The sequence below is a fragment of the Dreissena polymorpha genome, chromosome 14 (genome assembly GCF_020536995.1).
Source record: "Dreissena polymorpha isolate Duluth1 chromosome 14, UMN_Dpol_1.0, whole genome shotgun sequence".
NCBI lineage: Eukaryota > Metazoa > Mollusca > Bivalvia > Myida > Dreissenidae > Dreissena > Dreissena polymorpha.
Window position 1 is genome coordinate 6,030,617 of NC_068368.1, and position 125,000 is coordinate 6,155,616.

At 36.6% G+C, this 125,000-nt stretch overlaps 7 protein-coding genes and 1 long non-coding RNA gene across 19 annotated transcripts; 3 read left to right on the top strand and 5 right to left on the bottom strand.

Moving 5' to 3' along the window:
- Nucleotides 1-448: 448 nt before the first annotated feature.
- Nucleotides 449-21,899, top strand: LOC127856996 (protein FAM204A-like). 3 transcript variants are annotated; one of them, XM_052393244.1, is made up of 7 exons: nt 449-618; nt 12,299-12,392; nt 13,343-13,523; nt 16,022-16,199; nt 17,353-17,409; nt 20,378-20,427; nt 21,765-21,899. In XM_052393244.1, exons 1-7 carry the CDS (start codon nt 553-555, stop codon nt 21,805-21,807), a joined length of 669 nt encoding a protein of 222 aa, XP_052249204.1. In that variant the 5' UTR covers nt 449-552; the 3' UTR covers nt 21,808-21,899. The 3 variants fall into 3 exon arrangements, with proteins under 3 accessions (XP_052249204.1, XP_052249206.1, XP_052249205.1); XM_052393246.1 differs by lacking the exon at nt 449-618 and adding an exon at nt 1,153-1,207; XM_052393245.1 differs by lacking the exon at nt 449-618 and adding an exon at nt 4,619-4,735.
- An 8,314-nt stretch (nt 21,900-30,213) lies between these two features.
- LOC127856993 (uncharacterized) lies at nt 30,214-84,892 on the bottom strand. 10 transcript variants are annotated; one of them, XM_052393236.1, is made up of 3 exons: nt 37,205-37,519; nt 35,965-36,269; nt 30,214-31,690 (listed from the first exon to the last, which is right to left on the bottom strand). In XM_052393236.1, exons 2-3 carry the CDS (start codon nt 36,082-36,084, stop codon nt 30,848-30,850), a joined length of 963 nt encoding a protein of 320 aa, XP_052249196.1. In that variant the 5' UTR covers nt 36,085-36,269; nt 37,205-37,519; the 3' UTR covers nt 30,214-30,847. The 10 variants fall into 10 exon arrangements, with proteins under 10 accessions (XP_052249196.1, XP_052249194.1, XP_052249191.1 ...); XM_052393234.1 differs by having other exon boundaries at nt 35,965-36,150; nt 37,112-37,519; XM_052393231.1 differs by having other exon boundaries at nt 37,112-37,519.
- LOC127856997 (uncharacterized) lies at nt 61,090-63,106 on the top strand. The gene is made up of 3 exons (XR_008038278.1): nt 61,090-61,827; nt 62,536-62,706; nt 62,958-63,106. It is a non-coding gene; the product is annotated as an uncharacterized LOC127856997 (long non-coding RNA).
- LOC127858556 (uncharacterized) lies at nt 63,253-63,588 on the top strand. Its single transcript, XM_052395772.1, has one exon. It carries the CDS (start codon nt 63,253-63,255, stop codon nt 63,586-63,588), a length of 336 nt encoding a protein of 111 aa, XP_052251732.1.
- Nucleotides 67,727-68,557, bottom strand: LOC127858558 (uncharacterized). Its single transcript, XM_052395774.1, has one exon. The coding sequence runs from the start codon at nt 68,555-68,557 to the stop codon at nt 67,727-67,729; it is 831 nt and encodes a 276-aa protein (XP_052251734.1).
- On the bottom strand, nt 78,779-89,195 carry LOC127856994 (uncharacterized). The gene is made up of 2 exons (XM_052393241.1): nt 88,563-89,195; nt 78,779-80,282 (listed from the first exon to the last, which is right to left on the bottom strand). The coding sequence occupies exons 1-2, from the start codon at nt 88,707-88,709 to the stop codon at nt 79,446-79,448; spliced, it is 984 nt and encodes a 327-aa protein (XP_052249201.1). The 5' UTR covers nt 88,710-89,195; the 3' UTR covers nt 78,779-79,445.
- A 14,638-nt stretch (nt 89,196-103,833) lies between these two features.
- Nucleotides 103,834-110,625, bottom strand: LOC127858559 (uncharacterized). Its single transcript, XM_052395775.1, has 6 exons — nt 110,616-110,625; nt 110,050-110,213; nt 105,561-105,709; nt 105,098-105,222; nt 104,708-104,820; nt 103,834-103,924 (listed from the first exon to the last, which is right to left on the bottom strand). Exons 1-5 carry the CDS (start codon nt 110,623-110,625, stop codon nt 104,753-104,755), a joined length of 516 nt encoding a protein of 171 aa, XP_052251735.1. The 3' UTR covers nt 103,834-103,924; nt 104,708-104,752.
- Nucleotides 110,626-120,704: 10,079 nt separating this feature from the next.
- On the bottom strand, nt 120,705-122,183 carry LOC127856995 (uncharacterized). The gene is made up of 2 exons (XM_052393243.1): nt 121,983-122,183; nt 120,705-121,737 (listed from the first exon to the last, which is right to left on the bottom strand). The coding sequence occupies exons 1-2, from the start codon at nt 122,068-122,070 to the stop codon at nt 121,124-121,126; spliced, it is 702 nt and encodes a 233-aa protein (XP_052249203.1). The 5' UTR covers nt 122,071-122,183; the 3' UTR covers nt 120,705-121,123.
- Nucleotides 122,184-125,000: the final 2,817 nt, after the last annotated feature.

Consider the following 125,000-nt stretch of genomic DNA (forward strand, 5'->3'; position numbering starts at 1 on the left):
ATGGAGGTGACACTGTCATACGGGGAATAGTTGTTATGTTTAACCCAGCGGACTGCTCGACGCTGTACATTTTATTTTTTTTGTATATTTTGTAATGTGTGAGGACTCCATACGGAGGAAACATATTCAACCTGAGGTCTAACCATGGTCTTGTTGATGTCAGGCCTGGTTGATGTTGTAGATGAAACTTTGTGTGAAATTTGTGTTCAGAACTCATTCATCTAGAACTTTATACGTTCTTTTAGTTGAAAACAATTACAGGAACACAGTCTCACAGCATCACCCAATATTAAAATATGTTAGTGAAATGTAACCTTAATGTGTAGTGTATTTTATCTTTTATTTAAATAATAGCGGAGATTGTAAAACCACAATCGTGATACATCGGCTATCTCGGATTTCTCCGTAAGATAGGCGAAATAAATCGTCTGCTGATCCAGAGTGTGTAAAACCAGTATGATTCAAGCGTCTGATCGATTCTGACCTTTTTTTTGACAGATTGTAAACAGACTATCGACGATTTTTTATAATCTTTATTATCGTTGGACAAAAATGGATGAGACTTCAGATGTAACACCTCAGTCGAAACCTAAATGCGTATCAGCATCAGTTTGGGAGGTATATCATTGATATTGATATGTTTTGTTTTACTGTCGAGTATGCGTCCCTCACTGACCAATTTAGTGTAGTCAATATAAATTGCCACCTAAGAGTCTTTTGATGATTTTTGCTTTGGCAGACTCTTGGTGTCAATAGTCCACTCTATCTTTTTAATAGCGAGAGTTCCGACATTACATCGCATTACTCCTGAAGTTAAATACACGCATATTTGTGACAATTATGAAAGAACGTTGCCTTAAGTTAATAGTATGCTATATGCCGGTTAAGTCGTGGGTAATTTTAATAAAGATGTTGCATCTCAAATATTTTATAAATATATGACCATGAATCATTATGAAATTAATAATTAACCTTTCTTCTTTAAGATTTGTTGCTTTTTTCCAAATGTTTATCGTCTTTTATCATCAAAATAATCGACTGTGTTGATAGTGTCAAACTACCATCATGAAAATAAGCTTCTGGTTAATTCGTGGGTTCTGATTGGCTGCCAGAATTTCAAGATTTGCATACTATAAATAGCCTTTAAACTGACCTTGCAGGACAGATTAATTTCTTGTGAAAAAATGTCAACAGACGATGTAGCATGGTAAATACTTCTAAATAAACGATTTTGTGTTCCTTTGAAACGCTATATGAACAATACATAAATGAGGAAATATTTCATACCGACCTATCAAGATATGATGAATTACACTATTTACTTGTTTTTGACGAATTTTTGATCAGAAAAAAATGGTGACCGTGTCAAAACATTTTTCCGTAACGAACTGCATCATGTGCGAACATTCAATCGCGAGATTTCAGGCGATTTCTATACCCACGAATCAAACAGAACCCACGAATCAACCAGTAACAACCATATATATTGAGCAACATATATCGAAATTTACCTGTTAAAACAATATTTCGAGTTTGTTTTATCCAATATAAATCCTTGTATAGTAAAGGTTTATGTTATCTTCCTTGAACTGGAGGTTAAATTCAACTATGTTTGTAACTCACTGAGTTCTAATTAGGGCTGTCACGATACGCCGTGAGCGTACCGCGGTATATCGTGGTACAGCAACACTCTATCGCGGTACGTACCGCGATATTTTACAGAGTATGTATATGTGAAGAAAACAGCAGAATAACAAGTTTTACAAACTTTATTAAACTCAATAATCAGAAAACACTGGTATCATAGTATGACTAGAAACTGTAAAAGAAACTGTAATAAACTTGATAGAAGTAGTCATTGTTATTGTTCGCGTCTTTTTCTAAAATGTCCGCCATGCTGTTTACAATAGCTGTGACTACGATCTGTGTAAATCAAATGCTTCAAGGGCATGTTCAAAATGCGGAGTCAGCGGGCCCAGTATTGAAAATCCGTAGCGTTCTGACTCTTCCTCGACTTATTCAGAATCTTAAGATAACATGATTCGGAAGTGCCATGCTTTGAACGATCGATATACTAAAGAAAGAAAATAAGAAATAGAATAAACATCTTTTGGATAATTATGAACTTATTTGCAAAGGAAATCTGTCCCTAATTCCAAAAACGGTACGGACCCATACATCGCCGTATTTTAAACGTGAAAGTTAAACATCTACAAGTGGAAGCGCTTGCTTGACCTGGATATTAACGGATTATTTTTTAGCCCTTTTGAATCGCTTCTACATTTTTCAAAACGATATCTATATCAAAATAATTATGTAATGTATTTATATCTGTGCTAATATAATGATATTAAAAAAACCGGTGCGGCAACGCCGTACCGCGGTGCGATTTTTTTCACGACACGCACCGCGATATACCGGTATACCGGTGAATCGTGACAGCCCTAGTTCTAATAGAAAAATTAAGTGTGCAATATGCCCAAAACAATAAGAAATAAAATTGGAAATAGTAAGAAGAAGAAGCAAAAAAATGATTATAACTATTATAACTCAAAATATTAGAATCGACAGTAACCAAATACCCCAAGCTTTTAAACACAATGGTTGAAACATTTCTAACAATCAGAAGAAAAAAACAACAAATGAGCAATTATTTATTTCAATTCAATCTAGCAACTTTCAGGCAGGCATTTGGTCCGTAAATGATGAATATTATCAAACATTTAAAAAATATAATAATGGTAAAACATTACAAACACACAGTAACTTTCACACACAAACAAGCTTGTCAAAAACAAGGGTTGAAACATTTCCAACAATCAGAAAGACATCAAATGAGCAACGTTCATGCATTTGGTCCATAAATGCCACTGCATTTCCTTAGTAGGCCGTTGACTGACAATTCTCCGCTCTCGTACGCTTCCCACAGCTTGAAGATTTTTCCCTGGAGAGACGTGTTTTTCCTTCGTTGTCGCCTGGATAGCTTTCCTTCTGATACCATCGTCTTATTTGATAATATGTTGGTTCTGTTTCAATTTTAAGTTTAGCATATCCCGACAAACGAACCTTACATGTCAAACTGAACGGCTTTTTGTCAACAGCGATATCTCAATAACCAATAGCGTCAGAATTACCACAACAAAATGCTATTTTAAAAATATGTCAAGCACATACACTTAACAAACAATACGATATTTCTTTATTTAGTGTCGAGTTTTCACGCCTTTTTTGACAAAGTAATTATTTTCAAAATATGCGACTTATGTATATACATGAAGGATATTAAATAAAAGTTTAATGTAAATTCTTATCATAAATATAAATATAAAATGCACATTTTATCATAATATTCAATCATTTCAGCAGATAGTAATGTTCAATACTAAGGATTTATACAAACGTTTAAAATATATTTGTACTGACAAGTAAAAAAACTGTAAATACATTCAATATTACACCATGAGCAATAGTTTAAAGCGGTATACATCACCCAAATAACGCAAAGATAACGGTCCAGTGACTTCTGACATTTATCTGAAAGGTTTTATGATCGTTATCAGGTCGTAAAACACATCTGTTATGTGTCACCGGGTTAACGGACATTACCCGATAATATGCAAGTATCCAACAATTTAGATTCATTATTTATGGGGAAACAAAAGCTGCCTGACCTAAAAAATGTAAGACACAACAAATAATTATATTATAAGTTTACTTACCAGAATCACAGCCTATGTGTTGCCATCGCTCGCAGGCATCGCAAGAAACAGCACGTTGCCTCTGCCCAACTGTCTTTCCACAATGTATACAATTTGCCACTTCTGCCATTGCAGAAACACAAACACAAAACTAACTAACACTAGAAAATTATTGTATCCGACATCAAATAAGCACATATATGTTTGAACACATGGCAGATGCACTGAAACCCACACAACTATATAGCAATCGTATTCCAAGTCACAAATAGTATTGTCCGACACAAACAAAACACATACTTTGGGCTAATTCAGATACCCTCTTTTTATATAGTCAGCCCTTATAATTACTTTGCAAACAGCATTGTTGTCTGGTTAAGCGTGTTACCTTATTTATTCTTTAATCACGCCAAACTGTCATACCGTTTGTCTTATTAATAAATCTTTGACCAGACAATGAAAGCATGCCGGCTTAATTAATTGTCGTCAATTCACACGTTTTCAAAACATAACTAACACAAAGACATTCCATTATTCTTTAATTAAACCAAACTATCATACAAAATGTCTCATTAAACAATCTTTGAACAGAAAATGAAAGCATGCCGTCAAAATAAACGTTTAACATTTCACACGTTTTCAAAACAAGACGAACTAAATGGGGCTTATTTTAATAAACAATTATTGAATTACAAAGTTTTACAATATGAAATGAAAAAAAAACATCATACAACTACATTTCCTAAAAACAATAATCACGAATATTAGTACATTAAACTTAACAAATTGTATATGAACAAAATTTCTATAATACTATATATAAGAAACAAAATTGGGGCGAGTTGTCTTTCGATTGGGGCGAGTTGTCCAACATATTTGGGGCGACTTGTCCAGATTTTCGGGGCGACTTGTCCTGGGGCGAGTTGGCTTTGGGGCGAGTTGTCTGGCTCCCGAAATAACAACAACGATGTCGATGCCAAAATGGTTGCCAATGAGAAAATGATTGTTCCATGTCTATGATTTCGAATGAAATACAGGTAATTTTTGTGATCTAAGTTCATATTTGTCAAACAACTGGTAGATTTCAGATATATACACTTGTAAATACAGTAATTCCCATAATAATATTGTATTTATTTTTCGTTATGGTTTTTACAGATCGGAGTTTCAGCGTTCAGATTTATTCTGAACGCGAATTACTTCAGCTACTTTTAGTTTTACCACAGGAGTTTGAAATTCTATCCATAAAGCTAATCTAATGGCTAAATAATAAAAAAATAAACCCCTATAAGTATAAAGCTAATCTAATGGCTAAATAATAAAAAAATAAACCCCTATATAGTATACTATATAGGGTTTATTGTTTTATTATTTATAGTATACTATATCGTTTTTTTTTATTTTTTTATTTAGCCATTAGATTAGCTTTATGGATAAAATTTCAAACTCCTGTGGTGTTACTGTTAGCAGTTCAACTCATTAGCTCTCCAATTAGCACACGGGTTGGTACACGTTACTACCGTTCTTATCCATTTCTGTGTTAGATTGCACTTTACAGGTGGGCGGTACACAGTTGTTTACCACTATAGAAAATGCAGGGGTTTGAGGACAGTAGCCTCTGATACTTATTAAATGTTTAGAATAAAAAAGATTATTAGGTGTTGCGTTAGGTGTTGCGGGTTAGGGTAAGGGTTAGGGTACGCTTTTCCGTTCTTAAAAAAATAATATTATGTACCGGTTAAGTGCAATTGCCTCCATTTCTGGTTTATGTGTGATTTGTAAGTTGTCTTTGCCCTAGTCATATTTGCGGCTTGTGCTACTCTACCGGTTAATATTATACTCAAACCCGGTAAGCTCGCCGGTAGGGTTGACTCGCTGTATTTCATTAGTACCCTCGGGATTTTGTAAACAAACCTGCGTTACCTACTTGTCAAATCTGACAGAAAACATCTTTCGCTATAGATTGGAATCAGTTTTTGGTTATTAAATGTTGTAAAACTCACACTTTAACAATATTTGAATTTTTATAATTCAGTTAAATGTCGAAGCGAAAAAATAGGACAGTGCTTGAAAATAACTGCAATTTGTTTTATTTGATGTCTTAAATTCCATATATTTAAATTGTTATTATACATTATTGATTGTTACATTGAATTCTATAGTATGTCTGAGCTTTGGTTTTCATGTTTAATTTAATATTGGTGCTGTTTAACCTACTTACCGCAAATCTACCAGGCGAAAAATAAACAACAATGGCGGACAGTGGTGTTGAATTTGTTTCTACAGCAGTTAAAATTGAAGGAGTTTCGTCATAATAAAGGCAATTGTCTAATAAAGTTAAGTTAAAAATGATTGTCCATTAATTCATTTATCTGATGTTTGAATATGGTTTTAAAACACAAGTGAATAATCCTCAAGTAACACCAGTCAACCGTGTTGCAGTATACACTCCTTCTTTTGAATAACTGGTGATGTGATTCAAATTTCTGTGGCATTATGTATGACCTCTAATACTTAAATATCCTCCAATGAACATAAATCGAGCGGTTAAGGTAACAAGTGAAATAATGTCTGAATGAATGCAAATAATGCTGCAATAAAAGATTTACCTTTGAAGATTTATTTAATTCCCGTTATATCCATGCCAAAATTGTTTATTTACAGCATGTTTAACCAAGCAAAGCCGATAGATCCATACACACCCGCAAATTTCATCCTCTGCGCATGTTGTTTAAAGTTCCGAGACTTTAGCAAAAGCTTTACTTTAGAAAACATAGCAGAGAAAAAATGGCAGCAATCACGTTGATCGGAGTTCTATTTTCTAGAGTTTCCCTATTACTACATGTATGGACTGCCACAAGGAAAAACAATTGTTTAATTTTTATTGATGCATTTCAGCAGAATGATAAGTTGCATATATTTTGGATGCTGAAAAGTTTTAACATTCTGGTCTCGCAAAACAAATAACTAAAATAAGGGATTTTTATGTTTAAAAGATGATTTCGAAGGAGGCGGACAGACTTAGTTGACAAAAAAACTAGGAGTCCATGTCTCATTTCAAGGAGTCTCGGATTACGGGACTCCAGTACATTTGTACGTGTCAAACACTACAGATTGTCAAATTTATTTATTTGGATCGATTCAATATATTCAAACTACTTTCTGAAAATCAGATGAAACTTAAAGTACATTTGCAACTATTCAGGCAGATTATTCATGTATATTTAGTCCTCAGGTGGTATAATACACAGGATAATATAGCCTGTGTACTTGATTGGGCCATAAAATACAATGGCACTTGGCTTTCTTTCACTAAAACTGAACACATTCATCACCAGCACTAAGCCACACATTTTATGAAAACACCATCATGTGAATGATTGATAAAATCCATAACATTTGCTAAGTTGTAAACAACAATACTGATACGCATCTAATTGTTGGAAATAAACGTTCAGGGTTCAGATTTATTCTGAAGGCCAATTATTTCAGCTTGTGGCGAACCATTCCTTAGTACATGTATGCCAGTTCACCCCCACAGCAAAATTGAATATCTTTTAGTGGAAACATGAAAAGCTTGAATTTTTAGCTTAGTTGCTATAATCCAACTCCCAGCTCTTGACCCTCTGGGTCACTGGGAGTTGCAACTGGTAACAAGATTTTTAGCTCACCTGATTGCTCAGGTGAGCTTTTGTGACCAGTCTTTGTCCGTCGTCTGTCCATCTACATTTGTTTGTAAACACTCTAGAAGCCACATTTATTTCCGATCTTCATAAAACTTGGTCAGAAGCTTTGTCCCAATGAAATCTCGATTGAGTTCGAAACTGAGTCATGCCGGGTCAAAAACTAGGTCACTAGATCAAAACTTTGTCAAAATGTTTGTCTTAATGATATGTTGGTTGAGTTCAAAAGTGGTTCCGGTCCGTTGAAAAACATGGCCGCTAGTGGGCGGGGCAGTTTTCCTTATTTGGCTGTAGAGGAACCTTGTAAACACTCTAGAAGTCACAATTTTTGCCCAATCATCATGAAAGTTGGTCAAAACATTTGTTTTTTGATTTCTCAGAAGAGTTCGAAAATGGTTCAAATCGGTAAAAAAACATGGCCGCCAGTGAGTGGGGGGGGGCATTTTTCTCAAAATGTATATAGTGTAATCATGTGAACACTCTAGAAGTCACATTTTTGGCCCAATTTTCATGACATTTGGTCAGAACATTTGTTTCCTTGATTTGAGAATTGAGTTCGAAAATGGTTCCGGTCCGTTGAAAAACATGGTTGCCAGGGGGACGGGCAGTTTTCCTTATATTTAAATAGTAAAAAGGCTTGTAAACATTCTGAATTAAGGTCATGTAACATGCGAGACAAATCTTCTAAATATTGCATTTAAGTTTACAGTAGTTACTCCCCTTTGACTATTAATGTTTTCATAATAATACAGTGTATTTTCAAGAGGGCACATTTCTTTTCCGATCTTCATGAAACTTGGTCAGAAGCTTTGTTCCAATGATATCTCGGTTGAGTTTGAAACTGGGTCATGCCGGGTCAAAAACTAGGTCACTAGGAAAAAAAAAAATTGTAAAAACTGTAGAAGTCGCATTTCATGCCAAATCTTCATAAAACTTTGTCAAAATGTTTGTCTTAATGATATGTTGGTTGAGTGCAAAAGTGGTTCTGGTCTGTTGAAAAACAGTGGGCGGGGCAGTTTTCCTTATTTGGCTATAGAGATACCTTGTAAATACTCTAGAGGCCACATTTTTTGTCCGATCTTCATGAAACTTGGTCAGAAGATTTGTCCCAATGATATCTCAATGGAGTTGGAAACTGGGTCATGCTGGGTCTAAACTAGGTCACTAGGTCAAAAAAAATACAAACCTTGTACACACTCACATTTAGAAGTCACATTTCATGCCCAATCTTCATGAAACTTTGTCAAAATGTTTGTCTTAATGATATGTTGGTTGAGTTCAAAAGTGGTTTTGGTCCGTTGAAAAACATGGCGGCAAGTGGGTGGGGCAGTTTTCCTTATTTGGCTATAGAGAAACCTTGTAAACACACTAGAAGTCACAATTTTTGCCCAATCATGAAAGTTGGACAAAACATTGGTTTTATTGATATCTCAGACGAGTTGGAAAATGGTCCAGATCGGTGGAAAACATGGCCGCCAGTGGGCGGGGCATTTTTCTCAAGATGTATATAGTGAAAACATGTGAACACTCTAGAAGTCACATTTTTGGCCCAATTTTTATGAAATTTGGTCAGAACATTTGTACGAGAGTTAAGTTAAAAAATGGTTCCGGTCAGTTGAATAACATGGCTGGGGGGGGGGGGGGCATTTTTCTTATATTTATATAGTAAAAAAAAGCTTGTGAACACTCTAGAAGTCACATTTTTTTCCCAATCATCATGAAACTTGGTGAAATTATTGGTTTTACTGTATATATATCTCAGATGAGTTCGCAAATGGTCCTGATCAGTAAAAAAACATTGCCGCCAGGGGGGGGGGGCGGGCAGTTTTCCTTATGTGACTAGAGAGAAACCTTGTGATCGAACACTTGAAGTCTCATTTTTTGCCTAATCATCGTGAAACTTAGTCGGTTTTAGTGATTTCTCGGACAAGTTGGAAAATGGCTCAGATAGGTGAAATACACTTTTTACATGTAGCTCACCTGATTGCTCAGATGAGGTTTTAGAATTGGTCTTTGTCCGCCGTCTGTTCATCCACATTTGGTTTGTAGACACTCTAGCATTCACACTTCTCAAGCATTCTTTATGACAGTTGCTGAAAGATCTCAGGTAAGTTTGATGTTTAGCAAAATCACACAATTAATGCCATAATTTTTGCCATTAGATTGTCCAAATTTTCATTATATTACTGTAAACGTATAGAAATTCGTTGGTATGAAATTTCGTGGTTTAATGACAAACAACTAATTCCTTGACACGTAATTTCGTGGATTTCAAATTTTCGGGGAAGACTGACCGTCATAATAATTATACTTTTATTAGAACAACCAGAGTAATAACGAAGCATAATCTGCTAATCTGTGTTGACAGCAAGACTTTTGAGGTTAATGTGCACTGAAGCATTCAAGTGTTGCCGATAATTGTCGATAAAAGCGATAAAGCAGCACACTTGTGGGTCCCAGCTCGCTAATTGCCATCGATGTTGTTTTGACAATATTTGCACTTCTCAGCGCAATCGGTCCCCTAGTAGAAACACTTGAGTAATAAGGTCCCCAAAATACATGTGTGAAAACGGTTATGTCTCTTTTAAATTTAATTTGCGCATATTGACATATATGATAAATCTGCAAACTGTTAATTTTACGTCAGGTAAAAGAAATTTGTTTTTCTTCACAATTGGTAATGCTATTTATTATCTTTATTTACCATGATTACTAAAACGTACATTAACGATGATGAATAAAAAAAAAAGAAAAACTGATAGATATAGTGTTATGTGAACTACTGAAGTGAAGTAACTATTTCAAAAACAAATATCTCCGATAACTGACAACACAAGAAAATGTTGGAAATGACATTCGGAAATGACCGATTTAGGATTAAAAATGTATAAATAATCGTTGGTACTTGAATTCGTGGTTCAGTGGACCAACAAAATCCACGAAAAGTCGTACCACACGAAATTTAATGGTTTTACAGTATACAAAATCCTTGTAAACACTCTAGAGGTCACAATATTGTTTCAGATTTTATGAATCTTGGTCAAAATATTTATTTTTGCAAGCAAAGTTTGATGTTTGGTAAGGGGGGTCAACTCAAAATATAGGTCACCAGGTAAAATCTTACAAAAACAAAAACACTCCATATGCCAGAGTTTTGGTTTAATAATGATGAAACTTGACCAGGATGTTTGTCTGGACAATATCTAGGTCAAGTTTAATGTTTGGTAAAGATTAAATGAACCGACTCCTCTCAGGTGATTAAACCAGGGCCATCTTGGCCCTCTTGTTTATATAAGTGACATGTTGTTTTGTTTGTTGTATTTTGTGATGTCTTTATTTGAGACAAAAAGTCGAAAAAAAAAAAAAATTGTGATATTAATGTATCTTCATTATAGTTTATACTATGCAAAAACTAAGTAAAGAAATGAAAAGAACATGAAAAAATACATCAAACTGCCAAATTTGAACTCTCTAGAACAAAATCTTCTTTAGAACAAAAGTTATGTCAATTTCTCTGTAATAACATAAGGCGAAGGTACTGTGATTTAACACATTTACTATGTAGTAATAAGTACCAATATTTTCCAATAAATCGACAAAATTTCCATGACAAAAATTGTTATAACTTCTCTTCCGGTGGGGATATGTTAACAATTCAATCTGTTTTGGAAAGCTTTTTGGAATATCTATCTAGCTAAATTAATAGAACTAATGTATGACAAATTTTAAAATTTAACAGGGAATGCTAGTAACTCATGGAGCTGCACATTTTGAGTGGTGAAAGGTCAAGGTCAAATATATGGCTTCAAAGCGATGCAATAGTGAGCATGGTGTTTTTGACAAACACATCTCTTGTTAATCTTGAAAAACAAACCTAGCGGTCACAGTTTTCATCAGGTCTTAATGATATTTGGTCAAAATGTATTAATTAATGAACTCTGGGCCAGTGGCTTGGGATTGTATACGGGTCTGATAGAATTTAAGTTGATGTGGCAAGGTTAGTCAGGTGAGCGATTTAGGGCCATCTTGTCCCTCTTGTTTATGTAAACTCTGCATCCTGGAATCCAGACGGCACTTTTATAGGTAAAATGAGCACCATAAACTTTTTTCAGGCATAAATAAACACAAACAGATAATTCATCCTTATTGCTAAAATTAAAAAAACTTAGTTGATATGGTGTGCTCCCAAAGTAATGATATTAATCAAAGTTTTGAACATGGAAACAGTTCACGAAAATGTGCAGGATTTTGCAATTGAAAACACTAAGTATTCAGAATTTGAAAATATGCTAATGTATACATTGAATATCTCCAGAATCTTCAGCAGGTTATATCTCGAGTCTAATCAACCAGTTGTGCTACACTGACTATCTCCAGAACTTTGTAAGATAGATTGCATTGTCAATTCAAAACTTCGGCTTTCTGTTTAATTATGTTTTTATAAACTTTTGTTTTGAGTAAACACGCAAATTGATGTAAATGGTAACAGGAAATGTGTTTGTTACATTCTATTAGGTTGATTTAAATTGATTTTATAGACAAACTTGAGACTTAATTTTTTTACATGGAATTTGGGTTTTATCAGGAAGAACTTTGAGCTGTTCATATATTCTCATAAAAGCTCAAAGCATTGAAGAAGAACTAATTTTAGCTATGATTCCAAATTAAACCCAACATATGTAGATTCTGGTTATTTCATGAGGTTAGTAAGTGCAAGTGGAAATTGAACAGGATGATCAGTAGCCAAAATATTGGGGTGTTGTCTGCCTCCCTTGCATGATAAACAATTAAATAGTGATAACTTTGTTAATGGATACTAAAAGCAGATTTGACCAAGAGCTTTGCCTTAACTGTTAAATGGTTGTTAAATAAATTTTGCTGCAGGTTGTCATTTATAAATTTAAACTTTCTTTTCAGAGATTTAAAGCTTTGGAAAAAAGGACAAATGATGTCACAAAAAGATCAACAGAAAAGCGAATAAAACACTTACAGAAAAACATACTGCAAACAGGTCAGTAAATACATATATTCCATAAGACTTAAGTCATATGTTTTGTATAGAATAACAAAATACCTGATTAGTTCTTACAATATGAATAAAGGACTATATTTGTGCACATTTTGCATGCTTGAAAAAGAAAGCAGTACGGTAAAAACCCAGTCATAAGTCTACCCACTGATAAGTGTGTAATGGGCAAAAATGGTACGAAAATTTGGCAATTTTTTATTATGTTAATTTCATGGAAAGTCTAGTACAGTTGAATCAGAAATTTAAAAAAATGAACATTGCCATTAGTAAAATAACGACCACCTCATCAAAATCAGTGTCTAATTTGATACCACAACTGACTCATTAAATTTTTTACCCAATGAAAATATCCAGATAATAGTGCAATAAACAAATCATTACCTTGCAATTTGATAAATAGTAGTAATCCAACCATTTTCTAAACAACAACAATGATAATAAACGTGAATAAATACATAGATTTTCCACTTTAGGGAATTTTCTGGTGCAGGGAATATTTCCAGTAGAAATGACCATATTTAAAAACAACTTGGCACATTGATGAAGAAAATTAAGAGGAAGCACAGAGTACAATAAACTGAACTCAGTATTTTAAGAGTTATACCCCTTGACTGATATTTTATATAATCCATTTTCTGTGTGGTGCATAACTTATGAAGTAATAAAGGCATTCAAATTAAACTTCATAATAATGATCAGAGCCTTAAAGGGAAGTTCAACAAATAAAAAATGTGTTTGTTTTCATTCATCACTAACAGGGATAGAACTATTTTTTTTTATCCTTTTTTTGGAAGTTTTTGAAGCAAAGTGATTATTTTTGTTGAAAATGTGTTCTTAAATTGTTCAAGTCCCACAGTAGAGTTTGTGAAAAAGATCTATTAACAAAATAACTGTAAAAAATACCCCATGTTTTGTTAGTTTTTTATTTTTAGTTCAAGAAAAGTTGTCTTCAGAAGAAGAGAAGGACATTTTACGACAACATAATGTTTCGGTAGATGATTCTGATAAACTGAAATGTGAGCCAAATAGTTTGTCTTCAAAGACCACTGAGCCAGATAAAAAGCTGTGTGACAATGTCAAGGGCAATGCAGATTCAGACATTTTAGCTCACAGGTTTGTATGGCAGTGGTTTTGAAGTCATGGCGAAATAAACTTATTTTTCAGCATAAATTGTAAATCAATCATAGCTTAATATGAAAATATAAATCTTTCAGGACTGGGCCAGTGTAAGAATAAATAGCTTTTTCGAAGAACTTTAAAACTTGCCTAGGAAATCTTACACTTATAAATACAGTATATAAATTATAAAAATATTTAAAACACGTAGCTGAACGGAGTTTTTATTAAAGACCTGAATTAGAGTTCTGAATCATTTTCCCTTTTGAATAAATGTTACAGGATAAGAAGAACAGTATATTTTTTATACTTAACCCTTTCAGTGCGGGAACCGAATTTTGAAGGCGTTTGCAAACAATTTGGATCCAGATGAGACGCCACAGAACGTGGCGTCTCATCAGGATCCAAACTGTTTGCTATTCTGATAATATTCTTTGAAAAAAATCGAAGAAAATGCTAATTTGAGAAATTCAGCAGACGACATTTTAGCAGACAACAAATTTCCCAGCATGCAAAGGGTTAACTTATTGAGTAATATTGCATCTTAAACCTTTGTCAGTAAACATATTAATAGAATTGGTCCCCTGTAGTTACACTCATTATGTATGTTCTCTGTCCTGTTATGTCTGTATAAAAGAGAGAACACATACAATAGTGTCGGAACATTGAAACAAATTGAACAAAGGAGCACACGTTGAGAACGGAAAATAAAATTTACTCAAAGAGTAATATTGTAATGGTGTAATGGGAGACAACTTTATTAGCATCTTCTGATAATTTATTTAAGTGACATGAACAAAGGTGTATACAACACAGGCCAGCATACACAATACAAAAATTCAAACCAGAATTGTCATAGTAAAACAGTCACATAATACACAATAATAGATCATATTATTTTAAGCTAACTTCAATTAACATTTCATAGAAATTCTGACACATACATTTGGTGAGCTCAAATCTTGCATTGATTCAAACATTTTTATACCCCCACAAATGAAGTTTAGGGGGGTATAAAGGAGTGAACATGTCTGTCGGTCGGTCTGTCGGTCTGTCTGTCTGTCCGTATTAAGTGTCCGCTCTCTAATTCAAGTAGTTTTCATCCGATCTTCACCAAACTTGGTCAGAAGATGTATCTACATGATGTCTAGGCCAAGTTTGAACATGGGCCTTGCCGGGTCAAAAACTAGGTCACAGGGTCACTTAGTGCGTTTTAAACATTCAGCATGTTGTCTGCTCTCTAATTCAAGTAGTTTTCATCCGATCTTCACAAAACTTGGTCAGAAGTTGTATCTAGATGATCTTAAGGCCAAGTTCAAACATGGGCCTTGCTGGGTCAAAAACTAGGTCACAGGGTCACTAAGTGCGTTTTAAACATTCAGCATGTTGTCCGCTCTCTTATTCAAGTAGTTTTCATCCGATCTTCACCAAACTTGGTAAGAAGTTGTATCTAGATGATCTTAAGGCAAAGTTTGAACATGGGCCTTGTTGGGTCAAAAACTAGGTCAAGGGGTCACTTAGTGCGTTTTTTAACATTCAGCATGGTGTCCTCTCTCTTATTCAAGTAGTTTTCATCCGATCTTCACCAAACTTGGTCAGAAGTTTTATCTAGATGATCTGAAGGCCAAGTTCGAACATAGGCCATGCCAGATCAAAAACTAGGTCAGAGGGTCACTTAGTACTTTTACAAATTGAGAATAATGTCCGCTCTATATTTCAAGTAAATCAAATACGATCTTCACCACACTTGGTCAGAAGTTGTAACTAGATAATGTGTAGGTCAAAATTGAACATGGGCCATGCCTGGTCAAAAACTAGGTCACTTAGTGTGTTTTAACCTCACCATGTTGTCCTCTCTCTAATTCAAGTAGTTTTTATCCAATCTTCACCAAAATTGGTCAGAAGTTGTATCTTGATAATGTCTAGGGCAAGTTTGAATATGGGTCATGCCGGGTCAAAAACAAGGTCACGGGGTCACTAAGTGTGTTTTAAACATCACAATGTTGTCCGCTCTCTAATTCAAGTAGTTTTCATCCAATCTTCACCAAACTTGGTCAGAAGTTGTATCTAGATGATGTCTAGGTCAAGTTTGAATATGGGTAATGCTGGGTCAAAAACTAGGTCACGGGTTATCTTAGTGCGTTTTAAACCTCACCATGTTGTCCGCTCTCTTATTCAAGTAGTTTTCATCCAATCCTCACCAAATTTGGTCATAAGTTTTATCTTAATGATCTCTAGGACAAGTTTAAACATGGGCCATGGATCTTCTCCAAACTTGGTCAGAAGTTTTATGGAGATGATCTTAAGGCCAAGTTAGAACATGGGCCTTTCTGGGTCAAAAACTAGGTCAAGGGTTCACTTAGTGCGTTTTTAAAATTGAGCAGGGTGTCCGCTGTTTTTTGTATAGACGACATGCAAAATATTATGTGTCAATGCGGCATGTGGGGGTATTCGTCACGTCTGTGACAAAGCTCTAGTTTGAATTGTAATCACAGAAAAACAGACAAATTTGCTGAGTTGAACGCCTACCTGGGTGTGAACGATCATCTACTACGGGGTGTAGCCATAGACGGGGGTGTGCATTGTGGCCTTGAGAGACAGGTGGAGGAGGCCATCAAAGTGGGGCACATTGGAACAGCAGAACAATTAAGTGACAGGCTGGCCATGAGAAATGTAAATATTTTAACCCTTCACCGCTCAGATACACATTTTGACCCTATTGAAGTTCCTTAGAATATTAAATTAAAGACTTTATTTAATAGAATTACTTTAGTAAACCTTCACTTTCAACCCTCAGATACTGATGAGCAGCAAAGAGCATAAAACCAGAACAGTTTGCTTTAGAGCAGTAAACCAATATTCACAAAATATCATAAATATTGACTGCGTGTATTTTCAACATACATGTACATTTATTTATCACGGTTTGTGCATCATTCCAGTCTTAGATAAACCTTTACCCATTTATGCCTTGTGGACTCTCCCATCCTTCTAAATTGGATCCATTTATTTCCAAAATTAGGGATGTCTAGTATATTTATTTCTATATTTAGATTTCTCTATTTATTATATTTTCTATATTTAGAATATTTCTTAAAGAAATTCCTTAAAGCAAACAGCATAGACTTTGATGAGACGCCGCATCATGCAGCGTCTCATCTGGGTCTACGCTGTTTGCTAAGGCCTTTTTTCTAGACGCTAGGCATACAAATGTAAATGGGTTAATATAAATAAAAGACTGATGTATGGCTAGTAGCATACTTTATGGTACATTACCTTTTGTTGATATTTGATGGTCCAATATTTTACCGCCAGCCGTTTGCAAAAAAGTGGTATAGTTATATTTTAGTTGCCCGTTTTTGTTAATACTTTTCTTGTTGTCATTCTATGGCTCATTTAGTTCCGATGCAATGTCCATACAAAATGTTTAATAGCATATTTTAAAAATATAAACATTTGTCAACTATTTCCATTGAAATATCTTCTAGTAGAATTGTACAAGTGTTTTTAATGTATTGGGAAGCTTCAGATTCAGACGTTAAATGAATATACAAGATATGTTAAGAAATTGTAGATTTATTAACCTGGTTTATTATTCTGCAGTAATTTGTTAATCAATACATATTTGTGTATGTTCCCTCTATTCTGAGACAGTGTGTTTAAAATTACATGTATATTGTTTAACCAAAATGAACTAAATATTCATGAGTGCCTTTTAATAAGATCGCAAAATACTAGATTGTTTTGTAATAATATCCATTTTTTTATGATTTTTATACTTAAATAAATATTATGAATTGGACTAATGATTGTATTATGCTTACAGTATGCCGTTCGTATAGCAGAAGCTGCTGAAGCTAGAGATTACATGAAACGGAAAAAGGTTTACATTTTTTATTATTTACAAAAATGTCATGAATTTTAAGTGTAAGCATACGGTTAGTGTCCACATTTTTATGCCCTCGTAGGAGGGCATATAGTGATCGGTCTGTCCGTCTGTCCGTCACACTTTGAGTTTAGGTTTCGAAAAATGCTTATAACTTCTATGTGGCTTCAGATAGCAATTTCATATTTGGTATGCATGTGTATATGGACAAGGCCTTTCCAAACGCACACAAATTCTGACCAATGTGACCTTGACCTTGAACTTAGGGTCAGCGATTAGGTTTCGAAATCTGCGTTTAGGTTTCAAAAGCTCATAACTTCTATCAAGTGTTTATATGGGGCATAAGTCATCCTATGGTGACAGCTCTTGTTTTAACATGTTTCACATAAGCTGTTCATAATTTCATTGTTCAATTTCTTTTGACCACATTTTTATCTTAAATTTGTTAGTGTCGTTGTCCATCATGCATTTTTGTTTTTAAACTGGTAAAACAATTACTTAAAACAACTCTGGTCTTTGTGTCGTTACAATGTTAGTTAATGAAGATTTGTAGTTTGTTAGGCTCATGCAAGCTTTTCACAATTGTGGACTCAGCCTACTGTAGGACTGGACTTTGTCAGTAAATCTGGTCGCAAATCTTGATCCTTCACATAATTTTATTAAAGTAAATTTTGTATTCTAATAAATGGCCATAAGGGGAGTATTAGCAACCTTTTTAGCTCACCTGAGCACAACGTGCTCATGGTGAGCTTTTGTGATCGCCTTTTGTCTGTCGTCCGTTGTGCGTTGTGCGGCATCAACATTTGCCTTGTTAAGTCTCTAGAGGCCACATTTATTGGCCAATCTTCATGAAACTTGGTCAGAAGATTGGTCTCAATGATATCTTGGATGAGTTTGAAAATGGTTATGTTTGCTTAAAAAACATGGCTGCCAAGGGGCGGGGCATTTTTCCTTATATGGCTATATTGTATATGGCTATAGTAAAATCTTGTTAATACTCTAGAGGCCACATTTATTGTCTGATCTTCATGAAACTTGGTCAGAAGATTCATCCCAATAATATCTTGCATGAGTTCGAAAATGATGCCGGTTGGTTGAAAAACATGGCCGCCAGGGGGCGGGGCATATTTCCTAATATGGCTATAGTAAAACCTTGTTAACACTCTAGAGGCCACAAATATTGTCCAATCTTGATGAAATATTGTCAGAAGATTTGTCTTATTGATATCTAGGATGAGTTCGAAAATGGTTACGTTTGCTTGAAAAACATGGCCGCCAAGGGGCGGGGCATTTTTCCTTATATGGCTATATAAGGATATAGTAAAATCTTGTTAACACTCTAGAGGCCACATTTATTGTCCAATCTTCATGAAACTCGGTCAGAAGATTCATCGCAATAATATCTTGGATGAGTTCAAAAATGATGCCGGTTGGTTGAAAAACATGGCCACCAGGGGGCTGGCCATTTTCCTTATATGGCTATAGTAAAACCTTGTTAACACTCTAGAGGTCACATTTATTTTCCGATCATCATGAAATTTGGTCAGAAGATTTGTCCTGATGATATCTTGAATGAGTTCGAAAATGGTTTTGGTTCCTTTAAAAACATGGCCACCAGGGGCGGGGTATTTTTCCTTATATGGCTATATATGGCTATAGTAAAACCTTGTTAACACTCTAGAGGCCACATTTATTTCCAATCTTCATGAAATTTGGTCAGAAGATTGGTCTCAATGATATCTTGGGTGAGTTTGAAAATAATTATGTTTGCTTGAAAATCATGGCTTCCTTTGGGCGGGGCATTTTTCCTTATATGGCTACACTCTAGAGGCCATATTTACTGTCCGATCTTCATGAAACTTGGTCAGAAGATTCATCCCGATAATATCTTGGACGAGTAAAAAAAATGCCAGTTGGTTGAAAAACATGGCTGCCAGGGGGCGGGGTATTTTTCCTTATATAGCTCTAGTAAAACCTTGTTAACACTCTAGAGGCCACATTTATTTTCCGATCTTCATGAAACTTGGTCAGAAGATTTATCCCAATAATATCTTGTTATCTCAGGTGAGCGACTTTGGGCCTTTCAGGCCCTCTTGTTTAACTGGCTGTCAAAAGTAAGGTATGTGTTACTAAAAATTGAACAATACTTAATATAATCAGCAAAATCAGTCTATGAATTGGTTTGAAGGTTTGTCCTTTGTCTGTCTGTCAATCCTTCCGTGTTTTTGTCCATCTGTCTTGCTGTCCTGCCACAAAAGCCGAGATAACTATACAAATGTTTAATATGTGATAATTTAAATTGTGATAAAAATTAGTACTGATGACAGGCTTATGCAGAACCTTTAATTTATTCAGAGGTCAACGGATTATGAATGACTTAAATTTATTCAGAGGTCAAAGGTCAAGAGACTGATACTGAAAATAGAATATCACTGAATGAATGCACAAACTTTAAAAGTACATGAAAGGAAATCATGGAGTATACATGATGAGTAATGTGTCGTGACATTTGTTTTACAAACACACATTTATGAACACAAAATCTTTATGCTGCTGCGACAAATTGCCATTGGTTTTAATATAATGTGTTACACTTATACAAAAGTTAATATGCAGTCTGTAATAGATATTTCACAATGTTTCATTCATAGACATTCCACTGGTATGGGGCTCTTGTTAAGCTTGAAATATTGTCAAAGCCTGGTTAATTTTGTCTTGACCAAATTTTGGCCAAATTAAAAACTGGATCACACGAGATAAAATTCTGTCACCAGGTCAAATTTGTAGCTTATATTGTTGAGGTGAGTCATAATGGCCATCACAGCCATCTTGTTTATTTTATTTTCTCATGATAATTATCAAAATCATAAACAAATAAGGATTTTCTTTTATTGTGTATCTTATTTCCAAATTGTGCTTTAATTGTCATTTTTTGGCCACAAACTTTTAATTTGTATTATTAAAGGAGGAAGGTGACCTTGCGAAAGCCAAAAAGAAGCAGAAGCTACACTGGGGGTAAGATCGTCAGTCCGTTGAACTTATAGCTCTTTGCATTTATAACCACTCACATGTACTATCATAAAATGTGTATATCTGTCTATAACAGAATGGCATCTTGTTTTGGTATGCTAAGACATAAATAGTCCCATTAAGTTTTTATAGAACAAGTATCCAAACCACCAGGTGTTCATGTAGTCAAGTGTTGATTCCAGTATACATGCCATAAATGCATTCAAACCACGAGGTGTTCATGTAGTCAATTGTTGATTTCAGTATACATGCCTTAAATGCATTCAAACCACCAGGTGTTCATGTAGTCAAGTGTTGATTCCAGTATACATGCCATAAAAGCATTCAAACCACCAGGTGTTCATGTAGTCAAGTGTTGATTCCAGTATACATGCCATAAATGCATTCAAACCACCAGGTGTTCATGTAGTCAAGTGTTATGCATTCAAACCACCAGGTGTTCATGTAGTCAAGTGTTGATTCCAGTATACATGCCATAAATGCATTCAAACCACCAGGTGTTCATGTAGTCAAGTGTTATGCATTCAAACCACGAGGTGTTCATGTAGTCAAGTGTTGATTCCAGTATACATGCCATAAATGCATTCAAACCACCAGGTGTTCATGTAGTCAAGTGTTATGCATTCAAACCACCAGGTGTTCATGTAGTCAAGTGTTGATTCCAGTATACATGCCATAAATGCATTCAAACCACCAGGTGTTCATGTAGTCAAGTGTTGATTCCAGTATACATGCCATAAATGCATTCAAACCACCAGGTGTTCATGTAGTCAAGTGTTGATTCCAGTATACATGCCATAAATGCATTCAAACCACCAGGTGTTCATGTAGTCAAGTGTTGATTCCAGTATACATGCCATAAATGCATTCAAACCACCAGGTGTTCATGTAGTCAAGTGTTGATTCCAGTATACATGCCATAAATGCATTCAAACCACCAGGTGTTCATGTAGTCAAGTGTTGATTCCAGTATACATGCCATAAATGCATTCAAACCACCAGGTGTTCATGTAGTCAAGTGTTGATTCCAGTATACATGCCATAAATGCATTCAAACCACCAGGTGTTCATGTAGTCAAGTGTTGATTCCAGTATACATGCCATAAATGCAAATACATATCAGCCACACTCTGGGAACCTGCACAGGCTTATAAGAGATGACAGTTTCCGCTTTTATGCATTTTTAGGCAGTCCCTTCTCAAGGAAAACAAAGAAAGTATTTTCAGAGGTGAGCCTGTGCACACATAAAGAAGGCCTCGTTTTCCTAGCGCTCAACTTATTGATATTTATAAAATCATTGCCTTTAATTTTTTGTGTTTCAGATTTGATCACAAGCAAAGATGGGAGACCAAAAGCAACATGTAAACATGCAGTGGAGCCTTAACATTTAGGATACAATATACAAATATTTTATTGTGAAGTTTTTATATAGAATAAATTATGTTTTATTCCTAAAATTTGTCATTTTTGACAATGCTGCTTCAGCGAAACAGCTCGTCTAAGTTATAATGAAAAAATTCTTCACAATAGCGACAAATGTAAAAGACCAAGATTGAGTTAGCTAAATGTTCTCAAATGGCATACCTCGCTGATTATCATTGATAAAGGTAAAGGCAGCTTGTTTCCCATCCTCTTTCAAATTTATAGAGAGGTTTGGGACAAGAACTAGACACGAAACTGCCAGGTGGCACTTCAAACGCTGTGACGCTGGGAAAACCCCAAATGTAGTTATTTTTAGATTTGATTGAGAATGTAACCCGCCTCCCAGTTTCGCTGAATAGGTCAAGTTTGCCATGGGTACTACTTCCCTGTACCCCCACTTTTTTTTTGTACTCATTTTTTTTTCGTACCCAACTTTTTTCGTACAAAAATTATTTTTCGTACCCAAATTTGTTTTTTTTAAATACCCATTTTTTTTCTTTCTCAAAAATGTACCCAATTTTTTTTTCGTACACAATTTTTTTTGCATTTTTAGCTCGACTGTTATATATGAAATATATTTTTAGTGGAGCTATCCCACTCACCCCAGTGTCGGCGTTAGCGTTCCCGTTAGCGTTAGCGTGCAAATGTTAAAGTTTGCGTACTACCCCAAATATTTCCTATGTCCCTTGACATATTGCTTTCATATTTTGCATACTTGTTTACCAACATTTCCCCAACCTATAAACAAGAGCAGACAACTGTATCAAGCATTTTGTAAGATTTATGGCCCTTTTTATGCCCCCCTTCGAAGAAGAGGGGGTATATTGCTTTGCTCATGTCGGTCGGTCCGTCCACCAGGTGGTTGTCAGACGATAAATCGAGAACGCTTGGGCCTAGGATCATGAAACTTCATAGGAACATTGATCATGACTCGCAGATGACCCCTATTGATTTTGAGGTCACTAGGTCAAAGGTCAAGGTCACGGTGACCCGAAATAGTAAAATGGTTTTTGAATGATAACTCAAGAACGCATACGCCTAGGATCATGAAACTTCATGGGTAGATTGATCATGACTCGCAGATGACTCCTATTGATTTTGAGGTCACTAGGTCAAAGGTCAAGGTCACGGTGACCCGAAATAGTAAAATGGTTTTTGGATGATAACTCAAGAACGCATATGCCTAGGATCATGAAACTTCACAGGTAGATTGATCATGACTCGCAGATGACCCCTATTGATTTTGAGGTCACAAGGTCAAAGGTCAAGGTCACGGTGACCCGAAATAGTAAAATGATTTTCGGATGATAACTCCAGAACGCTTTTGCCTAGGATCATGACACTTCATAGGTACATTGACTCACAGATGACCCCTATTGATTTTCAGGTCACTAGGTCAAAGGTCAAGGTCACAGTGACAAAGAACGTATTCACACAATGGCTGCCACTACAACGGACCGCCCATATGGGGGGCATGCATGTTTTACAAACAGCCCTTGTTTCACTTAGAATATGCATATTATTGAAAAATCTATGTTAAAGTTTGCGTACCACCTCAAATATTACCTATGTCCTTTGACATATTGCTTTCATATTTTGCATACTTCTTAACCAACATGACCCCATTCTATAAACAAGAGCAGACATTTGTATCAAGCATTTTGACAGAATTTTGGCCCCTTTTATACTAAAATAATTCAACATTTGGTTAAGTTTTGTGTTTTGGTCCATTTTAGTCCTAAAGTATCATAGCTATTGCTTTTTAGACTTGAGAAACTTGCTAACTCTCGTAAGGGGACTGTACAGGGCAAGTTGCATAACTCTGGTTGGCTTTTTAACCGAATTATGGCCCTTTTTTGTCTTTGTAACTTTGAATATTTTGTTAAATTTTGTGTTTAGATCCACTTTACTTCTAAAGTATCAAGGCTATTGCTTTCAAACTTCAAATACTTTCTTGCTATCATGAAGTTACTATACCTGGCAAGTTGAATTTTACCTTGACCTTTGAATTACCTTGACTCTCAAGGTCAAATTAATAAATTGAGCGTAAATTGCCATAACTTCTTTATTTATGATCACATTTGATTCATACTTTGAAAAAACAACACTTACCTGACAAACCACAATGGACTCCACCCAAACCATCCCCCACGCCCCACACCCCAGAATCCCCGCCCCAAACATTTTTTTTATTTATTTTTTATTTTTTTTTATTTTTTTGAAAGATCATCTATTAAATGACCACACACCCACATTATACCCCCCTCTCCATGATGGCTTGCGTTATACTGTCAAGCACTCAAATAGTCGAGCGCGCTGTCCTCTGACAGCTCTTGTTTTTTTGTACACAAAATTGTCGTACCCATTTTGTTGTCGTACCCAAATTTTCGTACCCACAATCACAATTGTGGTGATGTAGATAAACTTAAATTGATGCTTGTATATCCTCTTCAAAAGCATCATCACATCCTTCTATAATGGGGGAGACATATTGTGTTTTCCCTTTTCTGTCAATTGGTTTGCTTTCATTCACAATTGGTTTCTGTGAAAATGTTGATAAGTATGAATTTAGAGCTTTCATATTCCACACGGTGATTGGTCTAAATACCAGTAAAACCCCTATTGATTGGATTCAGTAGGTCAAAGGTCAAGGTCACAATAGTCACTTATGTAAAATGCTTTACTGTTCAATATATAACAAGCTATTCATTAAAGGTCTTTCATATGACACATATTGATTGATCTTTATGAAGACAAGATCCCCATATTGCTTAGGTTAAGTAAAAGGTCAAAGATGAAGGTGTTAAGGGGTCAGAGTGTACACAAATTAGTTTTTCTGTCATGTTGTGTGAACAATTTATAGTAGAGCTTTTATAGTTTACATACATTGGTCTTTATGAAGGCAATACCATAATTATTGAAGTTTGATTCATAAGGCAAGGTTTTTAGCTCCAAAAGATCGTTTTAAAGATTTAATCATGTTTTTTTTGTACAAAATTTGGCAAAATGGTTATTGTAGAGCTTTCATATTTCTCAGGATGATTAGTCATTAGTGAAGACTTTTGATTTTCTATTCAGTAGGTCAAAGGTCAAGGCTGCATGATTCACTCATGTAAATATTGTGTTAAGCTCTTCTCTTTCCTTAGGAACCCTTAAGATTTGTATAAGCGCTGACATGAATAATGAATTTAAATAGCACTGTGTCATTAGTACTATTAGACCCTTACGTATTATAGATGGTAACATTAATGGAACTAATGTCAAGGTCACAGGTGTCTCTTTTTAATTATATCTTAGCACTGTACGTATATTTTTAGCGCTAGGTTAATAAGTTCCATGCAATTTATTGATCAGATGAATTATGAAATCGAACTTTTGCATCAGACGTAAAATCTTCCAATTAATGCACAAAGTCGTTCTCAGTAAAGAAGGTTGATAACTACTATTGGTTTTCAATGGACGATGTAAGAGTTATTTCCCTAGGTTGAAAGCGCTTAAAGTAATGATTTTTTATCTTGACTTTTTGTGTACAATCTATTTATTTGAAAGTAATAACCGATACGAAATAAAACACACCCGGCTCACAGAGCATGTAAGTAACCCTAGCAAGTATAGTTATTAACAGCGTTGTATATTTACATGTCTACAGCTAAATTAAATATGAAAATTACATGACAACTAGGACAAACACATATTGTGGGCTTTGCGAAGTTAGCAAAATCTTATCATATTAAACGATCAATTTTGTGTGCGATTATAGTTTTGCCAAAGTTAAGTGTACAATTTCTGATCTCATTTGTCTACTTTTAAATAGGCCAAATAATGCATATAAAATGTAAAGCTCATAACGATACAGGTGTTTCAACAAATCCATACAACTTTGCAAAAATCTCTTTGAAACAGTTGACGGACAATCATTTACCTAATCTTCGTAACTATGATTTTTGTCAATGACACGACAATGTTCGAGAAATGCATTTTGATGATAAAATACATCGTTCAATTGCCTTAACGCTAAAACTATCTTATCGCGGGATTGAATTTATAAGATGTTTTCGGTGGAAATGAGATATGAACGTGTTTTTTCTGTACACTAAAATCAGGCACTTCTGTTCGCGTTCAGATTTTCGCATTTATTACTATTATACAAGAGATATGGCATGCTACACATTTAACTTTCACTATGAAATGGACCACTACGGCGTGTACATTTCAACACTTGCAACCATAACTTGTGCCGCGTTCTGATGAAACGGGGCATAATGCATGTGCGTAAAGTGTCGTCCCAGATTAGCCTGTGCAGTCCGCACAGCTAATCAGGACGACACTTTCCGCCTCTTTTTGATTTTCGGTAAGGAGGAACTAACTTAAAACTAAAAATACTATAAAAGCGGAAAGTGTCGTCCTGATTAGCCTGTGCGGACTGCACAGGCTTATCTGGGACGACACTTGACGCACATGCATTAAGCCCAGTTTCTCAGAACGCGACTCATTTATACTTAATATACTTAATATCATGCCCAGTTTCTATATGTAAAGAATACTTTTTTGCGTAGGACGGCGGCTGAATTACCTTTTGCTGACTGTCCGGGGTGAACAAATTAGTAAACAAATAACTTAGTTGGTCTATAGGGGTCAGTGCCATACAACCAGTCTCCCGCAACACATCACCAAGTTTCCCGGCACTAAAGTCACCGTGTCGTATATGCGTTTTGGATGCCAGAACTCAATTGTACAAATATCGAGCGTTGGTGCGTTGTTACGTTTGATGTGTTACTTCTATTGTTCTGCATGATTCTTGACTAAAACTGATGTTAACAGTACACACAGTTCTCAATTAGGCGTTCTGGTAACTTCGTGTTTCCAAACGTTTTCATAGAACCCTCCATACGTTGCTTGGCAGAGGGAATACCAACACTGTTTTTGGGTGGAAATATTCACCTAGCAGGGTATGCCTTATAATCTCTAGGCAAATAATTATCTAATACATTATATTCCATTTCAAACACGTCATATCAGATTATGTCGTCGTCCATGCTCAACATGTTTAACCCATTTATGCCTGGTGGACTCTCGCATCCTTCTAAATTGGATCAATTTATTTCCAAAATTAAGGATGTCTAGTATATTATTTCTGTATTTAGAATATTTCTTACAGAAATTCCTTTAAATTCCTATCGTGCGGCGTCTCATCTGGGTCTACGCTGGTTGCAAAGGCCTTTTTTTCTAGACGCTAGGCATAAATGGTTTAATGGGGGGACAGCATGCGCATCCATCGTCTGTGTGTGGCAGGTAGCCATCCTGTGTGTCCGACTATAGCTGCGACCGGCGCGACGCTATGTACACCCAGAAAATACCACATAGCTCGGTTCAGGACATCTGTCTGTTGGAAAAGTTTTTATGAGTCGCGTTCTGAGAAATCTGGGTTTAATGCATGTGCGTAAAGTGTCATCCCAGATTAGCCTGTGCAGTTCTCACAGGCTAATCAGGGGCGACACTTTCCCCTTCTATGGTATTTTTAGTTTCAAGGGAGTCCCTCCTAACCGAAAATCAAGCTTAGGCGGAAAGTGTCGTCCCTGATTAGCCTATGCGGACTGCACAGGCTAATCTGGGACGACACTTTACGCACATGCATTAAGACCAGCTGTCTCAGAACACAACTCATATCACCAGACGCTATCGCTGTAGTCAAATACCGGTACTACGCAAGCACTACACAGTGTTCATATGAAATAAAACCAGGGGAACGAATTTTTAAAATGTAACTTTCCTAATTAATTAAGAAGTGTTTACAACATCAACAATATCCTTAGTCTTAAATTGCACTATGCATGCACTTGGAAAAAAAGCATATGTATTGTGTTCACTTTTCCCCGTAGTAAAGCTTAGATTAATTAAAATTTAGAAGAAACGAAGATAGATCAACTTGCGCGAGCAAAAAAATGCACATATGACGTCACATACCAGTGTTGACAACAGCAACAATTCTCTGATGGGATGTTCTCTCGTTAAAGGGACTGTCCAACAGATTAAAGCGTCGTTTGACGCGAATCGATATTTTGGGAAACTACGAGGATTGCTTATATAGCTAAAACAATATCTCCGTATTTGACGTGAGCGTGGATGGTCGAGTGGTAAAGTCGGGAGAAATTTTACTCCAAGCTTCCATGACTCTAGGGGTCAGTGGATCGAGCCCTGTGGAGGTTAACGTTTTTCCTTCTTTTTTAGCTCACCTGATTGCTCAGGTGAGCTTTTGTGACCGGTCTTTGTCCGTCGTATGTCCGTCCGTCCGTCCGTCCGTCCGTTAATATTTGCTCATAAACACTCTAGAGGCCACATTTCTTGTCCCATCTTCATGACACTTGGTCAGAAGCTTTGTCCCAATGAAATCTCGGCCGAGTTCGAAACTGGGTTGTGCCGGGTCAAAAACTAGGTCACTAGGTAAAAAAAAAAGAAAAAACCTTGTAAACACTGTAGAAGTCACATTTCATGCCCAATCTTCATGTAGATTTGTCGAAATGTTTGTCTTAATGATATCTTAGTTGAGTTCAAAAGTGGTTCCGATCCGTTGAAAAACATGGCCGCCAGTGGGCGGGGCAGTTTTCCTTATTTGGCTATAAAGAAACCTTGTAAATTCTCTAGAAGTCACAATTTTTGCCCAATCATCATGAAAGTCAAAACATTGGTTCAATTGACGTCTCGGACGAGTTCGAAAATGGTCGAGATCGGTGAAAAACATGGCCGCCAGTGGGCGGGGCATTTTTCTCTATATGAATATAGTGGCAGTTATCCTTATTTGGCTATAGAGAAACCTTGTAAACACTCTAGAAGTCACAATTTTTGCCCAATCATCATGAAAGTTGGTCAAAACATTGGTTTTATTGATATCTCGGACGAGTTTGAAAATGGTCGGGATCGGTGAAAAAAAATGGCCGCCAGTGGGCGGGGCATTTTTCTCTATATGCATATAGTGAAAACATGTGAACACAGTAGAAGTCACATTTCATAGATACATTGCTCATGACTCGCAGATGACACCTATAGATTTTCAGGTCACTAGGTCAAAGGTCAAGGTCAAAGTGACCCAAAGCAGTAAAATGGTTTCCGGATGATAACTCAAGAACGCTTATGCCTAGGATCATGAAACTTCATAGATACATTGATCATGATTCGCAGATAACCCCTATTGATTTTCAGGTCACTAGGTCAAAGGTCAAGGTCACGATGACCCATAATAGTAAAATGGTTTCAGGATGATAACTCAAGAACGCTTAGGCCTAGGATCATGAAACTTCATAGGTACATTGATCATGACTCGTAGATGACCCCTATTGATTTTCAGGTCAATAGGTCAAAGGTCAAGGTCACGGTGACCCGAAATAGTAAAAAGGTTTCCAGATGATAACTCAAGAACGCTTTGCCTAGGATCATGAAACTTCATAGGTACATTCACATTGATCATGACTCGAAGATGACCCCTATTGATTTTCAGGTCACTAGGTCAAAGGTAAAGGTCACTGTGACCTGAAATAGTAAAATGGTTTCTGGATGACAACTCAAGAACGCTTATGCCTAGGATCATGAAACTTCATAGGTACAATGATCATGACTCGCAAATGACCCCTAATGATTTTCAGGTCACTAGGTCAAAGGTCAAGGTTACGGTGACCTGAAATAGTAAAATGGTTTCTGGATGATAACTCAAGAACGCTTATGCATAGGTTCATGAAACTTCATAGGTATATTGATCATGACTCGCAGATGACCCCCATTGATTATTAGGTCACTAGGTCAAAGGTCAAGGTCACAGTGCCAAAAAACGTATTCACACAATGGCTGTCAAGGTCATGGTGTCTCAACTTAGAAAAATGGTTTCCGGATGATAACTCAAGAATGCTTACGTCTAGGATCATGAAACTTCATAGGTACATTGATCATGACTCGCAGATGAAATAATGATGAAACTTGACCAGGATGTTTGTCTGGACAATATCTAGGTCAAGTTTGACATTTGGTAAAGATTGAATGAACCGACTCCTCTCCGGTGAGCGAACTAGGGCCATCTTGGCCCTCTTGTTTAAATTGTATTCTTATTTTGTACTGGAGATTTTTAGTTAAAATGTTTAAATTTATCAATATAAAGCAAGGAAAGCAGTTAATGACAAGCTTGAATACATGCCAAAATCTGTTTGACGGCCCCTATAATGGTGATGGGATAACATGGATTAAGTAACGTGCCAACATTATATTGTTTTGTGTGGATGATCACGAAATGTAGGTCTCGTATTATTTGCACTAAGGAATGTGTCATTTATATTTTGCAAAAGAGAACAGAAACACAAACACATCTTGTTATTGTAGCTGTTTATACGTATCTATTTAATGTAGTGTGTTGCCCTAGGAAATGCAACGCGAAATTTGTAAGACATATCTGAATAAAAACAATGGCATATTTCGTACACTTGACTCATTTGTTGAAGTTTGACTTCTGAGATCAAACATGACACTTATCAGGATAGACATATCCGATGGACGCAAGGTATAAAGTGATTCCAATGCAGCCCATAGGTACTGGTATTGGTAATGTCGACTAAGGTACTACTTAAAAGTACCTGGGTACCTTTAAGTATACTACAATGTACCCAGGGTACGACAAATACGCGTAAAGGCATACTGCCATACTCCGTGGTACGTTTAGTATATTTCCCGTACCCAGGGTAGTTTGCAGTATACTTAAGAGTACCCATGATACATCTTAAGTAGTACCTGAGCCGAAATGACCAAATGAGCAGTTGTGGGGGTATACTTACTCTTTCAAACAGAATATGTGCTCAGCGTGATAAGTTTTTTGTGTGTGGCAAAATGATGTTAGTCATTAACACATAATTATAAACGATATATGAACAAAATGATAGTATCTAAAGAATAAGCGTGTTCTGAGTAAAACTAATGATTGCGTAGCGATTACATTTAGTATCTATTTTCACTTCGTGACGCCATCTCTTTCATGGTCATGTGGATAATTGTACACACGACAGGTGCTCTCCACGTCCGATACCCAGTTGTTTATCCTCAAGAAGAGCTCTTCCTGTTTAATGGGCATGCGTACAATACTTGTTTTGTCATCATCGTCGTCATCATAAATGTTGTCATCAAACCCATCACGTTGCATGTTTTCTTTCAACTCTTCCTCCATCAAAAGAACGTCCCGGTTTCGCATGTTCGCCGACGCTGTTCGGAACGTTTTTGTCTGCGTTTGCTGTTCACAGAAAGCAAGTGCCCTTAGGTTGGCCATTTCTTGGTCCAGCCGAGCTCGACCTTTGATCTTTTCCCGTTTCGATGGATTTCGAGGCAGCGGTCTGCTTTTATAGTTTCTTGGAAAAGATTGACCACCGCGTCTATACAAGTAGTTTGTATTGACCATTTTCGGCAGACCGAAGCCATTTTGCTCCAAATACTCACAAAGTTCTTCTGGTCCGAATCTTGCACGATTTCTGTGTTGACCAGGCTCATCATAGTCGTTATCAATAGCACCATTTCTGTTTTCCGTTGCCTGCTTATCAGGAATTTGTTTCGGAATTAAATCCACTAATGTGTCTGAATTGTCGTTCAAGAAAGTATCCACTTTTAAAGTTAACGCGGGCGCGGAGCGTATTGACACCGGCCGCGCGGTTTTCGCTGTTTTCCGGAGTGAATAAGTGAGCGGGCGTGATTGGGTTATCATGGTATGGCCCCGAAGTAAAGGAAATGGCGTAGAAAGGATGCCCACGTCATTGGATGATTTCTCCAGTTGCAGCCGGTCGTACATCTCTTGGCACTGTCGCATCTGAAACCACACGGGAAATATACATGTGTCATCCGCAGACATCAACTAGTATAGAATATACTACGCGAAGTAAAAATCTAATTTTCTTTTACAAATAGCCGTTACTTTTTGTATTTTCATATTTTTTGACAACAGTCAGCATCATTCTGTCATTGATTTACCGTAATCATATCTATCTGGCACTATGTATTTAGGTTTTTAATATTTGCTTATTTCTCGTTAATCAGAACCGAAAAATACACTGTATACCGCGGTATTTCCAAGAGTCGCAAAGTTAGCGAATTCAAATGCCAGCCATTGAGCCTGCGGGTACATGCATGTTAGCGAATCTCCCGTATTTAAAATTGTTTTAGTTTTCAAATTGCATTGTTTTAAAATAATTGCTTGAAACGAAGTTCTTACTTTTAATTACCGTTAGATTTACGGATTATTACTGATAATATTGTAAGTGTTGTGAAATCAATCGTATGATTAAGAATAATCAATCATACTCTATGTCAACGCGTTTACTGCATTACAATAACACCCGTTAAATATATTGATGTTAACATTGTTTGCTCTTTCTTTGTCCCAAATCGCTAGAAAATGAGTTGTACAATAATCAAATTCCACATTTTTGTAATGATCACTATATGATAAAAAATCATTATGATTGACAAAGCTCATCTACAAAAATAAATTAAATATGAAAGGTAAATAATACCTATTGAATTTCTCGACCGTTCTTTTTTTGCCATGCAAACAAATCCGGTCAAGTGGGCTCACAATGAAAAGCGTTTAAGAACACAAAGACTTGAGTGTGGCAGAGGAAACAGTGGTTGTTGACGAAAGGATTTGAATTTAACATTTAATTGAAAGACTGAGTGCGGATTTGATTTTTGATTTATATAAACTTATCGAATGTCTGTATTAAAATCGAACAATACGCACATAATGTTTGGACAAATTTATACCATCCACTTATCGGGACTACGCGTACATTTATTGTAAATTGTGCATTGCGCCCATAACTGATAATTATATTTTTAAAACTATTTAAACTATAAACGTTCTGTTTGTATACATTTTTGGTTATATTGTATGCCCCATTATGCCCCAACGTATATATTACTGGCTCATAAACGCATCATTACCAATGGGATATATGACTTACTTTGTGGTTGTTATACTCAAGTAAATTATGTTGGAAAATATGTAAAAACATCAATAAGAATATTCATAAAGCACAGATTTAAAGCGAATATCTTTATAAAGGCCCCGATTGTAATAATTTTACGTGTGATCGTTAAATAATAATTCAAAAGAAATAAACTTCTTATAATTGGATTGAAATTCAATTCTGTTCAAATAAATGTGGAGCTAAAGTGGTTATTTAAATCTCATGGCTAAGAAACTGTTAATTAGCAGCCTTTTCAAAGTCAAGACGCCTTTTGCATTTACTAATATTTGGACAGCGTCAGCCTGTTTAACGTTTAACATGAGATGTCTAGATGGAAATTGGCTGTTCAATGTGCTCAATCGTATAAAGCAATCAATAAAGTGAAAAATTATGTTAAGTCATTAATATAATTTAACTCCTTGCGTGTTTTAAGGCATTGATTTCGGAGATTTTGGCATGCATTGAAGTTTGTCATTAAATGTTTTATATTGATAAATGTAAACATTGGATCTAAAAAGCTCCAGTTAAAAACAAGAATAAAATTAAAGAAAGAAAAAAGTAACCCTTAACTGGGCTCGAACCACTGACCCCTAGAGTAAAAGTCCATCGCTTAGTCCATCCATGCTCATACAATGAGTGATGTATTTTATACTTTATACATGTATAATCAATCCTCATAGTATCACACAATATAAAAAAGACCTATAAAACACATGTATTTTATAGGTCTTCGAATATAAAGAAAATTACTGAACTATACAAATTATTCACTCGTTTCGCATTGCAACGCTTTTTAATTTTCAGGTTTGTAAATCGTCAAATTAAAGATGCATATAATGGAAATTTTTGAGCATGGTAAATGTTCAGTATTTCTGTTTACTCACAAATATCACATATACAACGAAAATTTGCGAATCTGAAACATTTTTTGTATTTTGTCAATTTATCAAAACGAGAAAAGGCCCCTAGCTTTAACGTCATCTCTAGTTTCAACTATACAATCTTGAAAACGACCGTGACATTCCCTGAATCTTAAGCGCTTGACACACAGACCAAAGTTTTGCGTGACAAAATGACCTATATAAAGCAGCAAAGACGAATTCAAATACATTCAAATATCTCGTTTTATAGCAATAATGGGCTCACATGCTTCCAAAACTCGAAACTATACAATAAATAAATGTTGTTGTTCCGATACATTATTACGTAAATACAAACTAAAATACAAAGATAGACTTTAAGTAAACCAAAGGCCAAACAATGTTATGTTTTTTCCCTACACATTTATGTTACGTGTGATAAGTATACAGGAATTATGCCAATGTATGTAATAGTTCCATGCGTTTGAAAATATAGCTAGTTTTCCCTTTTAAGTATAATAGTACTGTTGTACTTAGTGTATGCCATAATCGCTAAGCCCTGGGTGCAATATTTGACATAAAAGTGGACAAATTGAAAAAGTTTAAAATCATCGATATAAAGGCCCATAACAACGAATTATTGTTTGTTCCTGTCGTACAACTACAAGACCTTAAATCACGTTCGCCACCTCTTTTTAAGATGCATTCATAAATGAGCCAATGCAACTTCCGAGGTAGCGCTCAGGCCCGGATGTATTGAAATTTAACGGATAATTTTACAGGGTGATTAGGGTTTATATGTGTTTTTTTCAACATATTTCGCATTATTTTAAAAATCGGCAAATGCAATGCGATTCAGCGATTATAGATTCATCCAAAGATGTACAGAAACAAACAATCACAACCCATTTGGAAACGTGAGGACTTTATAAGTTATGGCAAGGAAGAATTCGTAAAAGTAAATCGATGTATTTTGCCTGTGTGACGAGCAAATTCCCAGCCAATTAAATCACTCATTACATAAAACGATTACTTTGAACCTGCACAAGTTAATGCGTGCACATAAACATCAGCTTCTAGACGATTTGATAAATAAGTTTGCATATTTCAAAAAGAGATAGAGACAATGCCAAGGAGGTGGCGCTCAGATTAGGAAGTGGCGCCCATGCACATTTATAGCTATTTTAAATTGAAATATTTTATGTAATTGTTTCTATAATGTTTACAGGACAAACATTATTTTTTGTAAGTCGACTACTTCAACACATTTGAGTGGCGTGCGTTTTTAATTAGAAAACGTAGTTTTCTAATAATGTCTTGATTGTTTTATTGAGTATTACAAATTTTGGTATACATCGTACAATATGTTTTATTCATGTTGGCGACTTCTTAATTGAGTTGATAACTTATATATAAAAAAACTAAATCTTATTTATTGTAGAATGTGTTTATGTTTTGTAAAGATTTGGGCATTCGTACGTACGTTGAAAAAAAAAAAAAATAACAAATAACAGTACCTATCAAATGGACCTCATGTGATAATGTCATTGGGATACGACTGTTAATTAATACATCCTGCATTGGCGCCACCTCCTATCATTAGCGCCATCTCCTATGCATTGGCTCCATCTCTTTTGGAAAAATGCAAACTTATCTACTACGTCGGCAAGAAGACAATATTTTTGTGCATGCAGTATCTAATGTATGTTATTTGAAATCATTTGATGCCGTTAGCGATATAATTGGGTGGACATTTTCTCGTCACACAGGAAAAACTCATCGAAATGCTTTTTAAAACTTCACCATGCCACAACGTATAAACGTTCTCACGTTTTTAAATGGGTTGAGAATGTACGCTTCTGTTCATTTTTGGATGAATTAATCTTCGCTGAATCACACTATATTGCCCGATTTTAACAATAATGCGAAACATGTTGAAAAAAACATATAAAACCTAATCACCCTGTACAATTATCCAGGAAATTTCAATACATCCGGGCCTGAGCGCTACCTCGGAAGTTGCATTGGCTCATTTATGAATGCATCTAAAAAAGAGGTGGCGCCCGTGATTAACGGCCGTGAACTTTATTCCCATAAAGGTGAACACATGTAAATATACCAACTAGTTTATTGTCGAATAGATTCAAATGAAAAAAGGTGTAAAGAAAGCCGTTTATCATCCAAGCCCCCCTCCCATACAAACACATACATCAACAAAAACCCTAGAACAATATCAGTTTGATCCTGTGACCAACCTCATCCGAATACAGGCTACTGTCCGGCAACTGTATTTGTATATGCGGGCGATGGATGTGAACCGGAAGGAAGTCCCTCGTTGTTGAAATATTGAAGCTCACATATGATATAGTTGCCATCGTTTTTGTTAATCAGAATGATCATGAATGATGCAAAATATATTGCACTTTAAATGTCTATTAAAACTGAAATCAAAGACGCACATCAGACAACTGTTATAGTATGGTTTAGATAAGTGTACAGACTGGACACAAACAAACAAGTACATTTAAATGTTCTCTGTTTCTTCTTCAAAGCCTTCCAACTAAAAATAAAAACCATAGACTTTAGTCATAATTATTCAGTTATGAATTCAGTTGGTCTGATGAATTTCAAGTCTGTATCAAATTGTTATAAACCCACTGGGTATTCGTACAAACAAATTTGAGTGCGGTTCTTAAACTGTCACAACATCATCTTAATAATACTCTGCCTTAAGTGGTTTACTAATCATTATAGGTCAAAAGTGAGCTTTATGACGAACAATATTGGATACAACTGTTAAATATAGCGATTATTTTATTGCCACGAAAGTTAGATTACACCTGGAGAAGCTATTAATGTCAGCTTTAATAAATACCATTCTTGTTAGATCGATACAAACGAAAGAGTGTTACAAAACATGAATTTGAAACCGGTAAAAAGAAAATGTTAAATTTCAGCATAAGATTTTATAAAAATATTTTCGATCAGGAAATCAAAATATAATTAAAAAGGGGTTTCATTTCTCACACGAACTTCGTCTATTTTTAACAAATGGATGTCATGCTCTAAATGCAGCGAAATTAACATTTTTGGTGAAAGACAGGCCATATAATAAAAAAAGTATTACTGTTAAGTCTGATTTTTACTACATACCGGCAACCTCGTTTTTTTAATAACAGATTATCAAACTTTTGAGAAAATGATCGAATTCGGACTTAAAATAGCCCTTCCAGATGCTTCAGTTTTAAATGAGAAGCCAAAATGGATAAAATAGTTGAATAAAGATTCAATCAAACAATCACCGATAACTGACTTATATCAAATATACAAATAAGATATTTGCTATAATTTAAGCTGCCTTACATATATTGCGCGTATTCTCTGTGAGTCCGATATATTTACCGTAAGCAGCAAATCATAACAACCATTTCATCATGTACACTGATATATATCCATGTGCGCGTATATAGTTATTTATATTTTTTTATTACACACATGTTTTTAATTATCATCGAACGCTTTCGTATTTCACGTCACGTTGATCACAGTTTGTAAATGCTCCTCTCAACTTCGTCTAATATCTCGTCTAACCATTAAGTTTAACAACATCTTAATTGGCCATATATAAAACTCTTTCACTTGATTTCTGTATGCACGCAATTTAATTTTAATACCCCGCACAAATAAACTCGAGTGCAAAGTAATGCTTTCGGTAGTTTCTTTAATAAAGCGCTATCGATACCCAATAACCGGTTGTTCGAATATTCACAGCCTGTCTCGTATTAAATGATAAAAGCTGAAGTAGTTTGACAATCGGCGGGTAATAAGAGTTGACTATAGAATTTATAATAATCTATGAGATAACATTCCATCGAAGGATGTAGCTAACTAGGGCCCTCTTGGGTTGCCGATATCTTACAAGTACAGGTTTGAGTGATGTCTGAAAAACTTGGACCCGAAAATGATAATCCCCTGATATATAAGCCTCGTTCCTGGTAAACGGGGCTTGGTGCATTTGCGTAAAGTGTCGTCCCAGACGACATTTTCCGATTATATGGACTTTTCGTTTATAAAATTTATTTTCGTATTATAAACCTAAACGTATGCACTATTTTGAAAATGTAAAAAAAATGCTTTTTATGATATAGTAATTGAACAAAAACAAATAAAATCCCTCCAGATCTGGCAGGACTTTCTTGTGCTGGCAGTGGTTATCGCCAATAGGCGCTGGGAGATAACCTCTGCGCGGAGTTTGATCTTCTGCATAGGGAATGTGATGTTCAAAACACAGAGACGTACCCAATCAATTCCTGAACATGTTCATATTAATCAAACATCACATGCCGCGTGTTTATTATCTACTGGTGCGTCTGAATTGCAATAGACTTCGCAATATACATACACGTATGAATTGACTGAAATTACCAGAACAACTTTTAGAGATTGGAAAACTCAAGTAATCATATTTGATATTATTAAAATATTGAATCAAAGATCGAGCTTTGGGCTTTACCTACTTGTTAGTGAATATTCGCGTTGAATTGCAGTTATAAATTCCACCCCAAATTTCCTCATTGTTAAAGTCCACAATTTCCAACTGATAAGTTTGTTTTAAAGCAATGTTCAAATCTATGGCTCCTCACTGGACGTGGGTCTGCCACAACTTAAAGGGGCCTTTTCACAGATATTGGCATGTATTGGAGTTTGTCATTAAATGCTTTATATTGATAATTTAAACATTGGACCTAAAAATCTCAAGTAAAAAAAACAAGAATACAATATAAAAAAGGAAAACAAAGTAACTCGAAACTGGACTCGAACCACTGACCCCTGGAGTACTGGATTAAAAAGTATCCCGCCTAGACCACTCGACCATCCGTGCTCATGCTATTAGCGGATGTATTTTTTGCTTATATAAGCAATCCTCGTAGTTTCACAAAATATCACCACAACAACTGAACTTTTCAAATTATTCAGTCGTTTCGCGTTGCAATGCTTTATAATTTTCAGGTTTTCAAATCGTCAAAAGATGCATATAATGGATATTTGAGAGCATGGTAAATGTTCAGTATTATTTCCTGACAAATATCATAACTAAAACGAAAATTTGCGAATCTGAAACAGATTTTTTAAATTTTGTCAATTTACCAAAACGTAAAAAGGCCCCTTTAAATGCTAGTCTGATACGATGACATAACGGTGTAGTCCTGTAGAGGAAAGTTGCACGACCACACACCTTACAAATACGTAACATAACAATACTATTGAACTAATGTTTTTTTCAGCTTAACCCATTTACGCCTAGTGGACTCTCCCATCCTTCTAAATTGGATCAATTTATTTCCAAAATTAGGGATGTCTAGTATATTTATTTCTATATTTAGAATATCTCTTATAGAAATTCCTTTTACTTTAAAGCAAACAGCGCAGACCCTGATGAGACGCCGCGTCATGCGGCGTCTCATCTGGGTCTATGCTGTTTGCCAAGGTCTTTTTTCTAGACGCAAGGCATAAATTGGTTAATTTAGGTTATATTTGTACATCGTATAGTCAAGACAAACACCACTTATGTTTTTGGTGACCTTAATACAGTAAAAGGTTTTGTTGACAATTTTATAATTATTAAATTAAAAACAAATGCAGATGTGCAAATTGTCGAGTACGCTATGACAATAATGACGGACATGTATGTAAAACAGTCGTAAATTATTAATGAACGTCAGCGTGTCTTTTCGGGGTTTGACGTAATATCTATGTTTAAGGCCCGCTTATAATTCCCACACCGCTTCTTTTGATGCATAAGTCAAAATAATACATCACAATAATACAAGCAATTCACACACATTGAACCAAAGAGAACGCACGCATGAATATAAACACGTACATATTCTACATGATCATTTTACATAGGACATCAGAGGTGAAATCTTATTGAGAGACATTTTCAACCTTCCTATAACCTCAACGTTAATTTCATAATCAATACATTACAGAATGAAGATCCCTTCAACCAACGGACCTGAACGACTGAAGAGCAATATCCACCCGGTATCTTTTGAACCTTCGTGCGTTTGTTTCTTTTGTGAAAGCTTCGTGCACTGCCGATAGCAATCGAGATGGTGTCTTATTTCGCCCGATAAAACGTTGTGATCGAAATAGGCATGTCATTGAAATAAAGGTTCAATAAAACGGTAATATTTGATTTGAAGTTCTTATATATGGTAATTGGTTTACGGTAAGGACTTTTCGAACAGAATCTGGAAAAGAATGAAAGCATTGTAGTTTGTAATTTGTTAATCACATTTTACGCATTAGTAAATGGATCTAATCACTTCTTTTTGACAGACTTGCAATTATGTTTTGATAATACAATTAACGTTGACTTTTATGTAAAGATTACTAAGCAACTTTGCAATTATTTGCTCTGATGTCTGTCATATGTTCAATTTATATCGTTATACTATTATTGATTTTACAATCATATTTTTTTACGGAAGGCTTAAAGGGGCCTTTTCACGTTTTGGTAAATTGACAAAATAAAAAAAAGTTGTTTCAGGTTCGCAAATTTTCGTGTAAGTTATGATATTTGTGAGGGAACAATAATACTCAAGATTTACCATGCTCTAAAATATCCATTATACGCATCTTTTGATGATTTAAAAACCTGAAAATTATAAAGCGTTGCAACTCGAAACGATTCAATAATTTGGAGAGTTCTGTTGTTGTCGTTATATTTTGTGAAACTACGAGGATTGCGTATATAAAGTATAAAATACGTCCCTCATTGTATGAGCATGGATGGCCGAGTGGTATAAGCGATCATCATCATCATCATCATCATCATCATCATCATCATCATCATCATCATCATCATCATCATCATCATCATCATCATCATCATCATCATCATCATCATCATCATCATCATCATCATCATCATCATCATCATTATCATCATCATCATCATCATCATCATCATCATCATCATTGTCATTGTCGTCGGCGTCGTTGTCGTCGCAGAAGCAAAAATTAAAAATAGGAGAAGACTTAGAGATTAAAAGGGAGTGGAAGCTGCTTTTGTTGTCAGTAAAGGAGCATAGAATAAAAACCTTTTTCGTAGTTGGTACGAATGAAATCAAACTTTAGTTCTAATGTTTATTTCATCCCACACTACCCTACCTGTTCTTTGTACGTTGATATGGTCGGAATCTCGACCGTTTCTCTCTTTTTCCGGAGTTTGGACCAGAAGACTTCCGCTCGAAACAGATCCGAAAGGTTCATGCTAACTTTCTTGCGTTCCGACACCTCTTCCACTATTTCTGGCATGGTTTCTGACGTTCTTGTTAATTCTATATAGTTTTACAGTGTTTTAGCTTGAGCCTGCTATGTATGCTCCCGTTTATCCACAGCCTTTACCTTTCTGATTATTTGCCACTTTCCTCTTCATCTTAATACAGATCACGACAGTGCCCAAACGCGATTTTAAATGTCACTAAGTCAGTAAACGGTATCCGGATTTTAGAAGAGTTTTTTTTTAAACAAACATTTAGTAAGTATTTTAACGAATTACCTCATAAATATATTAAGCAGTAAAGCCTTGTCGCGAATTATGATCCATCACGTTACATAATCCCATGTGTAGCATTAAGAGTGTACGTTCACTGTAAATATTTAACTGATAAATAAAAATATACCATTCCTCTTAGATGTCGCCCAGTAGGTATCACATTTCAACGCGTAGATACATTGTCATTTATCATATGTTCTATCTTCCTATCAAATCGCTACATGCGATCTGTTACATCTGGAAGACAGTATATATTTTCTGATTATATTTCACTCCACGATGCCCGACCTCGTGATAAAGCACGCCGTAAAGAGGATGTCATACTATGACGTTGAAATCAAACGAAGAACAACCCGCAGATATGGTACAAACAGAAATCCGCAAATATATAGAAAAAAACACGGACCATTAAATCGGCCAATAAAAACGGGACCATAACATGGGCGCTCATGTCTTTTGCTTATATCTGTTAAATCAGAGTATTTGGGCATACATTTACTGAACGGCAGCACTAATTTTGATCAAGAGTCCTTGTGTCTCTTTTCATTGCCTTTCACATTTAAGTATCTATCACCGACCTGTTATTGCACTCGTTTGTTATGGGCAGCAATAAATATTGAATTGTTTAGTAAAAAGACTGATTTCAATCAGTTTAATTATTTTCCCATTTATTTGGCCATTAAAATAAATGACAAATACAAGGAAAGTATACTGCTGAAGGTGTCAGGTGTGAAAAAGAATTTGATTTTAAAGAGGTGTGACAATTCAATACTGAATGCCACATAAAATTGAGTCTACAGCGAACGAATAATTAACCCATTTATGTCTAGTGGACACTCCCATCCTTCTAAATTGGATCAATTTATTAAAAAAATTTAGGGATGTCTAGAATATTTATTTCTATATTTAGAATATTTCTTACAAAAATTCCTTTAAGCAAACAGCGTAGACCCAGATGAGACGCCGCATCATGCGGTGTCTCATCTGGGTCTACGCTGTTTGCCAAGGTCTTATTTCTAGACGCTAGGCAATAATTGGTTAATGTTTATGACCTTTTGCCTTTCGAATTCCTCTTTTCGATTGACAATAGGAGCCTCGTCGTGCGAAAATAGGTCATGTGCAATGTGAGGTCAGCGTGGATTAATATCAGACTGAGCGGATGCTTACCTGTCCGCCATTAAGTCACGCAAGGTTTCCTTTTCTTATAAGCGGACAGAATATATTCTGACAGGCTGCGCAGATAGATATGACATAAGACCCATTTCCGCATGACGCGGCTCATATTTCAATATGTTTGCGTTTCGCGCAACCAAGCGGTGTGTGATATTATTTGTTTTCACAACAAATCTGCAATGGTGAGCTTATATAATCGAAAAGCAAATTTAAACCTGACTCTTTTTATCTATGACTGAACACTAATTAAAAAAACCCTGCGATGCTAATGAATTATCAATACCACTGTCCGAAACGATTAGCTAAATTTTAATAGTACCATCGGAATATATAAATCGAAACTTGGATTAATATAGATTAGTATGGTAATGTTTTCACTCGCTTCGCACGTTCTCTTGCCTATAATATACATACATTACGTAAATATCGTTCCTTGGTCTGGGAGAAAGAGGGGCGCATCGGGCGTCTGCTGAAAACATGAATAACATGCAAACGTCTTCCTGCTGTACAGACTCATGTGCAGTTTAACCCATTTATGCATAGTGGACTCTCCCATCCTTCTATATTGGATCAATTTATTTCCAAAAGTAGGGATTTCTAGTATATTTATATCTATATTTAGAATATTTCTTACAAAAATTCCTTTAAGCAAACAGCGCAGACCCAGATGAGACGCCGCATTATGCGGCGTCTCATCTGGGTCTACGCTGTTTGCCAAGGCCTTTTTTTAAAGACGCGAGGCATTAATGGGTTTAATGGCTGTCAGATCAAAATAAAAAATACCTACAAAAAGAAGCATGGCGTCACTTTTAAGTGTGTTTAGCACAATTGACATCAACATGGCTGCCTGAACAATCAAGAGCCAACCACGCTCAAGTCCATAAGACGCTGCGCTGTATCATCAACGGCCCCATCACACCGGACCACGTACGTTCTTGGTTCTCAAAGTTTAAACCTGCAGTTTCGAAAGGACTTGGTGAGAATGTTGCAAGCAGGCAGAGTTCATATCGATTCCCTAATGAACACGGTCATCTCGACGCACGTACGTACATCAGAGCTGTCTTCATTACATCCGTATCACCATTCGGTACCCCTCGCAGATTATCAATACTTATCCGATGTTTGACGGAAAGGGCCGAGAATGTGCGATTGTCGTATCACACATATGACGACGCTCGTACTATGCCTTAGATGTCCATTGAAGAGCGATATGCGTCTATTTGATTCTGAAATACTTTGCCTTGGTTCGCGGTGCTTTTGGCCATGATTTTAAATGGCAAATATTTAATGATATTTTAAAATGAATATCAAAAGAATAAGGTTAGTATTGTTATATACATTTTTGAATTATTTTGAACGATTAATACATTTTTTGTTGTTAAACCCTACTTTCAAACAGAAAATCGTGGATGCGCCCCTGTATATTTTCCGATGAATGAAGAGCAGCAAAAATACCTAACACCTTTGCCTCCGTGTATTTATTGTCCAAAATATATTTTGTTCACACAACAACACGAACAAAACCTATATATGCAAAGACACGAGTAAAAGCTAGAAAATGCTTACCAATCCCTCAGACAGTTCAATATAATCACTGGCACCAACTACAACATATTTCAGACTGTCTTACAAAGTATCCCCTTTATAAAGGCAATGTCTTCACTTACCAGATCAAATAATTATAATAAAAACTATTGATAATAACATGTACAACAATACACTATAATAAAGGGCTATGGCTGTTCAGTGCCCATGTTGGTTATACGTGTATTCGCCATTTTAATAGACAACACGTGATTTTACTAATAACACAAATATAAACCCAAAATAAACATAACTGATGCTTTACAATAAATGTGACTTTTAAATAAACATTTAGTGTTCATATTGTGTATTTGACCAATGTCATGCGAAAATGGGTCTTATGCCATATGCAGCCAGCATTTGCGCAGTCTGACCGGGAACGTCTCTGCACCATTGCGAAGACTGGTCTGGAGCTACTCTGGCTGCATATAGCAAACAATAAAAAATAAAAACACAATGAAGAGTATCATATAGCATTATTTAAGAACAGAACAGAACACATTTTTAATTTAAGAACTACTACCTGGAATAGTCTAACTTTACTTGGAGCATAACTGCTATGACCAGGTTGACACTGAACCAAGATGTTCTGTTTGAATGATCATCCTCTAAATAAGGGGACTTCGAAAAGTTCCAAAATATGTAAACATTAAGCCCAAATTTTTCCAGTCTCTTTAACCCAATGGTCAGAGTGCTCGGTCACTTCCAAAAATAAGGCGTGCTGAGCAAGGTTGTTCCGCTTCAATAATTTTTTGGAGTTATAAGACTTCAATTATGGATATTTGTAATATACTGCGCAATTTTTTTCCAGGCTATTTATATGAAACTTATAGTCAGAATAGCGAAGTCCACGCGATGCTTCGCCATCAAATGTGGAATTTTACCCATTTATACCTAGTGGACTCTCCCATCCTTCTCAAGTGGATCAATTTATTTACAATACTAGGGATGTCTAGTATATTTATTTCTATATTTAGAATATTCTTACAGAAATTCCTTTAAGCAAACAGCGCAGACCCTGATGAGACGCTGCATCATGCGGCGTCTCATCGGGTTCTACGCTGTTTGCCAAGGCCTTTTTTTCTAGACGCTATGCATAAATGGGTTAAAGTACTGTAGATGAAATATTACATAGATTTAAAAGAGTGTTTCGTGTTAAAAGATTGAATTTAAGTGAAACATGCTTTTTGTTCAGGCTGTCTTTACATCTTTAAAATAATATTAATGTCATTCTAATGTAACATTTGTTTTCAAGCTTAATATTTTAAACGGCATAATATGCACTGTAATTTCAATAATTTCTTTTATATTAATATCGCTGCACAACAAGTACATATATATTCTTAAACGTCTGTAACTGGTGTCAAATTTGTGATGCTATCCGGGTTTAAATTTGGTTAATCTCATAAATGTTGTCGCTGTTTGAGAAACATAGGCATAGTTCCTAAAATTAGCAAAACGCTTGAAGCATCCATGGATTTGTTGGGTAATAAAACCGAAGAAAGAGAACTCCTTTACAACCACTAAAATTTCCAAAATTACCTCCCTTCTATCTTTTGCTCCTTATATAGTTATTAACAGTGCTTTTCTGTTCTCTGTCCTGTTTTCTTTAAATGACATAAAAAAAACTCTTCATATGATACATAGCACGCGATATTTACCATTAGCACGATAAGCAAACACATTTTAAAATAATAAAGTATACACTATATCGAAATGAGTCGCTTTCTGAGAAAACTGGGCTTTATGCATGTGCGTAAAGTGTCGTCCCAGATTACAAGGGACGACACTTTCCGCTTTTAAGGTATTTTTAGTTTCACGGACGTCACTCCTTACCAATCAAGTTTATGCGTAAAGTGTCGTCCCTGATCAGCCTGTGCGGACTGCACAGGCTGAACTGGAATGACACTGACACGCGGAGATTTATCTTACACATTATTAACAGATTTCCATATTAGTTATGTGGATGGACTGAGATTCAAACTGACGTACCTCATTTAAGTTGTTTAATTAGTATCAATTATTCAGACGTCAGCTGTGAAAATAGCCTTTTATTGAAGTGTAAAATGTTTTAAAGTCAGTGTTGCAAAGGTGACACATTTTGGGTAATGAAACTATATTGATTGTAATTGAAATACAAGATCATTTTAAACCGTGATCAAGTAAACTGCATCTTAGTTGTGATAGCTATATCATAGAAAGTACTGACAAAGAATAAAATAAGTCTTTTCCACGAAGGTTTATTTACAATAGCAAGCACGATGAAAAAGCATTTACTATTGATTTCTGCTCCGTGGAGGCTTTTTAATTATTTATAACCCATTAACTGCTGTGATGCGCCTATTGTAAGATACCAGACACAAACGTCTCGACGTACAAATTCTCAGAACACCATACTAGCATAATAATATGAGCCATGTTCTGGTAAAACTGGGCTTAGTATATGTGCTTGAAGTGTCATCCCAGATTAGCCTGTGCAGTCCACACAGGCTAATCAAGTTTGACACTTTCCCGCTGAAAGTTGTCGTACGCGAGAGAATTCATATAAACGACAAATACCATAAAAGTGGAATAGCCTGTACGGACTGCATAGGCATATCTAGGATGACATTTTATGCACATGCATTAAGCACAGATTTCCCAGAACGAGACTCACATTAGTTCACAGCTTCACTTACTGATGAAATAAGAGCGGCCAGTCCATACCACAGGCTCATGGACGTGCGCTCGATCGGAATATACAACACTTCCTGTTTAACTGCAAGAATAAAAGACGTATATAGACATGCAAATATCACAGACATAAAAAGAGAAAATAACAACAAGGCGATGGCTTGCAAAAACTTAAGCAAGACAAGCAGAGTAGACCAAAGAGATGAACCACCAATTTCATTTTTGAATAGAACAAAGTCATTGAAGTGTTGTTATCCGAAAATAACTGCTTTACAGTACTTTACTACGAAAGGATTGTAGAGGTGAATCCCACTAAAAAGGGAATGGTATATCCAATTCCCTTAATCGTTAAATACAGCAAAGCAGTTATATTCGTATAACAAATTTTAGCTTAGTAGTTGCAATAATCCAACTCCCAGCTATTTACCCTCTGGGTCACTGGTAACAAGATTTTTTAAAATCTTAATTATGCCGCCTGGAATCCAGAAGGCACTTTAATAGGTAAAATGAGCAACATAAACTATTTTCTGGCATAAATAAACACAAACAGAACATTTATCCTTAATGCTCAAATTAAAAAAAACTTACTTGATATGGCGTGCTCTCAAAATATTGATATTTATCAATTTTTTAAAGATGGCAACAGTTCACAAAAATGTGCACGTTTTTGCAATTGAAAACAATTCAGAATTTGAAAATTTGCTGATGTATACATTGACTATCTCCGAAATCTTCAGCAGGATAGATCTCGTGTCTAATCAACCAATTGTGTTACATTGACTATCTCCGGAAATTTGTAAGATAAATTGAATTGTCAATTTAAAACTTTGGCTTTCTGTTTCATTATGTTTGATATAAACTTTTTGTTTTGAGTAAACACGCAAATTAATGTACATGGAAAAGGTATTGTGTTTGTTACAATCTATTAGGTTGATTTAAATCGATTTTATAGACAAACTTGGGACTTAATTTTTTTTACATAGAATTTGGTTTTATCACGAAGAACTTTGAGCTGAACATATATTTTCATAAAAGCTCAAAGCATTGAAGAAGAACTAATTTTAGCAATGATTCCAAATTCAAGCCAACATTTGTAGATTCTGGTTACTTCACGAGGTTAGTAAGTGGCAGTGGAAATTGAACAGGATGATCAGTAGCCAAAATATTGGGGTGTTGGCTGCCTCCCTTGCATGATAAACAATTAAATAGTGAAAACTTTGTTAATGGATACTAAAAGCAGATTTGACCAAGAGCTTTGCCTTAACTGCTAAATGGCAAATAAAAAAAAATTGCTGCAGGTTTTCATTTATAAATTTAACCTTTCTTTTCAGAGATTTAAAGCTTTGGAAAAAAGGACAAATGACGTCACAAAAAGATCAACAGAAAAGCGAATAAAACACCTACAGAAAAACATACTGCAAACAGGTCAGTAAATACATATGTTCCATAAGACTTAAGTCATATGCTTTGTATAGAATAACAAAATACCTGATTAGTTCTTGCAATATGAATATAGGAATACATTTGTGCACAATTTGCCTGCTTAAAAAAAGAAAGCAGTACTGTAAAAACCCACTCATAAGTGTGTGATGGGCAAAAATGGTACGTACATTTGGCAGTTTTTAGCTCGACTATTATATATGAAATATATCTAGTGGAGCTATCCTACTCACGCCGGTGTCGGCGTTAGCGTTAGCGTGCAAATGTTAAAGTTTGCGTACCACCCCAAACATTTTTAGCTCTACTATTATATATGAAATATATATAGTGGAGCTATCCTACTCACCCCGGCGTCGGCGTTTCCGTTTCTGTTAGCGTTAGCGTGCGAATGTTAAAGTTTTCGTACTACACCAATCATTTTCATGGTCCCTTGACATATTGCTTTAATATTTTGCATACTTGTTTACCAACATGACCCCAACCTATAAACAAGAGCAGACAACTCTATCAAGCATTTTGTTATAATTATGGCCCCTTTTCCACTTAGAATATGCAGCAAATGTTAAAGTTTTCGTTCTACCCGAATTTATTTTCATTGTCCCTTGACATATTGATTTCATATTTTGCATACTTGTTTACCAACATCACCCCAACCTATAAACAAGAGCAGATAACTCTATCAAGCATTTTGTCATAATTATTGCCCCTTTTATACTTAGAATATGCATATTATTGATAAATCTATGTTAAAGTTTGCGTACTACCCCAAATATTTCATATATCCTTTGACATATTGCTTTTATATGTTGCTTTCTTCTTTACCAACATGATCCCAACCTATAAACAAGAGCAGACCACTGTATCAAGCATTTTTACAAATTATGGCCCCTTTTACACTAAGATAATTGAACATTTTGCTTAAATTGCCATAACTTCTTTATTAACGATCACATTTTATTATTACTTTGAAAAGACAACACCTACCTGAATACCACAATGGATTTCACCCAAACAATACCCCACGCCCCTACCCAGAATCCCCCCCAATCTCCCCCCCATTTTTTTTTAAACATCATCTAATAAATTACCCCACACCACATTATACCCCCCTCTCACCCCCCGTCCCCCCTACCCCCCCCCCAATTTTTTTTAAACATCATCTGATAAATTACCACACCCACATTATACCGCCCTCTCACCCCCCTACCCCCCCCCCCACAATTTTTTTTTCCTTTTTTATTTTTGAAAGATCGTCTAATAAATGACCACACCCCACATTATACCCCCTCTCAAACACCCCCCCCCCCAAAAAAAAAGAGAATTTTTTTCCTTTTTTTATTTTTGAAAGATCGTCTAATAAAATATTGAATATGAACAATTTCCCCATGATGGCTTACGTTATAATGTCAAGCACTCGAATAGTCGAGCGCGCTGTCCTCTGACAGCTCTTGTCAATGTCCCTTGACATATTGCTTTCATATTTTGCATACTTCTTAACCAACATGACCCCAACCTATAAACAAGAGCAGACAACTGTATCAAGCATTTTGTAAGAATTATGGCCCTTTTTCACTTAGAATATGCATATTATTGATAAATTTATGTTAAAGTTTGCGTACCACCTCAAATATTTTCAATGTCCCTTGACAAATTGCTTTCATATTTTGCAAACTTCTTTACCAACATGACCCCAATCTACAAACAAGAGCAGACAACTGTATCAAGCATTTTGTAAGAATTATGGCCCTTTTCCCATTTACAATATGCATATTACTTTAGTTACATTGCCATAACTTCTTTATTTTTTTTTCAGATTTTATTAATACTTTGACAAAACGACACTTACCTGAATACTACAATGGATTCCACCCAAACAATACCCCGCGCTCCAACCCAGAATCCCTGACCCCCCTCCCCCCAAAAAAAATAATAAAAATAAATATTTTTGTCCTTTTTGTATTTTTGAAAGATCATCTAATAAATGACCACACCCCACATTATACCCCCCTCTCAGCCCCCCTACCCCCCAATTTTTTTTTTAATATTTTTTTTTTCCTTTTTTATTTATTTACTTTATTTTTGAAGGACCGTCTAAACTTCCCACCCAAGCTATTGCTATCAAACTTGAAATAAAATCTATTTAGTTTGTTTTTTGTCTTTACAAATTTTCAATAGATTGTGAAAAATATACCTGAACTATTACCTTGACCTTATTGAATAATTTGAACAATTACCCCATGATGGCTTACATTATACTGTCAAGCACTTGAATAGTCGAGCGCGCTGTCCTCTGACAGCTCTTGTTATTATGTCCATTTCATAAGTAAAGTCGAATCAGAAATTAACAAAATGAACATTGCCGTCAGTAAAATTACGACCACCTCATCAAAATCAGCGTCTGATTTGAAACCACAACTGTCTCATGTAATTTTTTACCCAATGAAAATATCCAGATAATAATGCAGTAAACAAATAATTACCTTGCAATTTGATGAATAGTAGTAATCCAACCATTTTCTAATCATCAACATTAACAATAAATGGGAATAAATACATAGATTTTCCCCTTGAGTGAATTTTCTTGTGCAGAGAATAATACCCTTTGAATTGACGGTATTTGAACACAGGAGGGAATCCCCGTATACATTTTTTTATATATGCTATTGGGAGAATTCATCACGAACAGGGAAATAACTCAATTTTTTGAAATTTTTAAGCAAGTGGACAATTTTGTTGAAAGTTAAACTGATTTTCAATTGTGAAAGTCCCACACAGTACAGTTTGTGGAAAAAGCTACTTACAAAATGCCTTTCAAAATTTAATGTTTTATTAGTATCAAATATGTTTTAACGTTTCTTTTAGTTCAAGAAAGGTTGTCTTCAGAAGAAGAGAAGGACATTTTACGACAACATAATGTTTTGGTTGATGATTCTGAGGAACTGAAATGTGAGCCAAATAGTTTGTCGTCAAAGACAACTGAGCCAGATAAAAAGCTGTGTGACAATATCAAGGGCAATGCAGAATCAGACATTTTAGCTCACAGGTTAGTATGATTTTGCAGCGATGGCAAAATAAACTCATTCTCCAGCGTAAACTCTAGAATGATCAGAACTGTGAAACATTCCCTTTGGAAAATCAATTGTAGCTCAAGTTTAAAATATAAATCTTTGAGGACTTGGCTAGTGTTTGTATAAATAGCTTTTTTGAAGATCTTTAAAACTCAGCTAGGAAGTCATACACAAATAAATACAGTATATAAATTATCAAAATATTTTTTTATTAAAGACCCGAATAAGAGTTTTGAATCATTTTCCAACTTTAATAAATGTAACAGGATAAGAAGAACATTTTTATGCCCCCGAAGGCATATAGTGATTGCGCTTTCCGTCTTTTCGTCCGTCAGTCCGTCACACTTTGCATTTAGGTTTTATAAAATGCTCATAACTTCTATGTCGCTTCAGATGTAACATTCATATTTGGTATGCATGTGTATATGGACAAGGCCTTTCCATACGCAAACAAATTTGACCTTGACCTTGACCTTGAACTTAGGGTCCGTGTTTAGGTTTCTAAATATGCATTTAGGTTTCGAAAAATGCTTATAACTTTTTTCAAAGCGTTTATCTGGGGCATATGTCATCCTATGGAGACAGCTCTTGTTTATACTAAACTTATTGGGTAATATTGCATCTTAAACCTTTTTTAGTAAAAATATTAATAGAATTGGTCTCCAATAGTTACACTTATTATGTATGTTCTCTGTCCTGTTATGTTTGTATAAAAGAGAGAACACATACAAAAGTGTCAAAACATTGAAAAAAAATGAACAAAGGAGAACACATTGAGAACGGAAAATACAATTTACTCAAAGAGTAATATTGCAATGGGAGACAACTTTATAAGCATCTTCTGGTAATTTATTTAAGTGAACGAACAATGGTGTATACACTACAGGCCAGCACACACAATACAACATTTCAAACTAGAATTATCATAGAAAAGCAGTCACATAAGACATTTAAAAAAAGATCATATTATTTTAAGTTAACTGCAATTATTATTCATACACATACATTTGGTGAGCTTAAATATTGCATTGTTTCAAAGCTTTTGAGTCCTCTACCGGTGAAACTGGAGGGGACTTATGGTTTGCGCTCTGTGTGTCTGTCAGTCTGTCACACTTTTCTGGAACCTGCGATAACTTTAAAAGTTCTTCATATTTTTAGCTCACCTGAGCACAACGTGCTCACGGTGAGCTTTTGTGATCGCTTTTTGTCCGTCCTCCGTCGTGCGTCGTCCGTCGTCCGTCGTCCGTCGTCAACATTTTGCCCTGTGAACACTCTAGAGGCCACATTTATTGTCTGATCTTCATGAAATTTGGTCAGAACATTTGTCCCATTGATACCTCGACTGTGTTCGAAACTGGGTCATGCTGGGTCAAAAACTAGGTCACTAGGCCAAAAAAAAGAACAACCTTGTGAACACTGTAGAAGTCACATTTAATGCCCAATCTTCATGTAACTTTGTCAAAATGTTTGTCTAAATGATATGTTGGTTGAGTTCAAAAATGGTTCCGGTCCGTTGAAAAACATGGCCGCCAGGGGGCGGAGCAGTATTCCTTATATGGCTATAGAGAAACCTTGTGAACACTCTAGAAGTGTCAATTTTTGCCCAATCATCATGAAACTTGGTCAAAATATTGGTTTTATTGATATCTCGGACGAGTTTGAAAATGGTCTAGATCGGTGAAAAAACATGGCCGCCAGGGGGCGGGGCAGTTTTCCTTATATGGCTATAGTAAAACCTTGTTAACACTCTAGAGGTCACATTTATTGTCCAATCTTCATGAAATTTGATCGGAAGATTGGTCTTAATGATATCTTGGATGAGTTTAAAAATAGTTACGTTTGCTTGAAAAACATGGCTGCCAAGGGGCGGGGCATTTTTCCTAATATGGCTATATATGGCTATAGTAAAACCTTGTGAACACTCTAGAGGCCACATTTATTGTCCAATCTTCATGAAATTGGGTCAGAAGATTGGTCTTAATGATATCTTGGATGAGTTCAAAAATGGTTACGTTTGCTTGAAAAACATGGCTGCCAAGGGGCGGGGCATTTTTCCTTATATGGCTATAGTAAAATCTTATTTACACTCTAGAAACATTTATTGTCCTATCTGCATGAAACTTTGATCAGAAGATTAACCCCAATAATATCTTGGATGTGTTGAAAAATGATGCATGTTGGTTGAAAAACATGGCTGCCAGGGGGCGGGGCATTTTTCCTTATATGGACTTATGAATCTTCATGAAACTTTTTCAGTATATTTGTTTAAATGATATCTTGGATGTGTATGAAAATGGTTCTGGTCTGTTGAAAAACGTGGCTGCCAGGGTGTTCACTAGTCTTGAAAGTTGGTAAGAACATATTGTTCTAATGACATATTGGGTTGCACAGAACAGGTCAGTTCCTTTGAATCTCAGGTGAGCGACTTTGGGCCTTTCAGGCCCTCTTGTTTCATGAAACTTGAAACATGAACAGATGGAAATATGGAGATTATGCATGTCATTTCATTTTGTTCCTACGTAAAGAATTCTAGTTGCTATAGCAACAAATAGACAAGAAATATTGCTGAAAATGGTGGATCCTGCAATTACTTTAAAATTTCTTCATATTTTTTCATGAAACTCAAAACATGGACAAATGGCAATATTGAGATTATGCAGGTCATTTTATTTTGTTCATACGTCAAGAATTCTGGTTGCTTTGGCAACAAATAGACTAGAAATATTGCTGAAAATGGTTTCACCGGTCTTGCTTGGCAATAGTCTTGTTTGAATTGTAATCACAGAAAAACAGACACATTTGCCGAGTTGAACGCCTACCTGGGTGTGAACGACCATCTACTGAAGGGTGTAGCCATAGACGGGGTGTGCATTGCGACCTTGAGAGACAGTTGGAGGAGGCCATCAAAGTGGGGCACATCGGAACAGCAGAACAATTAAGTGACCGGCTGGCCATGAGAATTGTAAATATCTTAACCATTGACCGCTCAGATACGCATTTTGACCCATTTGTAGTTCCTTAGAAAATTAAATTATATTAAAGACTTTATTTAATAGATTTACTTTTGTAAAGCTTCACTTTCACCCTAAGATACTGATGAGCAGCAAACAGCATTAAACCTGAACAGTTTGCTTAAGAGCAGTGAACCAATATTCACAAAATATCATAAATATTGACTGCGTGTATTTTCAACATATTTATCATGATTTGTGCATCATTCCAGTCTTAAAGTCCCCGTTTGCAGAGATACATGTATATATGCGCAGAATCGTAAGAAAACGTGTTTTTAGCTCACCTGAGCACAACGTGCTCATGGTGAGCTTTTGTGATCGCCTTTTGTCCGTCGTCCGTTGTGCGTTGTCCGTTGTGCGACGTCAACATTTGCCTTGTTCACTCTCTAGAGGCCACATTTATTGTCCAATCTTCATGAAATTTGGTCAGAAGATTGGTTTTAATGATATCTTGGATGAGTTTGAAAATGGTTACGTTTGCTTGAAAAACATGGCTGTCAAGGGGCGGGGCATTTTTCCTTTTATGGCTTTATATGGCTATAGTAAAATCTTGTTAACACTCTAGAGGCCACATTTATTGTCTGATCTTCATGAAACTTGGTCAGAAGATTCATCTCAATAATATCTTGGACGAATTCGAAAATTATGCCAGTTGGTTGCAAAACATGGCCGCCAGGGGGCGTTTTTTTTCCTTATATGACTATTGTAAAACCTTGTTAACACTCTAGAGGCCACATTTACTATCCGATCTTCATGAAACTTGGTCAGAAGATTCATCCCAATAACATCTTGGATGAGTTCAAAAATGATGCCGGTTGGTTGAAAAACATGGCTGCCAGGGGGCGGGGCATTTTTCCTTATATGGCTATAGTAAAACCTTGTTAACACTCTAGAGGCCACATTTATTTTCCGATCTTCGTGAAACTTGGTCAGAAGATTTGTCCCAATAATATCTTGTTATCTCAGGTGAGCGACTTTGGGCCTTTCAGGCCCTCTTGTTATTGAGGATATCACTGAAAATCCAGTTGAATATGGTTGAAAACAAACAATTTTATTTTGGGGTCGATTAAGGTAAAGAACGAAAACGACCTAATTAATATTCATGTTTCGACACGTTAATTCAAACCTAAACAAACAAATTTGCGGATACGGGCGAATTTAGCAAAAAATTGGTATATTTAAATTCAATTTGCTTGTTTCTTTTTAATACTTTTCTTGTTGTAATTCTATAGCTCATATAATTTCAATGCAAAGTCCATATAAGATATTAAATAGTATATTTTAGAACTTAAAGCATATTTTAAAAATATAAACATTTTGTGAACAATTTCCATTGAAATACCTTCTTGTACAAGTATTTTTTTATGTATTGGGATGCTTCAGATTCAGACATTAAATGAATATACAAGACATGTTAAGAAAATGTAGATTTATTAACATGGTTTATTATTCTGCAGTAATTCTTAAATCAATACATATTTGTGTATGTTCCCTCTATTCTGAGACAGTGTCTTAAAAATTATATTGTTTAACCAAAATAAACTAAATATTCATGAGTGCCTTTTAATAAGATCGCAAAATACTGGATTGTTTTGTAATATTTCACATGATTTTATGATTGTTATTCTTAAATAAATATTATGACTTTTGCTAATGATTGTATTATGCTAACAGTATGCCGTGCGAATAGCAGAAGCTGCTGAAGCTAGAGATTACATGAAACGGAAAAAGGTTAACTTTATTTTTTATTATTGACAAAAATGTCATGAATTTTAACATACGGTTAGTCTCCACATTTTTTAAATATGTTTCACGTCAGCGATTCATAATTTGATTGTTCAATTTCTTTTGACCACATTTTTGTCTTGAATTTGTTAGGGTCTTTTTCCTTCATGCATTTTTGTTGTCGACGGGTAAGTCTTTGAAAACACTTTTAAACAATATAGATAACTCATTTGTGACATGATTTTGATGAAACTTATTCTGAAGTTTTGTCATGACAAAATCTAGGCCAAATTAAATTAAAAACTGGATCACATGAGGTAAAAATCTATTTCACCAGGTGATATTTTTTAATAATGTTGAACTCAGGTGAGCAATATTGGCTATCACAGCCATCTTGTTAGATTGTATTTTCTCATGATACTTATCCAAATCATAAACAAATAAACGATTTTCTTTAATACTGTATCTTATTTCCTAATTTTGCTTTAATTGTCATTTTTGGCTACAAACTTTTAATTTGTATTATTAAAGGAGGACGGTGACCTTGTGAAAGCCAAAAAGAAGCAGAAGCTACACTGAGGGTAAGATACAATCTGCAGTCAGTTGAACTTACAGCTTTTTGCATTTATAACCAGTCACATGTCATATCATAAAATGTGTGGATCCATCTATGGTATGCAAAGACATAAATAGTCCCATGTATTTCCTATGGAACAAGTATCCAAACCACCAGGTGTTCATGTAGTCGAGTGTTGATTCAAGTATACATGCCATAAATCCATTCAAACCACCAGGTGTTCATGTAGTCAAGTGTTGATTCCAGTATACATGCCATAAATGCATTCAATCCACCAGGTGTTCATGTAGTCAAGTGTTGATTCCAGTATACATGCCATAAATGCATTCAAACCACCAGGTGGTCATGTAGTCAAGTTTTGATTCCAGTATACATGCCGTAAATGCATCCAAACCACCAGGTGTTCATGTAGTCAAGTGTTGATTCCAGTATACATGCCATAAATGCATTCAAACCACCAGGTGTTCATGTAGTCAAGTGTTGATTCCAGTATACATGTCATAAATGCATTCAAACCACCAGGTGTTCATGTAGTCAAGTGTTGATTCCAGTATACATGCCATAAATGCATTCAAACCACCAGGTGTTCATGTAGTCAAGTGTTGATTCCAGTATACATGCCATAAATGCATTCAAACCACCAGGTGTTCATGTAGTCAAGTGTTGATTCCAGTATACATGCCATAAATGCATTCAAACCACCAGGTGTTCATGTAGTCAAGTGTTGATTCCAGTATACATGCCATAAATGCATTCAAACCACCAGGTGTTCATGTAGTCAAGTGTTGATTCCAGTATACATGCCATAAATGCATTCAAACCACCAGGTGTTCATGTAGTCAAGTGTTGATTCCAGTATACATGCCATAAATGCATTCAAACCACCAGGTGTTCATGTAGTCAAGTGTTGATTCCAGTATACATGCCATAAATGCATTCAAACCACCAGGTGTTCATGTAGTCAAGTGTTGATTCCAGTATACATGCCATAAATGCATTCAAACCACCAGGTGTTCATGTAGTCAAGTGTTGATTCCAGTATACATGCCATAAATGCATTCAAACCACCAGGTGTTCATGTAGTCAAGTGTTGATTCCAGTATACATGCCATAAATGCATTCAAACCATTAGGTGTTCATGTAGTCAAGTGTTGATTCCAGTATACATGCCATAAATGCAAATACATATCAGCCACGCTCTGGGAACCTGCACAGGCTAATAAGAGATGACAGTTTCCGCTTTTATGCATTTTTAGGCAGTCCCTTCTCAAGGAAAACACAGAAAGTATTTTCAGAGGTATGCCTGTGCACACATAAATAAGGCCTCGTTTTCCTAGCGCTCAACTTATTGATATTTATAAAATCTTTGCCTTTAATTTTTTGTGTTTCAGATTTGAACACAAGCAAAGATGGGAGACCAAAAGCAACATGTAAACATGCAGTGGAGCCTTAACATTTAGGATACAATATACAAATATTTTATTGTGTAGTTTTTATAAAGAATAAATTATGTTTAAGTCCTACAATTTGTTAGCATCGTCATGTTTACTGCAGTTGTTTTCCTTCACTCTCTAATTTGGAAGACATATTGACTTTTCCCTTTTCATCTGTCCATTGGTTTGCTTTCATTCACATTTGGTTTCTGCAAAATATGTTGATAACTATGAATTAGGAGCTTTAATATTCCACACGGTGATTGGTCTACCAGTAAAACACCTATTGATTGGTTTCAGTAGGTCAAAGGTTATGGTCACACGCGTCACTTATGTAAAATGCTTTACTGCTCAATATATAATGAAATATTCATTAAAGATCTAACATCTTTCATATGACATATGTTGATTGATCTTTATGAAGACAAGATCTCCATATTGCTTAAGTTAAGTAAAAGGTCAAAGATGAAGGTGTTAATGGGTCAGAGTGTACACAAATTAGTTTTTTAGTTGTTCGCATAGCAACAGCTAATGTTGTTACTGAAAATTTTAAGTCAGTTCGCGTTATCTACGGAAAGCCTACTAACCGCCACGCCTGCCGTATCCGCGCGAGAAAGAGTTGTATAATTTATGCAAGAGGTTTGAGTTCTCCAACTACATTCATAAATGGAAACATTATGTGAATATCGTGTTAAATAGAATATTTTTTAACTTAGCTTATATAGAAAATAATCAATAAACAATGTTTGTATTATACGTGTCGTGGAAGAAATTATTTATGAATAATTAAAATAGTCTTAATGACGAAGTACAGGTCATTCATAATCTGAGGCTATTAACAGATTCGGGCAAATCGCTGCGTCTTAATGACGCAGTACAGGTCATTCATAATCTGAGGCTATTTATAGATTCTGGAAAACAACGCAATAGTATAAGGTTACGCTTGTTTATATTCTCTATAAAACTTTGAACAGGAGTTCAACAATAATTCAGGGATACGATAGACAACAGCAAAAATGCTTCATAATCGCTAAAACCGAATAAAAAAACACAAATATAACAAGAAAACATGTATACTATAAACAACCTCAAAAATGCTTTATAATCGCTAAAACCGAATATTAAAAAAAACACTAAATATAACAAGAAATATCTTTTAAAAAGGTAGTCGGCGTAAATGCTGACTTTGAAATAGTTTGAAATTTTCGTTTCTAAATAAATACATTGAAAACAAAAGTTTAACTATTGTGTGTGTGTGTGTTTTCACTTGTAAGTCGCATATTCACCGCATGAAATGTGTATTATTATTTTTTAACAACACATTAGTGTTAGTAGATACAAAGTATACTTCGGGAGTTCACATCATATGTGTCCTCATATGGCTTATTATGAGTTTATTTCTACACCATCGAAATATATCGTATGTTAATATTTAACACGCAGTTTTCTTTCGAAACATTCAAATCACACATTCATAGCCACGTCATGCGAAAATGGGTCTTATGGCGTTTCGGCCAGCGTAGCTCAAGCCCAGCATGTGCATTTGCGTAGTCTGGCCAGATGCGATGCTGTCCGCTATAAAATCACTTGGTGTTTTATGGTCTCATTATGTATCTCTTGACCAGACTGAGAGATGCGCAGACTATGTGGGCTAAAGCTATGATTGTCGCATATGGCATAAGACCCATTTTCGCATGACGCGGGTCTTTTTAAATCTCACTGCGAGTTGTATATGGAGCATTTTAGCACAAATCATTTCGATATAAAATTGAATTTACAAAAGCAAATATAGCAAACTGGCAAATAATGTAGCATATTCAGGCGTTCAGGAACGATTTCCAGACGTGCTGACCGAGTACGCAAACATTTGTGGTTAGATAATTAAACGATTTTCCCTCGACATGACATTATACTATTTCGGTAGTTTTTTTTTAAATGATTTTGAATTCTGATTTCTGTACAGGTGGCCGTCCTATGTCTGCACAGGCTTTGCCCGATACCTTAATTATAACTGAACATTGCTCAGTGCTTTACCTGGCACTAGATGCCAACACGATCTTATTCGAAATCGGACGATGTTTTTACCGCAAAAAACCTTCACTCGATTTTCCCTTTCCCGCTCAGAAGTAAATTAAAAATGCCTATATGCAAACAGCATAAAACCAGAACAGTCTGCGAGTAACTCGAAGTATGTTCAGGTTTTATGCTGTTTGCTGCTCATCAGTATCTAAGGGTTGGAGATGATGCCTTTAAATTTGAATTTAGTAAAAAGGTCTTCAATTTAATTGAACTTTCTACGGAACTACACATACGTCAAAATACGTTCCTAAGTGGTAAAGGATTAAATATGTACCACCACTTCATCTGTTGAGTTGTTCTAATGGCGTGTTGCACCTTTCTGAGATGCGATCAGGTGATATGGTAAGGTGTTAAACTTGATTGTTTAGACCATTGGTTGTCGGGATATTGAATTGGATGGATGTGTTGATGTGTAGTTAACCTGATAAGGTAAATATGAAGTTGTGTTACGCATGCTGTATCGGTGTGTGCTTTGCAATTGAGACGGTGTTTGTGAGAAACATACGTTTTTTGACTGTGTTTTACTTAATTGAAATGGAGATGTAAAACTTGTTGAAACAAAATAGTTTTAGGTGACTAATTTACCTATCGAAGTATTAAAAAACATGATATTAATGAAAAGGAGCATAACCTTAAAAGTAAAAACAAATTTATATGCGTTTTATATTCCCCATGAAAAATATAGGTATTAAACAATTCACACGTGCGCCTAAATGTGTATGTGTATTTTAACGGATCGTTTTGAACTTTTGACACTGTCAATTCTCGTAAATGGAAGGTTTTCTCGCTGCAACTAATTTGGAATAAATATAGCACATTGTCAGTTGGAACTTTTTTCAACTTAAATCAATAGATTGGACAAAAAATCAGGGACAAATTCTTTGTCTCTATCCAATATACGTCGTTGGTGGTATCTCTAACATATTTTTGTTCAACAGCTGATACACTATGGCCATGGCCAACCTTTGAAGGTCACATATTCCCGTCTGAATTGTGGATCGTCATCTCTGCCATTGCTGTTAATAAAAAGATAAGTGGTATAATTTTTAACGGTCAAAGATGACGTTAGACAGTTTTGCTTAATTAAAGAGATAATTGTGATGTGCGATTGTTGTTGACTTGCTTTGGTAAGCATAACTGCTGTTGGTATGCAGACGAGCAACACTGTCCATTCGACTTGATTTATAGAGCTAGGTCGTTTAAACATTGTTGGCGCTCAAACTTGGGCAAGGCTCCTCAGTTTACAGCGAGGGACACACGTTTTTGCCCGCAAGCGTAAACACACTAACGTGGGTCGATGGTGCGAAAGCGAGTCCGAGTCAGCGTAAACAGTGTTAACACGCCTTAGCTCTGAAAATCAAGTTTAATCGATAGCGGGTTCGTTCTGTTTTCCAACAGCAGTACTGTTTACCAAAGGCAGAAAGTAAGGTCTTGCATCATCTTATTTCTTTTAAGTGCTGCAGTATAACGTAAACTCTGACATTTTGTTGCATATGGACATATTCTAATTTACTTTTATATGCTAATACGTGTTTACGTTATTTATCTGCAACTAATTTGGAAAAAAATATAGCACATAGTCATTTGGAACACTTTACAATCTAATCAATATATTTGAACACAACATATTGGCGATGTATTCTTTGTCTGTATCCAATATATGTCGTGGTGGTATCTCTAACATATGTTTATTCAACAGCTGTCCGTGCATTGGGATAAGGGCAGGAACTCTACATGGGCTCCGAGAAACCATGACCAAACGCTGAAGGTCACCTATACCAGACTGAAGTATGGACCGACATCTCTGCCATTGTTGTGAATAAAAAGATAAATGATATCATTTTTAAATGTCAAAGATGACGTTAGACAGGTATTCTTTAATAAAGCAATAATTGTGATGTGCGATTTTTGTTGACTTCTTTTGGTAAGCATTACTGCTGTTGGTATGCAGACAGACAACACTGTACATTCGACTTGATTTATAGAGCTAGGACGTTTTAACGTCGTTGAAGCTCAAACTCGGGCAAGGCTCCTCAGTTTACAGCGAGGGACACACTTTTTTTGCCCGCAAAAGTAAACACACTGACGTGGGTCGATGGTGCGAAAGCGAGTCCGAGTAAGCGTAAACAGTGTTAAACGCCTTAGCTCTGAAAATCAAGTCTAATCTATAGCGTTTTCGTTCTGTTTTCCAACAGGAAAACTGTTTACCAAATGCAGTAAGCAAGGTCTTACATAATCTTATCTCTTTTTTCAGTGCTGCAGTATAACGTAAACTCTGACCTTTTGTTACAAATGGACGTATTCTAATTTACCTATATTTGCTAATACGTGTTTATGTTATTTATCTGCAACTAATTTGGAAACAATATAGCAAATGGTTAATTGGAATACTTTACAATTTAATCAATATATTTGGACAAAAATATTGGCGACGTATTCTTTGTCCGTATCCAATAAACGTCGTGGTGGTATGTCTAACATATTTTTGTTCAACAGCTGTCCGTGCATATCGATAAGGGCAGGAACTCCACATGGGTTCCGATACACCCTGGTCAACCGCTGAATGTCACCTATACCAGACTGAAGTATGGACCGTCATCTCTGCCATTGCTGTGAATACAAAGATATGAGATAGCATTTTTAAAGGTCAAAGATGACGTTAGACAGGTATGATTAAAGCGATAATTGTGATGTTCGATTGTTGTTGACTTCCTTTGGTAAGCATTACTGCTGTTGGTAAGCAGGCAGACAACACTGTCCATTCGACTTAATTTATGCTGATTTGTTTGCATTTATATGCGGTGTTAATACATTGATCTGCTTTTCAATGTGTGTATTCGGCGGGGGTAAGATCTGGAGAAGGAGAAAAAAGAGCTAATTGTTCATTTTCAAGTTAGAAGCGTTTAATTTATTTTTAGGTCAGTTTCCAGTTCGTGTCAGATGGGACACTAACACGATCCGGTTCCACTGCTGAAGAAGTATGGCACAAATTTTACGGATGCCATGAAGATTCCTCAACTTGGACGTTCCGTAGAGGCTGAACATCGTTGCATATTAAATAATTTGGAGCGACTGAATAATATTTTTTTATATTTATGTGTAAAAAATCCCGTAAAATACAAACACACATTCCTAATTTGTCCATGTATAATTACTTTTTATAAGAAAATACATTTTGTTAGATTAACAAGGAAAATAATGATGATTTGCAAGATGATGATGATGGTGGTTGTGGAAATGGTGATAGTGCTGGTGATTGTGGTTATTGTGGTGGTGGTGATGGTTGTGATGATGGTGTTGGCGATGATGGCGGTGATGATGGTGGTGAATGTTATGGTGATGGCGATGCTGTTGTTGATGGTGTTTGTGGTGGTGGTTATGGTTAAGGTAATAGTTGTGACGGTGGCGGTGATGGTTGTGACGTTAGTTGTGATAGTGATTACGGTGGTGGTAATGGTGGTGGTATTGATTGTGGTGTTGGTGATGTTGTTGATGGTGGTGATGTTGGTGGTGATGGTGAAGGCGATAGTTGTGGTGTCATTATGGTGATGGTTATGATAGTGTTTGTGATGACGGTGGTGGTGTTGGTAGTGATTGTGATGGAGGTGGTGCTGTTGATGGTGAAGGTGATGGCGGTGATGAATGTCAAGGTGGTGGTGGTGGTTGTGATAATGGGGAAGATGGTGATGGTGGTGGTGATGATGATGGTGTTGGTGATTGTAGAGATTGTTAAAGGGATTGTGGACGTGATAATGGTGGTAACGGTGGTAATGGTGTTGAAGGGGACGATGGTGGTGGTGATGGTGATGGAAGTGGTGAGAGGTGATATTGGTAGTGATGAAGGTTATGCTGGTGTTGATGCTTGTGATGGTGGTGGTGATGGTGGTGGTGATGGTGGTGGTGATGGTGGTGGTAGAAATGGTAATGTTGGTGATGATGGAGGTAATTGGTCATGTTGTTGCTGATTGTTGGTGTGGCTCCAGTGGTGGTGGTGATTGTGGTGGAATTGGTGGTGGTGATGGTGTGTTGATGAAGATAAAGGTGGTGATGGTAGTGATTGTGATTTTGATGGTGGTGGTGGTGATGATGGTGGTGGAAATGGTAATGTTGGTGATGATAGAGGTAATTTGTTGGTGTGGCTCTGGTGGTGGTGGTGATGGTGATTGTGGTGGAATTGGTGGTTGTGATGGTGGTTTTGATAGAGATATAGGTGTGATGGTGGTGATTGTGGTGGTGGTGATGGTGAAGGTGATGGAAGTTTTTGGGGTGATGGTGGTTGTGATGGTGGTGATGGTGATTGGAATGGTGGTGGTGATGGTGGTGTTGTGGGCGATGACGACGATGATTGTGATGGAAATGATGTTTATGGTGGTGTAAGTAGTTATTGTGATGGTGGTGTTGACGGTGATGGAAATGGTTGTGATGGCGGTGTTGGTGGGAATGGTGGTGGGGATTGTTATGAAAGTGATAGTGGTGATGGTGTTGTTGGTGATTGTGGTTGATGGAGATTATGGTGTTGATGGTGGTGGGGATAGTGGTGGTGATGATGGTGGTGGTGATAGTGAGTTTGTTGATGGTTGTGATGATGGTTATGGTAATGGTGGTATTGGTGGAGATGTTCCATTTGATGGTGGTGATGAGTGTGAATATGATGGTGGCGGTGATGGTGGTGCTGATGGTCGTGGTGATGATTGTGGTCGTTTTGATGGTAGTGGTGGTGGTTGTTGTTTGTGTGGTGATGATGGTGATTGTTATGGTGGTTGTTGTTGTGATGGTGGTGGTTTTGGTGGTGGTGATGGTATTGGTGACGTAGATGGTCTTTATGGTGGTGGTGGCAATTGTGGTCGTTTTTATGGGAGCGGTGGTGGTGATAGTGGTCGTGATGGTGGCTGTGGAGGCGGTGATGATGATGTTAGTGATGTTTGGGTGGTGGTGATGGTGGTAGGGAACGTGATAGAAGTCTTGGTGGTGGTGATGGTGGTGTTGGTGTTGATGGTGGTGATGATGGTGTTGTGGAGATTGTGGTGGTGATGGTGTTGGAGGTGATGGAGGTGGTGGTATTTGTGATGTTTGTGGTGATATGGGTTATATTGGTTGTGGTATTGGTGGTGATGGTCCTTGTGGTGGTGGTGGTGATAATGATGGTTTTAACGACTCCAAGTAACAATTGAATTCCAGTCGTAAGTTAACGGATTTGTTGGTTCCGTAAAAAAAACAACGGTGGTTGATGTAGACAATACGTCTGAAAATACAAAATAATTAAAAACTAAGAACATGCTTTAAAATTTGAAAAATCTCGGCATTAAGCTGCAATAATACACACAACGTAAAAATTATTATGAGATAAACCATAAGCTTCCTAATATGTGTATTTAGTAACTAATTATATGTTCCCAAGCTTAAAAGTGGTGAAAACACAAAAATGTAGGGTACTAAACTATGAGAACGAAACCATAGAAATTGAGCATGGTCACATTTACAGAAGAAAAATGAATTTATTAATATTTACTTTGTATAGAATGACACATTATTAACATTAAAATCTAAACTTACAGTGGAAAAAGTCTAGCATACGAGGATTATCAAATTTGATGCGCGCATTGTATGGAGTAACCACGATAAGCTTCCCAGAAAAATAAAGGCTACATTACACCAGATCTTTTGAAAAACAAACGCGTTCCAATACACTCCCCACCTGATATCAAAGATATCACACACAATTTAAGATAAAATATTGGAACACAATGTAAGGTTTTAACAATGAACTACAATATACATGATATTGTCAATAACAATAGCCTTAGGCGAATTTATGCCAAGCACTTAATCATATTAATGTCTCAAAAACCAGAAAATATACTATTATCTTTCATAAACTGAAAATAAAGTTCAAAAAACATCTTGTAGAAATGGAAACATACTACACAGTAAAGCATAACACATAAAATGCTAAACACATATACAAGGTACATGAAACTGGACAAAACACTCAAGATGATGTTCATATCAAATTAATAATTGCTTATGCATGTTCAAACCAATTCACACATGCTTGGAATAAAACTGTAGTTCAGTCAATCAACCTGATGAGCTCAGTAATTGGTCTGACAAAGTTCGAAGTCTTCCCATCCTGCACGACACGCACTTCCACAGACCGGACCTTGCCGTCTTCGCTAGGATAGATGCTCTCAATCACACCCAGTGGCCAACGATTCCGATGCAACTCCTGACCTGTGAGGATAACGACATCTCCAGCTCGCACATTTTCTTCCTCCAGCTGCCATTTCTGTCTTTTCTGCAAGCACTGTAGGTAACCTTGTTTCCAACGTTTCCAGAACGTGTATGACAAAACCTGCACAAACTTCCATTGAGAAGAGTATATCTCTTTTAAACTCTCTGTGGTGATTAGTCCGCTAAGCTGACACGTTTCTGCGTAAGAAGTAAAGCAGGAGTCATGACTTCTGGTACTTCTGGGTCGTAGGATATCTGGGCTATAGGTCGCGAGTTGATTATAGCACAGACTTCATACATGAACGTAGAGAGTACTTCGTGTGTTAATGCTCTACCATGGTTTCCAAGTAGCATAGAGTCCAGAACTCTTCTTGCAATACCTATTAGACGTTCCCATGAACCTCCCATATGCGACGCATGAGGAGGGTTGAATCTCCAAATTATCTTGTTGTCTTTTAGATGCGCGACCACAGGATCCTTTTCAACACATATAGCTTGGGCACCAAGGTCACCAAGTGCGCCAATAAAATTGGTTCCCCAGTCCGACCGGATTTCCTGTATTGGACCTCTAAGCGCAACAAATCTACGAAGAGAGTTAATGAAGGCAGAACTGGAGATGTCCTCTACCAATTCGATATGAACAGCCCTTGTGAACTGACACGAGTATAGTACAGCCGACCTCTTACTTTCAGCTTTTCCACCTCGTGTCTTGCGGGTTGTCACGTGCCACGGACCGAACACATCAACAACAACACAAGTAAAGGGCACTGTGGGCGTGACTTTTTCTGCTGGGAGTTCGGCCATTTGTTGTTGTTGGAACATTCCGCGAAGCGTGTATTATAGAAGAAACTAATCTTTTGCCCCCAATGACCCAATATCCATGGCTGCGAATAGAGGCCTCTGTTATCGTTCTTCCCTGGTGTTGAACCTTTTCATAAAAGTGTCGCGTTAGAAGTGCAGCGACGTGACATTTCCTTGGGGGTATTATAGGGTGTTTAAGTGTGTTTTCCACGAGTGATCTTCTGATCCGACCACCTACACAAAGAATCCCATCCCCGTCCAGAAAAGGTGTGAGCTGAATGATTTTACTACTAGTATTTGACAGTATCTTCTCTCTACTTTTTAGGGACAACAGCTCTTCTTCAAACGCTGCTCTTTGGGTCGACTTGATAACAAACTGCTCGGCTTCTTTGAGCTCTTCTACGCTATCGACAGCGACAATACCATCCCTTTTGTGAGATCGACATACTCTTTTAAGAATGCAGATGGCCTTTACCAGAGATTTCCAAGTTAAGAATCGTTCAAACCTTGAGGCTAAGTTTTCTTTAACCTTGGTAGCTTTTACATTCAAAGAGCGACGGATTTCACAGTCATTCTCTTCATCCACAAGCTCGAATGCTGTATTGTCCTTGTTGTAACAGGAGTCCCTTTGATTCGACAGGGTTGTTCCAAGGATTCATATACTTCTTGTCAGCTCATTAGGAGAAGTCAAAGGTCTGGTACCCAAGTCTGCTGGATTGTTTTGCGTGACCACATACTGCCACTTTTGTGGGTTAGGTTGTTTAAGGACAATGTCAACTCGGTTGGCAACATATGTGTAGAAGCGACGTTTTCGATTATGAATGTATCCCAAAACGACTCTACTGTCTGTGTGGTACAAGAAATTCTCCAAGGAAATACTCAATTGGTCTGCAATTACATTTGCTAATTCTGTGGCAAGAAGAGCGGCGCACAGTTCTAGTCTAGGAATAGTGGTGCCCCCAGCTGGAGTCAGTTTGGATTTACCCATGATGAAACCAACTTCTTCCTTTGAACCAAATAAGGCTCTCATATATGCGACTGCAGAGATCGCCTTTTCGGATGCATCTGAGAACACATCTACCTTAAATGAATCTGCGTAGCTCAAATCGTTTAGTAGGAACTTTCTCCGAATGCGAATTCCTTTAGTAGATTTAAGTAACTCCTTCCAAAGTTTCCACTTTTTCTCAAGATGATCAGGCAACCTTTCATCCCACATGCCTGAACCATGAGCTGTGATCTCACGAGCAAGAATTTTACCTTGAAAAGTGATTGGGCTTAGAAATCCAAGAGGGTCAAATATGCTGCTGACAGCAGAGATTACACCGCGCTTGGTAAACGGCGTATCAGGTATGTTGAGGTTGAAACTAAACAGATCTTCACTGATATTCCAGGACAAACCAAGACTGGCCTGAATGGGAAGATCATCGGCAAAGATGTCCAGCGACGACACACTTTGTGCTCTGTCTTCTGCTGGGAAGGCAGCCATTACTTCAATTGAGTTCTAAACTATTTTTTGAAGTTTAATGTTTGCGGTCTTCAGTGCTTGTTGTGTCATTCCTATCAACCTAATAGCTTCTTCTGAGGTAACGCAGGAAGTAAATCCGTCATCAACATAGAAGTCGTTTTCAACAAACCTCTTTTTTTCTGGTTCAGCATTTTCTACAGTCTTACGAAGACCATACGTAGCTACAGATGGAGAGGGAGTGTTTCCAAAAACATGAACTGTCATGCGGTACTCAGTCAGTGGTTTAGATTTATCATTAGACTCATACCAAAAGAACCTCAGGAAGTCTCTATGAGTCTCCTCAACCAAAAAACAGTAAAACATCTGTTGGATGTCGCACATGATGGCGCCTGAATCTCAGCAGAACTCCAAGCAAGTTGTTGGTGAAGTTCGGACCAAACAGAAGCACTGCGTTCAAAGAGTTGCTATTGAAAACCACTGAAGAGTCAAAAACACCTCTGATTTTGTCAGGTTTCCGTGGATGGTACACGCCAAAAAGGGGTAAATACCAGGTTTCTGTCCCCTGTGGTAATGCAGGAGCCTTTTCCGCTGCACCTGATTTGAAGACCTGATCCATAAACTCGACGATGTGGCGCTGTTTTGTAAGATTCTTCTTTTAAGAATTGTCGAGAATCTGAGCCCTTTTTTACACCTGGATCCTGTTATTTGGCAATCGGGGCCTTGGTTCCACGAATGGAAGTGGGGCTTTCCAATGTCCACTGCCATCCTTCTTCATACTTTCATTCATAATCTTTAGGAAATAAATATCTTGTTGTTTTAAACACATCCTTGCCAAGACTATCGTCCAACAAGCCATGATCAAGTTGTTCTTTAAGAGCCAGATCACTTTTGCATGGGGCAAACAATGAAGGACGACCATTTGTAACATGAGTCTTGAAAGTGTTTATGGAAGCAGGGTTGGTGAACTTTGCCTAGGCACACTTCGCCCACAATAACCCATCCTAAGTGGAGACGCTGCGCAAATGGTTCACCCTTCCGCCCAACCACCTGTTCCTAAACAGGATGTGCTTCGAGCGTATCCCTTCCAATGATCAAACCAATTTCAGCCTTTTCGTCCAAAGGTGGTATACAACTAGTGAGACCATTGAGATGAGGGTAATGGTGAGTTATTTCTGGTGTGGGAATTTCAGATCGATCATTTGGAATGTCACATTCGACGGCATTGTTCAATGTCAGTTCACTATTACCATCAGCAGATCTTATGTACATTTCTGGGACAATGCGTGCATTGATGACCGTACTTCCACCACAGGAGTTGAGTGTGTACCTTTGCACCTGCCCAGTCACTCCAAGTTCGTCTAAAAGAGCTGGGTTAGCTAAAGTTCTGTTGCTTTGATCATCATGCATGGCATAGACAAACACTTGCTGGCCTGGGTTTATATGCACCTTAACACGCATAGTCTTGAAACAGGAGCGCCCACTGAAGTCACCACATAATGACGTGCATAACGCTGAAATTTTACTTGACATATCAGCTGTCTGCTCCCCACTATTATGCTGTTGTTTTAGCAATGTTGAACTTCTTACTTCGCCATGCATGGCCGTAGCGTGCGATCTGTCCTGACAAATTTTGTATATAACATCTTTCGGGCATCTGCGAAATGAATGCTCATCAGTCTCACAGCAACGGAAGCAAATTTTGTTTTCTCGTAATAAATTTTTTCTTTCCTGCAATGATTTTTGTCGGAAGAGTCTACAGGCATTCAAAGGATGTCCCACTCCGTGCAAAATGCACTTATTCTTCCTTTCTGACTTTGAATCACCCATTTCAGTTTTCTTGACATTTATAAAATGCCTGTTATTAGTCGATGTCCCAGCTCTAGTTGGACCTGTGGCATTTGTCCTGGTAGCAAAAGAACGTTCCCTTGAGCCAGCAATGTGATCTTGCGAAGGGATCACAAGGCCTGGATCGTTGCAACGTGAACACATCTCAGAGAGAAATTCGGTGAACACACAGAAGGATGGATAAACCACATAGTTAATTTGTTTATGTTTGGCTGCTCTATCTATCCACTTGTTCTGAATGAATTGTGGCAGCTTCAGTAAGACTGAATTCACACCGACCGACGTGTCAAAATACCCTAACAGTGCCTTATAGCTTTCGTCTTGCATCAAAGATTCAATTTCTGTAACTATATCTAACAATTCATACATGTGTGCGTGTTCATTGTTATTGTTTATTTTGGGTACACGAGCCAGCTTTTCTCTGAAAGATGCCTCAACCATTTCTGGCCTGTCATAACGTTCATTTAATCTATTCCATATTTGCTGTATTGCCCTGGCAGGATTAAATGCATAAGCGACTCGAATACTGTTTGCTTGGGTAGAATTGGGTCCCACATATTTTATGACCAAGTTGAGTTCTTCATATAGACCCATTCCAAGTTCAGCAACTATACCCTGAAAGCTGGCTTTCCATATTGGGTAAGATCCAGGCGGATCATTAAAGCTTGAGAAACGTTCCATTAGTAACTCTTTCTTGATCAGGTATTTGGAAAAGTCTGACACAAATGGCGCATCTGTTACACCCTTAGCGTTTTGCACCTGATAAGAAGGCATAACCTGTTCAAAAGGTAAGTGACTACCAGGAAAAGGCGTAGACTGCAACTGAGGCGCAGACTGCAGATGAGGCGTAGACTGCAGCTGTAGCAAAGACTGCAGCTGAGTCGTAGACTGTGGCTGAGGCATAGACTGCGGCTGAGGCATAGACTATGGCTGAGGCATAGACTGCGGCTGGGGCGTAGACTGCAGCCAAGGCGTTGACTGCGGCTAAGGTGTAGACTGCAGCCGAGGCGTAGACTGCGGCTGAGGCGTAGACTGCGGTTGAGGCGGAGACTGCAGCTGAAGCGCAGACTGCGGCTAAAGCGTAGACTGCAGCTGAGGCGAAGACTGCAGCAGAGGCATAGACGGCGGCTGAGGCATAGGCTGCGGCATAGACTGCGGGCAAGACGTAGATTGCAGCTGAAGCGTAGACTGCAGCTGAGGCGTAGACTGCAGCTGAAGCGCAGACTGCGGCTGAAGCGTAGACTGCAGCAAAGGCTTAGACTGCAGCTGATGCGCAGACTGCAGACAAGGCGTAGACTGCAGCTGAGGCATAGACTGCAGCTGAGGCGTAGACTGCGGAGGAGATGTAGACTGCAGAGGAGGCGTAGACTGCGGCTGAAGCGTAGACTGCAGCAAAGGGGTAGACTGCAGCAAAGGCATAGACTGCAGCTGAAGCGTAGACTGCAGCAAAGGCGTAGACTGCGGAGGAGGCGTAGACTGCAACCAAGGCATACACTGCAGCTGAGGAGAAGACTGCGGCGGAGACGTAGACAGCGACTGAGGCGTAGACTGCAGCTGAGGCGCAGACTGAAGATGAGGCGTAGACTGCAGCTTGAGCACAGACTCTAGCTGAGGCATAGACTGCAGCTGAGGCGCTGACTGCAAATGAGGCGCTGACTGCAGATGAGGCGTAGACTGCGGCTGAGGCATAGACTGCATTAAAGGCGTAGACTGCATCTGAGGCGCAGATTGCAGACAAGGCGTAGACAGCGCAGGCATTGAAGAATCTACTCGACCACTCGCATATGCGAGTGAAGTTGACGGTCGGGCGAGTATTTCTGGAGTTCCAGAACTCCTGCCACATCGATACAAATTGCGATTTTTTTTCGAACGAACAAACAATAGGTTTAGTTTACACAGAAACTGCACTTTCGTTTTGACAATGAAAACATGACGTCACGGGCACAGTAAAAATAATTCTCGAAATCGGCTGCGCTCTTTTCGTATCTGTCAGTGCTCTTAGCTAATCGATTAATAGTGAAAAAAAAGGTTAAATATATTGGTCATTCTGTGAAGAATAAAAAATCATTTTAATGTAAATATCAATAAAGAAATAATACATAACTGGTTAATTATAATACTTCTTATATTTAATTAAAAATAAACAGAAACAATAATTATTAATAAACATAATAATTCGTGATCAGAAGCCTTAGCCAAAAATTACTGTATTTTAACCATTTGTCAATCAAGCGTGTCTTTCAGTAAAAGTTTGTCTGAAATATTAAAACTCAGCATCGAAAAGGGTTCTATTTTAAAATATCTGCAAGGTGGTGGAGACAGGGAACAGAAAGAAAGGTCATCAAAACGAGAAGCGGAAAGTGTTGAGAAAAGGAAACAGGTGCAGAAAACGTAAGGAAAGCAAATAAAATCCATCAGATAATGTAGTTAATTTGTTTGCAGTTTAGTGTCACTATGTTACGTAGGTTAAAAAGGTTCTTGTTTATCATAACTATAAATATAGATATATATATTTTTTAAATGCAGGGCGAGTAGATTAAAGCGAAGGGTGAGTGGATTGTCAGGCCCACTCGCCCTGCAGGGCGAGTGGCTCTGGTAAAATTCTTCAATGCCTGCAGCGGCTGAGGCGTAGACTGCAGCAGAGGCGTAGACTGCAGCTGAGGAGCAGACTGCAGACAAGGCGTATACTGCGGCTGAGGCGTAGACTGCGGCTGAGGCGTAGACTGCAGCAAAGACGTAGACTGCAGCTGAGGCGCAGACTGCAGACAAGGCGTAGACTGCAGCTGAGGCATAGACTGCAGCTGTGGCGAAAACTGTGGAGGAGGTGTAGACTGCAGAGGAGGTGTAGACTGCAGAGGAGGCGTAGACTGCAGCTGAGGCGTAGACTGCGGCTGAAGCTAAGACTGCAGCAAAGGTGTAGACTGCATCTGAGGTGCAGATTGCAGACAAGGCGTAGACAGCGGCTGAGGCGTAGACTGCAGCAAAGGCGTAGACTGCAGCTGAGGCGCAGACTGCAGACAAGGCGTAGACTGCAGCTGAGGCGTAGACTGCGGCTGAGGCGTAGACTGCGGCTGAAGCGTAGACTACAGCAAAGGCGTAGACTGTAGCTGAGGCGCAGATTGCACACAAGGCGTAGACAGCGGCTGAGGCGTAGACTGCAGCAAAGGCGTAGACTGCAGCTGAGGCGCAGACTGCAGACAAGGCGTAGACTGCAGCTGAGGCGTAGATTGCGGCTGAGGCGTAGACTGCAGCTGAAGCGTAGACTGCAGCAAAGGCGTAGACTGCAGCTGAGGCGCAGACTGCAGACAAGGCGTAGACTGCAGCTGAGTCGTAGACTGCAGCTGAGGCGTAGACTGTGGAAGAGGCATAGACTGCAGAGGAGTAGACTGCAGCTGAGTCGTAGACTGCAGCTGAGGCGCAGACTGCAGACAAGGCGTAGACTGCAGCTGAGGCATAGACTGCAGCTGAGGCGTAGACTGTGGAAGAGGCATAGACTGCAGAGGAGTAGACTGCAGCAAAGACGTAGACTGCAGCTGAGGCGCAGACTGCAGACAAGGCGTAGACTGCAGCTGAGGCATAGACTGCAGCTGAGGCGTAGACTGCGGAGGAGGCATAGACTGCGGAGGAGGCGTAGACTGCGGCTGAAGCGTAGACTGCAGCAAAGGCATAGACTGCAGCTGAGGCGTAGACTGCAGCAAAGGCGTAGACTGCGGAGGAGGCGTAGACTGCGGCTGTAGCATAGACTGCAGCAAAGGCGTAGACTGCATCTGCGGCGCAGATTGCAGATAAGGCGTAGACAGCGGCTGAGGCGTAGACTGCAGCAAAGGCGTAGACTGCAGCTGAGGTGCAGACTGCAGACAAGGCGTAGACTGCAGCTGGGGCGTAGACTGCGGCTGAGGCGTAGATTGCGGCTGAAGCGTAGACTGCAGCAAGGGCGTAGACTGCAGCTGAGGCGCAGACTGCAGACAAGGCGAAGACTGCAGCTGAGGCATAGACTGTGGAGGAGGCGAAGACTGCGGAGGATGAGTAGGCTGCAGCTGAGGCGTAGACTGCAGCTGAAGCGTAGACTGCAGCAAAGGCGTAGACTGCGGCTGAAGCGTAGACTGCAACCAAGGCATAGACTGCAGCTGAGGAGTAGACTGCGGCTGAGGAGCAAACTTTGGCTGAGGCGTTGACTGAGGCTGAAGCGTAGACTGCAGCTTAGGCGAAGACTGCAGCTGAAGCATAGACTGTGGCTGAGGCGTAGACTGCGGCAGAAGCGTAGATTGCAGCCAAGGCGTAGACTGCGGCTGAGACGCAGACTGTGGCTGAGGCGTAGACTGCAGCTGAGGAGTAGACTGCGGTTCAGGAAGGCTGTTTATATAGTCTAAGGTCCTTAGGTATGTATGTCCACTGCTGCATGAGGACAGGTCTGAGCAATCTTGTTCCATCATGTACAGCTTCGTCTCTTCCATTCTCAAGTTGAATTCTTCTTTTAAAATATTTTCTTGTAAACGTAGTTCTTGTAGTTTTATGTCTGCCTGTCTTTTTTCATACTCTAGTTAGAGTTTTGCCAACTCCAATTTAGTCCTCTGAGTCGAAGACGTTTGCGATCTTGACTTATTTCTAGGAAGCTTATCTGTATCTTGTGCTGGGCTTGTTTTTTCTTGTGCGACATGGTCCGCCTTCCAATCCGCTCGGATCTTCTTATCGTCTGTCCATCCATTGCTTACGTCCATTGTTTTTTAACTTTAACGACTCCAAGTAACAATTGAATTCCAGTCGTAAGTTAACGGATTTATTGGTTCCGTAAAAAACAACGGTGGTTGATGTAGACAATACTTCTGAAAATACAAAATAATTGAAAACTAAGAACATGCTTTAAAATTGGAAAAATCTACACTAGATCTTTTGAAAAACAAACGCGTTCCAATACAATGGTGGTGGTAATTGTGGTGGGGATGGTCGTCGTGATGATGGTGGTGATGGTTGTGGTGGTCGTGGTGGAGTTTGTTTGGTGACGGTTGTGATGATTGTGGTGCTGATGTCGGTGATGTACGTTGTAGTGATGTTCTCTTGTTACTTTCTGGTCGCCAAACTGTAATTGTCGCCGTCCAATCGGTTCCGAGAATGCTTATGAGGGCGGTGTTAATTGGCGACTATAATTTTTGATTGACGGTCATTAAAGTCAGCGTTTACAGGAGATTGTTTAACAAATAATTACAGTTTTACCATTTACGTAATATAAAACGGTAATTAACACAGTACATTAAAGATAATGTCGAGCATCATCCTCACACCTTTTAACTGAAGTTACTTATGAACAGTTAAAAGCAAATGGTGAGCAATTGAATCCTTATGGCGAGTAAGTTTTGAAAACAACAACCTTTAGAGAATCTACATACAACCTTTAAAGAATCTACGTGGTAGCAATTTAATGTCGGTACATGCATATTGCGATTTTCGATTTTTCTATTAATGGAGCTAATGTCAAGGTCACATGTGTCTCTTTGTACTTATATCTTAGCACTGTACGTATATTTTTAGCGCTAGGTTAATAAGTTCCATGCAATTTATTGATCAGATGAATTAAGAAAACGAACTTTTGCATCAGACGTAAAAGCTGCCAATTAATGCACAAAGTCGTTCTCAGTAAAGAAGGTCGATAACTACTATTGGTTTTCAATGGAAGATGTAAGTTATTTCCCTAGGTCGAAAGCGCTTTAAGTAATGACGTTTTATCTTGACTTTTTGTGTACAATCTATACATTTGAAAGTAATAACCGATACGAAATAGAACACACCCGATACGAAATAGAACATACCCGATACGAAATAGAACACACTCGGCTCACGGAGCATGTAAGTCACCCTAGCAAGTATAGTTATTAACAACGTTGTATATTTACATGTATACAGCTAAATTACATATGAAAATCACATGACATCTAGGACAAACACATATTGTGGGCTTTGCGCAGTTAGCAAAATCTTATCATATTATACGATCAATGATTTTGTGCGATTATAGTTTTGCCAAAGTTATGTCTACAATTTCTGATCTAATTTGTCTACTTTCAAATAGGCCAAGTAATGCGTGTGAAATGTGAAGTTTATAACGATGCAGACGTGTTTTAACAAATCCATAAAACTCTGCAAAAATCTGATTGAAACTGTTTACGAACAATCATTTACCTAATCTTCGTAACTATGATTTTCGTCAATGACACGGCAAGATATGTTCGAGAAATGCAATTCGATAACAAAATACATCGTTCAATTGCCTTAACGCTAAAACTATCTATCTTATCGCGGAATTGAATTTATAAGATGTTTTCGGTAGAAATGAGATATGAACATGTTTTCTGACGAAAATTTGTAGTACACTAAAATCACGCACTTCTGTTCGCGTTCAGGTTTTCGCATTTATAACTTTTATACGAGAAATATGGCATGATGCACATTTGACTATCGCGATAGGGGGGTAAGCGGGAGCGACGTGCGCCCCCCCCCCCCCCTAAAATCGCCAAAGTAGTCAATTCATATGATGTTTCACACTTAACTAGATCTAAATCACCTAGTTAAACTCATTTTTCTTCTTTTTCGTACACAACATTTCCCACTAAACACAGACAATCGCTAAATGTTTTAACTTTAGACTCTTTGTCGCCCGGTTTTTCAAGTCGAACTTTGCGATAACCGTCAGTGTGTTCTTCTTAATAGCATTTCTTCCGGCTATATCCATCCGTATTACGGATAAACTATGCACTTTTTTGGCATTATAAGAAGGTACTTTGATGAAAGTACATAAGGCGTGACGTGCTCGAGAAGTGGTTGTCAAAGCTTCGCCCCACAGGACCCCCTGACAGGGCTTTGTCCTGCACCCACAAGAGGCCCTAGCGGACCCCCAGCAAATATTTCAATATCCCGCCCCTCCTAACCAGAAATCCTGGATCCGCCCCTGTATATGTAAAGAATAATTGTTTGCGTAGGACGGCGGCTAAAATACCTTTTGCTGACTGTCTGGGGTGAACAAATAACTTAGTTGGTCTATATGGGTCAGTGCCATACAACCAGTCTCCTGCAACACATCACCAAGTTTTCCGGCGCAAAAGTCACCGTGTCGTATATGCGTTTAGGATGACAGAACTCAAGTGTACACATATGGAGCGTTGGTTCGTTGTTACGTCTAATTTCTTACGTCTACTATTCAGCATGATTCTTGTCTAAAACTGGTGTTAACAGTACGCACAGTTCTGAATTAGATATTCGGGTAACTTCGTGTTTCCAAACGTTTTCATAGAACGCTCCATACGTTGCTTGGCAGAGGGAATACCAACATATAAAATAAATCCGGGGGAACGAATTATTTAACTTCCAAAATTAATTAAGAAGTGCTTTACACCATAAACCTTAGCCTTAAATTCCATTATGCATTCACTTAAAAAAAAAATGCATATTTGTTGTGTTCACTTTTCCCCGTAGTAAGCCCACGTCTCACTATTGCCGGTGGAGCCCCGGTCCATCCCAGTTTGCTAACGCCGGTCGACCGGCGTGAACCGGGATTATTCGTCGAAAATGTTTAACGCGGTTACACTATTTCCCGGTGCCGCCCCGGTCTAAGCCGGTCAACAACCCGGCAGAGTCCCGGTCAACCCCGGACTAGCTACGGTTTATCCCGGTGAAGCCCCGGCCGAGCCCCGGTTGTTGCCGGTAATGCTCAGGTGGAGCCCCGGTGAAAGCCGGCAGCGTTCCGGCAGTGCCCTGGTCTACCGTTACTCCGCCGGCACTTACCGGGGCTATACCGGCATCATACACCGGCAGAGCTACGGCAACGCCCTGGTTTAATCATGGTCGTCGCCGGTAGTGCCCAGGCGGAGCCCCGGTGAATGCCGGTGGCGTCCAGGCAGAGCGCCGGTTTACCGATGTTCCGTAGCTATACCAGGACTCTGCCGACATTCGCCGGGGCTCCACCTGGGCGTTGCCGTAGCTCTACCGGGCCTGTATAGGCCCCGGTGGAGCTACGATGCCGTTCCGGTTGTTCCCGATGCCGCACCGGTCGTTGCCGGTCCTTCCCGATTCATCCCGGGGATATGAAACATTTTAATACTTACACCGGCATCATAGTGAAACTGGGCCTTAAGAGCTTAGTTTTATTCAAATTTAGCAGAAACGAAGATAGATCTACTTGCGCGAGCAAACAAATGCACACATGACGTCGCATACCAGTGTTGACAACAGCATCAATTCTATGATGGGATGTTCTCTCGTTAATGTTGACAGGATAAAATTGAATAAGTAACTTGCCAACATTATATTGTTGCGTGTGTTTGCTCAGGAAATGTAGGTCTCGTATGATTTGCACTAAGGAAAGTGTCATTCATATTTTGCAAAAGAAAACAGAAACACAAACACATCTTGTAATTGTAGCTGTTTATGCATATCTATTTATATGTTAAATATAATATATAATAATGTATATTATAGTGTGTTGCCTAAGGAAATGCAACGCGAAATTTGTAAGACATATCTGAATAAAACAATTTCATATTTGTACACTTGACTTATTTGTTGAAGTTTGACTTTTGAGATCAAACATGACACTTATCTGGATAGACATACCGATGGACACAAGGTATAAAGTGATTCCAATGCAGCCCATAGATACTGGTATTGGTCATTGTCGATTTAGGTACTACTTAAAAGTACATGGGTACCCTTAAGTATACTACAATGTACCCAGGATACGAAAAATACGCATAAAGGCATCATGCCTTAATCCGGGATACTTTTAGTATATTTCCCGTACCCAGGGTAGATTGTAGTATACTTAAGAGTACCCATGATACATCTTAAGTAGTACAATGTACCTGAGCCGAAATGACCAAATGAGCAGTTGTGGGGGTAGAATTACTCTTTCAAACAGAATACGTGTTCAGCATGATAAGCCTTTTTTGTGGCAAACTGATGTTAGTCATAAACACATAATTATAAACGATATTTGAACAAAATACTAATATCTTAAGAATTAGCGTGTTTTGAGTAAAAATAATGATTGCGTAGCGATTACATTTAGTATCTATTTTCACTTCGTGACGCCATCTCTTACATGGTCATGTGGATGATTGTACACGCGACAGGTGCTCTCCACGTCCGATACCCAGTTGTTTATCCTCAAGAACAGCTCTTCCTGTTTTATGGGCATGCGCACAATACTTGCTTTGTCATCATCGTCGTCATCATAAATGTTGTCATCAAACCCATCGCGTTGCATGTTTTCTTTCAACTCTTCCTCCATCAAAAGAACATCCCGGTTTCGCATGTTCGCCGACGCTGTTCGGAACGTTTTTGTCTGTGTTTGCTGTTCACAAAAAGCAAGTGCCCTTAGGTTGGCCATTTCTTGGTCCAATCTAGCTCGACCTTTGATCTTTTCCCGTTTCGATGGATTTCGAGGCAGCGGTCTACTTTTATAGTTTCTTGGAAGAGATTGACCACCGCGTCTATACAAGGAGTTTGTATTGACCATTTTTGGCAGGCCGAAGCCATTTTGTTCCAAATATTCACATAGTTCTTCTGGTCCGAATCTTGCACGATTTCTGTGTTGACCAGGCTCATCATAGTCGTAATCAGCAGCACCATTTCTGTTTTCCGTTGCCTCAGTAACTTGTTCCGGAATTAAATCCACTGATGTGTTTAAATTGTCGTTCAAGAAAGTATCCTCTTTTAAAGTGAATGCGGGTGCGGAGCGTATTGACACCGGCCGCGCGGTTTTCGATGTTTCCCGGAGTGAATAAGTGAGCGGGCGTGATTGAGTTATCATTGTATGGCCCCGCAGTAAAGGAAATGGCGTAGAATGGATGCCCACGTCATTGGATGATTTCTCCAGTTGCAGCCGGTCGTACATCTCTTGGCACTGTCGCATCTGAAACCACACGGGAAAGATACACGTATCATCGGCAGAGATCAACTAGTATAGAATATACTACGCGAAGTAACAATCTAATTTTCTTTTACACATATCCGTTACTTTATGTTTATTCATAATTTTTGACAACCGTCAGCATCACTCTGTTTTGGATTTACCGTATATCATATCTATCTGGCACTATGTTTCTAGGTTTTTAATATTTGCTAATTTTTCGTTAATCAGAACCGAGAAAAAATACACTGTATACCGCGGTATTTCCAATGGTCGCAAAGTTAGCGAATTCAAATACCAGACATTGAACCGGCGGGAATTTTAGCAAATCGCCCGTATCTAAAATTTATTTTTAACCCATTTATGCCTAGCGTCTAGAAAAAAGGCCTTGGCAAACAGCGCAGACCCTGATGCGGCGTCTCATCAGGGTCTGCGCTGTTTGCTCAAAGGAATTTCTGTAAGAAATATTCTAAATATAGAAATAAATATACTAGACATCCATAATTTTGGAAATAAAATGATCCCATTTAGAAGGATGGGAGGGTCCACTAGGCATTACTGGGTAAAAATTGCAATGTTTTAAAATAATTGCTGGTAACGACGTTCTTACTTTTAATTACCGCTAGATCTACGGATTATAACTGATAATATTGTAGGTGTTGTCAAATCTATTGTATGATTAAGAATAATCAATCATCTTCTATGTGAACGCGTTTACTGCATTACAATAACACCCGTAAAATATATTGATGTTAACATTGTATGCTCTTTCTTTGTCCCCAAATCGCTAGAAAATGAGTTGTACAATAATAAAATTCCACATTTTTGTAATGATCACTATATGATAAAAAAATCATTATGATTGACAAAGCTCATCTGCAGAAATAAATCAAATATGAAAGGTAAATAATACCTATTGAATTTCTCGACCGTTCTTTTTTTGCCATGCAAACAAATCCGGTCAAGTGGGCTCACAATGAAAAGCGTTCAAGAACACAAAGACTTGAGTGTGGCAGAGGAAACAGTGGTTGTTGACGAAAGGATTAAAATTGAACATTTAATTGAAAGGCTGAGTGCGGATTTGATTTTTGATTTATATAAACTTATCAAATGTCTGTATTAAAATCGAACAATACGCACATAATGTTTGGACAAATTTATTCCATCCACTTATCGGAACTACGCTTACATTTATTGTAGATTGTGCATTGTGGCCAAATCTGTTAATTTAATTTTGGAAACTATTTAAACTATAACCGTTCTGTTTGTATACATTTTTTTGGTTAAATTGGATGCCCCATACCATGCTCCAACGTATATATTACTGGCTCTTAATCGCATCATTACCATTTGGATATTTAATGTACTTGTTGAGTGCTGTACTCCAGTGAACTATGTTTGAAATTATGTAAACACATCATTAAGAATATACATAAAGCACACCTTTAAAGCAAATATCTTTATAAAGGCCCCGATTGTAATAATATTGCTTGTAATTGTTAAATAATAATACAAAAAATGAACTTCTTTTAATTTGATTGAAATTCAATTCTGTTCAAATAATTGTGGATCTAAAGTGGTAATTGAAACCTCATGGCTAAGAGACTGGTAATTAGCAGCCTTTTCAACGTCAAGACGCCTTTTTTATTTACTAATATTTGGACAGTTTCAGCATGTTTAACGTTTAGTGTGAGAAGTGTAGGTGGAAATAAATTGCGCCATTTCTGACTTGGCTGTTTTATATGCTCAATCGTATAAAGCAATCGTTAAAGTGAACTACATGTATTCTTAGTCATTAACATAATTTACCTCATTGCGTGTTTTAAGGCACTCATTAAATGCTTTATATTGATAAATGTAAACATTGGATATAAAAAGCTCCAGTAAAGAACAAGAATAAAATTAAAGAAAGAAAAAAGTAACCCTCAACTGGGCTCGAACCACTGACCCCTGGAGTAAAAGTCAATCGCTTAGTCTATCCGTTCTCATACAACTAGTGATGTATTTTATACTTTATTCATGTGTAAGCAATCCCCACAGTATCACACAATATAACGAAAATTACTGAACTCTCCAAATTATGTAATCGTTTCGCGTTGCAACGCTTTATAATTTTCAGGATTTTAAAAGATGCAAATAATGGATATTTTAGAGCATGGTTAATGTTCAGTATTACTGTTTTCTCACAGATATCATAACTACAACGACAATTTGCGAATCTGAAACACTGTTTTAATTTTGTCAATTTACCAAAACATTAAAAGGCCCCTTTAACGCCATCTCGAGTTTCAACTATAAAATCTGGAAATCGACCGTGAAATTACCGGAACCTTAAGCGCTTGACACAGACCAGAGTTTTGCGTGACAAAATGACCTACATAAGGCAGAAAAATAGAATTCAAATACATTCGGTCGCTTCTTCTCGTTTGATAACAATAATAGACTCACATGCTTCCAAAACTCGAAACTATGCAATAAATAAATGATGTTGTTCCGATACATTATTACGGAAATACAAACTAAAATACAAAGATAGACTATAAATAAACCAAAGGCCAAAAAAAATGTTATGTTTTTGCACTACACACGTATGGTTCGTGTAATAAGTAAACAGAAATTATGCCAGTTTATGTAATAAAACCATGCGTTTGAAAAAAAGAGCATTTTTTCCCTTTAAAGTACAATAGTACTATTATACTTAGTGTATGCCATAATCGCACTACATTGCCTGATTTTAACAATAATGGGAAACATGTTGAAAAAACATACAAAACCTTATCACCCTGTACAATTATCCAGGAAATTTCAATACATCTGAGTGGAGGTTGCATTGGCTCATTTATGATTGCATCAAAAAAGAGGGGGCGCCCGTGATTTACGGCCGTGAACTATATTCACATAAAGGTGAATACATGTACATATACCAACTGGTTTATTGTCGAATAGATTCAAATAAAAAAAGTGTAAAGAAAGCCTTTATCATCCAACCCCACCCCCCTCCCATACAAACAAATACATCAACAAAAATCCCAGAACAATATCTGTTTTGATCCTGTGACCAACCTCATCCGAATATAGGCTACTGTCCGGCAATTGTATCTGTATATGCGGTCGATGTACGTGAACCGGAAGGAAGTCCCTCGTTGTTGAATTATTGAAGCGCACATATGCTATAGTTGCCATCGTTTTTGTTTATCAGAATGATAATGAATGATGCAAAATATATTGCACTTTAAATGTCTATTAAATCTGAAATCGAAAGATGATCCAGATATCTTTACTCGCACATCAACTGGTATAGTGTGGTTTAGATAAGTGTTAAGACTCGACACAAACAAACGTGTACATTTTAATGTTCTCTGTTTCTACTTAAAAGCCTTCCAAACTAAAAATACAAACCATAGACTTAAGTAAAACTATTCAGTTGTAAATTCATTTGGTCTGGTGACATTTCAAGTCTGTAGCAAATTGTCATAAACCCACTAGGTATTCGTATGTACAAACAAATTTGAGTGCGGTTCTTAAACTGTCACAACATCATCTTAATAATACTCTGACTTAAGTGGTTTACTAATCATTATAGGTCAAAAGTCAGCTTTATGACGAACAATATTGGATACAACTGTTAAATATAGTGATTATTTTATTGCCACGAAAGGTGATTAGATTACACCTGGAGAAGCTATTAATGTCAGCTTTAATAAATAGATCGATAAAAACGAAAGAATGTTACAAAACATGAATTTGAAATTACCGGTAAAAAGAAAGTGTTATATTTCAACATAAGATTTTATAATAAAATTGTCGATCAGGAAATCAAAATATAATAAAAAAAAGAGTTTCATTTCTCACACGAACTTCATCTATTTGTAACAACTTGATGTCACGCTCTAAATGCAGCGAAGTTATCATTTTTTGATGAAAGAAAGGCCATATAATAAAACAGTAAGTCTTATTTTTACTACATACCGGTAACTCGATTTGTTTAAATAACAGATTGTCAAACGTTTGTGAAAATGATCGAATTCGGACTAAAAATTGCCTTTCGAGATGCTTCAGTTATAAATGAGCAGCAAAAATGGATAAAATTGTTGAATAAAGATTAAATCAAACAATCACCACTTTCTAACTAATATTAAATATACAAATAAGATATTTGCTCTAATTGAAGCTACCTAACATACATTGCGCGTATTCTCTGTGAGTCCAATATATTTACCGTTAGCAGCAAATCATAACAACCATTTCATCATGTACACTGATATATATCCATATGCGCGTTTATCGTTATTTATATTTTTTTCTATTACACACATGTTTTTAATTATCATCGAACGCTTTCGTATTTCACGTCACGTTGATCACAATTTGTAAATGCTCCTCTCAACTTCGTCTAATACCTCGTCTAACCATTTTAGTTTTACAACATCTTAATTGGCCATATATAAAACTCTTTCACTTGATTTCTGTATGCACGCAATTAAATTTTAATACCCCGCACAAATAAACTCGAGTGCAAAGTAATGCTTTCGGTAGTTTCTTTAATAAAGCGCTATCGATACCCAATAACCGGTTGTTCGACTATTCACAGCCTGTCTTGTATTAAATGATAAAAGCTGAAGTAGTTTGACAATCGGCGGGTAATAAGTGTTGACTAAAGAATTTATAATAATCTATGAGATAACATTCCATCAAAGGATGTAGCTAACTAGGGCCTCTTGGGTCGTCAATATCTTACAAGTACAGGTTTGAGTGATGTCTGAAAAACTTGGACCCGAAAATGATAATCCCCTGATATATAAGCCTCGTTCTTTATAAACGAGGCTTGGTGCATGTGCGTAAACTGTCATGCCAGATTAGCCTGTGCATTCCGCACAGGCTTATCAAGGACGACATTTTCCGATTATATGGATGTTTTCGTTTATAAGAAGTCTTCTCTATTCGAAATACCAGTGTAGGTGGAGAGTGTCGTCCCTGCACACTGCCCTAGCTAATCTGGGATGACACTTTACGCACATGCATATAGTCCAGTTTTCCAAAAACGAGGCTCATATCTTCTACCAACCTCCAACCAGATTTGACTGGTTGCGAGCATAGCTCGTTGTCGAATCCCTGCCGTCATAACCAACCACGTGATGATAGCCGAACCACGTGGAACATTAATTTTCCCGTAGTTATGTTTTACTTTTTTAATTAAGGTAATTTATTTTTGTATTATGAACCTAAACGTATACATTATTTTCAAAATGTAAAAGAAAATGATAGTGCTTTTCTTAAACAAAGATCGAGATCTGAGCTTTACCTACTAGTTAGTGTAGCTCGATTGGTCATTGTCGGCTCTGATACTACTTAAATGTATACGGGTACTCTTAAGCGTAAATTAATGTACCCCGGGTACGGACAAATGTACCCGGTAATTCTTACGCTAAATTAGTCGTTGTCGGCATTTTTGTTTCAAATTAATAATGTTCATATTTATTTTAATATTCTCTAAAGGGGTCTCAACATAATACAAAATTCTACTCAAAAAAGCATATTGATGCAGGTTTTGTTGAAAGATTTTTTTCTCGCGCGTTTTACGGCATCGGAATTTTGGCGGGAATAAAACTCGGGTACAGTGTAAATTGAGCAGGTAGGTGTTAGTTAATTTTTGTACCCAGGGTACATTTAATTATACTGAAGAGTTATCTGGGTACTTTAAAGTAGTACCCGAGCCAACAATGACCAATCGAGTGTAAGTGAAAGTTTGTGCTGAATCGCAGTTATAAATTCCGCCTCAAATTTTCCTCATGGCAAAAATCAACAATTTCCAACTGATTAGATGTTCAAAAGCAATGTTCAAATCTATGGCTCATCACACGGCGTTTGTCTACCACAACTGAACTGCCAACTCCGCGCAGAGATTTGACTGGAACCAGCATAGCTGGATCAAATCCCTGGCTTCATAACCAATCACGTGATGATAGCCAATCCACGTGGTACAATAGTTTTACCGTTTTTACTTTTTACTTTTTTTTTATTTAGGTAACTTATTTTTCCTTATGAGCCTAAACCTATACACTATTTTCAAAATAAAAAATAAATGATACTACTTTTTATAATATAATACTTAAACAACAGCAACAAAAATCCTACCAAATCTGGTGACGTAAATAAAGTAAAAGGTCTTGTTGAAAATTTTATAAATATTAAATTGAAAACAAATGAAAATTTGCAAATTGCAGCTGATCTTACATCTAGCTATTACATAAAAACAACTTTAGACAAGTCATTAATATTAACCCATTTATGCCTAGCGTCCTGAAAAAAGGACATTGCAAACAGCGTAGACCCAGATCTGGGTCTGCGCTGTTTGCTTAACGAAATTCTGTAAGAAATATTCTAAAAATAGAAATAAATATACTAGACATCCCTAATTTTGGAAATTAATTGATCCAATTTAGAAGGGTGGGAGAGTCCACTAGGCATAAATGGGTTAAAATATCGCGTGCTAAGCTTGTATTGATAATAGTTTGGGGCAACGATGCATTTATTTTAGTATGCTGCGAAAATATTGAACGAAGTGCGACATGGACTTGACGTTACATCGAGATTACATGCTGTTAGGCAATTCAACAAAGCCATTGAGCACGCTATGACAATAATGTTTGACGGACATGTATGTAAAACAGTCGTAAAGTATTGATGACCGTCAGCGCGGCTTGTCGGAGTTTGACTTAATATCTATGTATAACGCCCGCTTATAATTTGACGCATAAGTCAAAATAATACATCATAATTATACAAGCAATCAACACACATTGAACCAAAGAGAACGCACCCATGAATATAAACACGTATGCGTTCTATATAAATTTTAAATACGACATCAGAGGTGAAATCTCATTGAGAGACATTTTGAACCTTCCTAAAACATGAACGTTAATTTCATAATCAATACATTACAAAGTGAAGATCCCATCAGCCAACGGATGTGAAAAACTGAAGAGCAATATGCACCCGGTATCTTTCGAACCTTCGTGCGTTTGTTTCTTTTGTGAAAGCTTCGTGCACTGCCGATAGCAATCGAGATGGTGTCATATTTCGCCTGATAAAACGTAATCGAAATAGGCATGTTATTGAAATAAAAGTTTTATAAAAACGGTCATATTTGAATTGAAGTTCTTATATATGGTAATTGGTTTACGGTAAAGACTTTTTGAAAAGAATGTGGAAAATAATGAAAGCATTGTAGTTTATATAATTTGTTAACCACATTACAAGCATAAGAAAATGGATCTTATCACTTCTTTTTGACAGACTTGCAATTATGCTTTGATTATACAATTAACGTTGACTTTTATGTAAAGATTACTTAGCAACATTGAATTTAGTTGTTCTGATGTCTGCCATATGTTCAATATATATCGTTACACTATTATTGATTTTACAATCATGTTTTTTACGGATCGCTTAAAGGGGCCTTTTTACGTTTTGGTAAATTGACAAAATTAAAATAAAAGTTGTTTTAGATTCGCAAATTTTCGTTTTAGTCATGATATTTGTGAGGAAACAGTAATACTGAACATTTACCATGCTTTAAAACATCCATTATACGCATCTTTTTACGATGTATAAACCTTAAAATTATAAAGCGTTGCAACGCAAAACGATTGAATAATTTGGAGAGTTCTGTTGTTGTAATATTTTGTGTATAACTCATCATCATCATCATCATCATCATCATCATCATCATCATCATCATCATCATCATCATCATCATCATCATCATCATCATCATCATCATCATCATCACCACCATCATGGTTGTCCACCCCCACCACCATCATCATCATCATCATCATCATCATCATCATCATCATCATCATCATCATCATCATCATCATCATCATCATCATCATCATCACAATCATCATCACCACAATCACAATCATCATCATCATAATCATCATCATAATCATCATAATCATCATCATCATCATCATCATCATCATCATCATCATCATCATCATCATCATCATCATCATCATCATCATCATCATCATCATCACAATAACAATCATCATCATAATCATCATTGTCATCATCATCAATGTCATTGTCGTCGTCGTTGTCGTTGCAGAAGCAAAAATTAAAAAATAGGAGAAGACTTAGAGATAAAAAGGGAGTGGAAGCTGTTTTTGTTGTCAGTAAAGGAGCATTACATAAAAACCTTTTTTCGTAGTTGGTACGAATGCAATCAAACTTGAGTTCTAATGTTTATTTCATCACACACTACCCTACCTGTTCTTTGTATGTTGATATGGTCGGAATCTCGACCGTTTCTCTCTTTTTCCGAAGTTTGGACCAGAAGACTTCCGCTCGAAACAGATCCGAAAGGTTCATGCTAACTTTCTTGCGTTCCGACACCTCTTCCATCATTTCTGGCATGGTTCCTGACGTTCTTGTTAATTCTATTTTTTTACCATTGTTAGCTTGAGCCTGCTTTGTATGCTCCCGTTTATCCACAGCCTTTGCCTTTCTGATTATTTGCCACTTTCCTCTTCATTGTAATACAGATCACGACAGTGCCCAAACGCGATTTTAAATGTCACTAAGTCAGTAAACGGTATCCGATTTAAGAACATACTTTAAAAAAAATTGATATAGCATGTATTTTAATTCATTACCTCATAAATATATTAAAGGATAAGCTTTAAAGCCTTGTCGCGAATTATGATCCATCACGTTACATAATCCCATGTGTAGCATTATATGGAAGGGTGCGTTCACTGTAAATATTTAACTGATAAATAAAAATATACCATTCCTCTTAGATGTCGCCCAGTAGGTATCACATTTCAACGCATAGATACATTGTCATTTATCATATGTTCTATCTTGCTATCAAATCGCTACATGCGATCTGTTACACCTTTAAGACATTATATATTTTTTTATTATATTTCACTCCACGATGCACGACCTCGTGATAAAGCACGCCATAAAAAGGATGTCGTACTATGACGTAGAAATCAAACGAAGAACAACCCGCAGATATGTTACATACAGAAATCCGCAAATATATTTAGATTAAAAAAACGGACCATTAAATCGGCCAATAAAAACGTGACCATATCACAGACGCTTATGTATTTTGATTATAACTGTTAAATCAGAGTATTTGGGCATACATTTACTAAACGGCAGCACTATTTTTGATCGAGAGTCCTTGTGTTTCTTTTCATTGCCTTTCACATTTAAGTATCTATCACCTACCTGTTATTGCGCTCGTTTGTTATTTTCAGCAATAAATATTGAATTGTTTAGTAAAAAGACTGATTTCAATCGGTTTAATTATTTTCCCATTTATTCGGCCATTAAAATAAATGACAAATACAAGAAAAGTATACGGCTGAAGGTGTCATGTGTGAAAATGAATTTGATTTTAAAGAGGTGTGACAATTCAATACTGAATGCCACATAAAATTGAGTCTACAGCAAACGAGAAATTAAACCATTTATGCCTAGTGGACACTCCCATCCTTCTAAATTGGATCAATTTATTTCAAAAATTAGGGATGTCTAGTATATTTATTTCTATACTAAGAATATTTCTTACAAAAATTCCTTTAAGCAAACAGCGTAGACCCAGATGAGACGCCGCATCATGCGGCGTCTCATCTGGGTCTACGCTGTTTGTCAAGGCCTTTTTTTTAGACGCTAGGCATAAATGGGTTAATGCTTATGACCTTTTTTCTTTCGAATTCCTTTTTGCGATTGACAATAGGAGCCTCGTCGTGCGAAAATAGGTCAAGTGCAGTGTGCAGTCAGCGTGGATTAAAGGGGCCTTTTCACAGTTTTTTGCATGTTTTGAAATAAGTCATTAAATGCTTTATATTGATAAATGTAAACATTGGATCTTAAAAGCTCCAGTAAAAAATCAAAATAAAATTTAAAATAGGAAAAAAAAGTAGCCGCAGCTGGACTCGAACCAGTGACCCACGGAGTCCAGGAGTAACCTGGAGTAAAAACGCATTCGCCCGCTCGGCTATTCTGCCCAACATTCTTGGTTAAAGTATTTTATGCATTATATCACCAATCTTCGTAGTTTCACAAAATTGAACGACAACAACAGAACTCTCCAAATTATTTAATCGTTTTTTTAATCGTCAACAGATGCATATATTGGCTATATTGGACCATGGTAAATGTTCAGTAAAACTGTTTCCTCACAAATATCAAAACTAAAACGAAAATTTGCGAATCTGAAACAACTTTTTTTCAATTTTGTCAATTTACCATACCGTGAAAAGATCCCTTCAATATCAGACTGAGCGGATGCTTACCTGTCCGCGATAAAGTCACTCAAGGTTTCCTTTTCTTATAAGCGGACAGAATATATTCTGACAGGCTGCGCAGTTGGATATGACATAAGACCCGTTTCCGCATGACGCGGCTCATATTTCAATATGTTTTGCGTTTCAACCAACCAAGCGGTGAGTGATATTATTTGTTTTCACAACAAATGTGGAATGATGAGCTTATAATCGAAAAGCAAATTTAAACCTGACTCTTTTTATCTATGACTGAACACTAATTATAACAACCCTGCGATGCTAATGAATTATCAATACCACTCTCCGAAACGATTAGCTTAATTTTAATAGTACCATCGGAATATATAAATCGAAACTTGGATTAATATAGATTAGTATGCTAATGTTTTCACTCGCTTCGCACGTTCTCTTGCCTATAATATACATAAATTACGTAACAAATCGTTCCTTGGTCTGGGAGAAAGAGGGGCGCATTGGGCGTCCGCTGAAAACATGTACATGTATAACATGATAACGTCTTCCTGGTGTACAGACTCATATGCAGTGTAAACCTTCGCTTTATTAAATGGCTGCCAGATCACAATAAAATAAACCTACACACAGAAGGATTGCGTCACTTTTAAGTGTGTTTAGCACAATTGACATCAACATGGCTGCCTGAACAATCAAGAGCCAAACACGCTCAAGTCCATAAGACGTTGCGCTGCGTACATCATAGCTCTCTTCATTACATCCGTATCACCATTCGGTACCCTTTGCAGATTATCAATACTTATCCGATGTTTGAAGGAAAGGGCCGAGAATGTCTTAAAATGTCCATTGAAGAGCGTTATGCGTCTATTTGATTCTGAAATACATGTACGTTGTCATGGTTCGCGGTGACTTTGGCCATGTTTTTCAATGGCAAATATTTAATGATATTTTAAAATGATTATCAAAAGAACCAGGTAAGTATTGTTATATACATTTTTGTATTATTTTGAACGATAATACATATTTTGTTGTTAAACCCTACCTTCAAAAAGAAAATCATGGATGCGCCCCTGTATTTTTTCCGATGAATGAAGAGCAGCAAAAATACCTAACACATTTGAACGCCTCCGTGTATTTATTGTCCAAAATATATTTTGTTCAAGCAACAACAACACGAACAAAACCTAAATATGCAAAGACACGAGTAAAAGCTAGAAAATGCTTACCAATCCCCCAGACAGTTCAATATAATCACTGGCACCAACTACAACATAGTTCAGATCGTCTTACAAAGTTGCCCCTTTATCTAGGCAATATCTTCACTTACTAGGTCATATAATTATAATATAATTATAACATAATTATAATGTAAACTATTGATAATAACATGTACAACAATACACTATAATAAAGGGCTATGACTTTTCAGGGCCCATGTTATACGTGTATTCGCCATTTTAATAGACAACACGTGCTTTGACTAATAACACAAATATAAAGCCAAACTAAACATTACTGATGCTTTACAATAAATGTGACTTTTTAATAAATTCAACATCTTGTGTTCAAATTGTGTATTTTACCGACGTCATGTAAAAATGGGTCTTATGCCATATGCAGCCAGCATTTGCGCAGTCTGACCAGGAACGTCTCTGCATTATTGCAAAGACTGGTCTGGAGCTACTTTTGCTGCATACAGCAAACAAATAAAAAACACCATGAAATGTATCATATCGCATTATTTAAGAACAGAACAGAACACATTTTTAATTTAAGAACTACTGTCTGGAATAGTCTAACTTTACTTGGAGAATAATTGCTATGACCAGGTTGGCACGGAACCAATATGTTCTGCTTAAATAATTATCCTCTAAATAAGTGGACTTCGAAAAGTTCCAAAATATGTATACATTAAGCGCACATTTTTTCCAGTCTCTTTAACCCAATGGTCAGAGTGCTCGGTCACTTTAAAGAAATATTTTCCGATTTTCCAAAAAAATAAGGTGTGCTGAGCAAGGTTGTTACGCGTTAGTAATTTGTTCGAGTTATAAGACTTCAATTATGAATATTTGTAATATACTGTGCAATTTTGTCCAGGCTATTAATGGGAAACTTATAGTCTGAATAGCAAAATCCACGGGATGCTTCGCCGTTAAACGTGGAATTAACCAATTTATGCCTAGTGAACTCTCCCATCCTTCTCAAGTGGATCAATCTATTTACAAAAATAGCGATGCCTTGTATAGTTATTTTTATATTTAGAATATTCTTACAGAAATTCCTTTATGTCAACAGCGCAGACCCTGATGAGACGCCGCATCATGCGGCGTCTCATCTGGGTCTACGCTGTTTGCCAAGGCCTTTTTTTCGAGACGCTAGGCATAAATGGGTTAACGTACAGTAGATAAAACATTACATGGATTTAAAAGAGTGTTTCGTGTCAAAATATTGACTTTGAGTGGAAAATGCTTTTTGTTCAGGCTGTCTTTACAGCTATAAAATATTATTAGTGTCATTATAATGTGATATTTGTTTTCAAGCTTAATATTTTTAACGGCATATTATGATATGTAATTTCAATAATTTCTTTTATATTAATATCGCTGTACCACAAGCACATATACATTCTTAAACGTCTGTAAGAGGTTTCAAAGTTGTGGATACTATCCGGGTATAAACATTGTTAAACTCATAAATTTTGTCCCTTCTTGAGAAACAAAGGCATAGTTCCTAAAATGAGCAAAACGCCTGAAGCATCGACATTGATGTCTTGGGTAAGAAAACCGAAGAAAGAGAACTCCCTTACAACCACTAAAATTTCCAAAATAACCTCCCTTCTATCTTTTTCTCCATAATTTTATTTAGTTTTTAGCAGTGCTTTTCTGTTCTCTGTCCTGTTTTCTTTAAATGACATAAAAAACAACAACTCTTCATATGATACATAGCACGCGATATTTACCATAAGCACGATAAGCAAACACATTTTAAAACAAGAGCTGTTTGTAAAACATGCATGCCCCCCTTATGGGCTCTCCGTTGTAGTGACAGCCATTGTGTGAATATATTTTTTTGTCACTGTGACCTTGACCTTTGACCTAGTGATCTGAAAATCAATAGGGGTCATCTGCCAGTCATGATCAATGTACCTATGAAGTTTCATGATCCTAGCCATAAGCGTTCTTGAGTTATCATCCGGATACCATTTTCCTATTTCGGGTCACCGTGATATAGACCTTTGACCTAGTGACCTGAAAATCAATAGGGGTCATCTGGGAGTCATGATCAATCTACCTATCAAGTTCCATGATCCTAGGAATAAGCATTCTTCAGTTATCATCCGGAAACCATTTTACTATTTCGGGTCACCGTGAACTTGACCTTTGACCTAGTTACCTTAAAATCGATAGGGGTCATCTGCGAGTCATGATGAATGTACCTATGAAGTTTCATGATCCTAGGCATAAGCGATCTTGAGTTATCATCCGGAAACCATTTTACTATTTCAGGTCACTGTGACCTTGGCCTTTGACCTAGTGACCTGTAAATCAATAGGGGTCATCTGCCAGCCATTATCAATCTACCTACGAAGTTTCATGATCCTAGGCATAAGCGTTCTTGAGTTATCATCCGGAAACCATTTTATTATTTCTGGTCACTGTGACCTTGACCTTTGACCTAGTGACCTGTAAATCAATAGGGGTTATCTGCGAGTCATGATCAATCTACCTATCAAGTTTCATGATCCTAGGCATAAGCGTTCTTGAGTTATCATCCGGAAACCATTTTACTATTTCGGGTCACTGTGACCTTGACCTTTGACCTAGTGACCTGAAAATCAATAGGGGTCAACTGCGAGTCATGACCAATCTACCTATCAAGTTTCATGATCCTAGGCCTAAACGTTCTTGAGTTATCATCCGGAAACCATTTTGCTATTTCGGGTCACCGTGACCATGACCTTTGACCTAGTGACCTCAAAATCAATAGAGGTCATCTGTGAGTCATGATCAATGTACCTATGAAGTTTCATGATCCTAGCCCCAAACGTTCTTGAGTTATCATCCGGAAACCACCTGGTGGACGGACCGACCGACAGACCGACCGACCGACATGTGCAAAACAATATACCCCCTCTTCTTCGAAGGGGGGCATAGGGGTCATCTGCGAGTCATGATCTATGTACCTATGAAGTTTCATGATCCTATGCATAAGCGATCTTGAGTTATCATCCGGAAACCATTTTACTATTTCAGGTCACCGTGACCTTGACCTTTAACCTAGTGACCTGAAAATAAAAAGGGGTCATCTGCCAGCCATTATCAATCTACCTACGAAGTTTCATGATCCTAGGCATAAGCGTTCTTGAGTTATCATCCGGAAACCATTTTACTATTTCTGGTCACTGTGACCTTGACCTTTGACCTAGTGACTTGTAAATCAACAGGGGTCATCTGCGAGTCATGATCAATCTACCTATCAAGTTTCATGATCCTAGGCATAAGTGTTCTTGAGTTATCATCCGGAAACCATTTTACTATTTCGGGTCACTGTGACCTTGACCTTTGACCTAGTGACCTGAAAATTAATAGGGGTCAACTGCGAGTCATGACCAATCTACCTATCAAGTTTCATGATCCTAGGCCTAAGCGTTCTTGAGTTATCATCCGGAAACCATTTTACTATTTCGGGTCACCGTGATCTTGACTTTTGACCTAGTGACCTCAAAATCAATAGGGGTCATCTGTGAGTCATGATGAATGTACCTATGAAGTTTCATGATCCCAGTCCCAAACGTTCTTGAGTTATCATCCGGAAACCACCTGGTGGACGGACCGACCGACAGACCGACCGACCGACCGACAGACCGACCGACATGTGCAAAGCAATATACCCCCTCTTCTTCGAAGGGGGGGGGGGGCATAATAATAAAGTATGCACTATGTCGAAATTATCATGTTTCATCCTTAGCTGCTGAATTGTAGCCAGCAACATGCATTGCATCGCTTTTATCGATAAACATCATAATTTCTTAGACAGCAGAGACGAACATGTCCGGTAGAGTCTTATCTCATAGTAAGATTAGACAAGTGGTTAGCCGATCTCGTCGTTTTATCATCGAATAATTCGACAGTCCATGCATTTTAGCATGTATTTCTCAAATCAAGCGATGAATGAATGAATGAATAATTAAAAATGGATCGAATTAATGAATCAATAGCACTCGCTCGCTCGCTAAACTCACTCACTCACTCACTCACTCACTCACTCACTCACTCACTCACTCACTCACTCACTCACTCATTGATTAGGACATCAATGGTTTATTAATAAAGTAAATCAATTGATCAGTTATTATATATACAAATAATTACAACGACTTGTTCATAAATAAATGAATTAAAAACAAGACTGCTCCTGCGTCTAACGTATTCACACATTTTCAGGATCCTCGGCGTCTTCCATCGGCTGTATGAATACTTCTGTGCCTGTTTTCTCGTAGACTGGTTCTTGTGATTCTGGCGAGGCTGACGTGTTGTTGATGACGGTGTCAACAGTCTCCCCGGAAGTGAACTCATTGCTGTCGTAAGACGCGTTGAATGTTACTGATCGCAAAGACTGTAGAACGTGCTATAAAAAATCATTGAATTATTCGACACAATCTTCATGCGAAATGAAAATTATCTCTCACTTCTAGCATCTTCACAATCAAGGAACTTACAACAACTGCAATCGCATCAATATCAGCACATAAGTATGTCAATATGTTTAAGATTATTTGTTTCTTTGTCGGTTGGTTAGTGTGTTGTATGTTTCCCCTTTGTTTGAACAGTGTAACATTATTATTGTCTATTCTCGTAAATGCGTAATAAAATATTTTGCTTACGAAACTTGTTATTTATGTAATTTATGTGCTAATCTTTCTCTTATAGAGCTAATACATGCATATTGTAGAAATACACTTTTTGAATATGTACCTGTTTGAGCGGTCCCTTCTGTGCGCACAGGGCATGCACGGCCCCTCCGAGAAGCCCTAGAGCGATGGGCGCGGTCGCGATGAACCAGCCGAGACGCTCCGCCCAGCGCTGTCCGTGCGCAACAACCGGATGCGGATACACGTAGAGCGCGAAGTAATAGATCATCAACACCTGCATTTGAGAAGAGAAGGCGAACGCGCGTGCTGCGAGTTGTTTATGATTTACAATTCAATCAACATTTTTATGAAGGGAATGTGTGCGGTTGCCTGAAGTTGTTTAGGGTACACATATACAGTTAGCAATCCACAATATATACTGGACCTTGCACATACTTTATAGTGTTACTTTCTGAAATGAAAACAACATACGCAACTAATGGACTGACAATCCGTTTTAAACGACAACATAGATATATTGTCAATACTGTAACATTAGTAATATAAATAGTTAAAGCACATCATAAAAGTTATTGGCAGAAACAAACGTAACAACCAATAAACTAACGTCCCAGATTTCGGATTTGAAATATTAAGTGCACGAACACCAGAATAACACTGGGAAACACGATGACAAGTTATCGAAACATATGTTATGTCGGTCATAACATGGCTTCCTTTGAAGAAATCACGATTAATGAAAGCCGTTGCGTCTGGGTAATTAAGCATTTTCAAATTAAAGACGTTTAACTGCAGCTAAATATGAACGGCATTTATTTACGAGCGCTGACGAATTGCGGACGTAACTTGCATCAAAAACGCGTTTAAGGGGCTTCAGATTCGGTACATGCCAGACTGTCTACGAAACCGGTGATAATTGTATTGCTTTATCCGCAATATAATACAAACTTAAAGTGCATTAAGGTATGATAGATGTATTAAGGCATGAACTATGTAAATCGTGTTGTATATGCTTATCAAACATATATTTCAAGTCCAGATGTGCTTGCCGTTTTAAGTTAACATGTAAACACAATCAAAAGTATTACGGAGGTCAAATAACAGCCAATACCGACCTAAAGCGTTTCAGCGTTGCTAAGTAACACATCCACAGATTCTGGTATAAAACATGTTTTATTGTTTATGACGTATTTTTCACACCTTACTCAAATGATTTATGATGTCGATGTATAACTATTGCATATATACATGTAAAGATATGTCACTCCCCCTCCAACGAACTTGTAAACATTGTATGTGTTTGAACACCCCATTTAATAGTTTCCCTTTGTATCTTGTATTATACATGTAGTAACAATACTTAACACTACTATTAGCTGTTTACATTATGGATGATTTAACTGTTCCCAACTTGATCCGGACAATATTGTTAGAAGTCGTTTTGTTATGTTGCCCTTATTGTATACCTTGTATACTTGGGTGTATATAAAGAGTTGTTCTGTTCTGTTGGAATAAGAACTACGCGGAGATTGATCTTAAACAATATTTCATAACCAATTTCCATATTAGTTATGTGGATGACTGGGATTCAAACTGACGTACCTAATTTAAGTTGTTTAATTAGTATCAATTATTCAGACTTCAGCTGTGAAAATAGCCTTTTATTGAAGTGTATACTATTTTCAAGTCAGTTTTGCAAGGGTGACACATTCTGGATGATGAAACGATATTAATTTTTATTGAAATACAAGAGCATTTTAAACCGTAACCAAGTAAACTGCATCTTAGGTGTGATAGCTGTATCACAAAAAGTACTGAAAAAGAATAAAATAAGTCTTTTCCACGAAGGTTTATTTTACAATAGCAAGCACGATGAAAACGCATTTAATATTGATTTCTACTCCGCGGAGGCTTTTCAATTATTTATACCCCATTAACTGCTGTGATGCGCCTATTGTAAGATACCAGACACAAACGTCTCGACGTACAAATTCTCAGAACACCATACTAGCATAATAATATGAGCCATGTTCTGGTAAAACTGGGCTTAGTATATGTGCTTGAAGTGTCATCCCAGATTAGCCTGTGCAGTCCACACAGGCTAATCAAGTTTGACACTTTCCCGCTGAAACTGGTCGTACGCGAGAGAATTCATAAAAACGAAAAATACCATAAAAGTGGAAAGTGTCGTCCCTGATAAGCCTGTGTAGACTGCACAGGCTTATATTGGATGACCCTTTACGCACATGTATTAAGCCCAGATTTCCCAGAACGAGGCTCAATTAACTGTAAGCTTCACTTACTGATGAAATAAGAGCGACCAGTCCATACCACAGGCTCATGAACGTGCGCTCGATCGGAATATACCACACTTCCTGTTTAACTGCAAGAATAAAAGACGTATATAGACATGCAAATATCCCAGACATAAAAAGAGAAAATAACATCTTGCCGATGGCTTGTAAAAACTTAAGCAAGACAAGAAGAGTCGACCAAAGAAATGAAACACCAATTTCATTTTTGAATAGAACAAGGTCATTGAAGTTGTGTAAGCCAAAAATAACTGCTTTACAGTATTTCAATACGAATGGCATTGTAGATGTGAATTCCACTATAAAGGGAATGGTATATCAAATTCCCTTAATCGTCAAATACAGCAAAGCAGTTATATTTGTATAACAAAACTTCAAGTACTTACTATATATGTCTATAAGGGGAGGATATAGAAACTTATTGTATCCGACTATGATGGGGAAGATATAGATACTTGCTATATCCGACTATGAAGGGAAAGATATTGATACTTGCTATATCCGACTATGAAGGGGAAGATATAGATACTTGCTTTATCCGACTATGATGGGGAAGATATAGATACCTATTATATCTGACTTTGAAGTACAATACAATGCATTGCAATATAGTTTATTCGTATTGTAGGGCCTCCAGACTAGAATACACATATTCAGCATATATTATACGACTATGATGGGGAAGATATAGATACTTACTGTATCCGACTATGAAGGGGAAGATATAGATACTTATTGTATCCGACTATGAAGGGGAAGATATAGATACTTGCTATATCCGACTATGAAGGGGAAGATATAGATACTTGCTATATCCGACTATTATGGGGAAGATATAGATACTTGCTATATCCGACTCTGGAGGGAAACTATAGATACTTATTATATCCGACTTTGAAGTACAATACAATGCATTGCAATATAGTTTATTCGTATTGTAGGGCCTCCAGACTAGAATACACATATTCAGCATATATTATACGACTATGATGGGGAAGATATAGATACTTACTGTATCCGACTATGAAGGGGAAGATATAGATACTTATTGTATCCGACTATGAAGGGGAAGATATAGATACTTGCTTTATCCGACTATGAAGGGGAAGATATAGATACTTGCTATATCCGACTATGAAGGGGAATTTATAGATACTTGCTTTATCCGACTATGATGGGGAAGATATAGATACTTGCTATATCCGACTATTATGGGGAAGATATAGATACTTGCTATATCCGACTCTGGAGGGAAACTATAGATACTTAATATATCCGACTTTGAAGTACAATACAATGCATTGCAATATAGTTTATTCGTATTGTAGGGCCTCCAGACTAGAATACACATATTCAGCATATAAATGTATGTAACTGTGACAACTATACATAAAACATCGTGTATTTACATATAATACTACACATGAAATTAAGAAATAAAGCAACACATATAATGCAGAAGAATCAAATGGAAACAAATGTATGTATATACATATGCATTATTTTTTGGAAGTGGAAGCTATAGATACTTATTGTATCCGACTATGAAGGGGAAGCTATAGATACTTATTGTATCCGACTATGAAGATGAAGCTATTGATACTTACTGTATCCGACTATGAAGGGGGAAGCTATATATACTTATTGTAACCTACTATGAAGGGGAAGCTATAGATACTTACTGTATCCGACTATGAAGGGGAAGCTATACGTACTTACTGTATCCGACTATGAAGGGAAAGCTATAAATACTTACTGTATCCGACTATGAAGGGGAAGCTATAAATACTTACTGTATCCGACTATGAAGGGAAAGCTACATATTCTTACTGTATCCGAATATGAAGAGGGCGCTTTAGATACTTACTGTATTCAAACTATGAAGGGGGAAGTTATAGATACTTACTGTATCTGACTATGAAGGGGAATCTATAGATACTTACTATATCCGGCTATGAAGTCGGAGCTTTAGGTACTTACAGTATCCGGCTATGAAGTCGAAGCTATAGATAGGTACTTACTGTATCCGACTATGAAGGGGATGGTAGAGATGATGATCAGAGTGAAGACGAGTCTGTCCATGTAACTGTTCACTATGGTGTACAGATGGATACCGCCCTGCAAACACATTCAATACATTGATATAGTTTATACTTACCTCGGTATACATAGGAATACTGAAATTTTTAAAACATTATTAGGAGACAAATTCTTAACAACATTAGATAGTCTTTTATTAGATCCAAGTGGCCGATTGCCCTTACAAAACAGAACAATTAATACACAACAGCACTAAACGTAGAGCATGATTTTATCCGGGGTCACCGCATTTAAACAGTGACGACAAAGTGTTGGGAGTTTAAACTGGTTGAATTACACGCAGAACCGCATGCTTAGCCCAGAATACCGGTACGTCACTAACACGCACACGTAAATGGGGCGTGCTCTGTGAAAATGGGGTTTAATGCATTTGCGTAAAGTGTCGTCCCAGATTAGCCTGTTCAATCCGCACATGCTAATCAGGGACGACACTTTCCGCTTGTATGGTATTTTTGGTTAACAGAAAGTCTCTTCTTAGCAAAAATCCAGTTTAGGCGGAGAGTGTCCTCCCTGATTAGCCTGTGCGAACTGCACAGGCTAATCTGGGTCGACATTTTACGCAGATGCATTAAACCACCTGTTAACAGATCTGATGTTAATAAGCAGTTAACCCGTTAATTGTTGTTTAAATTAAAATGTTTATAAGTATTCTCTCGAAAAATGAGTAGTTGTGTTCAGCTTTCGAGTAAACTGTTTTACATGATACTTTTATAGACATTTAAACCTTATATTAAGAATTAATTGCAAATATGCACATACATTGTAACTTACCGGAATTGACCATTGACGTATTTGCAAGCAGCTTAAATCAACAGGTACATTTGTATATCGTATTATGTATTTATATGATTTAGACTTTTTCGTACATATCTTATATTGGCGTTTGATCATTCTATACATAGATGGTGACGTCACTACGTTATGGTCAGTAAGACCGGTGTGTACAGAATGGCGTTTGATATCTTGTATGAAGAAATCCGCATTAGACGTTCTTCAACGACAACTAATGCGCTTTTTAACGACAATGCATGCGCTTGATGCAATAAGTTTACGCCTGTATGTAGAAACCAGTTGAGCAAATCCATTTACCTTAACCCATTTGTGCCTAGTGGACTCTCCCATCCTTCTTTATTGGATCAATTTATTTCCAAAATAGGGATGTTAGTATATTTATTTCTTCATTTAGAATATTTCTCACAGAAATTCCTTTAAGCAAACAGCGCAGACCGAGTTGAGACGCCGCATCATGCGGCGTCTCATCTGGGTCTACGCTGTTTGCCAATGCCTTTTTTCTAGACGCTTGGCAAAAAGGGGTTAAAACTAAATTACGAAATATACCCAACATTCGCATTAGCGACCGCTATGGTTAACACTCAATAATAACGTCATCATGCAGCGTTTCGAGATTTAATTACTTTATTGTGTTCAATGCGCACATAATAATTCTCTTGGGGACCGTTAACAAATGTCAGCAAATTGTGTTTCCATAACAACCATTTAATTACACGGCCATTATGTATCATCTTTGTATCTAGAGAAATTAATATTAAAAATGTTGTTGCAACAATTATTGATTCCGCACAGAGCGGAGATAGATGGGTTTAGCGTTAAATGTGAAACCTTTTAAATCAACAGCGATTAGAATGTCATACATCCGATGTAATCACTTTGCAAGATGCGCTTATGCCGTTTATCAGCTTTTGTTATTGGAACTTGTAACTTCATTTCACACGTGTAACTAATATTATATCGCCCCCCTTGGTGCAAAAAGGTACCATATGACATTGGCATTAGAGGGCACATTATAACTTTTTGCACCAATTGGGCGATATTATATACATAACTATATGTACCAAGTTATCGAAGTCGAAAACTATCAGCATGTCGTATACAATTCATGGCTTGGTAATAATTCTACGATGTTGATAAATACTCGATAGGAGATCTTTTTGTAATTGAGTCGCGGTCCAGGAAAACAGGGCTTAACTCATATAAGTAGTTTAAGGCTAATCTGGGACGACACTCTCCGCCTAAACTAGATTTTCGTTTAGAAAAGACTTTCTTTAAACGAAAAAAAGCCATTATAAAACGAGAAAGTGTCGTCACTTATAGGTCTGCAAGGACTGCGCAGTCTAGTCTAGGACGACTTTTTGCCAAAGGATTAAGTCCGGCTTTTCAATGAGATGCTGGTTTAATATCTTTCAATTATTTAAAAATGACTGTAGATAAAAATTATTAGAATAACATGAACATTATGTGCATATAATAGAAAGCAATTCAAGTATAAACAAGTATGGGCAAATTATATGTTTTCTGTTTAAATATTTTGGTTTTCAACATTCATTGCTTAACCAAAGCGTTGGTGAAGTTATAATTGTGTCTATGGTTAAGATTTAGTGACCAAATTGGTATGAATACTTGATGACTGAATTTAAATATTTTTCAAGAGCTTAGGGTGATGTAATGTTGTATGATTTTACTTAACAAAAATGCTGGGATTTTGGTTAAGACCAAATGACCAAATGTGAATTTTTAAGGAGGATTACACTAATGCCAGTATTGTCTTCAATAATACAAAGGTTGTCAAACGTCTATATTTGTTTATGCTGTATACTGATAATATTCGGTGTAAGTGTTCTTTGAATTATGGCAGAACTCTCGCTGCAATATATGTGCATACATATGCGTTTGATGTATTTTCCCTTATTTCGCGTCCTTGTTTTGCTACCGATAAATACCTGGTTGTAATATACTGTGCAATGGGCAGTGGCAGGGTGGTACAATAAATTTGGCATGTCTTACATGTTTAACGCGTTCGTTAGCTTACATGCTTTTTTTTAATAAACGGAATGACACTTGAAGTTCATTCATTAAGCCCGGTATAACACGCACACGATTTATGTATGGTATATCTGGTTTACCTGCCTAAACAACGAATGTTACCTGTATTGAGTACGGGACGCATAACAGGAAGGAGACGCCACACGCCGCCGCTACCAGCACCTCCCGTTGACGGAATTGGGGCGTCGACGGCAACAGGTTCTCCCAGATGGCCAGCAAGTGAAGCGCCTGGGAATATGGTTTATCATTGAGACACATTTTCGATATAATACTTCACATGCATTTTGAATATATGACGCGTTGTGTGTGTGTCGTTTAATTTACCACTGGATTTGTATCAAGCGTACTGTTAGAAAGTCCATGTTTTAATATGCTAGGTTTGCAGCATGATCCAACATCATGTTAAAATTCGGCTACCCGGTGCTTTCATAAGATACTTCTTTTAAAGGGAGTGCTTAACAGATTGGTAAAGTTGTTCAGTGTCTTAACTTGACACATAAAACATCCGTACCTAAAGAGCTCAAGTATAATACAAAAATAATGTGATATAATCATTGCAAACACGAGAATAAAACAAACAGCGTATACATGAACAAATATTAACAATACATGTGTATGTGTTAAGATGCATCCGTAGTGTTATTTCGCACACACTTGTTTGGTATATTTTGGTATATATGACAAAGCGTTTTTCATGTTTGTTTGGTGTTTTCCGCCGTTTTCAACAGTTGTTGAGTTATATGATGGCGCACAGTTTACCAACTCACTATTAATGTCAGTTCACAAATACATCAGCGATACGGGGAAACTTGCTGGAAGAATTTTATTACAGATCATCGATTTTTAGTCCAGCGTTTTACCAAATGAGCAAGAGAGGATGTATTCATTTATAATAAGTGTAATTTTGGGAACATTTATATGAAATGCATATCGTCAATATCGGTTAATCTTTCATAACCATTGTGTAACACGATGGTCCGCTAACTTTGAGGAGACGACACCAATATCTACCTGATGGTGAAGACCGAACAAGAAGATGCAGACGAAGAGGCAGAATCAAATGAAGGGAGATAACTCCATCCGCTCCATCGTGGTTGGTATGGCAACGAACAAGAAGGGCAAACCTGTCGAAAAGAAATAAAAACTTTATATGCCCGATAAATAGTTCATGCTACTTTATTTTCTAAGTGGAATATTTAAAATAAATGTTTTTATATTTTCCTCTATTTTTGACTTTCTAGAAAATTAAGACACGACACTGTTGATACATGACCTTATCCCATGTACTGAAGTCTGCAGTATACTATTTGTTTGTCGTTTCTTAAATGTTTAATAAGATGTTAAAAATGATTATCCATGACAAAGCATCGGCTTAAGCACAACGTTTCAAAAAGGTTCCACCTGGTTTGATGCCCTTGGGCCCAACGATGAACCCACCGCTGTCCCGGGGGTCAATGTAAGGGGCCAGGGCGAAGAGAGCCATCTGGGGGAGCAGGCTGTACACCAGTAACAGAAGGATCCATGATCTGATAATGATAAAAACGGTAAATACTTGACAGCCACTGAGGGTAAGATGTCATACATGTAAAATTTTATAAAGCCCATAAAGGTATTTCAAGACAAAACAGGTATACTATAAATATCACGGGCGAATTAAGATGTGTATGAAAGGTCAATTAACTATTTCTGAATTGATGCGTATTTAAATGCAACATTTACCTATCAAGTATTAGTTTTTGGTTAAATGTTAGGCATTATATATTTGTTTCAATTAAACAAACAAACAACTGGTACAACAAAGCAACAACAACAGAGAACAAAGATCACACATCTAGCGTGCTCCACTATTTTACACTGTACATACGCGTTGATGACGTATTTCCGGTTGAAGACCAGCGTTCCCAGGGTTAGCAGCAGGCCTGACCAGAGACCCAGGCTGTTGATGTGTAGGTTGAGAGCATCGATCCACGGCTGAAACCCATCATGTAAAACAATAGGTACATTAATAATACACTACGTTAATGAAGTTCTAACCTAAACAAATACAACTTAAATCGTCATTGTTATATTTAAGTATATGCTGTTCAATTCGCTTTATTACTGAACTATGATAAAAATATAGTAGCTTTTAAAGTCTTAAAGGTACCGTCAACCACAAACGACGAAAAAAGAAAAGTTTTTAAATACCGTATTTTTTACAATTATTAGTTTTAAAAGATTTAAATATCACGACTAGTCTATTAAATTACTTCAAAAAGTATGTTAATTTTTCATATTTTCAGTATACATGTATTCGGTAATACAATTTTACTGGGTACGTCTACCAGGTAACAACCAGTTAACTATCAATAACGCAAGTAGATTTGTCATCATCGTCACGTGGTACCCAGGAATGCAAATTGTGCATGCATAGCGAATTGTATATATTTTATAAATGATATATCGTTATGTCACCTATTTTCGCGATGTACTTTCGATTTCACATCGCGAAATTGTATTACCGAATATACTGAAAATATGAACTTTTTTCAAGTAATGTAATATACCAGTCGTGATATTTTAATCAATATAAACTAATTATTGTAGAAAAATACGGTATTTTATAACTTTTCATTTTTCGTCGTTTGTGGTTGACTGTACCTTTAACGTTATCTGTTAGAAAGTCAATCCGCATCTTCCTAAACTTCAGCAAAATCTCTACAATTTAGCTTAATTTGTTATCATCCTCTTGTAAGGCGTTCTACAGGTACAGTTTTTTTGGTCGTTTTATATATAATAAAAGAAAAGGTATCAAACGATGAATTCACATGTGTTTTGAATGACACTATGCAACAGCATGAAAGATCAAACAATGCACACATATGTCGTTGTTGGTGCCAACAAGGAGCGTCCATCTATGATTAAACACCGTTCATTTGATGTAAATCTACCCAGTATGCCCAAAACAGATAAAAGTTTCACAAATATGACCCCAAAATCAAATTGTCAGTTATGACGGAAGGCGATTTTTGGTCGATTTTGCACAATTTAACAAGAACTTTTTTCTTGATTTATTTTTTATTTTTTGTTATTTGCATTTTTTCAAGTACCTGTAAGGAGTTTCTATCGGATGTACTTACTCAAGCCGTTAGTAGCCGCACAAATAGAAATAAACACTGGAGTTATGTTCGGTTGCTAGTTGGAATATAGAAAAAAAACATACATTGCTAAACTTAAAACAGGGATTTTTGGTCGAATACAGCAACTTGTGTTTGTTTCCGCCGATTATATTTGTTGTAAGCAAGCAAAACACCAATATCGCTGCCCTAGAAATGTTAAGCAAATCACTGAGTTGCACCCTCAGCCCAAGACATGGACACGTGGAATTGTGTTTTCCATCCGCAACAACAGACCAAGGACATGCTATCGGTGTCCAAACTTATAGTGAATCATTTATCGTTCGTGGGAGACAGCAATTTTTCACAAATAATGGGTGCAAATAAACCATGAATCTTCTCTTTCGATACTAACTCGCATGCTAATGGACATACTGTATCCGTAAAACGGACCAGATATGCATCGATCATTCGACCATTCGCCCACAAATCTAGCATTTTCGGAATAAACATTCACAAAGGTCCGTATTTTTTTAACTATCATGGATGTGTTATCCAATGATATAGACGACGTACTACCAATCATATAGACGACGTACTACCAATCATATGTACGACGTACTACCATTCATATAGACGACGTACTACCAATCATATAGACGACGTACTACTAATCATATAGACGACGTACTACCAATCATATCTATAGACGTCGTACTACCAATCATATAGACGACGTACTACCATTCATATCTATAGACGTCGTACTACCATTCATATAGACGACGTACTACCATTCATATAGACGACATACTACCAATCATATAGACGACGTACTACCATTCATATGGACGACGTACTACCAATAATATCTTTAGACGTCGTACTATCAATCATATAGACGACGTACTACCAATCATATAAACGAGGTACTAACAATCATATCTATAGAAGACGTACTACCAATCATATAGACGACGTACTACCATTCATATGGACGACGTACTACCAATCATATAGACGACGTACTACTAATCATATAGACGACGTACTACCAATCATATATGTAGACGTCTTACTACCAATCATATAGACGACGTACTACCATTCATATAGACGGCGTACAACCAATCATATAGACGACGTACTACCATTCATATATATACGACGTACTACCAATCATATCTATAGACGTCGTACTACCAATCATATAGACGACGTACTACCATTCATATAGACGACTTAATACCAATCATATAGACGACGTACTACAATTCATATCTATAGACGTCGTACTACCAATCATATAGACGTGGATTTTTTGACATAACTTATTATGACAGAGTGAGGAAGAAACCTGTTTTTGTTTCACGCTTTTTAAGGGTTAACACGCCGCTAGACATTTTATTGGCAAATATCATACCTAATTATTGTGACATTTATTCTTAAATATTTGTAGTGCATTACAAACAGCTTTGCTCTTTTTTTATATAGCAATGTTCATTTGAAGAATTAATCATCCAATGGTACAGAAATCTGTACCAAAAAGTACCAAACAGTTTTATTATATTATATTATTATATATTAAAACGCCGAAGTAAACAATAGGTTTTCATTATTTCTCAACACGGTAACTTTTGATAAAGAATACAAATAAATAAAGTGTTTGTGTATTTTTTTACATTGACATACGCGGATTAGAAGTTTTTATGCGCTCGGCGAATAAATTAACATAAACAATAATTAGCTATCAATACGACTTGTTTACGTCTTTCAATTGTACCTTGACATCACGTGATCATTAACTATGAGTTAGATGATAGTATAGTTAAGATAACTTAGTTAAGATAATCTGATATCACCAAAATCTGCTTTCTCGATTTCTTACTCATGAACGGTAATCAATACCATCAGAAAATGGTCTGATCTTTTTATGCATACATCCAAGTCATAAAAATTCTGTCTCTAACGTAGATCAAGATAACAAATAAATATCATTTTCTCCCAGGGCTAAGCTCTTATAACATTGTTAGACAATGTCGTTCATGGTTTTGTTTTATGTCTCCATTAGGTCCAGTATTATACAGTTTTTATAACAGCGGAACTATCCCAGGGAATTACATACACATTACTGTCATTAACACGATTTGATAAGGAGTGCCTTATGTATGTCTTTTTTATTTCTCATCTCAGTTTATTGAGTGTAGAATAGGAACAAGCAAATAACTGCTGCAATAAGTTTACCGATAAAACACTATCGTTTGTTGTTTATTATCATCACTGAAAAGTCCTGCTTTTATTCCACTGTTTTTTTTAAAATGTATTTAAGTATGTCCTGTATAAGCCACGACGACACAAAACACATACATTTAAAAGATAATTGAATTTCAATGGATATACACACATATAACATCATATATAATACAACTCAAATACATTTCAATTGTATATTACATGCACAGAAAGTTTGAAGTTGTTGACGTATGAATGGATCAATCTTCAAGACAGGTGTCTTTCAACATTCTAATGCTCAACTTAGTTTTTATTGCATTCGGCTTTTCAAAAGTACACGCATTGAAGGTGTGACAATGGCCTACACATACTTCTAAATTAACTCACTTATGAAGTATGGCTCGTCTTTTTTTTATCTCGTGTTAATAGCAGCCTTGAAATGTCTTTCGCGAAAAACTCCTATTTCGCAAATGCTAATTGAGTTATTAAGATAATAGGAATTGATACATTAGATGAGAAGTCGGTATTCTCTTAATTAAGACCCATCAATAAACTGTACAAGAACACTAAGTAATAAAACCAGACACGTCCTAATAAAACCATTTTTTTTTACCTTTTGGCTAAAGAGAGGACGAGGTTAACGCCACTATTGGATTGGAATACACCTCAGAAAGTTGAAAATTTCAAAATTCTTATTTTTATACAACGTTCAAGCGATGTATATTTATATAGATTTAACGAAAACACAACAATGATATGATTGCCACTGTTAGGAATGTAATAACACGTATAAATGCATATAATCTTTGCTACATAATGCGCGAGTATAGAGGAGCTTGAGAGATATAAAATCAGTCAACATTAAAGTTTGAATTTTCTTAATGTTTTAGACGTAATAAAATAAATAGCTATTAAAAGTATACATACAAACATTATTTCCCATGCGACAGTTATTTTTGTTCAATAATTATTCATCCGCTGTCACAAAAAATGTTCTACAAGAAATTAAAATTTAATGTTGATTACCTCAGGATGTCCAAGGTTGTAGTTAACAACTCTGTCCAGCAGCGATGTTACAGAGCTATCGGCTTTCTCTGCTTTTTGTTGACTTTCGGAACTGGAATCCACTTTGCTTCCAAGAAGTCTCGACATGGCCCCCGATGAGTCAGGTATTGCCAGGTATCCGTACACTATGATAATAAACAATAAGAGTATAGAAACGGGGGTAAGGAAGTACGCAATCTGAAAAGATGCAAACAATAAAGTTCTAACGCTTGCCTATTTCCTAAGACAAAACTTTATATCTAAATACCAAGGGACAAACATTTATATCTGCTCTTGTTATATTGCAATAATGACACTCAGGAAATAAGGTAAGAAATTGTTGTTACAATCCGCTATATCATAAAAACCGTTTGTAAAACAAATATTGCAATGATGAACATCTGTATAACATAAGTATTGTATAACTTTGAAGGGAGCAAAAAACGCCCTTTTCAGTCAACTAACTGATTGGCTGCATCCGTGCTTTGACAAACATACGTGTATATGTAATGTACATTACAATACAAACTACATATACGTATACATACTTGTCAACATGGAAGCGCAAATCACGAGAAAACACTAAGACCTTCCAAATACCTTTGCCATCAAAGCCGTTCCTTTGAAAGTGAGGAAGTAGACGGCAAGCCAGGTTGCCAGGAGACACACGGCGATGTACCAGACGACATAACTACCGTCGTCAATATGATCCGTCTGCTGGAGAAAATCCTCGCTGAAATGAGGTTACAATTTATTTTTTGTTAAAGAAATACTCAAAATCAACGAAAATTTCGTAGAATATTTCGTAAAATAAACTCAACCAATTAAAAATCAGTGTTCCTTATGGCAATTGACGAAATTTCAAAGCCAGTTGTGGTCTGGTAAAATAGATGTTTGTAGATACAAATGCCTTTTTTTATTATTGTTTTGCATATTATGCAAATTGGTAACATTTTAGTGTTCGTGTGTCGTATGAATAGATATATTCGCGGGAAATTAAATGGAATTTATTGTGTCACAAATAAATAAAAACGAGTATTTTGTATGTACAAAAATCTATGTAATCATACCACATCTAGCGTTGCAATTGTGGCTATTGCTATAAGGAACACTGATTGTTTAGGTATTAACTTTATCATACGAAATACTTTACGAAATGTTCGTTGATTTTGAGCGTTATAGAGGCTTTAAGGACTGAAATATATACCAAATATTTATAGTGAGATAAATATTAAAACTACCCACTTTTCATATCTTTTCTACAAAAAACACTCGTTGCAACATTTTGGACTAAAATGACAATATCATATTATCGATCGGTCTATGTTTATAAAGCACAAATAATGTGCTGTTGTTTTCAATGCCTTGTTGTTTGCAGATTTTTTATAAGCGCATTAACCCCTTTACATAGCTCCAGTGATCACAAGTAAGCGCATTAACCCCTTTACACAGCTCCAGTGATCACAAGTAAGCGCATCAACCCCTTTACACAGCTCCAGTGATCACAAGTAAGCGCATTACCCCCTTTACACAGCTCCAGTGATCACAAGTAAGCGCATTACCCCCTTTACACAGCTCCAGTGATCACAAGTATCTCAAGTAACAATAAGACCTTGCATGTGATTGCTGGCACGTACAACATAGACAGAAATGAACGAATAAGTGATCGTAATAGGAAATGATTTTGCAATGAATTTCAGTTTTTAATTTCCGAGAATCGTCAGAACACCTATAGGTGATGCTAAATAAGACGTTAAGCAGACTGATACTTGAGCGACAAAAACATCAATTTAAAATTTATAATTTATAACTTATAATTAATCATACAGATCTAAAGATTCTGTTGTATAATTCATTTTTATGCGGTAAAATAAAGTTAATAAAATATTACATAATGTATTTGATTAAAACAAATGTGCAAAGGGGGACTGATAGTATGTCCAATCTCAATTATCACAACGCCGTTTTGTTCAATAATTGATACTGGGTATGTGACCGTACACGTTGGTGAGAGGAAAAAAAGAAGCGCGACTGACTTCGTTAAATATTTATGAGTAAATATCGTATTGGAGTGTAATCTTTTTTTAAAATATAATTTTAAACTAAACAGTTTTTAACTATGTATCAAATAAATCAAAATCCAACGAGGAAACACAACAAAACACACTTACTGAATATATCTGTCCGCTGGTCAATGGAACAGTTTCAGCGAACTGCAAAATCAAAGAATGAACATATCATATCAATAATCGCAATCGTCTAATGTTTGAAAGGTGGAATGATTTCCTTGGAGTGAAATATGTGGAATAGTTTTATGGCATACACTCGTTTTCATTTAACCATTTTTAATAAAAAAATGTGCAAGACTAATAAACGAAGTGTTATATAAATTGTTACATTCGGAGAAAAACTTTTAAACATCAACAGTTTTGATGAAACCTCTATGTTTCCTTAATTGCCATAGTATCAGGAAACAGAGATCCCAATCGAACTTTCTCAATACATTTGAAATCCACACGGGCGACAAACCTTTAACCATTTTCGCGTCAACCTTATTTGATTCCTTGAGACGATACCGTTCCAACGATTAAATCACTTTTAATAATACAAACATGGATATTAAACTAAATGTAATAAATCAATATCATTTATTTCATTACACATCGTGTATCATAGCTTATAATCATGCGCAGATGTTATTACAAGTTAAATTTATTGAAATCATAAAAATAGAAAACATATAAACTATTAGGAGTAATTTCAAAGCTATTAACTTATACTAAATTAGGAATAGTAACATTGAAAACGAAATAAATTAATATAATTTTGTGTATTGTGGTTTCATAATGTCAACAGTTTCATAGAAAGACGACATTATCGGTTACCTCGCGAGGTTTGATATATATACATTAAGCAAAATATGTTTTCTTAATGTAAATAACTTATCACAATTAATTATTTAATAATTTATTGTCATACATAACCACAAAGCATTCGACGTCTTAATCCTACAACCTTTTAATTCTAATCCAAAATAGTACAATTATACAAGTATTTACCTTCACAGCTTAACTTTTTAGATACTTAAATGAAGCTCAGATGTATATTTGTTTAAATGTATTAAACTGTTAGGGGTATACCAGTGTTATCTTTATGCACCACGTGACATAATTTTGTATGTGGAAAAAACGCAGAGCGTCCACGTCAGTAATTTAAAAAATGTTTGTCATAAAACAATTTTATATTATCACAAGTGTTATTGCTTCTACATGCTAAATAGATATTCCAATTGTTTTAATAGGTGTTATATTTAAAGGTTATGTTTATGCTCAGTGCCTTTAGCGATTTTCTTCAATTATAAGAATTCTAAGTGAAGTTTTAAATGCAGTGTGATATCTTATAGTTATTTATATTGATATATTTTTCCATGCACAGAATAGAGGAAAAATAAATATTCTTTGTTATGGCAAAAATTACTGTCTTTTTTTTAAACATTATTCATAACACACATTTCTTGCCTAGCTGAGATATTTCTTTTACTATTTCGATTTTAATCAGTTCGTGTTAACTTAATGTGGTAGTCTCTATTTTAAATTAACAAACACGTCGCTTGACGTCACGAATTGTCCATAATTTCCTCTGGCAAACATGTGTTTGATGAAATGCCTCGCGTCTCGTAGACTTAAAATTGCCATAAAACGAAACTAATTACAGATATAAACTTGGAAACACCCATCGGTAAAATTGCAAGGACGCAAAATGACTTTCATCTTCCTCGATATAGCGACGCAATTAACTAATAAAGTACTTACGTCTGTTTTGTGCCATATGCAGTATGCTGTTTTTGATTACGACAGAAAGCCTAATAAGTTTCTCTTGCTTTGTAAAACGTGATGAAAGCTATAAGAGTATCACAAACTAGTACTCAGTGGGCTCCTAACAAATGGAACTGATGTAATATACTTTTTATTAAGATATCAACTTATAAAAGTGCAAGCACTTTGTTGAAATCTAACTTATTTTCGACATTTTTTTTTATTCCGAATGTGCTTCATCAAGGATAATTTTCACTAAAATGAACGAATAATGCAATTTATTTGTCTATCCATTCAAGGCTGAATAAAAAAATTGACCCTTTCTCTCAGATATTTCGATGCAATTGCATATTAGGTACTGAACGGCAAAAAAGCATTGTGATTTTGTTATTAATATTTCCAAAAGTATTACATATTCAAGTGTATATTACAAAAGTTCATAATAATTTACACTATATTTTTTTTATCCCATTTATGCCTAGCGTCTAGAAAAAAGGCCTTGGCAAACAAATATTCTAAACATTGAAATAAAAATACTAGACATCCCTAATTTTGGAAATAAATTGATCCAATTTAGAATGATGACAGAGTCCACTAGGCATAAATGGGTTAAAATCAAATGTTTCCAAGACCTTTAAGGATTGGAATGAGGATGGCGAATATGCCGACGATTCCTCGCTTGAACAGCGCCCCTAACTTGACCTGCACGTAGCAGACCGGGATGCATATCAACACCATGAGCACGTAGAAGGCAACCAGGAACAGGCCTGAAATAAACAACAGCAACCATAGTTGCATATTTGAGCCGCGTTCTGATAAAACTGGGCATAATGCATGTGCGTAAAGTGTCGTCCCAGATTAGCCTGTGCAGTCCTCACAGACTTATCAGGGACGACACTTTCCGCTGTTAAGATTTTTTATATTTAAATGAAGTCTCTTCTCAGCAAAAATCCAATTTAGGCGGACTGCACAGGCTAATCTGTGACGACACTTTACGCACATGCATAATGCCCAGACTTATTTGGTCATTTTGGAAATATCTCAAACAGTATCGCATGTATGATCATCTTTACGCGAACTATTTGTAAATGACAGCAAAAAACCTGTAAAGTTAACATCATTAAACCATTATGTATTTCTTTTGAAATTACCTTATTTATATATTTATATATGTTTTTAACGCTGTGATGTGTTTTGTGTGTGTGAGTGTGCATAAAAAAGACACAGTGTCTGCGTGTCTTTATTTGTCATAGTCTGTGTTTCTGTTTTTCTTTTAATGGGGATAATTACAATAAGCATGCTATGTAGTGTGAACGTTTTCTTTCACTACCGCATAGACTGATATACTCGCAAATTTTTCTTAAGATTTAAAACAAAATGATGGAAAAATACTGTTTGAAGTGAACATTAAAACGAGTCTAAGTCAATATTCTTTATCTTACCTTACGAATTTGTATGCATTTTTTTGTCATCAATCTATTTGGAAACTCTGAAGTATTAATTCGTATGTCTATGTCTATACCTCATAACTTTTAGAATGGTTAACACGGATCACACATTTAATGTTACATTTAAAGTTGCTTCTTGTTTCAGCACAATGAGAATCAAAGCGCTGAAGGCACTGAAGTTGTTCGCTACTGCATAATTTAAGACGCAACTCAATTTTCAAAATTTAATCCAAATTTGAAATGAACACACGCCATTCAAATTTATAAAGAGTGTGTCTTAACGAACGGGTCGAAATTTGTGTGCACTTTATTTTATAAAGAAAACATAGACAAAATAACAGCAACATGGCCCTTTATTGACGTTCTGACAGCATAGAAAGTATGATGAAAATGGTAACGAAAAACTGAATATAAATACAATGTGCAATCACAATCATATTAAATGAATAGTGTTGGAATATCAAAAACCTATCTCACTAAAAAATATAATTTCATGATGGAAATTCCCTGTACAAAACTTTTGATTTTTGACACCATATACAAATTCAAAATATACAATAAGATAATTGATGAAAATAAATAAAAAATAAATCTGCGAGCAATTCTTTTTACTCACGAATTAGGTAGTCATAAAGACAGACCTGTTGACCTGTACTTTGTTGTTTATGCATTACTTGTTACCCTAGCAGTTCACACGGTGTCAACAACTCTGAGCTAAACATAGGTATAGAGCACTAATGCGCTTTTTCGGCATAGCTGTTTTACCCAGCTTTTCACCTTACAAACGCTTAAACGACTTTTACATAACGTCAGCAGAAACCCGTCAATATTTTCGAATATTTCATAAGCTGATTCGAGATAAAACCTCTGAATTTCGGCTACATTACTGTGTCTGTGCTCAGCGCAAAGGGCGTAACACTGTTCAGTGTAAGGAATTCCGGATTACTCTCTTTATATTCAAACGACACAAATTGTGGCCCAGTAACAATTACGCGTTAAAATCCATCTTGCAGAATTTCACGGTCAGTACTCGTTCACTAAATCGTCCGGGGAAGATATAATTGACTATCGATAAACACAGTTTTGCTTTCAAGATGAGAAAACAAACATTACCGAAATAGTATAGTGTCACGATAAAAGGAAAATCGTTTAATTATCCAACCACAAATGTTTGCCGTACTCGGTCAGCACGTCTGGAAATCGTTCCTGAACGCCTGGATAGGTTGCCCTTATTTACAAGTTTGCTATTTTGAATTCAATTTTGTATCGAAAAGCATTGTGCTAAAATGTGCCATTTACAATTCGCAATCAGATTTTTAATGACCCTCGTCATGCGAATATGGGTCTTATTCCATATGCGCCCATCATATATACAGACCTCTCAGTCTGCGAATCTCCCAGTCTGGTCAGGAGATACATAATAAGACCATAACACATTGAGTGATTTTATAGCGAACAGCATCGCCTCTGACCAAACTGCGCAAATGCACATGTTGGGCTTAAGATACGCTGGCCAAAACGCATAAGACCCATTTTCACATGACGCGGCTATGAAAGTGTGATTTAAATCTGTCGAAAGAAAACTGCGTGTAAATCAAATATAAACATACAATATATTTCGATGGCGAAGAAATATACTCATAATAAGGCATGTGAGGACACAAATGATGTACACTCCCGTAGTATACTGTTTTTCTACTTACACTAATGTGTGGTTTGACAATGATAACACACATTTCATGCGGTGAATATGCGACTTACAAGTGAAAATAGAAACACAATAGTTAAACTTTTGTTTTCAATTTAATCATTTAGAAACGTTAATTGCAATCTTTATTTCAAAGTCAGCATTTACGCCGACTACCTTTTTAAAAGATATTTCTTGATATATTAAGTTGCTTTTTTTATATTCGGTTTAAGCGATTATAAAGCATTGTTGTGGTTGTCTATAGTATACCTGTAGTTATTGGTGGAATCATGTTCAACGTTTTATAAATTGAGAATATAAACAAGATTAACCTTCTACTATTACGTTTCCCAGAAATATCAAATTAAACCCCGCTGTAGTACATGTAGCATGCACTATAAACGAGGTTACGAAACGTCCCACTATACTTGTTTATCCGCAGATTGGCCCGCATCTTTTAATAGCCTCAGATGCTGCAGATGCGGAGATATCGTTAAGAGCAGACCGACTTGCAACGCGTAGTACTTACCTTAATTGTTCGCAAGTGAACATCTAACAAACAATTGAATGCAATTGTTATTAATGTACAATCGGATACATTGACATGTTCGCAGTCTTTTCACTTGGTCAATTATCATTTAGCATAGGACCCAAATATCTGGACGCAGAGCATAAAGCATGCACAAAAATATAAAATAATGACTATTGTTGAATATTATAGGAAATTAGAATCGTGAAATCAATTGTTTATTTCATTAACATTTTTCTCAATCAGACAAATAACATTTTGTCTCTTATGAACAGAATTTACCACAGAAGAACAACCGAAATAGGATGAAGATAAGAAGGTTTATCAATTGGCGTAATACGCTTGCATTCATTTCAAAACGTATGAATGCATTATTTTTACAGTTCAACTGAAGGGGATACTGACTTGTTTCTATTTACATATTTAATGCGGCGAAGTTCACAAGTCTTCGTCTGTTGGTCATTAGAATAATTGCTTTGCGGGAAATAAGATTGTCAATCAGCGTGAATTTGATACAGACTTGTGATGAAAACGTCGCCCAAAATGAATACAACTTTGCACGATCACGAAATAATCCTGTCGTTTTTTGTTAATCATGCAGAAAACATTGTCCGAGTTCAACCGCTTATTTGCTGATAAAAACAAGTCTCACACTATTCACAAACTGAAAATATTGAGCGAGTCCAACGAAAATTATGCAAATGGCTTTTAAATGTGAAAGCTTCTACAAACTAAAATGCTTTGTATGCCGAAGTTGGTAGATACCCGATGTTTATATGTCGATATTTACGAGTATTTAAATATTTCTTAAAATTGTTCAACAAAAAATCGTTCAACTGTAATTATTCGTTGACAATGTAAAGAAGCATGTGATTACCCTCACTCCAAGTCATGGGCATCAAATGTTCGAAAACGTTTTACAAGAGTCAGGTTTTAATGACGTGTGGATATATACAGAACATGTTCATTAAACAGCCTTATTGTAATGTTTTGCACTAGATTACATGATTTGTTTTTTCACAATGGCGAAATGATGACACTTCATCACTATTTCTTTACAAGCAAATGAAACCCATTTTTGAAAGATCCATTTACTTGGACAAATTGAAAATTCTAAATTGAGAAACATAATAGCAAGATAAAGATGATCTAGTCATGTACTTTTATAGAAACTGGAAGGCACCAAAACATTCCAATGAATGAAAGAATTTGTAAATTGTGTAAACTTAATGAAATTTAAGATGAGTAACCTTTTGTTTTGATATGCCCTTTAAATGATAAATTTAGAAATGCACATTTACCTGATGTTTATAGAAGAAGACCAAGTATGTTTAAATTTTTACAATTATTGAATGAGACCAGAAAATCGTCTTGCTAATTTCTGTATTAAAGCATTTAATCTTAGAGCCGAGAATATATAGAGAATACTTTTTCCCAGAATATGAATTTTGTATATGATATTTAACTGCATATTTTTTTCTCAATCAATTACGTATTTTTATCATTCACTTAACTTTGTTAAAAAATAACAAAGAACCTTCTCTTACATATTACATTCTCACAAAAAATCATATATAAGTAAACATGCATAGCAGAGGGCCAGATAAGATGCGTATTTGCGTAAAATACGCATGAAATAAAAGAAAATACGCATGACTTAAAATTTTGTTGAGTAAAAAAACTCCTTGTTAAATTCGGATTACGCATCGTGTGCAATTTCAATGCGTATTTGCCGTTTATACATGCATATAAATTCATGTAAACAATACTGGTTCCCGTCATTGTGTCCACACCGGTAAAAACGTAGTGACATCACCATCTATATATATAATGTGGTTCCCGACCTAATTAACTCCTCAGTCAGAACGGTATCATTTCATTTTGGCCCACGATTAGGGTCGATGATGACACGACGGGCTCCCCGCTGCATTGTTGAGAATCGATAAACGCTTATAATGAAAACAATTGACATCACATTCGATAAAACCCGATTCGTCCAACTTCAAGCATATACTTTTTGCTATCAGTTCATCTCTTGTGTGGCATTATGAAACACAATTTTCCGTCAAGCACTTTTAAATGGCAGCCGAAATACACATATAATAAACAAGTTTTAAGGATACCACCCGCTTACCATTCAGATAACGTGACTAAGCACATGTTTTACCTGTTAGATATATTAAAATCCGGTTTGCAATCAATGAATCCACTTGAATCATAATGTAATGCGAAAACTTGCTGTTTGCTGGTTTTTCATATGACCGTCACAATCTGTGCCGTTCTAACCGGCAGTCTCTGTCCCAAAAGCGCGTTTCTTTTTATGACGTATGCCACAACGTCTGCATGTGTTTTGTCGAGCCAGTTAAAAATGGTCATTTTTTTAAGTCGACATCGTCAGTAGTAACACCAAAAAAGAATAGTTCGCCCTATTATTGACAGTATATAAACAGATGTTATAAAATCGGTGCAGAGAAAGAAACATGACGGGAAAAAGGTCACAAACAAAACTATTTCTAACTGCCAAACTGAAAAAGAAAGTTTCCCGTGGCTAAAAATTGAAACGGACGGCGATGCATGTGTAAGACTCAAATGTACTTTATAGGAAACATTTAAAATGAATTCAGTTTGGGGAACTGATGGCAGCTTATAATATAAGCCAAGGGCAAAACAAACCAGAAAAAACTGTTAAATAAAACAAAAGTAATTGCTTAATTGTGTACAAGACTGCTTGTTATAACGAGTTAATACTACATGTACAAATTATTATTAATTTTGATCCTTTAAACATAAATACTCATTAATTATCGGATTTTTAGTTTTACTCATCAATTAACAATTTCATGAGTGAAATGCCCCTCGGCTGAAAAAAATTATCTGGAGCTCTGATGCATAGACAAATTTGTTGTTATAATGACTTATGTGTCTATATAATTGCTATATTATTATTTTGACAATGAGCTGCATGTGCTTAAGTCGTAAATAAAATGTTCTGTAATATAAACATAAATTAGATTATTAAAATATTGTTCAGTTTCTGAAAATTTTAGAGCATTTTCACAATAATAACAGAAAAGAATAGAAAATGTGTCTACACTTACACATTATGTTTTATGTGATATAGAGAACATATTGATTGAATAGAACATGTACAATTGATACTCGATGGATGTTTTTATTATCGTTTTTTATTATAGTAATGCTTTATGAACAATAGGTACACGAGCTGGTAAAAATATATGAAATCCACAAAATACTTCACCATTAGAAGCATGCTAGCCGATCTATCAGTATGTTACATAAGATGTTCAGAAATACATTATCAATTATCATAGTAATAGATTGCAAACAAAACAAGTTATATAAACAACTTCAATTGGTAATACTTGATTCACAAAGTATATCTCATTAACAATACATTATTCATATCCATTGCACCATATGTTGTCATTTAATATTTGAGGCTAATATTTAAACGATTGAGACCGATCTACACTCTTAAATGAACAATATCAATTAATTGAACAAACATTTAATAACGAATATGTAATTTGCCGAAAGATATGTATATACGCAACTGTTACTCTTTAGAACACACCACGCAAGACATTGCGAAACGCTCAGTGTAGGGCGGGCATTTTAGAGAGCCACATTTCGGAAACTGGAAGTGAAAAAGTCCTCCATCTTCATTTGCATTGCTGCTTCCTTCAGCAATCTCTGGATTCTCATCAACGCACACAAATTGTTTATTGTTGGGATGAATGTCTCGCTCTGCCATAAGAAACCCCCTGTATTGCATCTTCCATCCATCAAAACAAGCAAGGCGACCAGGAATCATCACGGTTGTTGAAACGGTCGTCCGACAAACTGCGCATGGAACTTCCTGGTCGAATATAGAGGAATGCAACGTAGAAGAATGCGTTTGATACTCGGCACCATGTATTGTGCTGGTATACTGTGCCGTCATGACCGAAGTTGCTAATTCTGGTACCTTAGGGAGACATATATAGTTTGCCCCTCCACCACTTACAAGATGACCTGTTCCAGCGGCAAAGCCTTCGTAAATGCGACTGACACCGTCTACGGTCGGACATGTTGAGCGTCCCCATCTGACATACGTGGATCCACTGGATGTTATGTTATCCAATGCACCCATCACTTTTGTTTGCAATTTTCCGAAGTCATCAAGCATATCTGAACAAAATAAAAAAATAAAATAATTGAGTTTAGTTAATAAATTAGAAATAACAATTATAAATGTTTAAATACCATGATCTTTAATCGAAAAGTATTCTTCAGTTTGTAACCAAACTATAAATATTAACTTGTTGATTGACTACAAGTCAATTTTTTAAGTGCCCATGAAATTAATTACAAATCAAGGTTAAAACAATACAAATTGAAAGTTTAACGAATTAAGTAAATTGTTCTCCACAAACCTTTTATGTTCTGGGTTCTCGACCGTAATTCTTTTTCAAATTCATCGAGTCGTTTCATGCAAGCAACGAGACACAAGAAACGCATCATGTCTTCTTTACAAACTATTTAACTTTGTGATAAATAAGGTTTGAATACAAGTCAAACCAATACAAATTGAATCTGTATTTTTATATCATTCAGCAGGTCACATCCGCTTACGATATCGCAATGTTGAGCAGGACAATCCTTTTGGTGAATAGCTGATCAGGGGCGTCGCCAGATTAAAAAATGTTTAGACCGTGTTTAAGGGGTATTTGTTGGTCAGACTCCTCAGACTTGTTTAGGGCTCAAAAGTGTACGACACTTTTGCGTACACTTTAGTGCAAAACACATACATTTGTTATGCCATTTATCTATATTTAACTTTAATTCAGATCAGAGATAAGATTCATGATCCAAGAAATGGAAGGCAGTGGAATAATAATCATTCGTTAACTCATTGATATCTATATCATTTGAACCCGTACTGTAGTAAAAACGCTTGCATTGCTACGGTTCATTATTCTTATTTTAGCAAATATTTATGAAGATGCAATATTTCCATATTTATACTGCACAATAAATGACATAATATTTGAGGGATTAAAATCCTGTGTGTTCAAAGGAAGCCTACACTAAAGTAAAATACAAATAAAACGTAAATCTGATTTATGTATGACAAATGTATGTTAGTAACATTGCCGACATAGTGTTGTTGTCCTGTTACTCGGCACTTTTGAAAGCAAAACATGTTGCCAACTTTATATCGCAATTGTAATTGACGGAATGTGCCAATGTTCATATTCGGATTCGTCGTTGGCATTGTTTCAGTAATTGAAGTCAATACATGTAGATTACGTTCGTGAGAAAACCACTGACTGAATTGAATGTTATTATAATTTCTAGTTTCTGATTAAATTCTTCGCCACCATCCGATTCCGGTTAATGTTTTTGATATCGTTTCTTTGTAGAGTTTCAAGAAAAAAGGTAGGCATTGACCTACACTGCTTAACAAAGCTACGACATTGTTAAAATTTTTGCACGATTGACAAGTAAATTAATCATAACGACAAAATAACTGATAGAGCGACAGAGCATTTACAGATTACGTTGGCGCCCAGTGTCTTCAATGATCAAACTTGACCTATGACTGTGAACATAAAACATTGTCGTAGGTTATCTTTAAATCTGGTGTACTTGTCCGAGTAACATACGTTATAAACGCATGTAACATTCAATCAGTCGCAGGTAGATAGTTCAATAAACAGATTTCAGTAAACTAGAAAACAATGTATAATTGATCATGAATTGAACATAAAACAGGCCATGGTGCGAATACATATGCAATTGAGCAGCTGAATTATATCTGTCAACGAATCGAGACCAACTCCACAAAACCATGAATTGTCGTTATCTGTATTATTTGAAGCCGATTATTAAAAGACAGTAATGACAATGAAGGTAATGCTGTATCAATAAGTCAGTAAGAACGCGTGGTCTTTTAGGTAAATAAGTGATACAATGAAATTCTATAAATTACACCGTAAGTAACTGACGGTGTATGGGATATATACCCTCAGTAATGTCATACCATACGAGAACGAAGCTCGAGTATGGTATTACATTACTGAGGGTGTATATCCCATACACCGTCAGTTACTAACGGTGTAATAGACCCTCAGTAATTTACCATACGAGAGCGAAGCTCGAGTATGGTATTACATTACTGAGGGTGTAAATCACTTACACCGTCAGTTACTAACGGTGTAACGATTATATCTCAACCGACTACTCGATTACTCGGGTAGTATGGAAATAACTCGGGGTGTATGGAAAATACTCCATGGGCACGTGACCGCTCTAAGCCAATCGGATTAGGTTATTTTTGTAGGAGGTCAGATATTGTTAGTTAGACTGTTAGTAACTGATGGTGTATGGGATATACACCCTCAGTAATTTCATACCATACGAGAGCGAAGCTCGAGTATAGTATGGATGAACTGAGGGTGTATATTCCATACACCATCAGTTACTAACTGTGTAATAATTTTATTTCAACCAACTACTCGATTACTCGGGGTGTATGGAAATTACTCGGTGTGTATGGAAGATACACCATGGGCACGTGACCGCTCTAAGCCAATCGGATTAGGTCATTTTTGTAGGAGTTGAGATGTTCCTTTTTCCTTGCAAAATGTATGTATATTCATTAAATACCATTTCCAGCTTTTTGAACAGTCATGTCATGCTATGAGGTAAATCAATGAGTTTAATCAACTGTGAAGACATCTTTTCAAATACTTTTTCCGTATTGCAATGAGATTTATCGTTTAAAATATGCACAGTAAATTCCTTTCTAGAATTATTCCATCAAGGTAAGTTTGGGGATTTAATGCACGTGTCTTTTTTCTTTTTTTTTTCAAGTTCCATACACTTTTTTATCAATGACTGTAACAAAGCATCGTTGATTATTATTTTAATTATTTAAAAATCACGCCGCTGATGTTCGAGGAATATTTGTCCTTTATTGCTTAAGTGCATTAGTCACGGTAACATGTTTTTCGGCTTAAACTATTTAAACAATGAAAACGTACTCGTGTTATAAAATATAATGCTTCGACAAATTTAACTGATTTTGTTAATATTTTGAAGCAATAAATGAATAAATGTTGAGGCATATTAATACGAATGTTGTGCTTTAAGTAGCATATACTCCAAAGTATTTATACAATAAGCGTTTATTTTTTAATGAGAGGCAAAGATAAAACGGCGCATTTTTTTTTATTGCATTACTCAGCATAACGTTCGGTGATTGATGCGAGTAATATATCGGTTGCTTTTGGACTACCAGACGGATCCAGAAGCAAAAAAAGACTAGTCAAGTTGGAAATGTTAATTTTCAGAATTAAGTTGGAAAGCCGGATATGTTAGAAGCAAGAACAACAGCGCGCATACAATATCGAACGGCTGAACGAATTGATGCCATACTGTCAGTTACC

Coding starts and splice junctions, on each gene's coding strand:
- LOC127856996 (XM_052393244.1), top strand. CDS start 553: ATGGATGAGACTTCAGATGTAACACCTCAGTCGAAACCTAAATGCGTA. Junction 619..12,298: donor TATCAGCATCAGTTTGGGAG/GTATATCATTGA, acceptor CTTTCTTTTCAG/AGATTTAAAGCTTTGGAAAA. Junction 20,428..21,764: donor AAGCAGAAGCTACACTGGGG/GTAAGATCGTCA, acceptor TTTGTGTTTCAG/ATTTGATCACAAGCAAAGAT.
- LOC127856993 (XM_052393230.1), bottom strand. CDS start 41,035: ATGCCAGAAATAGTGGAAGAGGTGTCGGAACGCAAGAAAGTTAGCATG. Junction 31,691..40,888: donor TATCAACGTACAAAGAACAG/GTAGGGTAGTGT, acceptor GTGTGGTTTCAG/ATGCGACAGTGCCAAGAGAT.
- LOC127858556 (XM_052395772.1), top strand. CDS start 63,253: ATGATGATGATGGTGGTTGTGGAAATGGTGATAGTGCTGGTGATTGTG.
- LOC127858558 (XM_052395774.1), bottom strand. CDS start 68,557: ATGGCTGCCTTCCCAGCAGAAGACAGAGCACAAAGTGTGTCGTCGCTG.
- LOC127856994 (XM_052393241.1), bottom strand. CDS start 88,709: ATGCCAGAAATGATGGAAGAGGTGTCGGAACGCAAGAAAGTTAGCATG. Junction 80,283..88,562: donor TATCAACATACAAAGAACAG/GTAGGGTAGTGT, acceptor GTGTGGTTTCAG/ATGCGACAGTGCCAAGAGAT.
- LOC127858559 (XM_052395775.1), bottom strand. Junction 105,710..110,049: donor ACAACCTTGGACATCCTGAG/GTAATCAACATT, acceptor TCATTAACGTAG/TGTATTATTAATGTACCTAT. Junction 104,821..105,097: donor GCCCAAGGGCATCAAACCAG/GTGGAACCTTTT, acceptor TCTTTTCGACAG/GTTTGCCCTTCTTGTTCGTT.
- LOC127856995 (XM_052393243.1), bottom strand. CDS start 122,070: ATGATGCGTTTCTTGTGTCTCGTTGCTTGCATGAAACGACTCGATGAA. Junction 121,738..121,982: donor GAGAACCCAGAACATAAAAG/GTTTGTGGAGAA, acceptor TATTTTGTTCAG/ATATGCTTGATGACTTCGGA.